The sequence below is a fragment of the Acanthopagrus latus genome, chromosome 20 (assembly GCF_904848185.1).
Source record: "Acanthopagrus latus isolate v.2019 chromosome 20, fAcaLat1.1, whole genome shotgun sequence".
In the NCBI taxonomy this organism is placed as follows: domain Eukaryota; kingdom Metazoa; phylum Chordata; class Actinopteri; order Spariformes; family Sparidae; genus Acanthopagrus; species Acanthopagrus latus.
Window position 1 is genome coordinate 23,594,221 of NC_051058.1, and position 138,058 is coordinate 23,732,278.

Genomic DNA, 138,058 nt, shown 5'->3' on the forward strand with positions numbered 1-138,058 from the left:
TATTGTGTTGGCTTATAACCAGATGTTTTTACCAGGTTCATGTGATTAGTGTTTGGGTTGATGGTTTTTGAAGTTGGGTTATAAAAGTCTTCAACTGGCTCTGAAAACTTCCGGGTCGGCCCTGCTGGCTGCTTACCTCCTGCTGAGCGTCTCAGCAGCTCACCACCATCCAGGAAAAGTAAAAATGAGAGTCCAGGACCAAAAACACTGTTCAGAGTGATACATCAGCACCTCATGGTCGTCCCTTCTCTTCTTCTTCCTCAGACCAGAGTACTCCTCTTCTCCCTCTCCCTCTCTCTTTCCCGCTCCCTCTCTCCTCTGTCCCGGCTCAGGTCTGGCGTGGGCAGCTCGCCGTGGCCGGCCGTGTTGTTGGGCTCGTAGCGGGACGAGGTGGGTGAGTTCTGCATGACCACCAGGCGGATGGGCGACTGGCTGGGTGGCGCCGGCGTGTTGTCGGGGGCGTACTCCTTGGTGGGGTCTTTGCCCCGGCAGTCGTACAGGATGCAGGAGATGAGGAAGACCAGGAGCAGGATGACATAGCTGGCGACCAGGATGATGAGGTTCAGGGTGACGGGGTCAATCTCCAGGTAGAATTCCATGAAACCCATGGTGCCGCTTCATATCTCGCCAGCGTCCAGAGAAGGAAGAGATGATGGGGAAATCAAGAGAAAAACAGAAAGGGAAGAGAGAGATATTTAGGCGGTGAAAGAGCAGGAGCAGAGGCAGAAAAAAGACTGTGACGATGGACGAGGGATGGACAGCTGGCTGGAGAGAGAGAAAGAGCAAAAAGCATCAGAGAGATGAAATGAGAGGGATCAGCAGAGAGAGAGAGGGAGGAGGGAGGCAGTGACAGCAGGCCAGGGTGGATATGAGCTTTGTGCTTTAAAGGACATTAATCCTCGCTGCTCCTCCAACCTTGAATTTCAGCAGCCAATGATTAAAGCTGCTCAGTTTTAATAACTTAAGCCACCATTTTGATTTTGCCAACTACACATACAGTGCAGTGACAAAATTATACCCAGCAAAATGGAGGACGGGGCAACACACACACACACACACACACACACACACACACACACACACACACACACACACACACACACACACCTGTCAGCTTGCCATAAGCGTCACTTTGGGGGATTTTGGGAGTCATGTAATATGTATTAAACAACTGGTTTATTATGTCACTCTGAGTGATTATTTTAACATGTGAAATCAAATTAGATTAAAAGCAGACAAGGTCACAGAACCGGCTGCAGGCTCGCTCCAAACATGCCGTTCTGAGAGTTTAGCTGTTAGCATGTTAGCACATCCTGGGAATGACAGCTAGAGATTTAAGAAACATTTATTTATTAAATTGTTTTTGGACTTTTTTTAGCCTTACAGGCAGAGCTGCATCTCAGGCTCACTACAGCTCCAGCATCTCTCACTTTACACTTCATTTTGTGGATAAAGATGAAATATAATAAAATCCTGATCCTTCTATTAATAAGACATTTGGTCCACACACAAAGTGGAAACTAAATAGCCCAGTTTGTTCACTGTTATTAAGTCACGTAAAAGCTTTTATTATGAAGCAGAATCAGAGGAAACGTTCTGATTTCAGCAGCAGGAACTAAACTCGACTCCTGAACCGGCTGGAAGTGAAACACGATGAAACAGAGAAACGCAGCAGATGTTCAAGGAAACTGCAGAGATTCAGTCAGAGGATACAGAAGCACTGAGAGCTGAACACACAGACTTTAAAACCTCTTTCTCTCAGGTGTCCTGCACAGACATGAGAAAGACATTTGAAATGATCAGTCATACGAGTCTTCTTTTCTCTGTGTTGACCTGGTTGTGTTCCTGCTGGTGGAGCTCTTCTCTCCGTCTGTCCGCCTCGCTGGCTGCTCACACTCTCCAGTTCAGACTGCTGCTTCCTGTCCGAGCGTTTAAACATCATCTAAAGCAGAACTTCCGCTCATCACCACCATCTGTCCAGTTGCTGCACTTCAGCACTGCATGTATACCAGAGAGCCTGTATATATGACATCATGTGACCCATTACCCACATGAACTGCAGACAGAGCAGCACCAGACTCCACATGAAAGTCTCTGTTTGGTGCTTCATCTGTTCTGCCTCTCATGAGGAACATGTAAAGCCTCAGCACGACAGAATCAGAATCTGTTTGTCAATACAACCAAAACATAGACGGGACAACAGATTGCAAACTAGCTGCCGGCTAATAATGACTTAGAATTGTGCACAAAATAAACAGAGAAGTAAACAAGAAACAGTTCAGCAAGTTCACAGTGACAAGTCCAGCTTGTGTTGCAGAAAGTGTTGAGGTTCAGTCTGAATGTGCCGTCTGCAGACCTGCAGAACACAGAAAAATGAAGAGGATATCCAGTTTCTTCAAAAAATGTTGTAAAATAACAGAATCAGGAAATATCTTTCAAACCAGGGACACCTAACTACTGTCCTCGACAGCAGATGGTGAGTGCCGGGGGAGGAGAGGCGGGGTAAAAATAACAGAGCAGGAAAAATATAGCAAAGCGGATATTAGACTTTAGATAGAGGACACCCAAACAAGCTGAAACGACCTGCTAATGGTGTGAGATCAGCCTGACCCACTAAACTGTAAGACAGGCTGTTAAAGACAGCAGGAGGCCAAACTGCACTTAAATGTCCTGAGGAGGATGTGAAATGTAAAGTGAACATGTAAAAAGACAGAAGTGGTTCAGTTCAACAACACAGATACCTGATGCAGAGAACCAGCGACAGGTTCCTCCATGTCACTTTGGTTTAGGAGATGGTTTGGGTTAAAATAACAGTTACTTCAGTTATACAAGTATGACTGAAGTAACTGTTATTGGACCTGTATTACGTACGTAGCTTCAGTTTGTAAGTTGAAGTTACTCACGTTTGCTTTCACGCTGGAGATGAACAGCACGTTTGTTTCATCCCATCGTCCACCTCGTCTTCTTTTTCATGTGGGCTTTGTTTTTTATACCACTTTACCCGACTTCCTCCTTTGCTGCCGTAATAATTACTACTGCCACTCCAAGTCGTCACCTAACAAGAGTCCTTAATATGGGCCGTAACCAGCTGCTTTCAGTCGACAGGTATGGACATTTTTCTGATAACACACAGATAACACTTTCCTTTTCCTTAGACAAAAAACAATGCACATAAATGAATATGTATCCGAACTCAACGGCTGCAAAAATATAAAGTTCATGGAAAAAACATTACAAACTAGGCGTTCTGTCAACACCACAGGGCAACATGTGTTATTTGCATCCAGCTAGTTTGTAATATGTATTTATGTAGCTGTGTCTCAGAGGGAGCCAGATTTGGTCTGGTTGTGTTTGGGACAGCGACACCAACCAGCATGAAACAGTGTCTCCGACTTCTTCTGTCCAGTTTCCACCACAGGACGGCTGACTGGAGGATGAAGGGTAAGATGGTACGATATATCTTTTAAAGAAAATGATCTTGGATTGGAAAAGAATATGAATAAAAGATCTGGCAACATGTAACGATGATCCTTTACGTTCAGTCCTCCCGTATGATTTCACTCCTACCTTCACATTTGATGTCTTTTCCGAACTTTAAGTCAACACAGAGCTGCTAAATGGAGAACAAATGTGGTTTCCTTTAAAAAAGATGTGGGTCAGCCTGTGTGTGTGTGCGTGTGTGTGCCTGTGTGTGTGTGTGTGTGTGTGCCTGTGTGTGTGTGCGTGTGTGTGCAGATGTGGCAGATAAAGTCCTCTCAGGAATCAGGCTAATTCCTTGCACAGTCGCTGCTATTCTCCATCTGCGGAGGGTTTTTCTCTGCCTGACACGACAGATGGGCCGAAAAGCTGAATGAAAAAAAACACTTTCAGGTCGTCTGCAGGAGGTGAACCAGGGACACCGAAGAGCCCTTTACACCAGCTGTATTGTTTCTTTGTGAACTAATGCTTGATTTGTATTTATTGTGCATGTGCACAGTTCATGTGCTGCGTGAAGTCAGAAGTCAGTGTTGAGTTAAACTCTCAGCGGTCTCATTATCTGATCCTCGCTGTCTTGTTATTCGAGCTGGACGTCAGAGTTGCTCTGGACTGATCGGAGTGGATCCAGATCACCTGCTGTGCAGCGGTGGAGACTGACTCCTGATTAATGACCGAGAGCAGCTGAGGACATTCAGAGCCAATCAGGGTGTGACGACGCCCGTCACTGAAGGCTTCAGGGAGATGAGGAGCGACACACCCAGGTCACTGATTCCTTCTGGACTCACTGCTGATCAGCTGAGCAGAAACTCTGCTCTGTTTAGATCCTTCTGAGGTTTCTGCTGTTCTTCCTGACTGAGGGAGAGTTTGCTGTCTGGTTGAGGGATTTTTTACAAAGTCAGGCCTGTTACCTGCATGTGGACTGCAGGTTTCATGTGTTTATCTCAACTGAACTTCTTTTAAACCCGAACACCTTCATGCACTTTTCATTTTTTTCCATCTCATTTCATTTCCTACACTTTACAACAGATTAAAGAGAAGAAATATTTATGTTCTATTTTGGGGTTTCAAGTAAAGATTCCTATAATTTATTTTGTGTGGTTTGGAACTGATTCCCACCTGCACAGCCCCAAACTTAAATCAAGTGCGTAGAGTAACTAAAGTCACGTAGCTGAATTAAACCAAGTAGAGTTTGGGCCTTCACTGAAACAAACTCCGACAGTTTCACTTCATTAACCTTCCAACAAATGAAGGTCTGGACCAACACCTGTCTGTGGAACAGTCATGATGATCTGATAGTCTTGGAGATCTTTCAGCAGACTGAGGTGCAGGTGTGATTGTGTCCTAACCCCTGCAGGGTGAACAGTTCAGGCTCTGATGCAGAGCATTGTGTTGTTTGAAGGAAGTGGAGTCACCTCTGTGCATTGAGGCTCTCATGAACAGCCTTCAGTCTTCTTATCACAACCTGACTGGAAGAACGACAGCGAGCCACGATGGCAATCAAACTAAGGCTGCCATTCTTCTCAAACACAATGTGAACTTCCTGTGTTGAGGCGGCACCGCTGAGCGCGCCCCTCCTGTCCGTCACAGCACCCACCGCAGAGCTGCATGCACTCCCTATTATTCCAATAAGCCTTTAAATCCATCGGCACGTCAGAGAATGAAAGAAACAGATGCAGAGAAAAGTTTGAGGGGAAAAAATGGATTTGTGACGGCTGAAAGGAAGTGCCTCTCCCTGGTCAACGGGGCCTTTCAGGGCCTCTGTGCCATTGTTGGCCCTGCTGGTCATCGGCCTCCTTCAGGGGCTGAAACCAGCTTCTATCACAGGATCTCTCCCACCACAGACCAACTGGAGCCGCCCGGCCCACAGACAACACACTGAACCAGAACCTGCATCCAGAACTTCTGCAAAAAATTGTGCTGCACTTCAGTGTAAATGAATGGATGTGAAATCTTTAGTTCCATTTCGTTCTTACTGTAATTTTATATACGTATGATTGAAGGATGTGAGAAGTTTCATCAGTGGAGATATGGAGGAAGAAATCCAGTGAGAGAGTTTGAGACCAATCAGACACATTGTGGAGGCGAGTTGAAGGCGTCATAACTCTGTGACGGGTCTGAAACACTCGTTCATTCCCCAAGATGGTTCTGTTATAACGGTTTCCACTGCAAACACAGTGTGAGCTCATTAGAGTCACAGAGCGAGCAGAGGGAGCAGTGCTGCCTGCACAGCAGAGGCTTTATCACCTGCCAGCTGACAGACCGACAGGTGGGTGAGTCAGTAACGAGGCTGGATGTGGACGAGGCCGTCAGTCAGAGCTGCTCGTTACAGCTTCCTGCTGCAGAGTCGCTGCTAAAACTGGAATCTGATGAGAACTTTCTGTTAGTTTCACGTCTTATCGAGAGGACGGGTACAGTCTCATCACTCATCACACACCTGAGAGCTTCAGCTCTTCACATTAAGGTCACATATTTAATGAACAACATGGTTTTTCACTCACCAGACAAACATGAGCACTACGGCTGGACTGAAGGATGAATTCTGTCGCACCAAAACTTTAAACTGTGCAGCTGGCACATTTTTGTATTTTGATTTGGTGGCATGTCCACGTCAATTTAAATTCTTAACTTTGGTTTAATAAACTTTACTAAGCAGAGATGCTACAGAGCTCTACGTGACTCTAAATCTAGATTTACACATTTAAAACCTAGTTTCTCTAAACTCTGATTAATTCCTCCATGTCTCAGATCTTTCTGAACAGTAATAAAGACGATGTGAGTGCAGTCATTGTGTCGAGTCCTTTAAAAGTGGTTGAACAGCGTTTGTTTTTCTGTATGTATCTACAGTCCTCCAGCTGAATCAGACGAGCTCGGCTGTTCCCTGAAGCTGTGAGAGCTGGAAATGATTCTGAACTGTGGAGGTTACGAGGCTGCAGAGGTTAAATCTTCATATCCGTCCTTTGGTTGGAAAAGCAATATCCTACCCTTCCTCCCAAAGTGACTCGGGAGGAAGTCTGTTCATTGGTCGGAGATTTTGGACATCTACAAGATTTCTCTCCCACTTTGAGTCCAGGAAGTCTGTCTGTGGAGACACCAGCGCCAGTCGAACAGATGACTTTGTCCCTGAAAGAAACGATTTCTATCTAACGTATGTTCTCTTGCAGATCTCCAGAGAGGCAAATGTTCCCAACTGAAACTATTTACCAGAGAAACTGGACGATCTGCTGCTTTTTTATTTGTCCACCAACTGGATCATTGGAAACAGCTCGTCACTTAATGGAACTGGACTTTGATCCTTTTACTTGATCCCAACCAGCAAAAGAGAAACAGCGTAAACTCATTCGCAGCATTTTTTCCTCCTCAACAAGTAGCTGGAGACTTGTTTTAAAATGTTAAACCACCTGAATCAAACGCTTTAAATACATGTTCTGACATGAGCAGCGGCCTGCAGCACACGGCCGTGATGATGTCTTTTAAAAGAGGAAGTTAATGAGAACAACCTTTGACACGCAGGAAGTTCCCCTACAGATGAACAGATTTCTGTTGTTATTACCTGATATGATGTTGGCAGCCATCTTTTAACTGAGCTCAAAAGATAAACAGATTCATAGTGAAACTGATGGAAAAGACCTAATTTACAACTTCAAAAAAAAAGTATGACCAACACCACACCTTTTTTAAAAACACTCACAACCTGGAACCAGGAACTCTTGAGCCTCGGCTCGACTCTGCTGACCTTGAGGCTCGTCTGATGGCAGAACAATCACACGCCTGCAGGGGAATTATTTCAAAGTTTGGGTAAAGGGTGTGTAGGGACATAAAACACCTTCCTGTTCTCTGGCTGATCCCTTTTAATCATGCCGATTCCCTGTCTCTTTGCGTGCCAGGCTCTTTCTGGCTTGGAGTGTGGGCTGTGTTTCTAAGGGGGAGGAGGGGTGACACTGCCACTGTGTTGCACCTCTGGTCACTCAGCTGGTCACTGTGTTACAGGAAGGGAAGGGAGGGTCGGGATTTCCCCTCTGAACCCTCCTCACACAGCCTGAGGCGATACAAAGCTGCCTCAGGAAGAATCAGTCCAATATGCTCTGAATTGGATCAAAGAGATAATTCAGTCTAGCATTGTTCACCTCCATTAATCAGGCGAATATTATAAATAGGCAAACTGGATGAGTTGTTGGAAACCTTTCAGATCCCAACAGTTTCTGGTCCAACACTTTGGTCCAGAGTCAAATGTGTTGACAACCATGGACAGCCATGTTTTGTGAAATATCTCAGTTACTGTAAGGATTGTCAGAAATATCATAAATGTATCATTACCAGACAATAAATCCTCATAACTTTTTATTAGACTTCCAACATTTAATGTATCAAATGCTTTTGGTTTATGACCAAAAACCTGCAGAACTAAAAACATTCCCCTCAGCCTCAGCCTACATTGGCAATGTACATATCTGCAAAATATGAAACTACATTTCTTCAAGTTGCATTGTTATCTTGTCATGAATGATGCCTTCAGCACTGACCCTGTGTCCTGAAATCATGTTAACAGTCATCAGTGGTATCATGACCTCAAAGTGTCTCGCCCAGCTGGAAGTCGTCCTGACATCACATTAAAAACATCCAATGGTTTCACGCTCACAAATGTAGAAACACAATCTCAAACAGTGGTCTCAGGCTCCTTCATCGAGCTGAGAGACTAAAAATATCTAGTTTTGTTGCCACTTACACCACTCCAGCGGTTTCACGCCTGTTCAGTGGTGGAACCTCACCACCACTCCAGCGGTTTCACGCCTGTTCAGTGGTGGAACCTCACCACCACTCGCTCCACCTTCTGACGTGAAGCTCAGCTCGTACACGTCATGATGAACATGATGACGAGTATTGTGAGAATGTCAGTATGATACTCAGGACATTTTGAACATACTCATGGTTTTGCAGAAACATAAAGTGCCAACATGTTCTTCTGAGGACGGAGCTGATCAGCATCACCATGTTGTCATCATGAGCATGTTAGCATGCTGATGTTAGCACCACTTGTCTCAGTATTTCCCACAGAGCTGCTAGAATAACAGTAGACTCCGTCCTGTTCACCGTCTTGTATTTGTACTTCAACACTGTATTTGAGTAAATGTACTTTAAGCTTCAGCACTTTGATTGGTCAGCAGAACTCTGACAGATTAATTTGATCTACTCATGTTGGATGTTCACTTCCTGTGAGGTTCTCATGTTTTTTCCACTTCACTGGTTCTATTTTCATCTTGGCAGCTCCGTCACGCTCAGAGAGGGACTTCACCTCCTCTGAAGGGTCTGAAGATCCACTGAGGTGATGCAACACTGCATCCCCTCTCCCTCACTTTCCCTCCACACTCTGGTTATGTCTCTCACCCTTCACCCCTCCCCTCCTCCCACATTCCCAGGATGCTTCACTCCAGTGGAGATAAAGTTAGCACTGCAGAAGTGACAACGCGTTGTAACCGCTACCCGTCACCACAACTCCTTCCCCAAGTGACGTAAACCCCCCCGGTCCCCCCGGTTTATTATCTGGTCGTGTGTCTGTGGGATGCTAGGCAACATAAACACGACTAAATATAACTGCTATAACTTTCCAGTCTCTCCTCAACCTGCTCTGAATACAAGATCCTCAGCGAGCAAATTAAGAAAGAAGTCGTTAAGTCTGCGATCAGCACTTTGACTTTAATAGAACAAATAAATTTCACTCATATTGACAAAGAGTTAATACGGTGAACGAAAGTGAGTCAGCGTCAGATCGAGCATCATGTGAACTCTTTAATACGGTGGAATACAAAACATTTGGTTATTTTACATCACTTCGGATCATAGTGCACTAGTTTAAATATACAGAGTGGCATGCATATCAGAGTTAAGCCCCAAGTGTGAGCTCAGCACACAGAACGTTACTCCATGATTCAGTCCCACAAACTCAAAATATCATCTTCACTTGATTATCAGCCAGCGCAGTCCCTAGAATAAATGATGGCGCTGCAAGTGTCTGCAAGTTACAGATGAGAATGACACAGCAGCCGAGCGTGAGACCGCTGTTCCAGGCAGCGTTTCAACACTTTCAAGCGTGAAGCCAGTGGATATTTTAAATGAGCTGTGTCTGTGGTGACAGAACCGGGTATTTTACGCCAAAACATGATAGTAGTAATATAGTAATATCCAGTGGTTTTGAGCTTACAAATGTTGAAGCACAGTCTTGAACAGTGGTCTCTGGGTTGGTCACTCCACCAGTGGCGGCTCATACAATTGAACATTTACAACATTTGCATGAAAGTAAACTGCCAACACTTCATTTTGTTGCCTTGACCAAATCTGCAATGTTTTGTCTTGAAACCCAGAAAGATTCAACTTCTGGCAAACAAACATTTGAATCTAATATTTCAACCAGCTATGTGACCAATCAGAGTAACATATGTTGCACTGAGATCCAAAATGGGGCTCACACTGTATTTTGTCCAAGAAAGAGAAACATCAAGAACAGAGTACCTCATTAAAGGTGCAACATGTAAGAATTGGTCAGCTGTCTGATTCACTCTCCAGACAAACTGAGGGCAGCATATCACCTGCTGCAAGTGTAGCTGCTCTTACTGAGTTAGCTCAGTTAGCTGTGCAGTTAGCAGGCCCGGCTGGCTGGAAGCTCAGAGCAGAAGATTCTGACATATTGCACCTTTTACATGTCATTTATAGCTTATTTGCAGCATTTAGTAACAGATACTGTACATTATAGATGAGCTTTACAGGGCGACAACTCAGTTTAATTTGAAATTGATTTAAATCTGATGTTTAAATCAAGAACTCACATGGTAATTGGAGCCGTTGCATTTCATTATCATTATCTATGATTAGTCGACCTGCTGTTTATTGGATTTTACTTAGCAAGGCACAAAAGTCTCTGTGTGTGAGTTACATTCCAGGGGTTGTATTTTGACACAGCTCGAAGAAACGATAAAAGGAAAGAGAACAACATTCCTTTTAACTCTCTGCTCAGGCTTTTTTTTCGTTCTCCCACCATGTGACCCTCAGGGGGCGCTGCAGAAAAACACTCTTTAAAATTTCTCATACACAAGTTGATGTCATGTTTTCCAACCAACAGTCCAAAATGAAGGAGAAAAGAGAAAGATGGCAGATTTTAGAAGCTGCATTTGGCTTCATAAATTACCAGAATGATAAGTTATTAAAATGAAATGATTGTGAAACTCATCGCGTCAGAGTTAAATCTTAAGTTGAATTCTTTAAGTCTCTGTCCAGCACTTTCAGTATCGAGTTTAAAGACTCTACAGTCAAAGACTTTCTGCTGCTGAATCATTCTGCTGGCTTGAAGCCTTTAACATGTCTGCAGAGTCACTGTCAACTCTGATTAAACAGATCCCACAATAAGTACGAGCTCCATCTCTTCCCAATGTGCAGAGTTCATTCTATTCCTGGGAAACTTTGCGTGGTGCGTTCAGGTTCATTGTCTCTCTGAAGTTAATTGTTTGCACCACCAGTGTGAGCTTGAACCTGACTCCACTCAGGACTTCTCCCCTGCAGTGGTGATCAGGCCACGCAGTATCCCTGGCTGGCCATGAGTGCCGTCTGGCTCTCCCTCCGTTTGTCCTTCTTCTTCCGCAGTCGGACCCTCCAGCAGATGATGCTGGAGCCCAGCAGGCCCAGTCCAGCAGACAGTAGCACCAGTCCCAGAACAGAGATGGTGGACCCATGGGAGTTGAACGTGTACGCCACCGCCGTGACCACGATGCCAGCGATAAGGACCACCACGCCAAACGGCACTGTGCAGCGGTAGCAGGACATCTCGGCGCCGCCGGTGGCCGCTGTCAGCTGGACCTCGTTGACATGCGGGACTCTTGTTGTCACGACGACGCTCTGATCCTTCCTGGGCTTGTCTCGGTTCAGCTTCTCAGCAGAGATCGATGTCGGCACCCTCACGGCACTCCTGGGGATCCTGACTCCGCCTTTGTTGTGGAGGTCGTCCGGCATGGTGATTTTACTGGCGAGGAAGAGGTGTGCCATCTTGGTTGTGATGTCAGCCAATCACTGAACGGCTACCTGAAAACAGGAACATAAGTTACTAACCAGGGCTGGAAGATGTGAGCTTAAAATGATATCTTCACATTTCTAGGCTATTCTGTGAAACACAATCTGTATCTCTGTTTAAATCATCTTCATACATACAGGGAGACAAAATCCAATATCTTAACATCCCACATTTGTACCATCAGGGTTAAAGAGAAGGACTCGTACTGCACCCAGAGCTCTGACAGTGTAGGCATGACTCTGATCTGAACAGCGAGATTCTGATCAATAATCCTCAGTAACATGGAGATAAAGTGTGAAGACAAATGGCATCACTTGACTGTAACGCAGCCTTTAAAACCAGGAAAAGATCACTTTTATAACTCTTTAACCATTTCAGCTACTCAAAGGGTTAAAATGAATAAAAACATAATCTTTTAGCAAAAACTATAAACCAAAGGGAGTTCATGTGCAGTTGAGGCTGGTGAGTGATTAAATGAGATACTGTCTGCATCATTAAAGAGTATTTCTTTCTTTGCTACACAAAAACTGTCTCAACGTAAGAGACTAAATCAAGTTTTTATGATGTTGTGAATATTTATAAAATTCTTTATTTTGTGTTTGTGATGAGTGAGAGCTGCACTGCAAAATGATTCCACCTTCACTCGAATGGTCAGAACTAATGAGGAAAGACGACAAAGAAAAGAAGCTGAAATTTTAAGGTGGAATGTAATCAGCCACTTCAGCTCAAACGTTAACATCCGTAACAAGTTAAGTTTAAATGTCATTAATGCTGATAACAATAGTTCTCATCATCTTTCCAAAGGCTGCAGTTTGGAGTGTGAGTCTGAAGAAGAAGGAATCCAAAAACAGCTGAAGTTGTAGAAAACAGAGGAACAGAACACGTCCTGACGTCTTAAATAACTGTTGAAGTTCAGTCTCAGAGTTTTCTGCTTTAACTTTTTACAGATGTTCACAAAAGCAGCTCATTGTTTTATTCTGTTTATTTAGTCACATGTTTCTAGAGTTTTTCTGTGTTTCCACAGTTTGACACAAGCTGAAGAAAAGAAATTCAAACTGAACATTATTCACTGAAAGAATTCAGTCCTTCCCTCCATCACTGTGAACGCTGGGTGTTTCCATGATTCTGTGCATTTATATCTGTTAACAGAAACCAAACTGACTCAGTCTTTATCAACCTTAACTCGTCTTCACTGTCACACTCTTAACTATCCTCAGCTCGAACCTCGCTCTGCCCTCAGTTTGCAGTTTAAATGATGCACTCAAACACCTGCACTGTGTCCTGCAAAAAGAGAGAAATAACAGCACTCACAGTAAAGTTGTGCAGCTCTCCATTCTCCGTGAGCTGAAGTCAAACAGAAGTCATATTTTGCTCCTCGGTGCGGAGGCTCTGCAGCTCGTCACTCTGCATCGTCCAGCCTGCAGGAATAAATGGGGGAATATGGCTATCAATAGAAAAAACAGGGGGGACTGCTCTCCCCCACGCCTCCCCTCCTCCATACCTCCTCCTACCAGGCTAACAAGAAAAGTTTTAACTCTTTCCTGCCTTCGGCCGGCTCTCTGCCACCAACACACACTCTGTGAATCTCCACCTGCAGCTGATGGAGGTGGAAAACACTGCTGACGACACTTTCATTGTGATCCTTGTGGAGATTTAAGAATACGCTATAAGAAGACTTTAAATGCTTTACATGAATTTAGCCCAGACTTCTTATGAGTCGGAACACTTTCTCATCTCTCAATAAAAAGATGCTGCGATGAAACAGAGTAGAAACTAGTCCAAACACGCTGCACAGGGAACGCAACTGCGACCAGTCGATTCAAAGTCCTGTCGGCAGAACAAATGCTGGCATTACACATTTATTTATGTTATTACTGAACTATTTCTCTGGTAGGGCTGAGGCACAAAAGCCACTTTGTAGGGGTTCAGAACAGAAAGTGTTGAGCTATAAATACCTGTTCGTCGCCACAAGTACAGCTGGAAAATGTCTTCAGTTATTTCAGTTTCTTGAAGATGTTTCACTTCTCTTCAGTTCTAACTAACTGGAGAGGAGCTCCGGCCTTTAAACTCTGTGTGGGAGTATCCTTACAACATATAGGAGTGTCTTTACAAAATGTGGGAGTGTCTTTACAGAGTCTTTAAGGACACATGTGGGTTGTTGACCCAACCAGCCCTCATGTGAGTTGCTAAGTCCAGGTGAGTCCAGGTGAGTCCAGGTGTGGATGGTTGTCGTTAGTCCACCTCCGCTGTTCAAAGACCATCGTTCCAGTTTGACATAGATGGATTATTTTACTCCTCTTTCACACCATCTGTCTTCAATGAACAACATGTTGACAGTGTTTTCCCCACAGGAATGCTTTGTGTCCTTCGGATGTAAGTGGACAGCAGAGTCTGGACCTGAGGAGTTGGACCTCGTGTGTTGGTCGCGTATGGACGGGTTGTTTAATCTCTCCAATGTACAAATCTGTGCAGTCCACAGCTACATTATTCTGTTCATGCCTGAGTGTTATACAGCTTGGTAGTCTTACTGTCGTGCTCAACATTTCTTTAACATTATGGAAATTAATTTGAATTGTGAAACTCGTGTCACTGCTGTCTGGAAGAGCAGCAGCAGCAGCTAGCAGTTAGCAGTTAGCAGCAGCTAGCAGTTAGCAGCAGCAGTTAGCAGCTGCAGCAGTTAGCAGCAGTAGTTAGCAGCAGCAGCAGCAGCTCAGTAAAAGCACATTAAAACTGTAACTTAAGACCATCTGGGTGACATTTCTTCCCCAGGTCAGAATCCTCCTGCAGCCCCCGGGAAGCCTCCACCCTGCAGCCCTGCAGACTGTAACATCTGGGAGGGATCAGCTGAGAGAAAGAAGGCAGATTTCTTTATCATCCTGATCGCTGTCGTCCCCTGAAGCCTCCGAGCGGCTCCAGTCTCACGTCCACGGTGGTCCTGACGTTCTGTGGAGACGAGACTCCATCTTCGTGTGACTAAAACACTGAATCACCTTCTTTAAACAACAGAACTCTTGTATAATTTCCTGCAGGTTAGTGGTGAAAACTGACCTGCTGTCTTACTGTGTCCTGCTGTAATCAACCTGTTCTTCTTCCTGGAAATGTTTGTGAAAATATCCTAAACCTCTGTCCCAGAAAATCAGTTCAAAGCTGTAGTTGAACCTTTTGGAGTGCAGACATTTTAAAGGTTTTAAGCTGATTTTTTTTTCCTGTCAAGCTTTCAGAAGCTCTGTAAGTGCTTCTGTCATTAATCTATAGGAGTTTGAACACACTGAATTATTTTTTAATGCAAAAATAATCCTGCAGATGAGCTGTTGCTGCCCCTCTTAGTTGGAGAACACAATGAGTTCACATCCGAGTCCAACGTGGTCCAAGTTCACATTTAACAACAGAATCACTGACAATGAACACTTAACACTGAGGAAAATATTCAGACGCCTGGTGAAAAAATTACTCAGATTACTCCTGCTGCCAGAAGCGAGAGCAAAAAGTCATTATAGTTCTTTATTTCCTTATTTACACCAACTTTCATCTTGTAATTCCTGCATTAAACTACATAAAGTTGTATCATTTCCAAGTTTATGGCTTTGAAAACTGATACTGATAACTAGTTGGTGGTTTGTTGATGAATAATTTCAGCTCCTGTCTGATTAAGCCTCCTCCAGACTTCTATATATTACCAATCTTTCTTTATGATCCATTATTTAACATTTATGAGGAATGGAAAGCATCGTCATGGTCACAGAAGTCAGACCAACCTCAGTTTCTTTACCTGCACTGTAAACAGGATGTCACGAGACTGAAATATGAAGGATTATCTTGTTAAGTAGAGGAGGCAGATCAGAAGACAGCCCGATGAATGATAAGATAACTGAACTGAACTTGGTGAAGCTGTTCGTGCACGGCGCGATCATGCAGCTGCAGCTGGTTCTGGTTGAGATCAACATCAGTAACAGGAGGTCGTTTCTCTGCTCTGACATCTTTTCCCTCAGCTCTCTGTGCAGGTGCAACCTAAATAACACGAAGGGAAGTTACAGCTCCACTTTTCATGTAGTTCTGCTGACTTCATGCTGGTTTCTCTTGTTTCAGAAGGTCAACTCACCCAAAAAACACTTCCAGGCTTCTGAAGTTAAAGAAAATATTCTTCATTGTTGGACGAACAGCTGAACTTTCTCATTCGATGCCAAGCAAGTAACAAACGATACAGAGGCATGTTTTTATGAGCAGATTTGATTTTTTTCTTGGATGCACATGAACATTCAGATGAAACAATTTACATCCAGCCTCTCAGGCTGGATGTAAATTGGTGGAGACAAACGATCAAGAACCAACATGGTCCCAACAGAAGACTGTTAGCAAGCAAACGTGGATGTTAGCAAATACAATGTTCCAAAAAACCTGAAGGACAGGGGTCGCAGGTTGGGAAACTAACAAGACACTGTACAAATCACAGAAAGGGTCAAATCAAACTGGTCTCATGGTGTCTGAAAGGTGGTGGTGGGAATAAAACATGTAGCCACCCACCGATCCTATCAAGATGACATACGAACAAAAGGATTGGACCCAAATCTGAAGGTGAAGTTGGAAACTGTCCACAAGAAGAATCTCAAACACACCCTCAAGCTAACTGACGGTCATGACTCCCTGCAGACACACAACCACAGCAGCAACACAACTCCCACCTGACTGAACGCAGTCAGCTGAGGGAGAAACATCACAGGTGCAGCAGCTCCTCACCACCTGCTGCATCTTGGGAAATCTCTACTCACAACAGGACGTTGGGGGAATCTCCGTAAAACTGCAAACATTTTATGAGGCCATAAATATATTTAAACTTGCAACATGTTGTGGAGGAAAAACCTGCATGTTCATAAAACTTGAAGAAAACTGCTCGGTGCACTTTAATGTCCTCAGAGTCAAATATCTGAAAGTCACATGTGAAACACTACCAGAGGAATAATGTTTTAATCACAAATAACAGCCCACGTCCACATTTCTTCCAAGCACAGGCGTCTTTTCATTGTCCGCGAAAAGAAGCGAGTGTTTGCAGCAATGAAAAGGCACAGCGCTCTTTTGTTGTGTGAACTCCAAGGTGAAGATCTCTGAGTTTTTCAGAAAGGTGCTGGTGACTTTAGCAGCTCTCCTCTGCAGCTGTATGGATCACGTCACGCACTCACATCCTGGCTGATCTGTGGCCGACAGCTGGAGCTGTGACAGCGAAGCTCATCGTCCATGTAGAGGAAACACTGCGGACATATACCATGTAGGTACATTCATAACTGAAGGAATATTAATAAAGATGTTCTTTTAACATGAACCACGATGTTTCAACATAACCACACAGCAGAGGTTCAGTACACCTGCTTCTCTGCATGTTGTTATACTGATGGTGATGTTGGTCCTTTTGGGAGACGCTTGCTGACGACCCCCCTGAAGTTGTTTGACTCTGGAGACCTGGACCTCTTTTTTTAACAATTATTTATCTATTATAATTATTATTTTTTAATAGAAATATTGACTGGATGAGCCGCTACCGCATGAAAAACTCTCATGACAAAGTCAGCGTTCCCACAGAGACCCAGGTGTTACCCAGTGGACCTCCTGCAGAGAGGGGAAGTAGAAACAAACACAAAAGATCAGATTTATGTTCTTAATGTGTTTTAAGTCTCTGCTCCTCCAGCTGCGAGCATCTGGCCTTATTTTCAAACCCTGAGCGGAGTTTTGCTTGTGCAGATGATCCTTTGGGGGGTCAGCGAGGGCCAGTGGGGCCCCAGTGGGTCCTTTGATCCAGATCGAGGGGCGACCACAGCAGGGCCTGAGAGAGGGAGAGAGGCCGGGGCCTGAAAACTCTGTGACCTGGTGAGAGACGTGGTCAGCTGGAGAAGCCAACAATCTCCTACTGTGCACAGATATAAAGTCATATCTGGAAACGTCTCGCCTGGAGGTGATGGTTTTAAATATCTGCATGAGGGGAAGAACGGCTCTTCACTTCTGATTTACATTCACAGTTTCAGGAGCTGCTTGACTGAAATTGATTACATTTTCTGCTCTCAGCGGCTCTTCATGTTCACATGATATTATTTCCCCGGCGTGTTTCTCTCTGACACTAAAATGAGACGAATGAGATGTTTAATGGAGGCATGGAGATAGATTTTCCTTCCCGGCCCATCAGACGCTTGTCCAGGGACGGTGCTAAATCACTTCCTTCCCGGATCCATTCCTGGTTAGGGATGATGTGAGTTATTTTCTTTGGATCCATCTCTCTGGAGAAATCCTCCCCTGCTTCCTCTTTACAACAGATGGTTACAGACTGAGCATGTAAAGTGGTGAGGTTAGCAGCTATTGCAGTGCACAGGACTGCGATTCTGTTCCTTCCTGTGAATACAGGTGTGTTCAGACAAACTTTGTAATCCTACATGCTGTTTATTTTCTTTGGCTCAAGTCAAAGTGGAAAAGTTGACTTTGCATTTTTGCATCTTCACATGGCCCAGAAACTAAAAATAAACTTGTTTCTGAAAGTGTGGAGTCGCGCCTGCAGCCGCTGGAGGCTTCAGGGCTCTTTACAGACCAGACAACAAAACTGTTGAATTTAGGAAAAACAGAGTTTTTTTGTTCTTTCTTAAGCCAGATCAAATCAAAAGTGTAAGGACGGAGCACATCCAGGCCTCATATTGAGTTTGTTAGAGGTTCAACTCAGAGGCATTCAGCTTGTAATAGTTTTTATTTGACAAGACAGTAACGTGAATTTATTTTCTCTTGGTTTTTTTTAATATTGTTACCAGAATCACCGAATCACCAGAATGAATGTTGGCTGATGAATGTACATTTCTGCAAATCATGTTTGTGTATCAAGCGTTGATGCAAACACAAAACTTGTTGGACTTCGAGTCCGAACATGAGATTTGTGATGAGAAGAAAAATAGATACAATCAGCAGACTGAACATTTGAAAGTTGAACATTTGTTTGAAGAGGAACATTTGAAGGCAAAATGAAATGTTACATTTTCAGACATTCTCTTCATGTAAAAACAAAACTTATGTAAAAGAAAACTGAAGCACAACAATTGGGATGCAGCAGAAGAGCGAGAGAAGAGTGGATGTGACAGAAGCATACAGGATGTGTTACTGTCAGCATGATTATCATGTGGTATTATTAGGATCAGAGGAAGCTGAGGATGTTGTTAGCAAGAGAACGACTGACGGGATGTGAAAAACAGATGAAATACAAAAGAGAGCAGGTCACAGGTGCTCGATGAAAAGTCTCAGTAACGATTATGTAAAAGAACCTGACGAATAAAATTCACAATACATGAACCAAAGTAAATCAACTGAATAAAAGATGTTGATTTTATTGCTTCGAAGCTCTCAGCAGCTGACGCTACATTTAAACTAGGAGTTGATGCTGAGCTCAAATGAGATTTTCCATCAACTTGCAAACACATTTTAAAAATTTAGAGTGAGAGAATAAAGATACAGATGGAAGCAGGAAGGAGGAGAAAGTATCAGAGAAAAGACGAGAATAAAGCAACTCCAAGTTTTGACAGGCGAGGAAGTGTTTCCATGATTCACTGTTGTCATGTCGGATTCATCATGTCAGCCGCAGGATTACATCACTTCCTGCTGCTTGGTGTCAGCCGGCCTGGAGAGCAGACAGGAAGGAGTCCAGTTCAGAGGTCAGCCGGTCACCGAAAACACTCTCACTGGAAACTCAAACGAGAAGTTGCGGAGACCTTCTGAAATCGAGACATCTGTTCATGCTTCCATCTTGAAAGTGCGCTGCCTACACTGTTACATCAGGTACCTGCAGTATGAATCCTACACTATACACTTTACAAACATGGGGACCAGAACATCTGAAGGGCAGCAGGTGGCTCACAGAAGACGAATGAAAGGAGAGCAGCAGGGAACAAGACAAACCGACGCCCTGCAGCTCCTCACCTCATCGTCACCTGCCGTCCACTGAGTTATTGGGTACAAACTGACCTGTTTAAGAAGTGGAGCATCAGCCAGATGTTTCCTGGTGAGTGTGCAGCAGATGGCCAGCAGACGAGCTAACAGCTAACAGCTAACTCAGCGAACACTCATGCACACACAGAGGGTCACTTACATCATTACACTTACCTGACAGCTGTTTGTGAACCAGATTCACATGTAATGTTCAAAAACCAACTAAACAACCTTAAAACACCCTAACACACACCAGAACCACTTAAAGGAACCTTACACCTCCTCAATGACCCATCGTACGTCCTCAATATCATACTGACCACTTGAGCCAATCAAATGAACACTAAGTCTACTGAAATCTCCTCAGTGACCACTACAAACTGTCAGTATAACACATCACTATAACTTGTTTTATAAGTCTAGAGCCTCCTCATTAACCCATAAACTACCTATATTACCTCTTGAAACTCCCCAAGGATCATTTGAACATTCCAAATGGCCACAAGGATTCCCTGAAGGACCAGAGTACAATTCAGATTTTGCATTATTACACCAAAGAACCCTTTAAAACCACCTCAACCCCCCCAAAACCTGTACAACATCCTCAAAATCACAAGAAACACAACGTCAAAGAAAAGATCTCTACAAACTTCCCAATGGCTTCTAGAACATCCTATAAAACACAGCAAGATTCAGTCATAATTCATATTTATGAACCACAAGAAACCACGTAGAGCTGTTAACTCCAGCAGCTCGTCCAGAAGCACACGCCTCTGCTACGAAGCAGGATGTGTGGTTAGAAAAGTGACTTCAGGATGAACTCCAGGCTCTCAGATTTACAACAGTGGTTCACTTCTTACTGGGGTATATCACCATGGTAACTCATGCTGCACACCTCCAGATCAGGTTACGTTGTAGAAAACAGATAAACAGGCATAACTAATCGATTACCTGGAACTCATCATTCACAGAAGATCCCATCCCAGCTCGTGCACAGATCATGAGAGGTGTAGGAGCGCCACCTCCTGTCCACTTAGGAGTGTAGCAGTCCCACTGTGTGGAGCTTCATGTCTTTCAGTTCTAACTGAATGTCTCTGGATGGACATCAGTGGATTCAGGTCACCTGTTGCAGGTGTGGAGACTGGCTCCTGATTACTGAGTGAGAGCAGCTTGTGGGTTTTCCCCTCAGAGCCAATCAGAGTGTGACGACGCCCTCTGGTGAAGGTTTAAGAGAGGTGAGGAACGACACATCAGCTCCCTCTGATTCTGGATCTGTCAGACACAAACTCTGCTCTGTTGACTCTGTTCTGCTGTCTTTATTCTTTTTACATTCAGCTGGGCTCCCTGCATCAGAAGTGTTTCTTGGCTTCAACAGCCTGCTGCTGCAGGTTTCTACTGTTGTTTGTCTTAACTGGACCACTTGATACTGTCGTATAAACGACTTCTCTTTTCTCAGTTGGTCCAAAAGATTTCAAAGATCAAAAAAGTCACCAGGAGTCTTCAAGGCTGAGTGCAGTAGGACTTTATTTGCTGGCAAAAAAGAACGTGATCAGACACAGACAAAATCTGTGAAAAAAAGAAAACAAACTGACCCCGAACGTCCTGCTTTAAACACAGAAAAGTGTGTGTGTCTGCCGAAACCAATCACTACTCTGCTTACTCCCTGCTGACACTGTTATGTCTTTATAGAAAAACACCATATTTCTTATGGAAAATCCCCGTAGCTCTGGTGGAAAAACACAGTATTACCTTCTGCACCAGTTGCTCTTCGCTCGCTTTGGTTTTTTAAGAAGTTGCTCTCACTGTGTCTTTATCACTGGCTCTTAGAAACTCAGGCCTTCAGTTAACTCCCTTTCTTGATGCATCCCATTATATCAGATCACTCTTTGCATTGTATGTTTAAACTTAATGAAAGTGTTACATATTTGGTTATGTGATGTAATTCTTAGATTTGTGGTTACATCTTCACACTTGACATTATCTGACTGCAGCAGCTTTAATCAGCAGAAGCACTTTTCAGTCAGCTGGTGCCCAGAAGTTTGTTCCAGCAACTCTTTCACACGTGTTACTCTTTGTTTCTTACTTTTATCATTATAACACTATCAGTTACCATTAATCACTATTTACTAACTGTGGTTATTTTCTACTGAACATTATCTACTTACTTTGGTTATTTTACGCTACAGTACCCAGGCCCCTCTACACACCTTCAGTCTCCTCCAAGTTCAATTCATTGGGGACTTTCAAGGTAGTAAAAGAAGAATATGTCAGTTATATTATCCTCTAAAGAGTATTTTTTTTTATTATCATTATTTTAAGTTTAATAATTTAGCCACCGCCTGTTGGACCGGTTGCTCTCTGGAAGGTGCCACAGGATCATCAAAGCATGAACACCAGACTTAAAAACAGTTTCTTTCTCTGAGTCCTTCACACTATCAGCAACCAAACAACCACTGCATGACCACTCACATGCATAACATCATCTGCCACTGAGCAAAGACTTCATCATTCTGTGCAATATCAGTTACATGCAATATTACATCTGATCCACTGTACAATAACTTTATCGCTGTGCATCAGTTTTCTGATTATAAGTGAGACTACTAAGACAGTTCTGGTGTAATAACACATTCAGTGCACGTCATGTTGTGTTTATTATTTTTCTTCTTCTAGTTTACGAGCCTCATCTAGAATTCTTCTGTCTTTCTACCCAGAATTCAGCTGTAGATGTGTGTTTACTGTGGCTGTTTGTGCTGCCTGTGAGTTTTTACTCTTCATTCCTGTCCTGCTCTGCTCAGGAGTAGAGCTCCAAATTTAACTGTTTTCTGTAAAATGACGGTGTTTCCTCTAGGATGGAGTTGTAGCAGTGGAGGTGACTGTTCGCCTGCTGGTAGGTTTCTATGTGTCTGCTGGCATTAGAGGGGCTCTTTAGGCTTCAGTACACAACAATCATAGGTGTGATTGGCCAAGGACAAAAAAGCAGGAAAATACACGGCTCTACTTTGTCTTTCTTTACATTCTTTTTTTTTCTTTTTTGTGCTGTTGTTGGCTTCAGCTAAGAAAGATAAAGTTCACCCCAGACGTCCCAAATTCTTAGAACAGTGTTTCCGGCTAGATTTTTTGCAGCAGCAGTGCTCTGCGTCGGTAACCTAGCAACACGAGGGGGGTCCGGGGGCAGATTTTTTCAGAATCAGAATCTAAGACATGAGACAAAATAGTAGAAGTTGACATTGCTGCTTGAAAATATGTTAACCTCTTGAGCATCAGAGAACTTTTTTACCATGATTCTTATAATGCTATTGAGAAAAAGTCATAATTCCTGCATATCAATATTAATATTCATATAAAATAGAGGAAGCACTAAAATACAATAAAAAGAGCTGTGTCGCATTTGTCCAGTTTACTAAAACAATCTGCTGCTGGTTTGGAGTCACTGGGCCACATGACATGAAAGATATTGAAAAAACTGCAGTTATCTTGCATTAATATATTTATGCTAAGTAATTTAATGATGGTCCCTAAATCAGTCTCCAGAGATTCAGGTGAGCTGAATATCCAACCTGAAACTAACTTCACCCCGGTTCAATGACACACCTGTTGCAGCCTTTGAATAGCATGACGAGGATTTCAGTCACTCAACTTAAACGGTGACTTGTAGAAATTACACAAATAGCAGTAATAACAATAATAATCATTATCAAGTAAACTCAGAGTCTATGGTTGCACCTTCTCCAAACCTGCCGCTAACGTTACCTCTGTTGTGGCGCGTGCTGAGAGACGGTGAGACACGTAAATAAAGGAGTTTAGCACAGCGCATCAACAGGTAACGGCTCAGAGACAATGACAGTGATAGTTGCCAAGCATAATATGACAATAGAACCATGTATACTGGCAGAATAATGAACTTTAATATACAATTTCAGCTAACAGCTATAAGAAATAGCTAACAGGCTTCATAGCTTCTATAGGTGGCCCACTGTGGTTCGGGATTTATATTCATAAATCGTTTGAAACAGGTGTGTGATTGACCTGGATATGAAGCAGCCAGAGTGCAAAATGATACAACGTTAGTTTCTAAAGAGACAAGACTGAGCCCACTCTCCACCTCTCCTCTTTCCTCCTAAAAAAAATTAATAATAATCAGCAGTGGCAATATAGGTGCATATAGGGGGAACACTGAACACTTTCTATTTTTTTCTATTTTATTCTTTGATTTACTTTTATTCCCTCACAAGTCACTTTAACATTGTGTAGACTGCAGCTGAAGGAAAATGTAATGTATTAAGAATACATCATATCAAACATGATAATTTAATAGGAGACACAAATGTAATTAACATCAGACCTTCTCGGGCCCTAATGATGGGCCCCTGATAATACAGGCCTTTAAATTTACCTTATCACCTCTCTATCCTGCATTCAGCAGCCTTACTTACTGCTCTTAGCCTGGATTATGAGTTTGGCTTCTGTTTGTGTCAGATAATATTTTGCTCTGCTGCCAGCAGACTTTTACATGTTCGTGATTGATTACAGCAATTTTGAGGAGTGTACATCTTCAGTGACATCATATATCAGCAAATGCACACAAAGTTGCCAGAGCAAAACTTGAAGCTGGTATGAGGATGAATATGAGTAAAGCTGCTGGGCCTGATAACATTTTGATGAGATACAGGATCTTCTCAACACACGTCTCAAAAAAAAAAGAAAAAAAATCCTCAGAAAACAAAAAGTCTTGAATCCTGAATCTTGATCTTGAATTTTAGTACTTTCTGAGCTTTAATTAACCTTTTTAGACAATTCAGTGCCAAAATACACAACGACAAACTAAACAGCCAAGAAAAGATTTAATCACACATTTTAAAATACACAAAAGAGAAAGAAAAGAAGAAGTTATGATGAAATGATAAACGACAACTGAACGTGCCGTGGTTCTAACAAACTAATGCAATTTTTCATCATCAAAACTTTTCATTAAAATGTCGTAATTTTTTTGTGTCTGTCTTCAAAGTTAATTTCTAAAAAAATATTTTTCCACAGTCATCAAAACCAAATGGTTTCTCTCCAGTGTGGATGCTGAGGTGCCTATTTAGATTCGGTTTTTGACTAAATCTTTTCCCACAGACATCACAACCAAATGGTTTCTCTCCTGTGTGGACTCTCATGTGTACCTTCAGACTTCCCTGTGTTGTGAATCTTTTCCCACACACGTCACAACCAAATGTTTTTCGTCCTTTCTGGAGTTGCTCCTCTGTCATCAGACTGGTCTTCTGGTTTTGTCTTTGCCTCAGATCACTGACACCTGACTCAGGAGTCCTGGTTTCTTCCCAGTCATTGTCCTCGTCTTCAGCTTCAGTTCCAGATTCTGACAAAGGTTCTTGCCAGTCTTCGTAAGTGAAATCGGTCTCAGAGTCTGAAGCCTTGTCAACAGTATTTGCTTGTGGGGGATGACCTGGATCTTGGTTCCTGGCTGGCCGTGGTCCTCTACAGTCCACTCCATCAGTTTCTGCTTTCATCTCTGTCACATAGCTGCCGACTGGAGGCTCTGCCTCTCTGTTGTCCAGTTCACCTTTGATGAAACGGTGAAGAATGAGGTTCCTCTCCATCCTCTTCACTCTTCATGGGAACAGCAGTCACACCAGCCTCCTATAGACAATACGCTGCTCTCGCTCCTGATTGGTCCAGACCTCCTCCTGTTCCTCTTTTATATGAAGGGACTCTGAGTCCTCCTGGTCCAGACTGGGGCCTTTAATCACCAACAGCTGCACGACATCTGCAGGGAACAAACCGTATAAAACAACTATCAAAGAGAAAATTACAAACAACTAATTCATGATGTGAAAGATGAAGTTTCCACAGCAGATATAAGGATACAGAATAAGAACGTGTTCAAGAAGAGATGAGTAGTGAGGTAGTCTTTGAAAGAGTTTGTTTCAAAATTGACATTATTTGCCTTCAACCGCTCATCCAAGTTAAATGACTGGCTGCATCATTTTGACTGAACAGTTTACTGCATGAGTACTTCTGATTTTCATACCTGCAGCCGCACCAACATCCAGCACAAAAACTACCTGGTGAAACTACATGAAACCAGAACCGCCCCCTTTTGATGTCTTAGTTTATAACACTGGATATTTTAATGATATATTGAGCGCTAAACTGAAAGTGTCCCCAGATTTAATTTCAGAAATCTGGTCACATCAGACTGCAGGAGAATGTGGGAGTCATCCGTCATCCTCCAGCAAGAGAAGAAGAGAGCGGTGCAGTGTCAGCGACCGGAGCAGAGACAAAGTTCAGCACACAAGTTGCCTGGTGGCAGTAAAAGTCCAGTTCAGACGGCAGTTTGACCACATGGTGATAGTTACGTACGACTGTTAGCCACGCCCATTTCTCTGTTAGACAGGAAGAAACGCTGACAGCAGAGCAGCTTTACACAGAGTACAGTATAAGTACCTCAGTATTACTCATTACAAGTACTTGAGTAATATACTTTGTCACATGCGACCAGTGTAAACGTTTCAGGCTGTGAGACGAGTTTTCAGACGCTTTAAAGTTACTCAGCAGTAAAAACTGAGTCTCCGTCTCACAGCCACTAACTGCTGCTGTTGCTAGGTTACCACCTGTCTGTGTCTTCTCAGCTAGCTTAAACCGGCGGTGTGGCTGATTTAAGCTAGCTGGCTGATCAGACACCAGATCCAGCTGCTGTTGGGCAGCTGTCCTGCAGAACCTGTGCTGGTTCTGACGGAGCCATCAGGTTCAATCAGCTGCCTGTTAAACCCCTGTGAGTTCTGGCTGAGCTGAACACTTTCAAACCCTCAGCTGAGCGAGTCAGATGCTAACAGACACAGAAGAATTGCACTGAAACAAGCACAAAAAAACACATGTAGATGTTTGACAAACTAGCTTCAAACTGCAGTGAAGATGTGACCAACAGCAGAAAATAACACAGAAAGTGAGAACAACATTAAAAATGTACAAACTGATCTGTGTCGCACAACTTTAGGGTTGAACGCTGCATCCAGTTCTTTCTGTCGCTGGTTATTTTCTGTCAGCTGACTTGGCTCATCATCGCTCGCTGCCCTCCCGTCTCCGCCGCGCTTCAAACAACTATGATGGAAGTTCTGCAGATCTGCTGGACACCGAGTCTTAGTTTACCTCAGAGTGACCCCCTGCAGAATATCACTAAAGTATTCACCTGGTTACTGCACCGCACAATTATACTGTCTTTAACTTTAAATCAAAACAAACTCATCAATAAACATCGTCGTCGTCATCGTCATCATCATCATCATCGAGCTGCTGTGTCACTGAAGCTCTCAGCAGTCGTCGGTCTGACTTGTCGCTCAACACGACGACAGAAGATCCAACGATCACCAGCTGAAGCTGTTGCTGGGTTACCACCATGACCTGTATCAGTTAGCATGCTAAGCTAACTTCAGCAGACAGTTTTTACTCATCTTCGTTTGAATCTAACTTTGAATCTAAAGGTTGAATCTAAATGAGCTAAATGAGCAGGAGGAGCAGGAGGAGGAGGAGCAGCAGGAGTCATGAGGCTGTCAGGGAGGGATGTTGGACTCTGGACCATCTGGTTCTGAGCGTCGTCCAGGTTCAGCTGCGTCTGAGGGGCGGAGCCAAAGACTCTCTGAAGATCTTCGACTCACCTGAGACGAAGCAGGAAACAGTTTGTTGTCCTCCGTCACTGAACAGAGACACACAGACTGATTCAGCTTCAATAAATAACAGACGTCTGATAATAATTCAGTCTTTACAGCCTCTAACAGCATCAAGCAGAGTGAGACACAACACACTGTGACGCTCACAAACAAGGGAGTCAGCTGGAGACATCTTATTTCTTTATTTGATCATTTCAAATATGTTAAAACTATTTATTTAGCAGTCTGACTCTGAATTAAGAGTGTGGATTACATGTTGCTCGTGTGATGATAATGCAGGACTACATGTATGTGGACTGTGAGGTGAAAGAAACATGAAGATGATCTTGAAGAAAAGTGAGTCTGTGAGAACGAAATCTCAAAATCTGGTTCTTTTTTTTTAACATCCGCCGCAGCATCATCTCTGAGAAGCTTGTATCACATCATCAGCTGACTGATGAGAAAATAAGGAAGAAGAAGAAAAAACAACATTTTATCACAAGAAGCACAAACAACAAGTCAGAGAGACGAGAAGAGGCTGACGGTGCAGCTGGATATGGATCACCTGCTGATGGTGCTGCTGTTGCTGTGGAGCTCAGGTAGGATTCTGCTTTAATGATACATGTGTGAAAGGTGCAAAACTGCAAAACTACTGAATTATAGTCACAGTCCTGCATTCAGAACCTCACTGTGAAAATACAACGTTTCATGTCATGATGATTCTGTCCAACACAATCTAACCATTTACTGATAATCATCAACATGTTAATAAAACTCTGAAATGTCACTAAAACTTACCAGAATCACTGTAACCAGACATATTAACAGGAAACAAACATTGTTCTTGCATCACAGAGAGGACACATCTTTTTCAAATCAACAACACTCAATCTCAGATAATTGATGATGAATCATGAGGTCATGGAGGATGAATAAATGGTGTCTCCTCAGGATGACTGGCTGTGTTTCCACTCACAGTGTTTGTTCAGCTCACAGCTCAGCTCCAATCAAAAGTCAGTTTAATATCTTTCTTCTCTGATTTCCTCCTCAGGACTCCAGGCTGAAGGTAAGAACACCACGTCCATCCCCGAGGTGAAGTTCAGTGTGTCCAGCGGTAGAGATAGCAGTGTTTCACAATGTCGTCACTCAGAGCTAGACACGCAAATTACTCTGTTGTTGGTTCAGTGCCTATATTCTGTCCCAGCTACAGAACAACAGAAGAGACAGTGGTTCAGTAATGAGGCTCAGTACAAAGCTGGCTTTGCCTCGACACTGACACTCATAACAGGATCTCCCAGGTCATGCACTCCACCCTCTCCCAGCTTGACACCATAGGAGGGGGCTACGTCAGACTGCTGTTCATAGACCACAGTTCAGCTTTCAACACTGTAGTCCCCAGCAGGCTGGCTACTAAGCTGCATGACCTGGGCCTGAATCCATTGATGTGTGCCTGGATCCTGGACTTCCTGACTGCCAAGCTTCAGGCTGTCAGAATGGGAGGGCACACATCACACCCCCTCATCCTCAACACTGGTGTCCCCCAGGGCTGTGTGCTGAGTCCTTTGCTGTACTCCCTGTACACCCATGACTGTGCCACCCGGTACAACTCCAACACCATCATGAAGTTCGCAGATGACACAGTTGTGGTGGGCCTGATCACTAACAACGACGAACGGGCGTACCTACAGGAGGTGTCAGACCTGACAATGTGGTGCAAGTACAACAGCCTACTGCTTAATGGAGAGAAGACCAAGAAGATGGTGGTGGATTTCTGCCCACAACGTTGCAGGACCTACACCCCTCTCTTGATAGACGGGACACCAGTGGAGAGAGTGAGCAGTTTTGAATTTTCGATCGTCTAATTTTCCTTCAGGTTCAGGTTGGGTGTCTATATCAATTTATAGCGGGCTGGCATGGGTGCTGAATGTAATTTGTGCTACTGTCAAAAAACAGGTCGGATGCTGTTTTAAGTATGGCAGGTACGGCTGGGTGCGGGTTTGCAAAATAAGACTCGTGCAGGCCTCTGATTGAGACACACTATACAACATATTCAGACACACTAACCATTCTGAAACATCCTGCTGTAGCCGCAGAGTCTGTATTTCTTCAGGAGACTCTCCTTCTGGGTTCAATTCTGGGTCAAATTGGTATGGTTGAACGACAGCAGCTTGGCGCGCAATAGCAATGCATTAGCACATGCTACCTCTAGCACAAGCAGCATTGTCCCTGAGAGATGCATGTAGCAAGCAAGGCTCCAAGTAGAGGTTGACAGATGGAGCTCATTAGCATTTAAAGGTGCAGGCACAGAAACAGCCTGCTCTCGGTAGAGCGACTTTCAGACAGCTGAAACTCAGGACCACAGATGGGTTTGGGGCAATACATTTTGAATACAGTGTTGTTGGACCTCTGATAGCTGTCTGAAATTGAAGAAAGACAGTATAATATTAGACCTTTAAGATAAACGCAAGGATGGATCAACAACATGTTTGACTTTGAGCCCAGAGATACTGATCACATCCTGTTTCCTAAAGTGGCCGAAAGTCGATGTTGGTTTATCTTTGCTGAAGCTGAGCAGTTACTTTAACACAAACCACAAACCACAGGCTGCCTCTCAACACAACCAAACCTCAAACATAAAATAAAGTCAAGAGAAGAAAATTAAAAGAAGCCAACCCTCCCACCCCCTCAGACATGCACAGAGATATACACACAATCACACATATGCACGCAGACACACACACTCATACACACCCATACAGAAGCTGTCACTAAAGAGACATGGCTGGGCAGCGAGACCTGTTGCATGGAGGAAACTACCTCTGCGGAGCCAACCACACCGGGAGAGATCCTGGTCCAAGGCAGCAGGGAGCACCACCACAGAGACCACCCCAACCCAGGCAGACAGGAGGCCCCACACCAAGGTGCAGAGCCCTCTGGTCACCCGGGCCGGAGCCGTCCACGGGACAGCACCCCCCGCGGCCAGACCAGAGACCACCCCCAGCCTGGCAGGCCCCCATGAGGAAACACTGGAGATTAAAAACTGACAGACTAAAACAGTAAAATAAGGCAAAAAGCGTAGAAGCTAAAAACACAAGGGACTAAAACATAATAGCATAAAGGCTAAAACATGAGAGATTAAAACAGTAAAAAAGAAAGGATAAAAAAAAATTAATGCTCTGATTAGCACGGCATAAAAGGAATTAAAAAGAATTTTAAATTTCACTTAAAAGCCTGCAGAGCCTGCAGCCTGCAATGACTGCAGATGAAGCAGAGTAAATGAAGGACAGAGTTCAGTTATCAGCTTCCTCTTATCTGACATACAGCTGGACTGTGTGGGTGACTTCTTGTTTCTTTCACGCTCCTCCAACACCACCTTGTCAGTCAGCTCTCAAAACTCTCCACCCTAAAAGTGAAATGTAACTCTGCTGCTGGTCCCATCGTGCAGCGAGGAGACACCTCTGACAATTTGTAACATTAATGTCCAGCGTCGACAAAATGACTGTGGTGGTGGTGAGCGAGTAATGTAATCCTGTAAGACCAAGTACCGTGTAACACTGGGAACACTGACTACCACGGCAAGCCTAGTGCAACTTTAAATAGGTTGTCTTTAGATTGGCACTACAACATTTTCATACACATTTCTTGTTAAATATGAAGAGGGTTTGAGCAGAAGTGCTCATCTGAGTTTGAGACCTCTGAGTTACACATTTGTTCCACCACATGTGATGAAACACCAGGCAGGTCTACTCTGACCCATTGATCCTCACAAGTATCCCACAATCCTCTGTTTTTCTGCAGGTGCTCAGTGTGAAACCTCAGCCAAGGCTGACATCGTGCTGCTGGTGGACGGCTCCTGGAGCATCAACCCAGAGTCCTTTCAAGATGTCCGGTCCTTCATCACTAACATAGTCAGCGCCTTTGACGTCGGCCCAGACAGAGTCCAGATTGGTACCGTTCATTCTAACACCAGTACTCATGTTGGCTTTATAGTTGTCATTGTAAAATGTGCTGATACGAGTTAATCAGCGTCCATTTTCCCAAAACATTTGCCTGGTTTGCCTCTCCTGACTACTGAATGTGAAAACAATGCTTTTGGATGACTGACCTTATAGTTTGAGACTGTAACACATCTTTAGTTAATTACTGTGTTCACTGACTCTAAACTGGTTTAATTAGCATCACTTTGTCTTCTTGTAAAGAATATAGGAACGGACTGAGTGACATGCTGCTGTGCTGAGACTGTTAGGTTCAGTTAATGAAGGACTCTTTAATGCAGTTGTGAGTTACCAAGTTTCCTCAGTGTCAGTGAAGGTGTCATGTGAGACTCCTGGAGGCCTGAAGCCCGTCAGTCACATCGTTACCTAAGAGACAGGATGTAAGAAAGATAACGTGCCTGTGACTGACCAAGAGTTAGAGAGTTTGGTTGTAACCTCGTCCGGCTGATGATGAGCATGTGTCAGTCTACGTGTGAGGGAATCGAGGCGAACTGTTTATGTGTCGTTACAGAAACCAAAGAGACGTTTAGTTGTGTGGTGTTGTCTACAGCTGACAGCAGCCTGTGTGTGACTGAATCACCAGCAGTGAACCTGGATAACCTGTAGTAGCTTCATTATTGTGAGATGCTACAACATCATCACTGTCACTTGGAGTCAGTGTGTCCTTGTTGTTTCACACTTTGCTTTGTGTTTTCTGCAGCTCTGGTTCAGTACAGTGACCATCCAAGGACACATTGGTACCTGAACACCCACCAGAGCAAAGAGGCCCTGCTGGAAAACGTATCCAGGATACAACAGCGAGGTGGAAATACCTATACAGGTGATTTATATTTAAGTTAAGTAAGTTATTATTCATTGTCTATAATCCAGTTCATGGTATATATTGTACAGTACATAGAGAGCAGGTGTGAATAGAAATAATTACTAAAACGTTTCAACTCTTCTTTTCAATCGTCTTTTTTCTGTCACACAGGACATGCTCTGAGCTACACCCTCCAAAACATCTTTCAACCAAATGTGGGAATGCGAGCAGACACTGAAAATATTGTTGTCTTAATCACTGATGGACAATCCACTGACGACGTGGATTCTCCATCACAAGAACTGAAGGACGCCGGCATCGAAGTCTATGTTGTTGGTGAGTAACTTTCAGTTTGAACAGTGAGAAGCAGCAGAGAAAAGAAAAGTCTGGAAAGTGAAGATGAGATGTAAAAGCTCTGAACACAAAAGGAAAAAGTAACATTAATATAAAAATGAACAATATTTAAAGTGTGCCCCTCATGATGCACAAATGACTGCATTTGTCATTAATATCAGTTAATGTTTAATAAAAATTGAGTCACACATATTTCAAGTCTTGTCAAGCCTCTGAGAATCAGTGTGTTTACATGACACACAAGAAAAATGAATTACTGCATTAGTCTGACTATGATCGGATCTTTAAGATGCATGTATACAGATTAGTCTGACTAAAATAAGGATAGTCAGATTAATACACCTGGATCATTCAATTGATAGTCGCATTACTCCTGCATGTATACGCTCCATCAGATTGGATCGGATTTTTGCAGTCTGCGCAGGCTTGAGACTTTTTTTACCGGGGCTGTGAGCCGGAAGTAGAAGGACGGTGACAGCGACAGAGACGGCGAAGGCAACAGTGAAGGCAACGGCGGCAGCAGCTTTCCTCCGAAATCACCGCAAGCAAGAGCGCCATTGTGTATCTAGTTTGTGTTATTATCGTGTACACCATATACGAAATGTACAAACATGTAGTTTCTCCTCGCTCTTCGTACAGCATCTTTCTCGAATGCTGAGGCAGCTGATGACGTAAAGAGGTCAGCCAGAGGTGTTTCTGTTACCACTAGTTGAAATGGGTACAGCGCCACCTAGTGTACCGGGGTATGACATGCTCCGGCCAGTAATTCGATTTTCTCATCGGCATGTATACTCTGACAACTGAGGTTGTCTGATTGAGTAGCAGAGTCGAACTATGGCTGTAATCTGACTAAGCTGTGCATGTAAACGCACTGAATGATTTGAATGGTCAACCAACAGCTGCCCAGGAGGAAGAAAGTGAAGCTGAAATGATTGTTAGCATCAGCAGATAGTTGACCGTAATGTAAAGTAGATATGATTTATATTAAATGAGATTACAAAAGAACAGCCATCAGTCAAAGGTTAAGTTTGAGCATCAGGAAACCACAATCTGGATAGTTTAACTCCCACAAGGTTTCTTTGTTTTGGGTCTCATTTTAACTCTACATTTGTCTTTCAGGTTTTAACACTGCCAGAGCGACTGAGCTGAGGTCTATCGCCTCTGATCCTGATGAAGATCATGTGTACATGATCAAAGACTCTCAGTTGCTTCCAGATATCGTCGACAACCTCTCCATCCACCTCTGTTTCAGCTCTGAGAACTCAGGTAGAGAGTCCGTCATCATGACACCACACATGTTCGCACCTCACTGATCCACTGGTATCTGACACATACAGCTGGACTGTGTGGGTGACTTCCTGTTTCTTTCACGCCCCTCCAACACCACCTTGTCAGTCAGCTCTCAAAACTCTCCACCCTAAGAGTGAAATGTAACTCTGCTGCTGGTCTCGCCACTGCATCGAGGAGATGCATCCAGCGATATTTATGTCCAGCGTCAGCAAAACAGAGGTGGTGAGCAAGTAATGTAATCGTGTAAGGCCGACTGCCATGTAACACCAGGAACACCACGGCAAGCCTAGTGCAACATTTGGATTGCTATCTTTAGACTTGCACTGTAATCTAATTTTCATACAGATTTATGGTTGAATATGAAGAGGGTTTGAGCAGAAGTGCTCATCTGAGTTTGAGACCTCTGAGTTACACATTTGTTCCACCACATGTGATGAAACACCAGGCAGGTCTACTCTGACCCATTGATCCTCACACGTATCCCACAATCCTCTGTTTTTCTGCAGGTGCTCAGTGTGAAACCTCAGCCAAGGCTGACATCGTGCTGCTGGTGGACGGCTCCTGGAGCATCGGCCTTATATCCTTTCAAGATGTCCTGTCCTTCATCACTAACATAGTCAGCACCTTTGACATCGGCCCAGACAGAGTCCAGATTGGTACCGTTCATTCTAACACCAGTACTCATGTTGGCTTTATAGTTGTCATTGTAAAATGTGCTGATACGAGTTAATCAGCGTCCATTTTCCCAAAACATTTGCCTGGTTTATGCTCAGTTAAATAAGGACTCTTTAATGCAGTTGTGAGTTACCAAGTTTCCTCAGTGTCAGTGAAGGTGTCATGTGAGACTCCTGGAGGCCTGAAGCCCGTCAGTCACATCGTTACCTAAGAGACAGGATGTAGGAAAGATAACGTGCCTGTGACTGACCAAGAGTTAGAGAGTTTGGTTGTAACCTCGTCCGGCTGATGATGAGCATGTGTCAGTCTACGTGTGAGGGAATCGAGGCGAACTGTTTATGTGTCGTTACAGAAACCAAAGAGACGTTTAGTTGTGTGGTGTTGTCTACAGCTGACAGCAGCCTGTGTGTGACTGAATCACCAGCAGTGAACCTGGATAACCTGTAGTAGCTTCATTATTGTGAGATGCTACAACATCATCACTGTCACTTGGAGTCAGTGTGTCCTTGTTGTTTCACACTTTGCTTTGTGTTTTCTGCAGCTCTGGTTCAGTACAGTTACCATCCAAGGACACATTGGTACCTGAACACCCACCAGAGCAAAGAGGCCCTGCTGGAAAACGTATCCAGGATACAACTGCTAGGTGGAAATACCTATACAGGTGATTTATATTGATAGGGTCACACCCTGAGGGACTTTGGGAACAGAGGCTCTGGTTGCATTTAGGCCATCATTGGAAGAAATGGAAGTTTAATTAAGTTATGGTTCAGTGTTTATAATCCAGTTCATGGTAGATATTGTACAGTATATAGAGAGCAGGTGTCAGGTCGGGGTAAAAGGGAAAACTATGGAAGGGGAAGCTGGACCCAAATGCAGTTACACACGGAGTCAAAGATAAAGTGGAACAAAAAGCGAGCTTTAATAAAGCAAAAGCCGAAAACAAGAAAAAGCCAAGGCAGACAAAACAGGACAAAAAGCAAAGTAACAACTGAAACAACCAGGCAAAGTAGCAACTTAACAGCAAGACAAAGTACAAAGAAAAATCAAAGTTCAACTTAAACATGAAAAACTCAAAATCAAAAACTCAAAACCAAGACATACCAAACAGGACAGGAACATGGAACAGGAACATGGAACAGGAACATGGAACATGAGCATGGAACAAGCGCAAACAGAAGGCAATAACCAGACAAGGAGTGAGGGGAACACAGAGACTAAATACACAGACACTAATGACATGACAAGGAACAGGTGAGGAGAGAGGAGGAAGGAAACCAGGTGAGATAACAAGGGGGAGGAGCACAGAGGAACAGACCAGGAGGAAACAAGACAACAGACAGAGGGAGCCAGAGGGGAGAACACAGGAGAACTTAAAGGACACATGAGGGCATGGAAAAATCAGAACATGAGACACGAGACAAGGAAAAACCAAAACACAGAACACAACAAGACATAGAAAAAAGGACATGAATCAAAACCAAAAACCAGATACAAGGACAAAACAAACAGGAGTCATGACAGCAGGTGTGAATAGATTCCCTCAACAGAGTGCTAGAAATAATTACTAAAACATTTCAACTCTTCCTCCTTGAACCGGCACCTTATCGTGGTGGAGGGGTTTGAGCACCTGAATGATCCTAGGAGCTATGTTGTCCAGGGCTTAATGCCCCTGGTAGGGTCTCCCAAGGCAAACAGGTCCTAAGATCGGACTAAGATCAGTTCAAAAACCCCTAATGACAGAGGTAATATCAAGGACGCGTACGTCGCCCAGATTGGCATTACCGGGGCCCCACCCTGGAGCCAGGCCTGAGGTTGGGGCTCGCAGGCGAGCGCCTGGTGGCCGGGTTTTTGCCCATGGGACCTGGCCAGGCGCAGCCCGAAGGAGCGACGTGGGCCCGCCCTCCAGTGAGCTCACCACTTGCAGGAGGGTCCAGAAGGGGCAGGTGCGGTGTGATTTGGGTGGCAGTCGTGGGCCCCGGCAACCCAATCCCCAGACGGTGACTCTAGCCATGGGGACATGGAATGTCACCTCACTGGGGGGGAAAGAACCTGAGCTGGTGCGAGAGGTTGAGCGGTACCGGCTAGGGATAGTTGGGCTCGCCTCTACGCACAGTCTGGGCTCTGGAACCGAAGTCCTTGAGAGAGGCTGGACTCTCTTCTATTCTGGAGTTGCCCGCGGTGATCTGGTGTGGCCGTGCTTATAGCTCCTCGGCTCAGCCGCCATGTGTTGGAGTTTATCCCAGTGAACGAGAGGGTCGTTCCCCTGCGCCTTCGGGTCGGGGATAGGTCTCTCACTGTTGTTTCGGCTTATGGGCCGAACAGCAGTGTAGAGTACCCGGCCTTCTTGGAGTCCCTGGGAGGGGTACTGGGGAGTGCTCCAACCGGGGACTCCGTCGTTCTGCTGGGGGACTTCAACGCTCACGTGGGCAGCGATAGTATTACCTCGAGGGGTGCGATTGGGAGGAACAGCCTCCCCGATCTGAACCAGAGTGGTGTTTTGTTACTGGACTTCTGTGCCAGTCACAGTTTGTCCATAACGAACACCATGTTCAAGCATAAGGGTGTCCATATGTGCACATGGCACCAGGACACCCTCAGCCGGAGGTCAATGATCGACTTTGTGGTCGTGTCATCTGACCTCCGGCCACATGTCTTGGACACTCGGGTGAAGAGAGGGACTGAGTTGTCAACTGATCACCACCTGGTGGTGAGTCGGATCCGCTGGCAGGGGAGGAAGCTGGACAGACCTGGCAGACCCAAACGTATTGTGAGGGTCTGCTGGGAACGTCTGGTAGAACCCTCTGTCAGGGAGGTCTCCGGTGCCTGTCATGGCGGCAATCCCCGAACCCGGTGGTAGACTCCAGAAGTAAGGGATGCTGTCAAGCTGAAGAAGGTGTCCTATCAAGCCTGGTTGGCCCTGGAGACTCCTGAAGGCCAAGCAAGCAGCAGCACGGGCAGTCGCGGAAGCAAAAACTCGGGTCTGGGAAAAATTTGGGAGGCCATGGAGGAGGACTATCGGTCAGCCTCGAGGAAATTCTGGCAAACCATCCGGCGCCTCAGGAGGGGGAAGCAGTCCTCCACCAACACTGTTTACAGTGTAGGTGGGGAGCTGTTGACGTCGACTGGGGACATTGTCGGGCGGTGGAAGGAATACTTCGAGGATCTCCTCAATCCCACTGACATGTCTTCCTTAGAGGAAGCAGAGGCTGGGGACTCAGAGGTTGACTCATTCATCACCCAAGCCAAAGTCACTGAGGTAGTCGGGAAGCTCCTCAGTGGCAAAGCACCGGGGATGGATGAGATCCGCCCTGAGTACCTCAAGTCTCTGGATGTTGTGGGGCTGTCTTGGTTGACACGTCTCTGCAACATTGCATGGCAGTCGGGGACAGTGCCTCTGGACTGGCAGACCGGGGTGGTGGTCCCCCTATTTAAAAAGGGGGACCAGAGGGTGTGTTCCAACTATCGGGGGATCACACTCCTCAGCCTCCCTGGGAAAGTCTATTCCAGGGTACTGGAGAGGAGAATTCGGCCGATAGTCGAACCTCGGATCAAGGAGAAACAATGCGGTTTTCATCCAGGCCACGGAACACTGGACCAGCTCCATACCCTCCGCAGGGTGCTCGAGGGTTCATGGGAGTTTGCCCAACCAGTCCACATGTGTTTTGTGGACTTGGAGAAAGCATTTGACCGTGTCCCTCGCGGCATTCTGTGGGAGGTGCTCCGGGAGTACGGGGTCGGAGGCCCTCTGTTAAGGGCCGTACGGTCCCTGTACGAGCGGAGCAGGAGCTTGGTTCGCATTGCCGGCAGTAAGTCGGACCTGTTCCCGGTGCATGTTGGACTCCGGCAGGGCTGCCCTTTGTCACCGGTTCTGTTCATTATTTTTATGGACAGAATTTCTAGGCGCAGCCACGGGCCGGAGGGGATCTGTTTCAGGAGCCACAGGATTTCATCTCTGCTTTTCGCGGATGATGTGGTCTTGTTGGCTCCTTCAAGCCAGGACCTCCAGCATGTCCTGGGACGGTTTGCAGCCGAGTGTGAAGTGGCTGGGATGAGAATCAGCACCTCCAAGTCCGAGGCCATGGATCTCGACCGGAAAAAGGTTGCTTGTCCCCTCCGGGTTGGGGGAGAGCTACTGCTTCAGGTGGAGGATTTTAAGTATCTTGGGGTCTTGTTCACGAGTGAGGGAAGGATGGAGCGTGAGATTGACAGGCGGATCGGTGCGGTGGCTGCAGTAATGCGGTCGTTGTATCGGTCTGTCGTGGTGAAGAGAGAGCTGAGTCGAAAGGCGAAGCTCTCGATTTACCGGTCAATCTACGTTCCTACCCTCACCTATGGTCATGAACTTTGGGTCATGACCAAAAGAATAAGATCCCGGATACAAGCGGCTGAAATGAGTTTCCTCCGCAGGGTGGCGGGGCGCTTCCTTAGAGATAGGGTGAGGAGCTCCGTCACCCGGGAGGAGCTCGGAGTAGAGCCGCTGCTCCTCCACATCGAGAGGAGCCAGTTGAGATGGCTCGGGCATCTGTTTCGGATGCCCCCGGGACGCCTCCCTCGGGAGGTGTTCCTGGCATGTCCCTCTGGAAGGAGACCCCGGGGAAGACCCAGGACACGCTGGAGTGACTATGTCGCTCGGCTGGCATGGGAACACCTTGGGATCCTCCCGGAAGAGCTGGAGGAAGTGTCCGGGGAGAGGGAAGTCTGGGTGTCCCTGCTCAGCCAGCTGCCCCCACGATCCGGCCCAGGATAAGCAGATGAAAATGGATGGATGGTTTCAACTCTTCTTTTCAATCGTCTTTTTTCTGTCACACAGGACATGCTCTGAACTACACCCTCCAAAACATCTTTCAACCAAATGTGGGAATGCGAGCAGACTCTGAAAATATTGTTGTCTTAATCACTGATGGACAATCAACTGACGACGTGGATTCTCCAACACAAGAGCTGAAGGACGCCGGCATCGAAGTCTTTACTGTTGGTGAGTGACTTTCAGTTTGAACAGTGAGAAGCAGCAGAGAAAAGAAAAGTCTGAAAAGTGAAGATGAGATGTAAAAGCTCTGAACACAAAAGGAAAAAATAACATTAATGAAAGAATTAACAATATTTCAAGTTTCCCCCTCATGATGCACAAATGACTGCATTTGTCATCAATATCAGTTAATGTTTAATGCATATTAAGTCACACACGTTTCAAGTCTTTTCAAGTCTCTGAAAATGATTTGAATGGTCGATCAACAGCTGCCCAGGAGGAAGAAAGTGAAGCTGAAATTATTGTTATTATTGAAATTATTGCTAGCTAAACAACATTAAAAATGAACAACCATCAATCAAAGGTTAAGTTTGAACATCAGGAAACCACAATTTAGACTCTTCATTTGTCTTTCAGGTTTTAACACTGCCAGTGAGACAGACCTGAGGTCCATCGCCTCTGATCCTGATCAAAATCACGTGTTCATTGTCGAAGACTCTCAGTTGCTCCGAGACATCGTCAACAACTTCACCATCAGCCTCTGTGACAGCATTAAGAGCTCAGGTAGACAGAGAGTCCATCATCATGACACCACACACGTCAGCACCTCATTGATCCACTGGTATCAGAACCACTCTCTACATATCAGTTTTATTAGCTGTCACATAAACAACCAAGTTTTATATCTACCAGTGAGATATTCTTTGCTGATCTTGATGTTAAACATGCTGTCTGATTTACATTGAGTGAAAATTTTGCCAAGATGGGTTCAAGATACCTGCAAGGTAGAAACAAAACTTTTCAACTATGTGGTGAATAATTAAAAAGTTGTTCACCTGGTAAAGCTGTTGGACTCACCTGCTCAGGTAGAAGAGGAGCTGCAGCTTTGATTTCTGTTCTAATGAAACTCACTTTATTCTTTTACTGATGACTCTCTTGGTTCTGTTCAGAAAGTGTCCGGTTGGTGGGAGGATCCAGTCCATGTGCAGGAGCTCTGGAGGTGAAACGAGGAGAATGGAGACCAGTATTTGGCTCTAACTGGACTCTGACATCAGCAGATGTCATGTGTAGAGAGCTGGACTGTGGATCTGCTGCTTCAACAGGACGGAGAAATGAGTCCAACAGAGCTGCATGGCAGATCAGTCCTGACTGTGTGGAGTCTGGATCTGCTCTGAGGGAGTGTTTGTCATCAGGTTCCTCTTCTTCCATCATAAAGATCACCTGCTCAGGTAAGACGACCAGGAACATAATCTGTGGCAATGATCCTCCAGTTTCTTGGTATGAACTGGGACATGTTCTGAGTTATAGTGTTCTTATTCGGTCAAGTGTTGAGACTCGGATGTCGGTTCAGCAACGTGACAACTTTGATCTAAATAAATGTTCCCATGCTGTCAGAGTGGGACTTGTTGATCCTGGTGCTCCTCTCAGCTGGAGCTGACCAAGCTGACCCCAAACCAGATCAGAACCAGGACCACAAAGTCCCAGCTGACGAATGGGTGCAGTTTTGAAACAGTGTTCAGTCCACTTGGCAAGGCTGGCTACTGTATTCAAAGATATTCCACATGTCAACATGTAAGAGTCAATTCCTGATACTTTGACACCTGGCACACCTTTTAATGTGTTACTGGGGTTCCATAAATGTCAGAATTGGACTTTTGGCTGCACCAAGTCAAAGTGAGCTGCGCTAATTAGTTTTTCCATCACCAGTTTTACTGCACCAAGCCACCTGAGTGATGGACCTGCTCTGGAGTAGGGCCGGGCCAGGCTGTGTAGGAAACCTGAGAGAAAAAGGTTTTTAAAGTCAGTCTGTTCAGCTCTCAGTACCCCTGCATCTTCTAACTGAATCTCTTTAGTTTTTCTCGTCCTGTTTGTTCTTTCAAACTTCTGCTGCTCTGTTTCACGTGTTCACTTTCAGCTGGTTCAGGTGTCGTGTTTAGATAGTGGTGAAAGTACGTTTCCTGTAACACTGTGAGGTATCTGGATGGCAACTCATTCTTATCTACTCAGTTTAGATCCAACAATGACTAATTGGTTTTCCTTGTGTGAGTGATGGTCCAGGAGTTGGTTTCCAACTGTGAGTGTGTCAAAGGTTAGCAGACACCCAAGCCATCATAAAGTACTAAACCTGAGTTTGATCTGCACGCCAAATGGTGGGAGATGCTCAAATATTTATGTTCCCAGAGAAGGACAGGGAACCCATTTGGGTCATTTTGGGGCACAAGACCTAAAGTTGACCGCAGCCAAGTTAGATGAGTTATGGGAGATGAGCAGGGAGACGGGTCAACTTCTCTTTTAGTCTATTGGATAATTTACCAAAGTGACCAATTAGGAGAAGTGGGTGTACTGGAGAGGGGACGTTAAAAAGGCCCTCATAGTAAAAAAGGGGGGACGGCTGCTTGTAGGATTCCTAAGATCCAAGGATATAGGAGTTCTGATGGGGCAGACGGCGAAGCCTTTTGGCATTGCTTTTACCACAGATTTGAGAATACCAGAAAGTGGCCGCTTCTGGTTAGGACTCGGGCTTGAGATTTCAATAAAGAATTCTTTATCACTCAGCCTCCTCAGAATTCTTTTATCATCAAAATACACGCTGACACCTTTGAGGAGGGGAGCCCAGAAACTACAACTGCTTGATGATAAAATCTTTCAATTACTAAAGTGAGTTGAAAATAGACTCAGCGTGTATTCTCCACAGAGCTGAGCAGAGAGCTGCTTCTGAGACGCTTGTGAAACTCAACTACACTCCGCTCCAGCGATGGTCGTTCACTACAATCACACATTTATTTCCGCTGACACACAGAAATATTCCCCGGGTTCGTATGAAGTCATAATTAAAGATCAGTTTTGGAATTGTCTCTCTCTGCAGACTCTGTCGGGCTGGTGAATGGGACTAGTCTGTGTTCAGGTGGACTGGAGGTGAAGTCTGATCAGTCTAACCAGTCTAACCAGTCTAACCAGTGGTGGTCTTTAGTGTGTGAAGCCGGTTTTGACCAGCAGGATGCAGAGGTGGTCTGCAGGGAGCTCGGCTGTGGGGCTCCTTCGGTCCTCTGGGGGGCGCTCTATGGAGAAGTGGAGGCTCCGATGTTGACCGAAGAGTTCCAGTGTGAAGGCAATGAGTCTGCTCTCCTGGACTGTAGGAGCTCAGGCTCAGCTAGAAACACCTGCTCACCTGGAGAGGCTGTTGGACTCACCTGCTCAGGTAGAAGAGGAGCTGCAGCTTTGTTCTGTCTCTAACTCACTTTATTCTTTGACTGATGACTCTCTTGGTTCTGTTCAGAACCTGTCCGGTTGGTGGGAGGTTCCAGTCGCTGTGCAGGAGCTCTGGAGGTGAAACAGGGAGACTGGAGGCCGGTTTATGACTCTAACTGGACTCTGACATCAGCAGCTGTAGTCTGCAGAGAGCTGCACTGTGGATCTGTTGTTTCAACAGGACTGAGAAATGATTCCACACTCAGATCTACATGGGAGATCCGTCCTGACTGTGTCCAGTCTGGATCTGCTCTGAGGGAGTGCGTAACTCCGATGTGGTCGTCCTTCTTCCTGGAGGTTACCTGCTCAGGTACATCAGTCACATAACATACTCCATTTGTCATCCAACAATATGATGTTTGGTAGCTGTCAGAGACCAGCAGGAATAGAAAACAGGATAAAAACAAGAGGAACTGACATGAAAACACACAGAGAGGATCAGAGGAACTTATTCTCTCCGAACTGAATCAAACAGCCACGTGTTAAAGTGACTTCAGTGAATTTAGAGGATCTGAAGTTTATTTTTAATGAGAGCTGTTGTTCTCATGATGTCATGTGATCTGAAGTGATGACTGAATGTGTTTCATCAGGTCCAACAGTTTCTTACATCGGTCTGGTCAGACTGGTCCTCCTGTCTCTGGCTCTGCTGCTGTTCATCACTGCTCTCTGTGTCACACATCAGGTAACCATCACCGCTCTGTTGATCAGAGGTTCGGCTCAAATGAAGCACTTGGCTTGTGAATACTGAACTGTGTGTGCTGTCATGTCTCTCCAGACCACCAGGGGGCAGAAGCAGCCCATGGAGCTGGATGATTATAAGCTCGGTGTTCACAGAGCTGAAGAGGAAGGAGGTCAGGCAGCAGAGTAGGACCTCCCAAGAGCTCATCAACCCTCCATCAGCTCATTACCCGTCCATACACGCTAGCGTACCATATACTCGGCTATAACAGTCTGTGTTGTATTGTTGCAGCAGACTCGCCATCTTTATTTGTTTGGGGATGAATTTAAAAATCCGTCTGGACTGACTGCAGTGGATTCAGATCACCTGTGTGCAGGTGTGGAGACAGACTGACTCCTAATGAATGAGTGGAAGCAGCTTGAGACATTCCCCTCCCAGCCAATCAGGGAGTGATGACGCCCTTTTATGAAAGCTTCAGAGAGGTGGGGGATGGCACCCAGGCTGGACTCACTCTCATTCTGACTCTGTCCCTGACACACTGCAGACCTGATGGACCGTCAGCCAGGAACTCTGGACTGTTTAGGCCCCATTGAGGTTTCTTTGCTGCCCAATTTCATTCTAGTTAAGGGAAGTTGTGTTTATTCTTCAGCCCAGTTGAGTGACCACAAAGGTCACAGTCACAGTTCAGATTGTCTGAACTGAATCCTTTTAAAAATCAAAGCCTCTGGACACCTTCAGTTTTAAACATTTATTTCATTGGGGACCACAGAGCTTGTAAAAACACATTTTCAGTTTGATTCCCTGCAGATGTACAAATCTTTTGTTTGTATTTTTATGTGGGCTGGAGCTGGTTTGTCTGCATTTTACTGCCAGTATCACCACATTGTTTCCAGTCAAACAGCTGTGCCTAATACTGTCTGCCTCTGCTCAGTTCACTGTCAGATCGTTACTAAATAAAGAGCTGTAAATGTTAGATTGTGTCTGTCATTCCCATTTACAGGCTGAAGAGTTACTGACTGTGGGCCGTAAAGAAGGCTATAAAACAACAGACTACATTCAGAGCCAGATGTTCAGTTGGCTACACGCCGTCTGGAGAATATAACTGACGAGTCGTAAAGAGGTTTTACCCTCATTTTTGCAATCCTGAAGTACTCTGACACGTTTAATTCTTACTACGTAACGCATTAGTATAACAAGTTACTTTTTAATGGCAGTAATCTTGTAACGTAAAGTAACGTTGCCAACACTGCTCAACTCCAGCAGCACTGAAGATACATGGCAGGAGATCCAGAACATCACAGGCTGTAAAACCGCGAGCATCCCATCAGGTGTGAGGCCACGCTGCCTGATGAATGAACACATTTTCTGTTCGCGTTGATCTCAACAAAGCCTCAGCTGTGAAGTCTGCGCCGCCTCCGGAGGACCAGCCACCATCAGTGACCCAACCGGAGTGAACATAAATATAGCAGCTGGTCTGGATTGACAAATGCTTCTATAAATTTCCGGTCAGCTTAGACTTCCACATATTTCCCACTGCTGGATACTGATCTGCCGATTCAGTTTCAACAAGTAAAAGTCTGACCAGCGGACAAAATTCTGCTTCCAATTTGTTGTGTTTTGTGCTGTGTTGTGACTTGTTTGGATTTGTGACCTGACACTCGCCGTAGTTGTTGCCCAGAAAGAAAATGGTGAAAGTAAAAGAAGACATTTATTACTACAAAATATTTAGATTTATATTTATTATGACCAAAACTGTAGATGATTTCCAGCTCATCAACACAAACAGCTTTTTAAAAAAAAATGGGAGGGGGGTATTTCCTCCAGACACCACACACAAAGCTCAGATGTCGTACTGCTGCTGTCCAGTCTGATCAATGTGGGCAGTCAGACACATTTTCACATCACAGTGGCGTAAATTAATTCCAAGATATTTACACACATCTCAGAAACATTAACTCAGGCCTGCAAGGGAAAATAATAACATTAGCAAGGAGGTGGTGGAATGCTGACGTTAGCTGATGGGTTGTCAAATCTGTTTTACCTTTGAGTTTGACCCAATGTCCCTCTGGATTTTCACTTTCGATCGTTTGAACTTTATTACAGTAAAAACAAAACTCTGATATGAAAATATTAACTATTAACAGAAACATTACACATCACATCAAAGCTGTCAGTGTGTCATTTTTCCACAGGAAATGACATCACTGACATAACATTTGGACCGAAAGGACAGAAGTGGCTCCTGCTCCAGTAGGATGGAAATATTGAAACTCTAAAATGAGGAAAGACTGGAGTGACACTGAGTCTGTATTCTTTCAAACAACCCAAAATCCAGAACTGCCATTAGTTTCCAGTCTTCAGCTGTACTGCTTCAATGTTAAAAACAAAAAAAGGTGTTTGGTGTCTCAGGCACAGGTAGCAGCAGGTGGCTGAAGCAGTTATCTGGATGGGACATCTCAAAGAGTCTGTCATCGCCACACTGTTTGTCCATTGAATAATCTGATGTTGTCTCTTCAGCATCCTCAGAGGTCTCCAGGTGTCCCGTGCACTCTGAAGCGGTACATGCAGGTGTAATCTGGGTGTCCCCAGTTAGACAACACCTGTACCTCGATGACCTGGAAGGCTCGGTCACTCTCCTCCTGTCCAGGACAAAAAACAGACAGAACAATACATTGGTGTCATCTGCATATTGTCAGACTTTAAGTGTAAATGTAATGATGTAAAAAACCTTTTAAAAGATTCTAGCATATTCAGGTGTGCTCTCCAGGCTCCAGAGCTTCACTAAATTAACTAACTGACTACTTGTGATTAGATGTCACTTCCCTGTTCTCTATGCAAATAAACATCACTGGGACAAAAAAACTAAATGTTTTTTACAAAAAGAAAGAACTCCATGTTGAACATTTGCTGAATTTTCAAGAATGCACCAATGATTTAGAATTTGTCGTCTGGGCGCCTGGTGATATTGTGGTCACTAGTTTGATGGTTGGATCAGTTGAAGCAGTGTGTTCACAAACACCTGCTGTTAACACTGGCAAGCTGAGCAACAGTGAGCCAACAAGTCATTTACATTACATCATGTGGTCACATGTAGCCCAGACCTTCTAATTGTGGTTGGATCTCACATGTGTCTTCACACCTGAACTTAGAGCTGTCCACCTGTGATCAGATCACTCAGGATGGGTGTTGATACGAGGTCTGAAGAGACTCTCTGTGCAGCAGTACTCACAGTGACAGGGTAGGTTTGTAGAGCTTCTCCGTCCTCATCGTAGGTGTAAGTGCCCAGCAGCTCCCCTCTCTCCTGACTCTCATCATCCAGACCCTGAGAGCACAAACAGATTAGTATTAAACACAACTTAACATCTGGACAGCACCTTTCTGCTGGCAGCGTCTCTCTTACGTAGACTCTGAAGTCTCGGGGGGCGCTGCGCAGAGTCCCACTCGGTGCCAGAGCTTTGGGGATGTGCTCCAGGGAGAAGGCAGTGGGGAGGATCCTCATGGAGAGGCGGATCACCAGGAAGCCCTTGGAGCCTCTGAAGGCCCAGCAGCTTCCGGGATGGACGTCTGGCTACAGGACGAGAAGGTCGGAGATAAACGTTCTGCTAGTTATCCACATTTACACCAAACTGTGATTGATTATCAAAGTTGTTTTTGTTTCCAAATTATCTTTAGAACCAACACTGCTAATGTAGGACTTATCTTTTAATGTAAAGAATATTAACTTCAGTTACCATTTGCTACATGAAGCAAAACATTAAGAAAAAGTAAAATAACAATACTCGAGTGACCACAGGTGTCATGTGTGACGGGCTGATGCTGTTCGTCAGGTGTGTTACCTGGATTACAGCTCGAGGAGACTGAGAGAAATACCAGAGAGGAACTCCAAACAGACTCAGCAGAGCCGCCTTCGTCTCGTAAGTCTCCGAACAGCGAGTGCTCAGTATGCTGCCCCCTGCAGGACAACCAAACTCCGTCAGGTACAGTTTGAACTACCTTCAAAACTAGTGGTTAAGGAAATCAGGCCACAGTTTTAAATAAATAACTAAATGTTTCAGCCAGTTTTTATTGATGTGTAAATTTGTTGCTAGGAAACATCTGTAGCTCTGTCCACTCAGGAGCAATCAACACCATAAGCAGCAAGTCACTGTAGCATTACAAGCTAGCATAACATATCTTTGTAAAAGGTTTAGTGTTATTTTTGTGTTAACCTTTGTTTCATTTAGTTACTGTTACTGTAAACCACAAAAGTCGCGTTCATCAACACTACAAGTATAAAACAAGTCAAACACAAACACAGTTTCTGACCTCCAGACTCCAGAGCGTAGTCGGCCAGGCCAGTCCGGTCCTGAGAAAACAGACGCAGAGCGTTCTGCACGATCACATGCACATCCTGGAAGAGACGAGCGATTAGTGATCAGTCAGCAGGAAACTCGATGAATAAGACTGTTGTAAGTTTACTGTTTCATATCTGTTAGAAGACAAACATCTGAGGAGCCATTTAACAGAGGGCTCATTAAAACCGTCTCCCTCTCTGAGTGGACAGTTACAGAGACGAGCAGAGAGGAGGCTTCACTGCTCTGACTTGGACAACTGGATGATGCATCTGGTGACTTTAACACCCACTATGTGGTCATACTGGCAGAGGAATGAAGGGAAAGTCAAAGACTGTCAAATATTTACACTACCGACAGTAAAATAAATATCAGAGCATCACCTCGCGGGTCACGGAGGCCCCAGCAGCCTCGGCGGCGTGCAGGACGGCCTCTGTGACCGTCTCCTCGCTGCGGTGCTGCTCCAGCTGCAGGCTGATGTTCTGCAGGATTCTGAGCTCTAGAGAGGAAAGCGACGCCTGCAGGTCGGCCCCGCTGACGTACTGCTGAGACAGCCACTGGAGCAGCGACTCTGGGAGGCCGGCCTGGTCTCCAGAGGCTCCGCCCCCCACGGTCAGCTGGTTACCATAGACAAGAGTCCGAACCTCCTCACGGACCTGAACGGACACCTGATCAGAAATCTGATAGAGGACACGAGGAAACAAAGCCGGATACAGAAACATGAGACTCTAAAAGTTGGGTTTTAATTTATTGTGATTCTTAAGAATCATAACTTTGGTTGGGAATGTTTCTTCATGATAGCAAAACTGATTAATTAGTAGATATCAACTCTACAGATATCTGTGTCGGTGTGTAAATAGCAAGACACGCAAGTAGAAACAAAAATGGAAGAAATTTAAACTGTCATTCAATTGTTTGTTCACCAGAGAAAAAGTCACAAGCTTATTTTTCAATAGTTTGTTGGTTGCAAAGCTTAATTTCCCAACTCATTGGAAAAATGAATCTCAAAATGTAAAAAGATCAATTTTTGTCATTTCTGTATTTTCACCTTTACAATCTGTGTTCTCAACATTTTGTGATCTGTTGTCCATAAAATCTGGGGTTAGGGTTTAATAATCAAGTGTCGCCTCTCTCACCATCTGCTGGATTCTGTCGAGATGTCTGCAGCCGTCTCGACACCCGGAAAGACCCGTAACATCCCGCCTCAAATCCTCCAGAGCCGCCTCCAACCGCGCAACCACTGCCAGCAAGGCATCATGGGACTGACGGTCCACACCAACACTAGAGGAAGTTACAAGACATGTACACTCCAAACTGTTAAACTAGTTAAAGTGTTTCACACCCATCGTCTGTATGAACAGAGCAGAACTACAGCCAAACTGCAGCGTAGAGTGTAAAGTGAAGAGGTGGATGAGGAGGAAGATCACCTGACAGCAGCAGGAAGTGTTGATGAAGGTGCTGCAGCTTCTTGTCTCCACTGAACCTCCTGCAGAGCAACAAACCAAACAGTCCCGAGATCAACAAACTGGAGCTTCTGTGAGTCAGTGAATGATGATGATGATGATGATGATGATGATGATGATGATGATGATGATGATGATGATGATGATGATGATGATGATGATGATGATGATGATGATGATGATGATGATGATGATGATGATGTACCTCAGTTTTAGCAGCCAGACTCTGCAGCTGCAACTCCAGCTGATCCAGACGAGACGCTTGACTCTGCTGCTGCGATAAATCCTGCTGCCGGGTCTGCAGACACACCGACAGGGAGGAAACACACACACACACTCCAATCACACTCTGATGAAGACCTAAATCATAACTTAGAGGAGCTTCTTCATCTGTCAGTACAGAAAGCTGGTTCTTCATCTTTTACACTTGGGACATTTGCAGCGTCTGTGACCCTGGTCTTTGTTTTATGTCCCACACTAGCTGAGCCTCATCGCTGGCCTTTAAACCAGCTCAGCCTATAGAGAGGTAACGTCTCCACACACAGCTGAATACCCAAAGATATGAATGATATATAGAAAGGAAGCAAGTACACAAATCTCCAGGACATGAAGGCCAACAGGACAAATCATTAGCATGTTGGTTGACCAGAATAAATGAGTGAATGTAGATCTGTCAACTCTGTCCTGGAGATTAGTGTGTGTGCTACCTTTATGCCTTTGGATAATCCATAACTCCATAAATCATGTTCAGATTCATCTTTGGTCTGAATGCGTCTCTGACCTGTTCCCTCTGCCGTCTGTCCTCGTCCAGTCGTGCCTGGAGCTGCTCCAGCTGTTGCTGCAGCAGTTCGCTCAGCCAGACTTCCTCGCCGCTGCTTTGACCAGAGACCTGCTGCTGCTGGAGGTCAGCGTACAGCCGGAGCACCTCCTCGTGTCTCCGCTCTGCCTGCCGCCCTCCAACGTCCACCCGATCCCACAGCGCCGCCAGACTCTGCTCCAGATGAACGAGTCGCGTCGCCTCGTCCGCAGACGCTGCAGCAGACGCTTCCTGTGAAGCAACGAAGCTTTCATTCCAACAGCTGCTTGAAAAAAAAACTGGTACAACAAGAGGAGAGACAGCATGTGGAATAAAGAGACAAAAGAATGGATTCAAAAAAGAGACAAAGCTGATGAAACAATAAAGGGAAATGTATCCTTGGACGACAGAACTGGACATCTCCTAAACAACTGCAGTAACATTGCAACTGCAGTCATTTTACCAGAGAAATGAAACAGTGACATGGTGGTGTCCGAACCTCTTTTGCTGATGGTGTTTCAGCCGGTGGAGGTCGACTGTAGAGCGGCTCCTCGTAGGGCTGCACAGCGCCCTCTGCTGATTGGCTCCTGGGGGACATGAAGCTGTAAATGGAGGACAGAGCGGGGACGTCAGGGACCCCCGCCCTCCACTCTGAGACAGCTGGAAGGACGGACTGCAGACCGGCAGAACAGAACCAACACAGACCTGAAACAACAAAAACACATAATTCGCATGTGAAACCCTTTGATACACTGCAGCAGCTTTGGTGATTCATTGAGAGACCAAAGCAGATTGATTTACACACATTTATGTTGTCTTAAATACTTTAAAGCTTTGACGGACTGTGAAGACACAACACCTACTGAAGAGGAGCAGCAGAGGGACGAGAACCAGCAGCAGTCTGAGAGGAAACCTGCAGGACGACAAACAACAGCAACACGTCTGATTAAAGGAAAACTCCTTCAGCCACAGTTTGGTTTCAAGTCAGATGCTGAGCAGAAGAAATCATCTGTAGAAAGGCCATCACACACACAAGGTTTTTACCGAGTCAGGAAGATGCTGGCGGTCATGTGATGCCATCGTCTGTTGAGCCACCTGTACACATCAGCTGCTGTCGCACCTAAACACACACACACACACACACACACACACACACATTAAATATTCCATTCCATATTCCATTCCACAATCATTAATCCAGCTGAGCAGGAGGCTGCAGGTCACCATGCAGGAAAAGAAACGTTACAATATTGATCGAAGCGAACACAAGAACAGAGACGAGGAACAACAACAACACAGCTGAGGATGAACTGCAGAGAATCATTTCACTTCACAGAGAGAAACAACACAGAGCTCCAACACAAACATGCTGCACACCAGAAGAGGAGGAGCAGAGGAATCCATCAATCAGATCGATCAATACAACGGTAACCTGCAGAGCCTCCGACGCTCCGACAAGTTGAACATGTTCTCTTGGTCAGAGGCCAAACTGCTGACGCTGCAGCGAGAGTCAGCTGAGAGAGACACGATGCTGAGGAGGCAAACAGGGTCAGAGACAGATTAATAGGAGGAGAAGGAGAAATCTGTAGGAGTAAAACATCAGACTGAAAGTTTGCTTCATGATGCCGTCGTGGCTTTAGATGGAAACTGCGGCATCAGTGTAACTAACAATGCAGAACTGATATAAGATCCATCATCAGTCTGACACAGGAGACACGTGTATTTCACTGGTCAGATCAGAGAGTTAACCTGTGAAAACAGCAGCGCTCCACATCAGCCCCAACACACAGGAAGCCACTGAGGACCATGAAGACGAAGAGGAGGAGGAGGAGGAGGAGACAGTATCCATGTCTGAGGGTTGTTTCTCCTGACAGTCGTCACCTGTTGTGGACGAGTGCGTTTAACTGACAGACTCACAACACAAGGCAGGAAACAGATTAAACCTCTGCACCAGCTGTGAATGACTTCAATCACACCTTTAATGGGCCCTGCAGCTACACTGAGGAGGCTACGCTCAGAAAATTAAAATAACAGCAGCACAGTTGAGAGACGCGCACTAACATCAGCCAGCAAAAAGGAGAGACTGCTGTGACCGAGCGACTTGAGCTCAGATAACTGAGCTGGTTAATCAAGAAAAGAAAACGGACATGGAGACGTTAGTGCAGTGAGCAGCAACAGACGTCTTTTAACGTCTGTCCTACAGCAGCTCTGAGGGAACACAGCACTTTGTTGTGCTCTCTGGAGGCTTTCTAGAAATCATGATGTACGTAATCAAGCAATTTATGACAACCACTGAGCAATAAACTAGAAATGATTTTTCCTCAAGAAGTTGTGACACGTAAGTACAAAACTTTTTTTTCACGTGCCCCCAAATTCTGTCAAGTGTATTTTTTGCACACGAATGACATCAGCTCGATTCAAAAATATGAGAAATATGAGAACTGTGAGAACATAAGAGAGAACTTCCATTTTTCCATCTGACAAACGCTGCAGCAACCTGGACTGGAGCTGTGTGTGTGTGTGTGTGTGTGTGACTCACACAGAGATCCGGTGGGATGAAGCTCCTTGTGGTTCTTGGTGGACTCCCTCAGGGTCATGACTCCACAGTGACTGGATCGAGCTGCAGCAGACAGGAGACACAGTCAGGACTCAGGCGACACCTCAGCTCGTCCTCTGAGCTGAGGACCAACGCTGACTGCAGGCAGAGCCATTTGCATTTTGCCAAGGCAACAGCCAAAGCGAAGGGGTGCAGCCCATTTGTTTGGGAGAGAAGAACAGCAGGTGAGCAGTGAGACCAGGAAAAAAAACAGGGCGTGATCCAGAAGAAGAACAGTTCATTATCTGAACAGAACACAGTGAACCAGAACGTGAATAAAGTCAGACTCGCTGATGGCTGGTTGTTTACCATCAGATTCAAGGTAATTTTTATTTTAAATAAAGGCAGAGGTTCCTCCAGGTGGCTCTCGTGGTCCTGTAGGAGAATCTAGCGGTCATTGGAGAGGGTTGTCTACGACACTGAGGACACTGGGTAGTTCTAGTGGTACTCATGAAGGTATGTAATCACAGAACGGTGAAGAGCTTATTGATGTAGAGCTAGAAATCCTTCAGGAGGTTCCAGTGGTCCATTAGGTGGTTCTACAGGTTATAGGGAGATTCTGGTGATCTTATAAAATTGCTATAGAGGTTACTGGGGACGTTTCTACGAGTCCTGTGAGGGTTCCCAGAGGTCCTATAGGACTTTTAGGGGTCACTGCTGAAGTTCTCCAGCTCCTCTAGGTTGTTCTGGAAGTCTCTCCGGAGGTTCTACTGTTTACTGGGATGATGTAGCGGTCCTACAGGTAGCCCTTGTAGTAATTCTATGGTGATTTGGGGGTCCGATAGGTGGTTCTAATGATCTTTTAGAAAGTTCTAGTCGTCATTGAGGCAGTTCCAGCAGTCAGTAAGCAGGTTCTGGTGTTTACTGAATGGGTTCCAGGTCAACTGTAAGAGGTTCTAGTTGTCTCTCTGTAACAGTATTTAGGGAACCTAAAGGAGGTTCAGCTACTGCAGTAAAGAAGAGTCCACTCCACACTGATGTTTAGGAGCATGCACAGGTAACTGAACTCCAGGTGAAGAAGAAAAAAAGAGCAGATCTGTTTTTAGTTGATTTCACGCAGATTTTGACACCAGTGTCTGGTCAGAATAAAAGTGGACAGGTATGTTCCCACACCTACAACAAACAGACTCCGACAGTCAGTACCTCCATGTCTGTTATCACACTTTGAGGCCAGCCCATAACACACCTGCCAGGTGTGTGTCAGCACAGACACACAGCAGGCTGCAGCTCTCCTGACACACAGCAGGCAGGAGCCCAGCCACAGCTGCAGCACATCTGCAAGAGCCAAGAGTCAAACTTCAGTATGACAGAAACATCTGGAACAATGTGCAGGAAACGCCAGAGAGTGGTTCAGGTGCAGCTTGACTCAAAACAGGCGGTGACAAACAGGAAGTGATTAACATACGCAGAGTTATACAAATATTTATTGGCAGAGCCACAGAGGAGGAGGAGGAGGAGGAGGAGGAGGAGGAGGAGGAGGAGGAGGAGGAGGAGGAGGAGGAGGCTCTTAGTCGATGTTTCAGGAGGTGAAAACCCTGAATGTGAGTCTTAAATGAAAAGCGAAGGTGAGCAGTATCACAGCTGGGCAGGAAATTAACTCATGTTGTCAATCACATGACATTCAGACTGATTGCCGACTTATCAAACAGAGCAGCAACACAGTGAGCTCTGATTGGCCAGCAGCTCCACACTGTGAGGAGTCTGGCCAATCAGATTTCCTCCTGCTGCTGCTCTACAGGAGGGACTTGAGTTGAACCACTGATCTGTAAAATGTGCACATTTATATCTCATGATCATCTTTTGATTAAACACTGGTTCCTCTGGTGACTCAGATTTCTGAACTAACTTCCTGCCCAGCTGACAAACAGTCTGTAGGTGCAGGAGAAAGCAGCTGAGTCAAGTCTGCTACCTGTCACATCGTGGCGTCTCTGCAGCATCAGCTGATGATAAAGCAGAGAGAACAGAGAAAACACGTGGGCGGCTGACCTGTCCCACATGGACGCCAGAACACCTGCTGAGGAAAGGTTTATTAAAGACAAACAGCTGATCTGAGATCATCATCTGTTCAGACGAGCTTATGTTTACATCTTTGAGTTTTAGTTAAACTCACAAGAACTGCTGCTGGGAGATCTCTGCACTTAATGATAATGTTGAAAAGTTAATTTCATGATAAATGTATAAAAAAGGTTTTCAAAGAAAGTGCTGCTGTTTGTGTTTGGATTACTTATTGATTACCAATATTCAGCCTAAAACAAACACGTCAGTCCACTACTGATCTACATGAACACAAGGGGGCGCTCCTCCTCCACTCTGTCAGTGACCTGAACTCAAGAAGAAAAACTACTTAGTTCTCTTTACTTCAAACTCTTTTTGCATTATTCTATCATTTCCAGACAAACTGGATCAGAGTGTAAATGAAGATGCCTGGCTGAGCTGCCGGTGAACACGCTCAAGCTCGGCTAACAAATATCAGCATCAGACTGTGAGCAGAAGACATAAAGCTAATCAGAGTGTTTCCACGACCACAGCATGAAACAAACATGGCACTAGTGGAGGAAGATGTGCACAGAAGGAAGTGACAACTTTTACACTAAAATATTGAAGAATATTAATGTTTTTGTTGACATTTTATTCATTAAAAGGGGCAGCGGAACTAAGAACAATTCCTGATTCGATTTTATAGAAGTGGCGCAAAGTCTGTTCACTCAAATCACCAACACATGACGGGAACATTTTAAAATCACATGTTGAACATAAAACAACATGTGTGCTCATAAAGCTGCTCGCTGCACAATAACAACAACAACAACAACAACATTAATATTGTAACTTGCGCTCGCCTGTGCGGTTCTTGCGGCTCCGGTCTCTGCAGTAGATGGTGGACGTGTCCTGGTCTCCGGTCCCTGAGGGTCCTGGTCTCGGCCCCGTCACGGCGGAGGAGGCGCAGGTGTATTTGGAGGAGGCGCAGTGTGTGGACTCCTTCCTGTCTGACTGCAGCTCACAGTCTTTACAGTAAACCTGGCTGAGTGTCTGCACCGGGTGTTTGGGACAGTCTGAACCAATCAGAGTGCCGTCTGCCAGGATGGTGCTGTGCTCTGCTATGATGGTGCTTTCTGTCACATAGACATGAACAACTCACTCACAGGAAATCAATCTGATTATTGATTAATGAAGAAACATGAAGTGCATATTCAGTGAACTGACCTTTGGCATCACCGTCATGATCCAAACCTGGAAACCAGAAGAGGAAGATCGACGTCAGACAAGATCAGAAACCGATTCACAGTTGAACTCGATCAAACTTTATCTGTAGAGAACTTTTCAAACAAATCAAAAAAGAAGCAAAGAAATCTATGAGGAGGGAAAAGAAAAGAATAAAATCAATAGACGATCACATGAGTGGAGTTAAAGACAGATAGATAGACTAAGAGAATGAAAAGGAACAAAAAGACAGAAAGATGAAGAATTATTTTAAAAAGGGTGACGGTCTATAAAAGTGGGTTTTAGGAGATGATGTAACAGAAGTCACTGATTCTGCGAGTCTCATCTCCTCAGGTAGGCGGATCTAAAGTCAAGGAGCCCTGATGGTAAACGTTTGGTCACCTTGAGACTCGACTCAACAGCAACCTGGACTATTTCTAATTTTAACATGTTTCCGTTTCACTGCATTCAAAAAACTTCTTCACTAGAAGTACACAAGTATTCTCAGAGTTACGGAGTAAAAGTATCAAGTTCAGCAGTGCGTCACGTTTCTCTGGTCTTTGGCCTGATTGCAGATAACTGGAGCAGAAAAAGGAGTTTTACCCCAGAAGGTGTCGACCATCGTGGACTCCTGGACGGAGGAGTCGTCCAGCAGGGAGGAGAGCAGGGAGGCGTCGGACGCCACGCTGCTGTTCAGGAGCGATGGAGCCGCCAGCTTACGAGGAGTACTGAGGAGGAGAGACTCCGAGCAGGAGACGGAGAGCTGCTGGGACCGACGAGACTTCATCGACCTGGAGGAGGAGGAGGAGGAGGAGGAGAGGCAGGGAAAGTACAAAGGTGAGGATGGGAGAGAGGGAGAGGAGGAGGTGCAGGGGAAAAAAGACAAGAATGTGGATGAGTAAATGCACGAGGAGGAGCAGAGTAAATTGTTCAAACTAGTATTTGGAGCAGCAGACCAGCTCCTCACCTGCTGCTCCTCCAGCTGGGTCCTCCCACACTGAAGGAGGCGCTGCTGTGCGGCAGACCGCGATCCAACAGGCCGTCATCGAGCCGCAGGCTGCGTCTGGACATGGTGGACACGATCAGCTGCTCCTTCTCCGAGTCTAACGCTGCAGAGGAGTAGCTGGAGCTGAGGAGGAAGAGGAGGAGGAGGAGAAAGAAGGATCACTGAGAGGCTGCGTAAGATGAACAAAAAAAAGATCAAATCCAGGAAATTAACCTCATCAGAAATCAGAGAGAAGTCTCCCCTGAGAAGCGTCATGCTTTTAAGTTTCCTTCAGAATCAGAAGTGATCCAGTGATAGTTATCTGTACATCCATGAACACTGCAAACAGGAAGTGCTAACAGCTCACACAGCTGAATGAAGAACATCTGACAGACACAAACAAATATAGACTGAAGTTCTTTTTGGGCTTTTAAACTACAGTTTGACAAAAGATCCTTCAGCAGACAAGGGAAATGCAGCGAGCGCCTTCTGTCTCATATTATCTCAGTGTGGAATTGTAATTTCAGTGTTTCATGTCACTGAATCATCAGATCACCACACAGACCAGCTGAAGCCTTCAAGTCCGCCTGGTGATGTGAGCAGAAACTAGAGAAAAAAACTGAATGGATTTTAGTGAGACCTCAGATTTACACAGAGACAAAACTTAGACAAACAGAAATAAACTGAGGTCAGAATGAAAACGTCCTCGTCCTGATATATCAATCACACAGACAAATGGATCAGTCAGACGTCCACAAACAGCAGCAGGCAACAGTCAGTCTGATTACAACACAATCCCTGCTGCCTTATCAGACACAGAGACAACCTGACCTACATACAACACACACACAAAGAAGGTGGTGAGTATACACACAGGTTGGTCCAGCCCCAGCTCTGCAGGTCCACATCCTCTTCACAGGACATTCCAGGGAACAGAGGCCCAGCACACACACACACACACACACACATTACCAAACACACACCCACTCACACACAGAGTGAGGAAACACACACACGCACACAAGCTGTGTGGCAGCAGCACAGTTCAGCGTGAACCTGCTGCACACATCACTTCCTGTTAGAGCTGAGGGTCAGTGAGCTGCTTAGACCCCGCCCACACACACACACACACACACACACACACACACACACACACACACACACACACACACACACACACACACACACACACACGTATCCAGGGAAAATCCAGGTGTCCAAAAACACTTGTGAATAAATGATGTTTGTGTGAAACTGGTGGAATAGATTCTGAACATGAAAACAGTCTGAATGTAAAGATCACTCAGTGTTGGTTCAGGGCTATTTAACCGTCTCAGTATTTGGCTGCAGGGACACACAGGTGGGGAAGGTGAGAGGCAGCAGGTGGAACCCTAACACACTCTCTGTCAGGTGTTACCTGGACAACACAGGTGAGCTCCAGACACGGCCGACATGTGAGAGGACGACGGCGACGCAAACAGATCGCAGACGGCTGCAGGTGAACGCTGCGGTCGGATCACCTGGACTGTGTAGAGGGGAACCTCCACCTCACTGAGACGCTCTGGATTACCCAGCAGCCCTCAGCTTGAGCCAATTATAGACTGTGTGCAGAGCTGCAGTGACCTGTGTTCACCTGCTGAGGGCGCCGTCAGCACAGACATTTACTGCCTGCTGCAGGAGAGCAGAGGATGAGCTACAACTGAGCTGTTAACTAATCACTGAATCCATCATGATATGGAAGATTATTTCTGCCAGTTCAAGAAAAAATGATGTTAAAAATGTGACGTCTTCAAATATCTTTTTTTGTCCAACCAACAGTAACAAAAGAACTGAATGATTCAATTTACAGTGAGAACAAACAGAAATGACAAAAAATGTTTGCTAAAAATGTTTGTTTTATGTACAAACAATAAAGATCATACCAATTAAAAGAAAGTCTGCAGATTAAATCAATACTGCCTGCTGATTATTAACCTGTTTAATTCCTCGCAGAGCTGCACTCTGAAGCAGTCATTTAACATCTCTGAGTAGCATTTATTATTATTATTATTATTATTATTATTATTATTATTATTATTATTATTATTATTATTATTATTATTATTATTATTATTATTGACGTGAAGCACTTTAACTGAGTGTTTAATAACAGATCATTCAGACGTCACCCCTCCTCACCCACGTGTCTTCAGTCATTTAACTACACTGCCCGCTCCCAGCCAATCACGTAGAGCTCAGACATCTGACGTCCCAATGGACCAATGAAATCAGGTGGTGGGCGGGGCCCCGCGAAAAACGAACGGTCGTTGTGCTACCGTTAGCTTTAGCTCTCCAACCGTCGACACAAGATGAAAGATGCACATTACTCACCCGCAGAGGAGACTCTCACCCGCTGAGGAGACTCTCACCCGCAGAGGAGACTCTCACCCGCTGAGGAGACTCTCACCCGCTGAGGAGACTCTCACCCGCAGAGGAGACTCTCACCCGCTGAGGAGACTCTCACCCAGCGCAGGTTACTGCCGCCGGTAAGATCCTGTTAGCTACACACGTATTAATGCTGGATGAACGACAGCTTCCGGCTGTTTTTCTGTTAAAACACGCGACCTAATGATAAAAGTGTGAGCGTTACTTATAACTGTTGTCTTAAAAGAGACACAAGTTCTAAGTGTCGACTGACAAACTCACAACAAGCCACACTGGGAGATTTGACAGCCGCCGTTTCGGGCTACAGTGAAGCTGCGCAGGTTTTTATAGCGGCAGCTGGCTGATATGTCGCCCCCGTGTGGCGGGAGGAATAAATGACCGCAGCGGGTGCACTGCCAAAGATCATAGAGCGTGGATGAGATGGTTCACTGCGTGAATTCTGCTTCTGGTTTACATCCTCTTCTTCTTCTTCTTCTTCTTCTTCTTCTTCTTCTTCTTCTTCTTCTTCTTCTTCTTCTTCTTCTACTATTCAGATTACTGTGTCCTTTTCTTAATATGTTCATAATTGTCTCCTCTTTTCCACTTCTGTCGTAAATCAACTTGAATTTTCTTTGTTGGTCCAAAAGATTTCAAAGATCAAAAAAGTCACCAAGAGTCTTTGAGGCTGAGTGCAGTAGAAATTTATCTGCCAGCAATCAAAGCACGAGATCAGACACAGACAAAGACAGTCCTGGCAAAAAATATACTGGGGTTGAAAGCATTGAGCATCCTCTTTTAAACACAAAGAAACTGGGAGTGTCTTCTCAGGCTTCATGGCCTCAACCAATTCCTATTCTTCTTTAATTCTGCTGATACTGCTATTTTTCTATGGAAAATCTCGTTCTTCCTGGCTGGCTGTACACGAGGGTCTGCTGTCACAGTGGAGGCCAGTGGAGAGCCATATGACAGTATTGCAGCTGTATTATCCAGGAAAATATTGGTTAAGGCTGATATCAGATCAGAACTCTGATAAACTAAATATCAAAGGACTCAGATTGGGATCGGGGTAAAAAAAAAACTGATTGGGACATCCTTACTCACATCACCAACTCTGTTTTGAATGGATCATGAATGTCTTCTTCTTCTTTCCTGATCCCAGTGCTGCTGACACTCTTTATTAATTTCACTTCGTACCTATCTATATATACATATAGATATATAGATAGATAAATAGATATATAAATATATACACTGCTCAAAAAATGAAAGAAACACATCAGATCTCAATGTGAAAATAAATTATGTTGGATATCTATACAGATATGGACAGGGCAATGTCTTAGGAACAAAAGGATTCCACATCTTTTAATAGAAAATGAAAGTTTTCAACCTACAGAGGGCTTAATTGTATAGACACCCTGAAAATCAAAGTGAAATAATGATGTGGCAGTCTAATCCATTTTGCCAAAATGTAATTTCTGCAACTCAAAATGCTTCACAGTATCTTCTGTGGCCCCCACGTGCTTATATGCATGCTTGACAACGTCGCGGCATGCTCCTAATGAGACGACAGATGGTGTCTTGTGGAATGTCCTCCCAGATCTGTGAAAGGGCGTCGCTGAGTCAGGTGATCGTTAAGGCCATTCAATTGTATCAGTTCCCTCATCCTCCAGGTACTGCCTGCATACTCTCAGTGGTTACCATGTTCAGCCCTCTGCTCTTCCTCCTCTGCAGGCTGAGGATCGTCATCATGAACTTCAGGATGCTCTGTAACGTCTACAGGACTGCTGAGGTCAGCAGAGCCAGAAGACTGACAACACAGAACAGGAAGGAGAGGAGAGAGAGGAGGAAGTAGAAAAAGAGTTAAATGAACTGAAATTCAGTAAGTTCATGTACATAAATGTTTCACATTCATCAGCGGAATATTTGACCAAAACAAAACAGAATTTAACCAGTAGTGCAGATTCCTCATAGTCTATAGTCATACATATAAATTAAAGCTGCAAGCAGCGATGAATGGGCCCTTGCAGTCCACATGTGTCGAGACACACATCATTTGATGTCCGTCTGCAGATCTCACTTCCATGACTGGGAACCACAACTGCAGATCCTGTGAGTCCTGTTATCTTTGATCCATCTGTAAAAAACCTGCACATAATCTTTGTATTTCACTTCCTTATGTTCATTAAACTCACTCACTGAATATTCATATTGACCACCATATGTTCTTATACCCACACAAGGTTTAGGACCATTTACACCATTCACTTAACAGATTAATAAAATCTGGACGTCCTACTTCTCACAGCAATCACAGTCACTTTTTTATCTTGTAACACTGACTTGTTATTTCATAATGACTCGTTGGAACTATTCACCCAGACACAGACTCAAAACATGCAGTTCATGTGTTTGTATATTTATATATAAATAACTGTATATAAGAATCAATACAACTGTATTCAGGGTCCAAACCTTTGAGCAGCACGACATTGGAAACGAAATGGAAACATAGTCAGCCTAATAAGAGTTAGTGTAGTTAATGTGTTAGACGTCTATACCAGTAAACATTTACACACCTTTACATGTACAGAATATGACCCTATTGATTATTATCTGCCCACAGAGCTGCGCTTGGTTCTGTTTCATTCTCAACTCTGAGACGACACCACATTACAAGTCTCTGATACTGTGAAGTAAACCTGTGAATAATCAGAGAGGTTTGAGCACTCAGAGGGTCGATTAAAGCGTCTGAGGTCAAAATGTTATTCTGAGCAAAGAGGGTTTATTTCATCATCAAATCACGGCTGAGCTCGTGGTTTCCAGGTGCATGGAAATCACTTCTTTGACTTTGTGCAGAGGTGGTGCCAGTGGAATAACACAAGTGTTTCCATAGTAACACAGACACACTTAATGGGACTTGTCACTATAACAACATTACAAAGTCTGAGGTCAATTCCATGGAACTGGGACTGTTTGTTTTTTATATGTTTGAAAAGTTGTTGATTAACTGTTAAATCAGATAACGTTTGAATGTACATCTGTAAGGAACAAAGATAACTGATAACAAAGATACTCATGCCAGGAAGTTTGAAAATGATTCAGGTGGTCAACAACAATGACACAACATAAAGCAAACTACTAAAATATTAACGGTTTATTAGATAAAAACGACAGTAAATTGATTGTTTGTACTAAAGCAAGTGGTGTGACAGCAGCATGGTTCACTGTTAGGCCATAACTCAGTGGTTACCATATTCAGCCCTCTGCTCTTCCTCCTCTGCAGGATCGTCATCATGAACTTCAGGATGCTCTGTAACGTCTACAGGACTGCTGAGGTCAGCAGAGCCAGAAGACTGACAACACAGAACAAGAAGGAGAGGAGAGAGAGGAGGAAGTAGAAAAAGAGTTCAATGAACTGAAATTCAGTAAGTTCATGTACATAAATGTTTCATATTCATCAGCGGAATATTTGACCAAAACACGATGTTTCCATAGAACATGTCACCACAAAGACTTCTCAAAGTCTGAGGTCAGTTCTGTGGAACTGGGACTGTTTGTTTTTTATATGTTTGAAAAGTTGTTGGTTAACTGTTAAATGCCAGTAGAATAACACTGACCGGGATGTTTCCTGAAATAGATAAAAGACAAAGCGATATAATAAGACTTTCATTCACAAGCAGATAAAATGATGTGTTTGCATCTGTTCCTGGACAAAACTCCCTGTCTTACATAGATCAACTGCCACGACCACCATGAAGCCGGTCCTGAAGGAGACAGTCTGCCTGATCATCCAGGTGTGTCCACAGAGGAGCATCAAGTAACACACTGTCCTACTCAAACCATCAATATGTAACCCTGTTTACAGGACAAGACACCACTCACAACCAGTTCTGGGATATTGGGAAATATTTTTGGTCGACACAAAGATGAAGAAAGTGCTGAGTTTGTGAAGTTGGGTCAACCCAAACCACCTCCCAAACAAGAACGATCGGTGTGACGGGCTGAGCTGTGGTTCAGTTGAGCCAACTAAAGCTCATCAGGTGAGGGAAAGATGATCTTACACATGAAAAGTGTTAACACCTACTCGATGTGACCCGAGTCATCATTGAACTTCAGTATTAAACCCAATAAAACTCAGTCCTTCAGCTTCACTGAGTGCTGTGAACACAACAAACGTCGTCACTTGTTGAAATGTGCTGCTTGGGTGAGACACTTCACCCACCTTGCCTGGTGTGAATGTGGCTGACTGCTGTGTGTTTGTGGTGGTCGGGGCTGTTGGTGCTGAACGTGCAGCCACGCTCCCTCAGTCTGACCCGGAGCAGCTGTGGCTGCTATCGAGGTTCACCACCACCAGTGTGACTGTGTGAAGGAACGGCACCTAGAAAAGCACCATACAAATCCAATCCATTATTATTATTATTATAAAAACAGTGATAATTACACCTTTTAATGCTCGGTTCAGTTTGGTTCTGCTTTTGCTAGACTATAATATCACTGACACAGTAAAAAACACTAACCACATACAGCCAGCAGTTGTGCAGTGTGACAAACTGCAGTTTGTTCATCTTGTTTGAGTACATCCTCAATCTCAAGTTTCAAGTTGAGTCTCAAGTAATTATTTTCTGCTAAGTCATCACACAGCGACTCTAGTCGATGACCCAGTCCACATCTCTGGTATTTGGTCAGACCCGCCCTGTTTACTCACGTTGGCTGTATTTGTCCATGTGTCTCCCGTAGACTTCAGTGTGGCTGTCATCACAGTCCGGCACCAAACAAACCAAACATTCCTTCTTCTTTAGGTTCCCTGCTGACCAGCAGGGCAGGAACAGGGTTTGTGGGTTCCTGATAACACACAGTGTGCAGTGGGTGACACACAGGTGTGACTGATGACTAACTCCTGACCTGAATGCTCAGTGTTCAAGTTACAGTTTATATGAGATAATAACTTTCACACATGGCACTGGAAGATGCATGTGGCCTCCTTGGAGACTCTCATATTAGACATCACATCGATCAGTATTAATTCAAGTACATACGACACAATGCAGAAGTATCTGCTTTTCTTCTTCTCTAAGATTTGAGACACTTTGAGGGGTTTCTCTAAGACATAACAGGCCTCAGATGGCAGATCTTACATGTCAGACTGAACTCTCAGCAGGAAGTTGTTTTTGTATTAGTTAATCAGAAATCAGTTAAAACACTGGCACCTGTTCAAGTTTTCATTCTACAGAAATGCTGCAATTACTGGAAGTTTTTTATCTTCACAGTTCATCATTTCTGTGGACAGACTTCACGTCATGGTGGGAGGAGGCGTGTCGTGGGAAGAGTCGGTATCTGACAGGATATAAAGAAACTCTGGAAGCTCCAGTCAGAAGCCAAGAAGACTCACAACTCAGCTGATCTACACATCTTTCACCAGGTGAGGACAAACTGGGCAGAGACAAACACTAGTGTTTACAGGGAAGTACTGCATTTACACAGTAGACGTGTAGGCTGACTCCTCCTGTTATAACCAGTGTAACTGCAGCACAGAAGACGACTCGCTCACTAACCTGACTTTACTCTACAGGTTGAAGAAATGGCCGGCTCAGATCCCCTTGAAGTTGCTGCATTGGGTCGAACTTTCGCCCTGGGAACTCTCTACGATGCTCGGGAAGAGAGACTGCTCCCAGGTAAGTCTGGACCAAACTCATATTAAGATCATATTTCATTCTACCTGTCTTCGAAGCCATTTCATTAAATGTTCTGACTATTTCAATCAATCCTACATTCATATACACGACAGAAAGAATAAGCAAAGTGTGAGTGTGTGACGCTGCAGTGTGACAGCAGGTCCTCATGTTCAGCCAGCTGAAGTGTGTGAGACGCAGCCACGCTTGGTGCCTCCATATCATCCACTGATTTTACATCCTTACACTGACACATAAAATGATGTGGACATGTTGCTTGTCTATTTCACAGCATTCAGCATCTCCTTGATTGCCTGTTTTACATGCTCTGCTGTATGAGAGCCACCAAACTAGTGTGCATACGGCCCGCTGTAACTCCAGAGTGGAGTCAATGTGATGTAGTGCAGAGATGGTAGGACACACCAGGGATTCAGAAAACCCTGATCCTCTTCCACGGAGATGAGCTGGTTATCCAGAGTGATTCATTTAATTACCCTCTCTGCAGGATTTTATCAAACCAAACGAGCAGTATTAAATGCAGGCCCCCGATCCCTGATCCTGCAGATTAGATTGGGACATTCATTGTTGCTGTTGTTTCATGTCACCAATGTTGCTCTGTGAATCCCGGCTGGTTCTAAAATAGTGAAAACGGGTATTTTGGCTCTGAAGACAACAGGGAGGGAGATTAGAGAAGTGAGGACATGGTTTTGTTGTAAATCTTAATGTGTGTGCTGCCCTGCACTCATGCTCTCTGGATGGAAGCCTGGTTTACATGAGAGTGGAGCTGTAATGATAATAACAATAATAATGATGATGATGATTATTATTATTATTATTATTATTATTATTATTATTATTATTATTAATAACAATAATAATAATAATAATAATAATAATAATAATGATGATGATGATGATGATGATGATAAAAATAATAATAAAAATAATAATAATAATAATAATAATTGCTCTATCCACTCTTCGTTGATACTCTCCACAGTCTGCCGAGTCAGGACGTTAGTTCTGGAGCTGGCAGGGAGGCTGGTTGGGTTGATTGGTGATGAAAGCTGTCACCTGCCTCAGGATCTGCTGATAGCTAAATTAAACAGCAATAACCAGGTAGATGGCAGTGGCTTTGCATATTTATAACACAATATTTAGAACACTTATATATACTGAAAAAAATCTAAAGAGAAAGTAATGAAATGACTTGAACAATCACAATTATTATGATAATAATAATAGAATAATAAATGTGATGTGTGCTGTTACGACCCCCCCAGTGAGGTCTAACATGAGACAGAATTAGAATCAGAAATCCTTTAATGTCCCACAAATGGGGAAATTTGTTTGTCCCAGCAGCCAAATGACAGAATATTACAAAAGACAAAACCAATAGCAAAAATAAACAACAATAAACTTAAAAGGGTAAAAAAAAAATAGAGTAGTCGTATCAACATGATGAAGAAGAAAGCGGTCAGGAGGTCCCCTGCAGTCCAGAGGACCTGAGCCTCCTCAGCAGGTGGACTCTGCGGTGTGATCAGCCCAGTCCAGCTTATTGTTGAAGTGAACTCCCAGGTACTTGTTAGATGTCACCAGCTGTCTGTTCCCTGTCTGTTCACCTGTGTGCAGGGCTGTCTGTGCCTGCAGAAATCCACCACCAGCTCTTTGGTCTTCCTGGCGCCGAGCTGGAGGTGGTTCTGCTGGTACCAGTCCACAAAGTCTGTATAGGCTCCATCGTCCCTGATGAGACCGACAAGAGCAGAGTTGTCAGAGAACTTTTGTAAATGGTGGTAAAACGAATAACATTCATACTTATCTGCAAAACTGTCAATTTTACTGTCCAAGAATACCTTCATGCTGAAGCTTCAGAAATCCAAATGATTTTTCAGCATTTTGGATTTTTGGATTAAAATTCTGTCCATGTTCAAACAGATTACTGATGTTTCTTCTTTTTTCTGTAGGATTAACTCTCCCTGGGCAGATAACTGCTACCCCTCACCCTTACAGTAACTTTGAAGTCTCTGCATCTGACTCCATTGAGTCCAAGTCCTCTCTGTTGGACATTGAAGCTTCTCTGAAGGCCAGTTTCCTGTGTGGACTGGTTGAAGTTGGAGGATCTGCCAAGTATCTGACTGATACGAAGAAATTCAAGAATCAGAGCAGAGTGACGTGTCTGTACAACGCTACCACACACTTCAATCAGCTGTCAATGTCTCAACTTGAAACCATGATCAACCAAGAGAAAGAATCCATCAAGAAGGGCACGGCAACACATGTAGTCTCAAAAATCCTTTATGGGGCAAATGCTTTCTTTGTGTTTGACAGTGAGAAGTTGGAAGCCAGCAGCGTTCAGGACATCCAGGGCCACATGGAGGCTGTGATCAAGAAGATCCCTACATTTAATATTGAGGGAAAAGTTGACATCAAACTGACTGATGAAGAAAAAGAACTGACCAACAAATTCTCCTGCAAATTCTACGGAGACTTCATTCTTCAAAGCAACCCTGCAACATTTGAAGATGCAGTGAAGACCTTTGTAGAGCTTCCAAAGCTGCTGGGAGAAAAAGGAGAGAAGAGTGTTCCTCTGAAGGTCTGGATGATGCCTCTGAAGGTCTTTGACACGACTGCAGCTGAGCTGAAGAGAGAGATCAGCGCTGGATTAGTTCAGAAGGCGCAGGATGCTCTCGAAGACTTACGGGAAATGGAAATGAGATGCAAAGATTCTCTGGACGACACAGTGATCGCAAATTTTCCACAGGTCCAAAAAGAGTTAAAAGGTTTTAAAACACGATGTGATCTTTATGCATCTGAGCTCCGGAACAACATGAGGGATAAATTTCCCCTCATCCGTGATGGTAAAGAAGACGAGAGCTCAGTAGAAAAACTCCTTGATGACAGAAACAAGTCACCATTCAGTCATGAAAAACTAGACAAGTGGCTGAATCATAAAGAGAGAGAAATCAACGTCATCAGGTCCTGTGTGGAAATGATGGAGGGAACAAAGATCGTCCATAATGAGTCAGAGCTGGACAGAGAGGTTCTTGCTGCAGGTGTCGATGAAGCTCTGTGCTTCGTCTTCACCTCCCTGCAGAGTGCCGACCCCGTCCTGCATGAGATGCACAAATACCTGCAGACGTTTGCACCAGTGTGTTCCCATGAAGACCCATGGTACTACTCAGATGATATTCTTGACAAAATGAGAGAAAAAGCAGAAAGTGTCCACAATCTTGCCAAAGCACTGAAGAACAGCCGCCGATTCCGTTTCCTTGTGGCCGCCATTGATAATAAGAAATACACAGGAGCAACCATCTACCACTACAAAGACGCCAAACTGGTCACTGAGGATTTTTCAAAGCCTGCCCTCCCTCCTGTCAGGAGCATCACAAACAGAAGAGATTTGATCTGGTGTAAGTCGTTTAATGTGCTTCTCATAAATACGCTGCATAACTTACGCTGCTTAAGAAATCTGTTTTTATCCATCACAATGATTAATCACACATTTTGTTTTGGATTCTCCATCAGACGCCTGTGATCTCACCCTGGACCCAAACACAGCAAACGGCTACCTCCATCTGTCCGAGGACAACAAGAAGGCCACGTGTGATAGCTGGCTGTATTATCCTGATCACCCAGACAGGTTTGACAGTCATACTCAGGTGTTGTGCAAAGAGGGGCTGACTGGGCGCCGTTACTGGGAGGTAGAGTTTAGTGGTGCTGGAGTAGGAGTGTCGAACGTTTCTGTTTCTATACTTGCTGCGTACAAGGGAGTGGCTCGAAAAGGAAACGGTTATGACGCCATGCTTGGACGTAATTCAATATCATGGAGTTTCAGCTATTCATCCATGATGATGCTTTCCTATTTTAGTGCTTGGCACATTGATCAGGTGTGGGCTGTTCCTGTTCCCCCCCAAACTGTCAACAAAGTTGGGGTGTTTCTGGACCATGAAGGTGGAACTCTGTCCCTCTACAGAGTCTCCTCAAACACCCTGGAACATCTGTACACCTTTGACTCCAGCTTCACGGAGCCTGTGTACCCAGGCCTGTGGGCTTATGAATATTACAATTATGCGCGCATTTGTCCATTTGACTAAGAGCCATGACAGATGAGTCAGGTTCTCTGTCTGTTAAAGGTCTTATTGATAACATTCAGACACTAAACGAGTCATTCCATCTCACCACAACACTGCTGTTGTTCCAATCATCTGCCCCATAGATTAATATAATAAAGATACCAGATGCAAAGATGGCCTCCAGTGAAAATCGCTCACCTTGTGCATACGCCAAAAATGTTTACTTCCCAGTTCTGCAGCTCACTGCATATGTCCAGCAGAGTTTCAAAGGTTTTACAAATACAGAACCACCATGGATCAAACATTCATTTTATAAATGCTTTTAAGGCTGCAGGGGAATTTTTTTTTCATTGATTAGCTTATGCAACAAAGTCTTGTTGGGCTGCAGCGCATCAAGAGACGATGTGATTTCACAGTTTGGCTGCTACGAAAACTGTTCAAAGCCTGGTGCTCTTCCTGAGCGGCTGAGCGGCTGACGGACGCCCTCAGGTGGCCAGTCTGTTGTAGCTAATGTTGCTAATGCTAACTAGATACTGTAGAATATTCTTAGGTTATTCAAACAAACTGGTCACTACTGAAACTGTAGATGCTGATGAAACAGAGATACCACGTGATTCTTTCACAATCAGATTAATATTTTTTTCTTCTACATGTTATCAATATTACCTTTAACGGGGATGTGTGTTCACCTTTAAGTCTTAAAACAGGCTTGAACACCTACTGAACACATTTAGATAAAGTAAAACAGGACAGCTGATGGTGTGACGTGTCTGTGATTTTCTTTGCATCAGTTCTTTTTGATTCTTCACACTTTTGTGCTTCACAGTCAGGTTTTTAATTATTTGCTTGTTGCGTCTCACATATTTTTTTTTTTATGACTTTCTATAATACCTGACACTTTTAGAGGCAGAGCTTACACTGAAACAGCTGGATCATCATCACAGTTTGTTAAATAGAAGCTCATGTAAAATGTAGGTTAGGATATAAGAAGGTTTAAGTGGTGAGTGTTTGATTAACATTTGTTTCTTTTTCTTTGTGCATAATATTTAAAGAATTGTCTTTTCAGAGTAAAAGAGAGATCTGATCTGACCTAAAGTTCAATGAATGTCTTATTAAACACTCTAATTAATTCATGTTCTGATGTAAAAAATAAACTCTGTTAAGACTTTAAGCACAACACTGATGTTATAGAGCTGAAATACGTCATGTTCTATGTATTAGTCCATGTTGAGTTTATGAATGTTCTTCTCATACTGGTTTGGTTCAGACTTTCACTGAGTGGTTTATCAGATACTTGTTGATTCTAACTTTATTTCATCATTCTTTGTACTTATAGAGTTGACATCAATATATGATTGTTATGTCAAAGGTTTTGTTGAATTTATATTCATGTTAAGTTGGGACACGAGGTAGCCAACGTGCAGATTGTTTAATTTAGCATGTTTCTTCAAGAGGCATTTTAAAGATAATCCTCTTTCTAGACTAAAGGAGAATCTTTGTTTTTCTCAAATTTGTACCTTAACTCTGGTCTTAGGTTCAGTTAAGGATTTTATTGGCCACTGGCCTGCCTCCTTATTGTTCTTATTGAATCTTTTAAATGAACTCATTTGAAGTCAGATGGAAATATAAGTCCTGTGAGCGACTGTCTGCAGCTGCCCTGACGCCTGGACAGCAGGAAGTCTAACGCACGTGTTGATGATGCCGCTGCCTCCAGCAGCCGATAGATGAGTTTGTGGTTTGACTTTAAGTTGATCTACGGCTGCTGCACCAACTGACACCTTCATGTGACCCGATCATCCAAAATGTACAGGCTGCTGAGACTCCCCGGATATACTGACATGCTGGATCCTGTCTGACAAACGATGTCGTCTGCTGAGAGAAATGAGCTGTGCTAAGGTTGCTGTTGAGTGTGAAGGTAGAAAAGGTGAGAGCTCGGTGATGTTAGGGCTGATTATTAGACGTTGTTCCTTTTTGTTTTTTGACTTTTGATTTGTGCTGACCTGAGAAAAGGAACCTTTTGTAATTTGAACTCATTTCTGTACTTTTTCTTTCAACTGTTTGTGATTTTAACCAAAAAAAATATGAAAGCTCAAATAAAACTGGAGTGTATTATGTACATTCCAACCAAAGCTCTTGACTTGGCTTCTTTTTGAGGTGGTCTGATCAGGTCGTCCACAGGTAAAGAGATCCTGGAGTCTCTGTGAACGGCTGACACGTTCATTTAATACAAAAAGATCTCTGAAATTTAAGGAATGAAACTGCTGAAGCTAATAAGATTCATGTTGTATTTGATGTGTTAAATCTGACTGGTTATTTCATTGATTTGTTCTGGTGTTGTGATGGTGAATGTTACACTTTGTTAGATTCTTTCATTGTTTATGCATTTGAGTAAAAGTCAATCCGACCTTTTAATTGATTGTTCAGGTTTTTCAGGGATCTTGAAGTTTCCCCATTGAAAAAAACAGAGCTCACAGTGTACAGAGTGAGAGTTCCTCCAGTCTGACCTTTAAAACAGAGTCATTCTGTCCCTCAGCACCTACACTGCAGACCCTGTTGTTAACCAGACACACTGACACAAAGAAGTCCTGAGGTGTGTGTGTGTGTGTGTGTGTTATATACATATATATACACACACAATGTGTGTGTTTTTCAGATTTAACCACAACATTAAGTTATTGGTCAAAAACTCTGAAACATTGTACATAAACACATTTATATTATATCTGAATGTTTTTAGCATCGCTGTTGTCATGATATTTTTTTGGAGGGTTTATTTCTTAATTTAGTTAATAATTAGTTTTAACTGAACCTGTTTCAGTCACTCACATACACCAAATCAGCACCACGTTTATTTTTCCGTCTTAATATTGTAGCATTTCTAAATGAGGTGTAAATGAGCTACGAGGAGTTCAGCTGGGTTTTCTCTTCCTTTATTCATCTCGTGAACAGACTGTGGGTCGTAGCCAAACGCCAACATCACAGAAATGTTGCCTCCAAAATGCACCAACAGCAGTTAGCATGGCTCCTCCATGCATTCACCGCCAGACCGCTCTCCCTTCAGCCAATCACAGACAAGCTATCTCACACACTCCCTGTCATAGGTCACTGAAACTGACTGACAGGCTTCACAGTTTCTGAACTTGGAATACGTTCACTGACATTAAGGAAAACTCAGGAACTGCTTAAACATTAACTTCATCTTTGGAATCACACAGTGATCTACACATTACACAACCACAGTTAACACATATAAGTTCTGATCTTGATGATTCTTCATTTATTAGGTATTATTGAGGTTTATTTAACAGGGAGAAGCAGCTCTCAGTCACTGTGCGCCATATATCTGGTCCCTGAAAACTGCAGGTCACCTTTTTTAAATCAAGACTGAAGACGTTTCTGTTTGCCACTGGTTTTCACTGAAGCAATGCTGAGTCTTTGAACTGCACTGTGACTTTTATTCTTTAGTCTAGTGTTTTTTAAACCTTTTCTATTTTAGCCTACTTGTTTTAATGTTTGTTTCTTAATGTCTTCTGACTGTTTTCAAATGTAATTTTAATGTCTTTTAAATGTATTTTTCATGTCTTTAATGTAATATTTATGCTCCTGTGAAGCACTTTGAGTTGCCTTGTGTCTGAATTGTGCTATACAACAAATAAACTTGCCTTATTAAAAATACTACGTTGACTTATGTTGCAGACGAAAGCGGAAGTATGTCGGAGTGAATCATCTCAGCTCTTACAAACCTTCAGCCAGACGTGAACCGGATGTAGAACCCTCCAGAACCAGGTCACCGGAGAGACCAACAACGTGCACATGTGTTTAACAGAGTCCCAGAGAACAGGTTCCACTTTTATTTTTTACTCTTTATACATTTATTATTATTATTATTATTGTGATTTTGTTGCTGTGTTTGAGAAAATGTTCCTCAGTCGTGTTTTGTCTCGTTTCAACACGGAAGTTGAACCGGCGAGTTAGCTTCAGTAGCTAGCATGTGTGTTGCTGTAAGTTAGCTGAACGTGTCTGCAGTCACTTCACTGGATGCTGTTTCACAGCCAGTACAGACTGCTAACAGTATTATCTCTGGTCTGATGTTCAACAATCTACCAAACTCCCCTGAAAAAACTGCACTTGTAATGTGTTCTTGCTCATAAGAAAGGTTTGGCCTCCGCACAGGAGTGAAGTTAACACTGTTCATTAATCAAACATCCAATTTTCAATTCGGCATCAACATTCGCACTGAATTATCACCTGTTTTATCTTTAATAAGCTGGTTATGAGACTCAGCCGCCATCAGAAGGAGTTCGAGCAGAGCAGAGAGTGAAACCAGACACCTGAAGATAACTCAGGTGTATTATAACAGCTTTACTAACAGACTGGAACATACAGCCGCCTTCATGGAGACATCGTCTTCAGGCTGAGGTGACCGTAAACAGAGTGTTGAGTGTGTAAATGAATCAGAGGAATGTGAGCGTGTGTTTGTGTCCATCAGATTAAGAAACAGCCATCATGACGTCCCTGGCCCACCAGCTGAAGAGGCTCGCGCTGCCTCAGAGCGACCCCAACCTGCTGACACGCAGAGAGGTCGCCTCGCTGCTCTTCGACCCCAAAGATGCCGCCACCATGGACAGAAGCACTTTCTACGCCCTCGGTGAGTCCCACGCCCGGTCTGAAACAACCACCAGACGCTTGAAGTGCTTTATCCCTTTACAAGCTCTGCGTCTGTCCTCCTCCTCCAGGCTGCACGGGGCTGGAGGAGCTGCTGGGAATCGAACCAGCCTTCCTGGAGTTTCAGAGCACCCTGTTCAGCGGGGCCTCGCTGACCCTGGAGCGGAGCGTCCAGTCCAAGGAGGTCAACGAGAAGCTGGACGCCAGCATCTCGCTCTTCCTCACCCGCCTGTGCCCGTACTTCCTCCTGAAACCGGCTCACAAGTGCATCGAGTGGCTCGTTCACCGGTACACATCGCCACAGATCCTTCATTAATGAAAACACACGAGTGATGTGGGATGTCCCGGATCACTTCCTGTGTTCTGTGATTGGCTGTTAGATGATGTGTCATGTTGTGTTGCAGCTTCCACATCCAGCTGTACAACACTGACAGTCTGTTGGCCTGCGCGCTGCCGTATCACGACACCAACGTGTTCGTCAGAGTCCTGCAGCTCCTCAAGATCGTAGACGCCACCAACCGCTGGAACTGGCTGCACTGCCTGCAGGTCCGCCTGCGAACACATCACTCAGATAAACGTGTCTGCTGTTCCTCCTCCTGAACGTTGTGTCGTTGTCTGTACAGAAACCAGGCGTGCCGTTATCCAGAGGAGCTCTGATCACTCACTGCTACACAGACCTGAGCTTCATGGACTTCATCTGCACCATGGTGACCCGGTCCATCCAGGTCAGCAGCAGGTCTCACACTGTCAGCCTGAAGGACGTCATGCACAGTTTTCATTCTGATTCCAGTTTTGTGACATCATCACATCCTCAGGATTGTATTCTGGTCCCCTACTGAAGAAACTGCACATTTAATGTTTCCTTGCTCATCAGAACGCTTCACACAGAGGTGGAGCTGAAATGTTTAGTCAGTCATAAAGATCCACTTTTCGATTAGGCATCAACATACACACTGAATTATTACCGGGTTCATCTGTAACAAGCTGGAAATAAGACTGAGCCTCCGTCAGTGTTTCAAACGATCCTGAAGGTGTCAGTAACCTGAGAGGAAGCTTTAACGAGCTGATGGTCGACGATGATGTTTTTCACTTGTGGAGCAGCTGAAAGTGAAGCAGTTTCAAACTGAATCCTCTTCTCGTGTTTTTCAGGCGTACTCGGGCCACTCGGGAAGCTGCTCCCAGCTCAGAGTGATCTTCTCCTTCTACGCCTCTACCATCGTCCCAGCTCTGGACGCTGTGGACAGAGTGTCCGACACCATCATCTCCAAACTGCTGCCGTACGTTCAAAAGGTAACGGACAGAGTTTCCTCCGGGCTGGACCATGTTTCAGTCCCGATAATCATTATAATGATGTTGTAACTGTGTTTGTCTGAACTCTTTAATCCTCTGCACAGTCAGATGTTTAAAGGCTTCTTAATTTTTGAAATGATTCTGAAATAATCCTGTTCTTCTGACTGGAGCTGCAAAAATTAACGACCAATGAGTTCATCTGCAGAAAATAATTCTTGAACATCATCGATTCATCATTTCTGATTCCAGCGTCTCTCATGGGAATACTTAATATTTTGGTTTGAATTGTTGGTTTGACAGAACGAGACATTTGAAGACCTCGGTCACCTCAGACTCTGATAAACTGCGATGGAAATATTTGTCCTTTTTTTTCTGACATTAAATTGACAAAACTCTTCTTGATTTTCATCATTTTAGTGGTAAAATAATACAAAAATAATTTTTCCAGCCCCGACTGTTTTATACTGAGTTCTCTCGACTGCTGGTGTTTGAAGATGCAGTTAAGTCTCCTCTGATGTCGTCCTGCCGTGTCTGCAGGGACTGAAGTCGTCTCTGATGGACTACAAAGCCGCCACCTACATGATCGTGTGCCAGCTGGCGGTGAAGGTGGTGATGGAGGCGAGTCTGGTGGACACACTCGCCGTGCAAGTCAGCAAGTCTCTGCTCAAAGAGCCTATATTGGCCAAGGAGGGCGTGGGCTGCCTCATCGTGCTGCTGCAGAACCAGAAGGAGGGCGCCGCTGGGCCCAGGTAGGACCAGACTGACACCTGCAGGTGTAAGCTCCGCCCACTGGAGGGTGGAGTTCAACAGCAGCTCTCAAATGTTTTTGTGTGGTTTGTCTGTTTCTCCCCTCAGAGCTTTCAGCCGCCTGAGCTCCATGCCGGCGCTGGTTTCGACGCTGCAGGTAATGGCAGCGTCTCATGATGTCAGTCCTCTGCTGCGTTACCTGCTGCCTCACCTGATCCACGCCGTGTTCACCTGCAGCTCAGGTGAGAACTGGAACCACACATTGAGAGACTGGGGGGTGGATTCATGTTCATTCATCACTGACTCCTGTTTGTTCACCTGTCACAGGTGAGACAGACGAGCTTGCTGTGTTGGAGTCCCTCCTGCAGTCGGTTCCTCTGACCAAAGGCCTGGACCGGACCGTGGCCCGGTAAACACACCTCCTCCTCCTCCACCCACAACCTGACTGACCAACAGTCTCACACCTGACGAGTTCGAATGGAAGATTCACAGCTGGCAGCCAACATGGCCGCTTGACTGACACCTGAACACAAACACAACATGATCGCAACTTTCACATGTTCAGTGTGGAAACAACACATTCAGAACTGAACCAGAACCATGTTTACATGTTCCCCTTAGTGTCTTTAATTCTTAAAGGAACAGCTCACTCTGGAAGTGTGGTAGTCCACAGAACAGTTCTGGAGCTTCACCCGTTTCTCATTTGTTCAGTCCGCATTTAAACCAAAGTGTGACTTTTTTGCTGAAATTTGCTTTGAGGATTCTGCAGCACAGCACCACCATGTGTCCATGAGCGTCTCTGTCTTCTTCTTCTTCTTCTTCTTAGTCTGCTGTTGAACGAGTATCTGAGTCAGACTGAACTCTCAGCTGAGAACATGGCCGCCTTCAGCCAGCGTCTGCTGCCTCTGGTCCGACAGTTCGAGTCCAGGTGAGTCTGACCGCTGCTGGTGACGGAGACAGCACGGAGTGAACATCACACTGCTGGTGTTAGCGTTAGCTGTGTGTTTGTCCTCCATCAGGTACTGTGGAGCTCTGGACGGCGTCCTCGCTGGTCACGTGACCGACATCAGCAGCACGGAGCAGAAGCATCTCTTCCATCAGTTCCTCTCTCTGTCCATGAGCAGCGGGAAGTTCCAGGTACTCGACACTGTGTCCTCCAGGAAACTGTTCCATCAGTCAATAGAAATACAAATGTATGTGTTGATGGAAGACAAAGATTATGAGTTTATAATCTGGTGTTTGTATCTTCTGCTCTCCGTCCGTCTGTGTTTCTGTAGATTATAGGCGACTCGGACACGTCGCTGCTCCTCAGTCTGAAACACCCGCAGCCTTCGGTCCGAGTCTCAGCCGTAGAGCACCTGATGGCCGTCATCACCTCTGGACAGGTATGACGGGATACTGGATACGATCAACTGTCTTTGTGGTGCGTTCAGGAACAGCTGGGACAAATCCTGCTGACCCTCACATTTCTTCTCCGCAGCAGCAGAGTTTAGACGAAACCTTCCTGAAAGACGCCGTCATGGAGAGACTGAAGGATGACGTGCCGCAGGTTGTGGCCGCCGCTCTCCGAATCCTGGAGGTCAGTGATGTCACAGATGGTTACCTGTGGAGGTTAAAGGGCCGTTCAGCTGATGATGAGCTGCTGGCTCTTTGTTCTGTTCCAGGTGGTGTTGGATGTTTTGGACCCAGAGGACACCGTGTCCTGTTTACTGTCCCTGCTGCACAGAGTGGATCTGTCCGCGGCTGAGCAATGGTCAGTGAACTTCACACGCAAAATCATTATTTTGATCATCTTATGCAGAGCTGACGTCAGTTTTTATGTCCTGCTCGTTCCTCCTGTGGCCACATGAACTCAGATGACTGTAGAACTAATAAAGAACTTCTCTTCAGAAACACGACTCATGATCACTTTTCTGTTCTAAATCAAACTTCCTGTGTCGTCTCGTCCAGGCTGCCCGTGCTGACTGAGGCGGTGCGTTTACTGTCCGACCCCCAGCTGGGAAAAGGGGACGCTGAGCTGGTACAGAGGGCGGGCTGGAAGCTGCTGCCCTTCCTGGTGGTCACCGCCGCCCAACCGCGCCTCGCCTCCTGCGTCGCCCGATCCTCCATCATCGGTCAACACCCGCTTACCCTGAACTGGGCTGAAGGTGACAGACAGAACCGCGACACTGCAGAGAAATTATCTTCAGCAGAACGATTTAAGAGATTCTGATCACAGCAGTGACTGCTGGGAGATTTCAGGGGCTCTGTCGTGATTGTTGGGTTCATTCAGACTGTATATTAATTCTGTCTGACCTTTTGAGAAATGTGCCCTGTTGCTTTTTGGCTGAGGAATAGCACACAATATGCCAGTAGCTATTTGGTTAGCTTAGCATAGCATCAAGTGTGAAACAAGGAAACGAGTCTGGCTCAGTTTGAAAGTAATGAAATCCACCGACCAGCTCCTCACCAATAATTCACCTGTGAAGACGACCTTCATCTCTTCCTTTGACAAACCACTCGAGCTGGTTCTGTGTGTGATTGGACCTGAACATGTTGAATCTGCCCCCACAGAGCTGGACGAGGTGCTGAAGAGCAGCTCTGAACCCGATTTTGTTGGTTTGGCCAACCAGCGTCTCGTCTCCACGCTGACCAAGAACCTGGCAAACATGGAGCACTTCTCCAGACGGGACGCTGTGAGTCTTTATTTCACTTTGACTGTCGGCTTCAGTCTGAACAGGAAGTAAGCTTGTAGAAAAGGGTCAGAGGCTGACGCTGTGTTTGGTCCTCAGCTAGAGAAGTTGGCTCTGTTGGTGGAGCAGCAGCGAGGCTCCGGCCTCAGAGCGAGGGCGTCCTTCCTGGTGCTGACCCGGACTCTGCTGCTCGGCCTGGGAGAGCTGAGTGAGACCCAGCACCTGCTCACCGCCCAGAGGATCTACATGCTGCTGGAGCCCCCCCTGCTGGATGTCATCAGGGATGACGGCGCTCAGGTCCTTTTATTTCTACATTAGATCAGAAGTCTCAACTCTGCTTATTCTAGAATCAAAGACGAGTGTTTATAAACTGATTATTTGACATCTGACACAAAAATATTGTCCAATCAGATCTTTGGTTCTGTGTTTTCTGTGTGAACAGGAAGCTGAGCGTCTCGTCAGCGTCCCATCATCCTTCTCTGAGGCCTTGACTCTGTACCTGCGCAGGTGTGAGCAGCAGCCAGGTGAACGTCTGGACACACACTTCAGCCTCGTCCTCATGTCGCTGCTCGGAGACTTCATCTCCTCCCTCAGGTGTCACGACGCCTCCTTCAAAGGTAACGACGTCCTGGATGTGTGACAACAGCAGTTCTACCTGACCACACACACACACACACACACACACACACACACACACGTCATGTTGTGTTGTCCCACCAGGTGAGGTGTGGTGGAACCCAGAGAAGCTGGACACAAACACCTGCTGTTACCTGGGCCTCACCTGTCGCCTCTTCAGTGTCATCATCAGCGGAGCGGGGGAGGGGCCGGCAGCCGGCAGCTTCAGGGACCTGATGAAGCTGCTCATCCAGGTATGAGGTCACTTCCTGTTTACTACGACTGAAGGTGACTCATCAGAGATTGAGGACATTCAAAGTTTGTTCACAGGATCTAATACTAGCAGCGGCTTAGCTTAGCATAAAAAACTGGAAACAGTTAGCCTAGCTCTGTCCAAACATAACGAAATCTACTCTCTGATTATTGGCAGTTATGTGCTGCAGTTCTTTCGTAAAGGAGAAGAGAAGCGCAGGAAGTAACTGTCCCAGCCGACACATAACCTCTCAGACTTGACCAGTTGATCAGTAACCAGGAGCTGGTAGGTGGACAGAGTCAGGCTAGCTGTTTGCCTCTGTTTGTCTATGCTAAGCTAAGCTGCTCCTGACTGTAGCTCCATGTTTAGCGTCCAGACACGAGAGTGAGATCGGTCTGATCATGTGACATTACTGTTCTCACCTCTCTCCTCCAGGTTCACCTCTCGGAGCCGCTGATGCTCTTCAGGTTCTTGTGCGTGCTGTGGGGGTACAGCAGTAACCATGGCGACCAGCTGGACGTGAGGGTGGGCGCCGTCCTGCAAACTCAGGCTCTGTACATGGGCCGAGCTCTGCTGAGCGCCCAATCAGCCGCCACGCTGGAGCAGCTGGCAGCCGCCGACTCACCTGGTGAGAAACTGAAACCAGATCCTGCGAAATGTTTGAATCATCAGCAGGGTCACGAATTAACTTCACGTTCAGTCGTTAGCCTGCAGCTAGCTTCGTATCAACAACGTGATGAGATGTGGTTCAGACGTTCATGTTCCTCTGAGGATGAACTGTAACAACAGGTGATCCTGTGATGTCATCAGGTCAACATGTAGTAATACTACAGACACCTGCAGAACTGATGACATCACATGAGCCTCAGCTGGACTCTGTGTTTACTGATAGGCTAATGTTAGCATGCTAAGCTAAGATGATTGTCTGTCTGTCAGTGGTCCCTTCGTTGCTCTGCTGTCTCACCTCTCCGGTTCGGGAGGTCCGGAGGGCGGCTCTCGGCGCTCTGCAGAACCTATCAGAAGCCAAAGCTTCTCCCTTCCAGCCAATCACAGAGAAGCTCCTGAAGACCCCCGAGGAGATCATCGCCGACCCGTCTTACCTGAGCCAGGTGAGTTGAGACATTCTGCCACTGAGTTGAGGTCAGTTCAGTCACATTATTGTGTGCCAGAGTTTTCACATTCAAAACACTGAAAACTGCTTCAGTTGGTTTTAGTTTTAATTATTTCCTCTGAAAAATCAGAGAAACTAGAGCAAAACTTCTGAGACTGTTTCAATTAGTTCAATTAACCATGTTGTTTCCTGCTTCACTGTAGAGATCTCATCTACAGTCATTAATGGAAGATTAATTATATGTTGCTTGTTGTCTGAGGTTGTTATATAGAGCTCTTAACTGGAGTTAGATAATTAGAAAAGTACTGCCATACTTATTTTTGGTATTTGTAATTAATGACATGCCAAGAAATGCCATTGGTGATTTACAGAATAAAGATTTTGTATCTATAAAACATTTATTTATTTATAATTCACAATCAGAATGAAAACAATAAGTTAGGAAATGAAGAGATGAAGAGTTTAGTTAAAGTTTACTCAGTACAAACGTTTCACTGTCACGTATTCAACCTCTGCTCGGTTGTTTTCATTAATCTATAAATGACACATTTTAATTTAATGCAAAGTCTGAAACCGTCTGACAGCTGAATCCATGTTCAGAACGTGAGCTGCTGCAGTGTTTCATCAGCGTCTGTGTTTCAGGCTCTCGGCTCTCTTCACGACGACTGTCAGTCTGTCAGAGTGTCGCCGCAGCAGAAGAAGCTGCAGGCGTCGCTGCAGCAGCTGCTGCAGAGCGTTCAGACGCCATGCTGCCCGTCGTACAGCGCCGCCAGCCTGCTGCGAGCGCTGAGCCACGTCAACGGACAGGTGAGGCCGGGAACACACCTGCACATTTAAACCAGAACAGCATGTCGTGCGTCTACATGTTTCCATCCTCTCCTTCTCAGTCCGTCCTGTCCAGCCTGCTTCCTGTTCTGGATCGCCTCCTGGAGCAGAGCGGCCCCGACACCCCCGCCCTGCTGCGGGCCGAGGCCCAGCTGATGCAGCTCGTCCTGGGGAAGTACAACGAGGCGTCGGCCCCCCTGCTGGCTGAGGACCAGAACTGTCTGGATCTGTTTATCCGAGCTTTGAGGACCCCGACCCAGCAACACCCCGACATCTCCAGCTGCCAGATCTTTGCTCTGGAACAGGTCTGACTGAAGCTGTGCTGAAAACCAGGGTTGAGATCAGGGTCAGAGCTGTGTTAGAAACAGGACATAAAACCTGTGTTAGAACGAGGGATGACAACAGGGTCAAACCTGCACTAAGGCCAGAGGTTAAACTAGTGTGTAAGTCGGGCTTAAACCCAGGATTCAGACATAAAACCGGGTTTAAAGTCCTTGATTTCAGAATCCAGGAACCAGGAGATGATGTCTTCAGGTTGAGGTGAATGTTATCTGCATTGCTGACGTGTCTGTCGACTCTCTGCAGATCACGAAGCCGTTCTTCTCGGCCCTCGGAGACGAGAAGGTGCAGCAGAAGCTGCTGTCGGTGATGTTCGACCTGCTGGTGGAGAGCAGGAGTCCTCTGGTGGCCAACACCGTCAGCAGCGTCTTTAAAGGGGTGAGCAGAGAGAGAGAGACTGATCTGTTTAGCTAAAAGCAGACTGAAAGTCTGGAGGCTAGTCATGAATGTGTTTTTCTTCTGACAGATCGCTGTCGACGGTCAGCTGGTGGCCAATGAGCTCGCTCCTCCAGAAAAACCCAAAGTGAGCGTGACGGTGCAGCAGAGCCGCCGGAGCAGAATGACTCTGAGGTGAAGCTCGATCTGCTGTCAGTCTCATAGTGGGAATCAAATCAACTCATCTAACGTTTCATTGCATTTTATAACAAATCAGTTCTTTCAGAAGTTGTCAGTGAAAAAACTGTTGTCTGATTCATGATCAGAAACTTCTGCAACAAATTTTTGACTCTGATCTCCTGCAGAAAAGTTAAGCCATCAAAGAGGTTCTGCTTCTGTCTGTGAGATGAAAACATGAAGACATGATGAAGTTGTTTCTCTCTCCCTGGTTAGGAAACCTCAGGAGAGCAGCGATGTGGCTCCAGAAGGAGGCGCTGTGTCGTGGCAGAGAGTCACTCTGATCCTGGAGCTGCTGCAGCACAAGAAGAAGCTGAAGAGAGCCCAGATGTTGGTGCCGGTTCTGTTCTCGCTGCTCGCCAGGTAACAAAAGCAATTACTGTCCTCGTTGAGTCTCACAAACTGCAGACAGGAAGGGCCAGTAACATGCACAGTTGGAAAGAAGACATTTCAGCTTCATCAAAATATTCAACATTTTGGCAGCTACAGGCTTCTGTAGTTTAAAATCTGTTAACCTGTAAAAAATTAAAAATCTCAAAGCTGATGCAGTTTTGTTCAGTAGATCAACATATTTCTTTAAATCAACCAACTGGAAAACAGTTCTGGGACCTGAACAATATAAACTTCATCACTAGCATGAATTACATCGTGACGTGAAATACTGAAGTCAGATGTTGTCGAAGCATCGGTCACAGTTTCAAGAAGAATTTTAAAATGCTTGTTTTGTGTGTCAGGAGTCTGGAGCCGTGTTCAGGCGACCACAGCAACATGGAGTACACCAAACAGCTGCTGCTCAGCTGTCTGCTCAACGTCTGCAACAAGCTGTCTCCTGATGGACGAGCTGTGGCCGCAGGTAGGTCCAACATCATCTATCATCTACCCAAAACGCCAGGAGCTGCAAGAGGAGCGCTCCCGTCGTGTACGCGTCTCCTCAACAGAGAGTCGGTCTTGATGACATGAAGTGTAACATGGAGCCATGAGCTGCTCTAAACGTCTCTGTGATGTGGTTTTTCTGTGCAGATGTTCTGGATGAAGATAAGTTCAGTGTGGAGTTGGTGGTTCAGTGTATCAGAGCGTCCGACATGCCGCAGACTCACCACCACGCTCTGCTGCTGCTGGGCACCGCCGCCGCCATCTTCCCTGTGAGTGAGGTTTAATATCGGACACAAAACATTTCGCTGTCTGTGTTTCTTCTGTGACTCTTCCCGTCTCCTGTTCGTCCTGCAGGAGAAGGTGCTGCACAACATCATGCCCATCTTCACCTTCATGGGAGCCAACATCATGCGCCTGGACGACGCTTACAGCTTCAGAGTCATCGACAAGACGGTGGAGATGGTCATACCTGCTCTGATCAAGGTGACATGTTGTGAAGATGTGTAACATACTGACCAATGAGAATGAGGAGCGTGCAGATGTAACGGCACTGATGTAACGCTGCGTGTCTTCAGGCCCATCAGCTGTCCGATGGCGGCTCTTCAGCTCACGTGGACGCCGTGGTGACGAGGATCATCCACGTGTTTGCCGACGCGCTGCCTCACGTGCCCGATCACCGGCGGCTGCCCGTCCTCGCTCAGCTCGTGACCACGCTGGGCCCCGCCCGCTTCCTCTGGGTCCTAATGCTCCTCCTGTTCAAGCTGCACGCCACGCAGACCGCCAGCTCTGTGAGCGAAAAGGCAAGACGTCAGTTAGTGAGCGCTGTCTGGAGCGCCAGGCTCACACACAGATGAGTTGTATGGTCTCGTGTGAGCGTGTGGTTGATGTGTGTGTTCGTGTGCAGGATGCCGCTCTGGAGAGAGATGTGGACTTCTGGATTTCTCTCTGCTGTCAGTTCGAGGTGATTGACCAGCTCACTTCCCTCATCAGCATCCTGAACTTCCTTCTGCAGCTGCCTGACGACAAAGACGACGGTGAGACAAAGTTCAGACTTGATAAGAACAGAATCGGAAGCATGAGCCTCCCAAACAACCAGTCACAGGTGTTGTTGCCACACTGTAGAAACATCTAGCGAGGATCATGTCGGCATCGTTCTTACGATTTAAACCCCAAATTCAGCTGAACAATCAGTTTTAAGACAATGCTCTCAGAAAATAAATAATTCACAACAAGTTTTATTCTCATTTAATTATTTACCATACTGAAACTTTAACACACTCTTTTCTGTTTTCGTCTTTTTACATTGCTCGAGTTTCGGACTCACAGTCAGACAAAATGAGTTCTTTGAAGTCGTCATTTTGGCTTTATAACTGAAATAGAAAATAATAACTTATAAAACATGACTAACATCAGTTTGAACATGCGTGTCTTTATGCAACATTTCCTGATGAATCTGACGTTTGCAGCTGCGGCGAAGCGCCCCGTCGGTCGACGAGGAGCGAAGAAGAAGGAGGAGGACGAGGAGAAGATGGAGGAGCTGATCTTCAGCGTGGAGGCTCACAGCGGCAAAGAGCTGCGACACTTCAAGTTCCTGTGTGTGTCCTTCATGGCTCAGCTGCTCGGATCCACCAGCTTCATCGGGAAGGTGGGTGACATGTCACCGAGCGTTCACAACAGTTTGTGACGTTTTTACAAAGACAGAACGTTTAAGATTTAATATAATCAGTTTAAACGCAGTCTTTCTCATAAAACTGCCCCAACGTTTGAACCTGTTCAATGACAGAAACATTCAAAAAATAAAGAACTCTTGAAATATAATAAAACAGCGAGGAACAATATGAAACATCAGACGACAAAAGCTGGTCTGTTGTGTGTTACAGAGTTTAATGAGTAGTTTCACTGTTTTGTTCAGAAATACAAACAATATACACAAGACAAAAAAATGAATAAGAACTGTTTGAATGTTTCAGGTTGCAGACGGTGGTGACGTCATCGATGAGTCTCTCCAGCAGCTGCAGCAGAGGTGAGTTTACATCAGCAGGTCTGTGTGTGTTACTGTGTGCGTGTGCGCAGCAGGTGAACACGTGTGTGTGTGTGTGTGTGTGTGTGTTTCAGGCTGCTGGAGGAGATCCTGCGATACATCCACAGTGTCGCTCGCTGTGTGGAGGAGAACGCTGACAAACCCACCGCCAAGTTCTGGAGGGTTCTGCTCAACAAAGCCTACGATGTTCTCGATAAGGTTTGTTATTATAGAAATATTTGATTTAAATGTTACTGTTTGAGTATTTCTGCCCTTTACAGTTTGTAGTAACACCTTCTGTTGCCCAGGTGAACTCCTTGTTGCCCACTGATACCTTCATCACAGTGATTAGAGGGCTGATGGGAAATCAGCTGCCGTCAGTGCGGAGAAAAGCCATGGAGCTGCTGAACAACAAGCTGCAGCACAGGACGCAGTGGGAGGAACAGCAGGTAACGTAACACGCTGTGACACCAGCGAGACTGCTTGTGTCATTGTTCCTTTTCAGGGTTTCCTGGCTGGCTCGCCACTTTCAGCCTGACGCCCTGTTTCTATTTTGTTTCTGTTGCTCGTGTTGAAGAAACGACGTGGATAATCAGAGTGTTTTGAAATAAACCAGAGCATCGTTGGTTCATATAGTTTCTTCTCTCTGTCACAGGTCACAGCGCTCTTACAGCTGACCAGCACCCTGCTGAGCATTGTTGATAGACGCCGTGGTAAGGTGATGGCGGAGGAGGAGGCGGAGCAGGCCATCAACCGACAGACGGCGCTCTACAGCCTCAAGCTGCTGTGCCGCAGTTTTGGCTCCGACCACCAGGAGGCGCTGCTACCCGTCCTGCAGCAGACGGTGGAGATCATCACATCGGCAGAGGAGGAGAAGAACGTGACGGGCAGCGCTCTGCTCTGCATCGCCGAGGTGGTCAGCACGCTCAAAGCTCTCGCCATCCCGCATCTGCCCAGGTGAAAACCTCCCACAGCAGCTCGGCTCTCCGGGGAGCTTCGTCAGATCTTTCATTATGAGTCAAATGTGAAATATTTCAAATGAGTTCAGACTTAGTTTACAGTCATGTGAGATCTGAGCAGCTTGATCACGTGGAGCAGAAACACCAGAACCAGAACCGTATCCAAGTATTGAAGTTGAAGAAGAAGTGAAGCAGTCAGGTGTGTCAGTGTTAGTTCAGAGTGAGTAAATGAATGTCAGAGTTCAGACGACCTGTTTGTTCTCTGTAGTTACAGTTTGAGATTTTTTGTTTTCTTATGATGGTTAAACTGCTGCACTTCTGATCTGCTGAGCTCAGAAACAGGATTTCAGCCAGAAAGAAAGAAAGAAAGAACTCAGTTAAAGACGGACAGAAACACCTGTGACAACATGTTTCTTTGTGTCGTTCAGGTTGATGCCGGCAGTGTTGAACACGCTGACCGACAGGAAGGACCTGTTGACCAATGAGATCTATCTGCTGAGTGCCGTCACCGCCCTCCAGCGTGTAACGGAGACGCTGCCGCATTTCATCAGCCCGTACCTGCAGGACATCACCTTACAGGTGTGACGATTAAGAAGAAACTGAAGCTTTAGAGATTTAAACAAGGCGGTTATCTCGACTAAATGTTCCCATGTGACGTGATGATGTCACTCAGCAGCCCCGTCGTAACACTTCCTGTTCCTGCAGGTGTGTCGGCTGACTCGGCTGGTAGAGTCTTCCTCCTCCTCGTCTTCCTCCTCCACCGCCACCGCCCAGCTGTGCACACGCCTCGCCTCCCTCAGGAGCACCCTCGCCACCGGGCTGCCCCCCAGGGTCCTGCTGCCCACCCTCACCAAGTGCTACAGCAACATGGTCGTCGACAAGAAGGTAAACCTGAGCGTTGCAACGTTGTCCCGCTTTTTGTTCATGCGTTTGACTCAAGCGTTTCTACACAAATTTAATTAATGCTAAAACTCGGACAACCGGTTTTCCTCCTGTTTCCTCTGATCCACTTTGAGCTGACACGTCTCTCACCTGGTTACCTGCTGCTGTTAAGTCATCACGTACTGTGAGGATCACGCTGGAGCAGGTTTATCTCAGTCATCTGATGGTCTGGTGTGACTGACGGTGAGTTTCCCTGCAGGGCCAGCTGGGGGCGCTGATGAGCATCCTGAGGGAACACATCAGCCACATGGAGAGAGACCAGCTGAACTTCCACCAATCAGAGCTCACCTCCTTCTTCCTCACCGCGCTGGACTTCCGTGCTGAACACTGTCAGGTGGGTTCAAAGCTGCTCTGTACTGAAAGCGTTTCTAATAAACATGTCGGACGTGTTTTCTTCCACGTTTACGTCTCCGTCCTCTTGTAGCTCAGTAAAAGAGTGAACAGACTGACTGTCGCAGAAACTTTATCACTTCTGGCGTTCAGGGCGATCTGGAGAAGACGGCGGCGATCGAGGGCTCTGCGATCGACTGTCTGCTCGCCATGGTGATGAAACTGTCGGAGGTCACGTTCAGACCGCTCTTCTTCAAGGTAACATCCGTCAGCTGATTCTGTCCGTGACTCAGTGGTGAGACAGTGATGACGTCAGATGAGATCCAGATGTTTGTTTCTCCTGCAGCTGTTCGACTGGAGTAAATCTCACAGTAACGAGCGTCTGCTGACCTTCTACCGACTGTCCGACTGCGTCGCCGAGCGTCTCAAAGGACTCTTCGTCCTGTTCGCAGGAAACCTGGTGAAGCCGTTTGCTGACCTGCTGCGACAGACCAACATCTCCCAGACAGGTGAGAACCTGCAGCACGATTTACTTCACTGGACTTTTCTCTCTTATTTAAATCTTACCTGGTTTTACTTTTTTATTTTGTACTTTTTAAATTGTTTTTCGTTGATAACTTTATTTTTATTTAATTCTTCATTGAATTTGCTTTTTTGTTTCAATGGTTTTAATTTAAATGTTTTAATTTGAGTAATTTTAGTCAAACTTACTTTGTTCTTCTGTCATTACACATTATTTTTAATTTAATATCTTTAAGTAATCTTATTTTTAATGTTTTGTAAATTTTAATTAATTTATTATAATTATAATTTTATTTTAAACTGTCTTTTACTTGAATTCATTATTTTATATTATCTTCGTTCATCTTATTCTGTCTTTTGCTTTGTCTTTCTGTCTTTTTCCTTTTAAATTACTAGTTTTTTTGATTTCTTTGGCTTTATTTTATTTTTCTTGAATTTATTTAGAAATATATTCTCATTTTTTTTGTATTTTATTTTGACTTCACTGTTTCATATTTAACACGACTTAATCTTATTCAATATGAACAAAGTTTATTTACTTATTCAACTTTATTCTCCTGATGTTTGATTCACAGCAGTCGACTCAGACTTGATGCTCTGGTGAAAGTTGACTTATTGACCAGATGATGTAATAGATGACACATTTTGTGACACGTGGCTCAAACAAACAAAACTGTATTTAGATGATTAACAGTTTCTGTCACCAGTCGCTCGTCATGAGACTCAGAAAAGCCTCAAAGAAAAAGTTTCCAGAGATATTTCTCTTTAATCAGTTATTGTTATTAAATGATCCAAGTGTTTAGCCAACTTTTTACAGTGTCCATGTTAGAGATAAGTTTCCATGTGAAGGCGACTTTTCCTCTTCAGGGTACCAGAATAAGATTATTGATGATGTCATCTTTGTTTCAGGCGACTTGTTGTTCGAGTCGTGTCGGTCTGAAGAGAAGAACGCTCTGCTGCTGCAGCTCGTCCTCGACTGTCTGCACAAGATCTTCCTGTACGACACGCAGAGGTTCCTCAGCAAAGAGCGAGCCGACGCCCTCATGAGCCCACTGCTCGACCAGGTGAGCAGTAACGTTTGAGTCACAGCTGCTCCACCAGGTGAGCAGTAACGTTTGAGTCACAGCTGCTCCACCAGGTGAGCAGTAACGTTTGAGTCGGAGCTGCTCCACCAGGTGAGCAGTAACGTTTGAGTCGGAGCTGCTCCACCAGGTGAGCAGTAACGTTTGAGTCGGAGCTGCTCCTGCAGCCGTACGGCAACATGTTCTTAAAACTATCATCTGATCAAAACATCTCAAAAAACTGGAAAATTATGTTGACTATATCTTTACAATACTGTGATGATGATGGTGATGATAGTGATGATGAAGATGATAGTGATGATGAAGATGATGATGATAGTGATGATGATGATGGTGGTGATGAAGATGATGGTGATGATAGTGATGATGATGATGATGGTGGTGATGAAGATGATAGTGATGATGAAGATGGTGGTGGTGATGAAGATGATGGTGGTGATGAAGATGATGAAGATGATAGTGATGATGAAGATGATGATGATAGTGATGATGATGATGGTGGTGATGAAGATGATGGTGATGATAGTGATGATGATGATGGTGGTGGTGGTAGTGATGATAGTGATGATGATGATGATGAAGGTGATGAAGGTGATGATGGTGGTGGTGGTGGTGATGATAGTGATGAAGATGATGATGAAGGTGATGATGGTGATGATGGTGGTGGTGGTGGCGGTGATGATAGTGATGAAGATGATGATGATGATGATGAAGGTGATGATGGTGATGTCGTCCCTCTGTGTGCAGCTGGAGAACACTCTGGGTGGGGACCAGCGGTACCAGCAGAGGGTGACCCAGCACCTGGTGCCCTGCGTGGGTCAGTTCTGTGTGGCGCTGGCTGACGACACTCAGTGGAAAACTCTCAACTACCAGATCCTCCTGAAGACCAGACACACCGAGTCCAAGGTGAGAACACCTGCTCACACACCTGACAGCCTGCAGACAAACTCAGGGCTGCGACAACCAACCTGCCGCCCCTGATTTTAATATGGTTATTATGTTCATGTTGGTCCCAACAGCTGATGCAGATGATGTTTTAATTAAACTCCTCCTGCTCCTCCTCCTCTTCCTCCTCCTCCTCCTCCTCTTCCTCCTCCTCGTCTTCCTCCTCCTCCTCTTCCTCTTCCTCCTCCTCCTCTTCCTCTTCCTCCTCCTCTTCCTCCTCCTCCTCCTCCCCCTCTTCTTCCTCCTCCTCCTCCTCCTCCTCTTCCTCTTCCTCTTCCTCCTCCTCCTCTTCCTCTTCCTCTTCCTCTTCCTCCTCCTCTTCCTCCTCCTCCTCCTCCCCCTCTTCTTCCTCCTCCTCCTCTTCCTCCTCCTCTTCCTCCTCCTCTTCCTCTTCCTCTTCCTCTTCCTCCTCCTCTTCCTCCTCCTCTTCTTCCTCCTCTTCTTCCTCCACCTCTTCTTCCTCCTCCTCTTCCTCCTCCTCCTCTTCCTCTTCCTCCTCCTCTTCTTCCTCCTCCTCTTCCTCCTCCTCTTCCTCCTCCTCCTCCTCTTCCTCCTCCTCCTCTTCCTCTTCCTCCTCCTCTTCTTCCTCCTCCTCTTCCTCTTCCTCCCCCTCCTCCTCCTCTCAGGTGCGTTTCTCTTCTCTGCTGATGCTGATGGAGGTGGCGTCCAAACTGAAGGAGAACTACGTGGTGCTGCTGCCGGAGACCATCCCCTTCCTGGCTGAACTGATGGAGGGTGAGAATTATTAACAGCATTTCTGAATGAACAACATGAAGCTGCTCGGGGATTTCCCAGTGAACCGGACCGTGTCAGTGTCCTGGTGTCACTCGGGACGATAATGTTTATGTTGAACAGAACCACAGACGAGACGTCTTCTCAAAGATTTAAGATGTCGTGTCGGCTGCAGCTTCCTGTTGTGTCAGTCAGAGCTGACAGGACGTTGCAGTTTGATCTCTTCCTGCTGATGTTGGCTGTAATCTTAAATGTGTGTTTCCAGATGAGTGTGAGGAGGTGGAGCAGCAGGTCCAGAAGGTGGTTCAGGAGATGGAGAACATCCTGGGAGAACCGCTGCAGAGCTACTTCTAGAACAATAACGACACAGCAGGTTTCATTTTTAAGCCTGATGTCAAATTTGCGTGTTTTTTTTTCTTCTCTCATCTGTTCAAGAAATACGTCTTCAATAATAAAACAATGAGTTCTTCTTTAACTGCGTGAGATTCTGTTTGATGTTAAGAAGTCCGATACTGAAGCTGAGCGCTGCTGGCTGGAACACATCCTGTTTCCTGTCAGAACCAGTTCGATCTGAGTCTTTTACTTGAAGTTATTTACGTTATGTTGTTTCCCTGAGATGATCAGGAGAATCTGACATTTCATCTTGAATCAGTTGTTGAAGCAGCTTGTGTGTTCGCTGACTCGACACCGCTGATCTGACAAACATTAAGATTAAAGAATAAGAGGGAGCAAGCCTCTGTTTTCTTGTGAGAACGGGTTATTGATCTCATTATGTGGAGATATCAACACTTGCTGTTCTGCCAGACGGAGGACTTGATGTTTGAGACGTCTGCAGTCTGAGGTGAGAAGCTGCGACCAGAGAACACGTCAAGTCTTCTGTGAGAATCAAAAAACCATTCAAGTAGTTGATTATGTTTCCAGACGGCTCCACGCTCACTCATCAGGCAACATTTTGAGAGTAATCAAAAGGAAATGAATTATTTATTTTCCTTGAATCATTTCATCTTTTCTGAGGTTCTGCTCGTCTGACTGAACCCAGCAGAACCTTCTGGTGTCGTCACCGCTCTGCCAGTAAAGCTTTAAGTCAAGTTTCTGGATGAGAACAGACTTCTCGTTTGTTTTAAATGATCAGCTGACTGTCAGGTTGATTCACATCCTCTTTAACAGAAAGAGCTGACTCTTTACCCAGAATGCCTCCTGATGAAATCCATGTCTGTCATGTTTCTCCGAAGCAGAGACATATTGAAACTTAACATTTCATTATGTTGCAACTTTCTGTTGGTTTAGCTTTAATCAGAAATAATGTTCTTTGTGCTGTGATTCTGATCGAAGGCACAAAACCAGCTCGCTCAGGAAGAGAAGACCGAAGTGTCCTGATGTCTGGTCCAACCTGTCGGGTCACACTGTTAGAGAGAGGTGCCTCGTTAGAAATGTTCAGGTGTTGTTCAGGGGCGGTTCTAGGGCCACCAGGGGCCAGTGCCCCCATAACTGTGAGTCTGGACTAGAGGTAAGATCGGGCCTAAAAAATCCAGCCCGACCCGACCCAGGCCCGCAGGCATTAAAGCCCGACCCAGCCCGAGCCCGACCAATTAACTTGATTTGCAGGCCCGAGCCCGAAGCAAACCCGAAATTTCAATTTATCCCATAGTATTTTACGTTCACGAAATGTCCGCAAAGCCGTGCGCAAATCGTGCTCTTGCTCTGCGCCTCCTGTTTAGTAGTAGTTATATAGCAATTACCTTACAGCGCCGCCTTCTCTGTTTTATCCAAATTATTTATTTACAACAAGTATTCCTTAGTTTAGTATCCACACATCGTTTTAGTATACATTTTTATAAACATATATTTATTTAAAAAAAAAGTCAGCGAGAGAGAAGCCCGAGCCCGACCCGACCCGAACGTAATGATTGACATTTTAGGCCCGACCCGACCTGAATTTCGGGCCGGGTCGGGCTCGGGCTCGGGCTAAAGATCTTACCTCTAGTCTGGACCCCCTGCGGCCCCCTGACAGAGTCTGCAGCAAGAACACAATGACAGATTTCTTGTGATGATTTTGTACTGAAGAGAAGCAGAAACAAAGTGTGTCAGCAGCTGAATATTACACAGCTCTTAATGCTGTGGAACGCTCCGTTCACTTGAATGGGCCTCCAGACGTTCTGCTGAGCATGTTCGACCGTATCACTCCGCAAGTAGTCCGGTCACTTATCACCCAGCGTCTTTGGTTGCTAAGCGACGTCAGCTGATCTGTAGCCTTCTTCATATCAGAAAAACGTACTCCTCGGCCACCAGTATGGATGAGTTTCATGTTAACTTTAATATTTTGGGGAAATACGGTGATTTCAACTCTCGGCAAAAGGCTGAGTTATCGTCACCAGTCAAGCAAAGAAAAAGAGGAAAGCAGCGAAGACGGAGAAGCGAAACATCGGTTTGATGAATTATATTTCTCTGCTGAAAAACACTATGAACAGTAACAGATAAATTGTAAAAAGACACTGTGAAGTTTTTTATCGTGTTGGCAAGCAGCCGTGTAATAAGCAGGATAATGTAGAACGACGGTCATCATCAGGAAAATAAGTCCCGACAGGATGAACCCAGTCTGACTGACTCCGGCCCGAGCCTTCTGAGCCCCTCCCACCACTGCAGAGTCACCTGTGCAATTATTGACACAAATAAATTGAATTATTTATTCATTCATTTATTTATGTCACTTGTTTAATTCATTTGATATGTCAATAAATAAATAAATAAATAATACTCTTGATTGGGGCCCCCTGGCCACCAGGGGGCCCCAATCAAGAGTATTATTTATTTATTTAGTTTGAGTCTTTACTACAGATTTTATTCTGTTGTTCTGTTTGTTTCTGCTGACCTGAAGAGAAACTTCACTGAACATGTGTAGAGTGGCGATGAGGGCACTGTTCGGTTCTGTTTGGTTCTGTTCGGTTCGGTTCTGTTTGGTTCTGTTCGGTTCTGTTTGGTTCTGTTTGGTTCTGTCCCCTCCCTGCAGCAGAGTTGTACATGTTGTAATAGATTACTGTGGCTGCTCTGGGCTCTTCTGTCTCTGTCGGTTTGCTGTTGACAGTAAAGTTGTGAGATTTATTTTTGTGTAGTTGTTTGTTCTGCAGTCCGTCTGAAACTGAGTTTCAATCATCTGCTGCTTTAACTCATCAACTCTTCTTCTGTGGTGTCTTAATTAATAACTGGTGAAGAGGAAGTGATCTACACAGAGATGATTACCTCACTCGGGGATGACGTCAGCCGCGCTCCGACACCACCTCGGGTCGAGCGATGACGTCACGGAAGGTTTTTAAAAGGCTCCGGTCGGTCGGAGTGTGTGTGTGTGTGTGAGAGAGAGAGAGAGTGTGTGTGGTGCAGTCAGCATGAGGAGCGCGAGGACACTGCAGCAGCTCGCGCTGTCAGTCAACAGACGTCATCATCATCATCATCATCATCAGGAGCGGTCAGCCGGGATCATCGGAGCACCTTTCTCCAAGGGACAGGTGTGTGTGTGTGTGTGTGTGTGTATCTGTGTGTGTGTGTGTGTGTGTGCGTGTGTGCGTGTGTGTGTGTGTGTGTGTAATCTTGTTCTTGTGCTGCAGCCTCGGGGCGGAGTGGAGAGTGGACCGGACCTGATCCGAGCTGCGGGACTGCTGCAGAGACTGCAGGAGCAAGGTGCGGTGTGTGTGTGTGTGTGTGTGTGAGTGTGTGTGTGTGTGTGTGTGTGTGTGTGAGTGAGACAGAAAGATTCACAGTGAATGAACAACTGATTATTTATTTATTATTCACTGCAAGTAAGTAATTTAAAATCCTACTGCACTGTGTGTGTCTGTGTGTGTGTGTGTGTGTGTGTGTGTGTGTGTGTGTGTGTGTGTCTGACTGTGTGTGTGTGTGTGTGTGCGTGTGTCTGACTGTGTGTGTGTGTGTGGCAGCAGGTCTAAATGTTGACTTTGTGTTGCGAAATAAAAAGATTCTGGGAAATCAGACTGTTTGTCAACTCTGAGGGAGGAAGGAGGGAGGAAAGGAGGGAAGGAGAGAAGGAGAGAAGGAGGGATCCTCTGCCTCACAGAGATGTCTGTTGTGCCTTCAGGCTGTGCAGTGAAGGATTATGGGAATCTGACATTTGAGGAAGTGGCGGACGACGAGCCGGTGGGTCAGGTGAAGCGTGTGCGAGCGGTGGGCGGAGCCAACCAGAGGCTGTCGGAGGCGGTGCGGGCCGTGAAGAAGGACGGTCACACGTCAGTGATGCTGGGAGGAGACCACAGGTGAGTACAAGCACCTGTGGACTCTGATGCCTCTGTGTGTCAATCATCCACCAGCAGGACACACAGAGCCGATCAAACAGTGATCCATCGATCGGTGTGACGTCATCAGGTGAAGGACTCAGAAAGAGTTCTGGTGGAGAAACGCTGCAGGTTCTGTTTCACCTGACGGTCTCGAAGTCTTTACAGGAGCAAACACACACAAAGACATTAAAATAACATCAAACATTTAAAGACATGAAAACAAGTGGAGAGACAGAGACGTGGACTGAAAGAGAAAAAGTTGTTAAATTAAGATCAGAAATGTGTTTCAGTCTGAAACAGTTCAGTTCTTCTCTCTGACAGACAGGAAGTCAGTGATGTGATCTACTGGTTGGTTCTTGTTAGGACTGGATCAGCTGGTTCTGGATCAGCTGTCGTGTTATATAAATCTGTGTGTCATCTGCGTAACTATGGTAACACATCTTGTTGTTTTCTGTTTTCCAAGTCAGATTTCACTCAGTTTCACCTGAAAAAAACTTTTTTTAAAACTTTGTTTCTTTCAAGGTTTTTTTTCCTAAAACATTTTTTTCCTCGATCTTTCACAGGAATTTTTTTCTCCTTTTTTTTTTATTTTTCCACCAAAACATTTTTTTCAAGACTTACAAACTTACTCTGCCTCATGGGAAAAAAAACCTTTTTTCTTACACATGAAATTTTTGTTTCCCTTTTTTTTTCACTCAGTTTCACATCTGGTGAAAATGATTTTTAATTTCTCCTGAATTTGCTTTTTGTTTGACTCGTTTAAAAAATTAAAAATAAAAGTTTTTTATTCAGATTCAGAATACTTAATTAATCTTGGGGGGAGAAATTGCTGAATTGTTTTCACATCTGGGAAACAAACATATGTTCAAAAATAAAAGATTCCGTTGTGGGAAAAAAATCAGTTGGTTTTAAACTCGTAACAATTAAATATTTCTCCTCCACAAACTGCAGATCCTGCATCCAAACCCAGAGAAGCTTCATTCATTTGACTTTAAACAAGAAACACAACTTTTTCACTGGAATTTTTTTTTCATGAATATTTGTATTTTTCCACCCTGTTGGATTTTCTTTCTTGAAGCGAATGTATTAATAAACTCAGTGACGTCAGCAGCAGACGTGATGTGACGTCATCTCTCTGTTTGTCTCCGTCAGTTTGGCCATCGGCTCCATCCACGGTCACTCTGCGGCGGTCGGCGAGCTGAGCGTCGTTTGGGTCGACGCCCACGCAGACATCAACACGCCGCTGACGTCATCCACCGGAAACATCCACGGACAGCCCATGTCTTACCTGCTCCACGAGCTGCACGCAAAGGTCCGCTGAAGCCCGTCGGAACCATCGGTTTGTTCAGACGGGCCGAATATTCAGATTGTTCTTGATGTCGACAGGTTCCCGTCCTGCCCAACTTCTCGTGGATCAAACCGTGTGTGTCGGCCAAAGATCTGGTCTACATCGGTCTGAGGGACGTGGACCCCGGAGAGCAGTAGGTTTCTGGGTCACATGTCGACCCCTCAGGTTCTGCTGTGGGTTATCTTTATTATTCGGTTCTGTTAGAACTAGTAAAATACAGCAGACTTTCAACATTAGCATAGATCAACAGTTTTTTAGAGTTGAACTCAAACTGTGATATAGAAACACAGTAAACGTGACTCCAAACAGGAGCTGAGAGGAGGCTGACGGGGTTCTGTGTTCTGGTCGGGATGACAGTGGAGCTGGTGCTGAGCACTGAGTCACAGCTCTGACTAACAGACACTTATTCCAGATGATATCTGGTGTTTTGTGATAAAATAACTTTTCTCTGGACAGCTACATCCTGAAGCTGCTGGGCGTGAAGGTGTTCTCCATGTCAGAGGTGGATAAACTGGGTGTGGCCAGAGTCATGGAGGAGACCTGCGACTACCTGTCCGCCAGGTGAGCTCCGCCTCCTGTTGAGGGTTTGATCTTTACATCTTTGAAAACGTCAAAACTTGAGAAAAAGTTTTCATGAAATGTAACTGTAAGCGTTTGGAAAAAAAACAGTCTGGCTAAAACTTGTTTTCACTTCATTTCACTCGACACGTTTTCTGTCCTGAAATTTTATCCCGTTTTCAAATGTGAAAAAAAAAAAGAAAGAAAAAAAAGGGAATATTTTTTATTTTTTTATCAGGAGAAAAAAACATGTTGAGTGTAATGAAGTGAAAAAAGATTCTTTCCTTCCTGATGATCCATTTATTTGAATTTTTGATTTGTTTTGTTTTTTTGTGGTCAAAATGAATATAACAAAAACAAACACTTGGAAAACTGAATCTAACATAAATGAATAAATAAATAAATAAATAAATAAACAAATTGTCTAAAACTTTTTTCCCATCGAGTTTGACACATGCAAAATAAATAAATGAACAAATGAATAAATAAAGTGAAATAAATACATTTCAAACACACCTGTGAAAACACGTGAAACGTCTTTCCTGGTGTCCATTTTCTGATTCTGATCTAAATCACTTTTCTCATTTGTTTGTTCTTTAACCTTTTTTAAATCTGTGAAAACATGAAAAAGAAAAAAAATTACTGATTGAAACCAAGTTTTTTTTTCCACACTTGGTTTTGCAAATTATTTATTTTCATTGACTTCACGTGTTCTTACAGATGGAAAACAACTAAAGAAGACAGATTATTTCTCTCTAGCAGTTCAAAAGTCACAAACACAGGAGAGAAAATACTTCAGACCAGAAAAAGAAAAAGTCCTCAGTCGTCCCTCAGGGATTCTGTGAGCAAAAATCTGAGGACTTTTTGTCTGCGTCTCAACAGACAAACTGAAAAATGACTCAGAAAAATGTAAATGTGAAATATGGACATCTACACAGTGAGAACTCGTCCAATCAGAAGCTCTGGTTCACAATACTGCATGTTGTTCTGAGCAGAGTGAAGAAACCGATCCACCTGAGCTACGACATCGATGCCATCGACCCCTCTGTTACCCCGGCAACAGGAACACCTGTGGTAGGAGGACTCACCTACAGAGAGGGCGTCTACATCACTGAACACCTGTGTCAAACAGGTACGACTCCAGCAACACACACTGTGATCTGCTGTTTTCACACACCTGAGATCCAACATGTCAGTGAGAGCCATGCTAGCTGTTTCCCCCCGCTTCAAGTCTTTATGCTAAGCTATGCTAACAGCCACTTTTTATTTGGTGTACAGACTCAACAATCATTCTGCTCTCGTCCCGCAGGACTCCTGTCAGGAGTGGACCTGGTGGAGGTGAATCCTCTGAGGGGTCAGACCGAACAGGACGTCCGGTCCACAGTCAGCACGGCGGTCGACCTGCTGCTCGGCTGCTTCGGACGCCGCCGCGAGGGAAACCACCCAACGGACTACCTCCTGCCTGAGCCTTAACGAGGGCCAGACACCTGATCACCTCTGATCACCTCCCATCACCTCTCATCACCCACAGCAATCAGACAATCAGAATTTAACTTACAAATCACAACGGTGACTTTAGATTTTAAACTTTGAATACAGTGATTTTTGTCATTAAAAAGAAATCCAAGTTTATATCAACTTTAACGTCTGTCTGGGTAATATTTTATGAAATGATAAGAAAACATTTGTCTGTGTTACAACCCCGTCAGTGGGAAGTGTGTCTGCTGTGGAGGCGTCACATCTGAGCACATGAAGACATCAGACCACATCAGCTTGATGCTCCGCTTCTTATTTATTGTCATCATACAGCAGGTCATGATCCACATTAAGGTTTAACCCGCCACCAAATACCAGGACAGGGGAGAGACGAACACACGTGAGACTCAACATAGATGTTGATCCATGAAGTGCTGCCGGGCCGACGGTTCTGCTGGCTCACATACAGTCCAGCTGCTGTGGCTCAGTTCACCAGTTCAGCCTGAAGTCCTGATACGCTGCTGATGTCTATTAATATTTGGGATGATACATGTTTGTGTGTTGAGCCTGTTTAAATCAATATTGTGCTGATCACAGGCCTGTTACTATAGAAGCACACCAACTCCCTCATAAGCTCCTATGTTCACTTTGAGCCCACATTTCTGAAGACGGCACCAGTTTTCTAAATTGTTCACTCTAAAAATATGAAATCTACATCCAGGCATTCAGCAGCTTCTCCCCTCTCTCAGGATGACACGTTCAGGCTGCAGCAGCAGAATGGGAATACACACCACAAGACAATTCTTGAGAACTGATCCAGTTTGTCGTACACACCTCGGCTTTACAGCCAAATTTCATGCTGGCTGAACCGAGTCATCACAACATCACTGCATCAACTGTTGGAGACGCTAACAGCTGTTAGCTGATGTATTAAAGTAGATTCCACATTGTTGAAAATATATTTTTGTGACATACGAGTCAGTGTTGCATCAGTACTTTACATTGTGTTTATTGTGAACATATGTTACAGACTCTGATATCTTCAGTTACATTCTGTGAACAGAACAATCACTTCCATCACACACAAACAGGAGTGTAGCGTTACATAAAGCTGTGTGAGACGAACGTGTTCTGACCTGAGGTCAGTGACTCAGTGGAGGTCAGGTTAAAACAACACTCACTGTCCACATGTGTGTTGAGTGAGTTAATGGTCACCACACTGTAAGAAATGAGTCCACAGTCCTTCAGTGCAACACAGAGGCTTCACACAGTGAGTTCACTCTCAAACTTCACTCGTGTGAAACATTCTGCTCCATTATTTCACATTACTCAGTGACTTCCTGATGAATCGTGACCACCACCAGGAGGTAACGTTTTCACCAGCGTCTGTAAATAATGAATGAATCTACATGGAAAAAAACAGCCACATTTAGGAAGCTGGTAACATTGAGAGAGAACAATCTGATGTGGGTCAAAACTTCTTGTACGGAAACTTCCAGCTCAAACACATCTGCAGCAGGCTAATGTAGGACGAGGCTGATAACATTCACATTTACTAAGTTTTCAGAAATCATTTCTTCCACAAAACTACAGACTGCTCCTTTAAAAAAACGTGTTCTGTTCAGCTTGTTCCGAGTTTAAAGACACAAACAGGACTGAAATGTTTCTTTGCTCTCACTGTGCAAAGTTCTTGTAGCTGCTTCACGTGTTAAAGTAACTAAAGCTGTCAGGTAAATGTAACAGGTAAAGTAAAGTAATCCTCGTGTGTGCGACACATCGAGTGTTGGAGTGACTTCACCCTGTAAATCTGACTGTAATCTGATTACACTCTTGCCAGGAACTACAGCAGGTGGACAGAGTGGAGAGCAGCTGCTCTGTAAACACCAGCATGTTTCAGGTGGAGGTGATGATCAGCTGATCACCTTCTGTTATCCACAGGTCAAACCTTTAAAACAGCCTCAACTTCTTCAAGTCTGAATAAATTCACACATTAATATTAAATACTTAACACCTGTCTTGATCAGTTTGAGGTGTAGCTATTGATATTCTATTGATATTTTATTGATATTTTGTGTTCAGTATCAGGCAGGTGAACAGAATCTGGGTCAGACATTTATATTTTATTAAGTTCATTATTTAATTATTATTAAAATGTGCAACCTCAGCGGTTTAACCTGAACGTGTGATTAATCATCAATAAATTCATTTTTAAGGGTTTTCTAATGAATAAATAAAATAACGTAACTTGAACCTGTAGTTTATTCTATACTTCGTTCTTCTCAGTGCAGCTGAAGGTTTATTGAGTGATCAACAAACACAGTGCAACATATTTAGGTATTTTTAAGAAATTATCTGCATAATTAAAGATCTTTTTAAAAGTTTAAATGTCCTTTTATCTGCTACAACATGATGTGTTAATACAAATATATTATACTGCTCATCAATGTTAAATAGAAGAAAGTAAATAAAGTTTAAAAATAGCTCGATGATGTTGGTAACGAGTGTGTTGAAGGAACTGAAGCAAACAAAACACGTCAACAGATTCAGAAATGATCCGGTTTGTTTTTAGAACTTCATTCTGACTGAAGAATGCGTTTTTTTGAGTTTGAATTTAAAGGTTCAGTCTGTAGATTAAAGGAATTAATATTGTTAATACTAAAATTCTCTGTTTCTCAGTCTTCTACAGAACCACAGAGTTTAATATCTGAACCTTTGATGCTGATTACTGGTTTTTAAAAAGGAGTTATCAGTGGAAATACACACACACACACACACACACACACACACACACACACACACACAAATAAATGTGTCAGATCACATGTGCAGCCTCAGGAGGAGGAGGAGGAGGAGGGGTGGTGGACGTCAGTCCGTCTCCTGGAGGCCACAGCGCCTCCTGAACTCCTGCCCTCGTTCATGGATCCATTTATTGGAAACTGCAGACGGACAGAAGAAGAACAGATCTAATAAACTTCCTCCGTCACCAGCTGAGATTTCTGGATCATCACTGAACCTTCAGCAGTAACAGAACTCACCCCACTTGTTGCCGACTAGAACGGGACAGGCAGCGTGTCGGGTCCGATAGTCTCCTTCTCCGCTGGGGTACAGGTTGTACCAGAACACCGCCGTGCCCTGGTGACACACAGACCAACCATCAGTGCAGTCATCTATTACTTTACTGACACATAGTTCACTGCTGTTAAGGGCCAAGAAGGACAACTTCAACAATAACGTGAACGTCAACAGGATGGTCAGAAACTACAAGCTACTTCCTGCCTTGCTGCTGAATCCTTCAACCACTGGCACCGTCCCTCGTCTGTCTGGAGCCACAAAACACACTTGTGTCTTATGATGAAGTGACGGCCTAACAAGTGTAAATTAGCCAATCAAGGTTATTAGCAGGCCTCAATGAGCACAATACGGCGACTCTGCAGTGGGCTGCTGATGCTCGTAAGGTCCTTCATCTCGATGATGCCATGCATGTGCATTTATGAAATAAAAGAACTAGACTACAACAAATGGAAGCAGAGAAGCAATACAGAACTGTTACTGCAGGCCTACTTCAGTTCTCCCTGTGTTTGTGAAAATGTACACAGTAAAAAGTTCAACTCCTTTGACAGTAAATAAAAGCAATCAACACTCGGGACTGAGCATAAAACACAATGATGTGTGTCGGCCTGCAACAGTGACGGTGATAAACAAACCAACAGCAAGTCGATGCAGACGGAGTCTCAGTCGGCTGCAGTGACGACAGAAACCTGCCTCAGTTACAGAAGATGAGCAAACTGTTTATTTCCCTCATGTAGATCTTGTTTTATTATCTTTCACACGCTGACGGTTACAACAATTAAGTGGCTGCTCGCTGTGACGAGCTGCTGCTGCTGTACGCTGAACACACACAGGCAGAAACTCAGAGCCGTGTGGTTTCTTAACAGTCTTTAAAGACGAGAAATTCAAACTGAGAATTTTAATATTTATAATATCAATGAGGTGATAATACAAACAGTTTCATGACTGAATTAACAAGCTGTTCTCAGAGGACAATAAGGTCCCAGAATACTGTTTGAAGCTAGAGAGGTGGCAGGGTCCGCCACAAGTAAACACAGTAAACCAGTATAAACTATGTTGTTCTTTAAGATCTTTCTCTGCTCATTAACACTTCTTCATTGTTAAAGATGAGAGGGAGGGGAGGGGGAAGGAGAATCTCTCAGTGCTGAAGACAGTTTGTCAGACAGAATAATGTTTTGTGTGTCAGCAGGTTAATCAGTAACAATCTGCAGTTACTGGAAGTGATCAGTACCTTTCTGGGCCAGACAGAAGCTCCGATGTCCGTAAACACTGTGGCACCACCTGCCTGTACGTCGCTCATCTGCAGCATGAAGGAGGAGACAGTTTATCATCCAGGTTCAGAGTTTCAAAATAAGAGTGGAAAAACAGAGAGGACACTACTGACGTAAAGCAGCCAGGTGGCGATTCTGTTTCCTGTCCCCAACTCTTCAAATGCATCGGGTTCATCTTTCTGAAAACACAACAAACAGAACACATTATCTTTGTGAAGTAACTGGTGACTAAAGGTGGCTGATAAACAAAAGCAGATGTTGTAACTGACATGAACAGAAAAATGATGCTGTTGTTTCTAAAGGTAATTAAATCTTCATTATTATTTAGCAACTCATTGATGATGTCATGATCACATGTGGCTGCACTGTTCACGTGTCTACATACTTTTGGCCATGAAGGGATGAAATCAGCTTCCTCCAACTAACAGTGAAATTTGAAAGTGTCTATTTACCCGTCCAAAGTCAAAGTGAGGCTCGTACTGTCCTCCCACACCGTAGTTAGCCACCTGCACAGACAGAAGATCACCAAAACTATGGAAATATTCTGGATTAAAGACAAGTTTGAACCTTGAATTGTGTCTTGTGAGCTCGATGATCACTTACCTGCAGGTCCTCGGCAGTGGTGACGTCTAGACCAGTGAGGTCCTCGATCCTCTGGTTGATCTTGTCCACCACCGGATGTTCAAATGCTCCGAGCCAAGCACTGAGAGAGGAGAGAGGAGGAACTGTGTCACTGTCTGTCACTGCACCGAAGGCTCAGTTATGCTCAGCGTCAGAGTTCATTTTGTCTGTATTGGTGCACTAAGCCTAAAGATAAGACTTCATAATGCAGCCAACAGTTCAAGATGAGATGAGCACAGGACAAAGACCACCGCCGTCTACAAAACCTCCTCCTTAAAGGAACATTATGACAACCTCCTCCACCGTCACTGTGTTCTTGTCAGAAACTCGACTCTGATCTGCCCTCGACTGGATGCATTTATTAAAGGGGTAATCTGTAGAATATCTAAAGAGTGACCAACAACTACATCCAGGAGGAGTCACCACAGTCGACTGGACAGCTGACTGGGACTGAACTCAATCTCTGAGAGTGACGGAAGTCAGTGTGAAGACAGAGGACTCATTACAGAGGTGATTTACACTACAGAGGTGATTTACAGCGGCTCTGACCAGGACTATGATTCCGGGGACGAGGAGACACATCAGGAGAGGACAGAGAGAGAAAGGGTCTGATGACACCATCAGCGTGTAGAGTCAGAATATTTTCACATGTTACTGTGAACTGAGGATTTAATTGGATTGAACTAGAGGAGACTGTGGAGACAAACCAGAACTGTTCTGGTGACTGTGACTCAGCTTGTCTCCAGTCTGAATGAATTGAGTCTGACAAACTTAGTAGTCTGATTTCAGTCAGAGACAGAAATGGTTGGATTTTATGATGAAAATAGGAGTCAAAATATTTCCTTTCTTCACATTTATGAGTTTATGTTGTTGATTATTAGACTTGGTAGCGAACTGAAGCTCCAGGCTGTCAGACTGTCACCTCTGAGAGACAGGGGGCTGTGAGGAGGCTAGCTGTTAGCATGCTGACTTGGCCTTAGCTCATTCAACATGTAAAGGATGCAGTGGGCAGTTACATGGTTTGAGACAGATAAATCAAATGTTGTATGTAAAGGAAGAATCAATGAAGAGTCGAGTTATTGATCACTGAAGATTCGCTGAGAGTGAAGATGGAAACAGAAAGAAGAGATCCTATCAGAAAAACCTCAGCTTCAACAACAAGCTGCTCAAACATCTGAATTCATGTTGCTCCAGGATCATGACCAGAACTGTTTCCAGATCGAGCCTCCATGGCTGAGTGAGGGGAGAGAAGGACTCACTGAGGAGGTTTGGACCCTGGCTGGGACAAATTCTTAAACCTTTTCAAGAATCGCACAACGACGACATGACAAAATAAAAGTGATGATTTTTCAGCGTTTGTTAGTTTGTGATCAGGACTGCACAAAAACTACTGAACAGAACTGAACTGACTCTCTTAGCCCAAAACAGACCTGATCAATTTTTGGTGCTGGTCCAGATAAAGAGACAGAACCAGTGATTACTTCTCTCTTTGGTTATCATTGTGAGACACAACACTTTTACACATTTTGGTTAATGTTTCAGGGAATAATGATCCGATAAAGGATCCTGATGAAGGATGGGGTGGGCGGCATCTTTGAGGGAGAACAATTTGAAGCAAGTAGATTTATTAGTTTTATTTGATATTAGATTGAGACTTGCTGGAGGTATGCGCTCTCCTGAGTGCCATTCTAGTTAGAGGACTGTAGCAGACCTACAGATTTTTATTTAGGTGTACCTAATAAACTGGAAACTGGGTTTCAATCTGCTTATAACCACATTATGAAGTGTTAAAAAAACATTTATAAAAATACATTTAAGCTGCTTATAAAGCTTCTGAACTCAAGAATTACAGACTGATTCAGATGCCTCACATTAAAAAAATACTCTCAACTTGGAGAAAGTGTTTTATACATATTAGAATATTTTTGACTTTTTTAAGGATTAATTCTTTCAACTTTTTGATCGTCTGGTGAGCCCGCGGTGCCACGCAGCCGTCCAGCTCTTACCTCTTGGAGACTCTGTAATGGGCCGTGGTCAGTTTGCCTGTCTGAGGGTCATGCACCGTCGCACGTCTGAGCTATCTCACCAATCACATTACAGTTACAGAGAGAGAGACAGAGAGACAGGAAGAGAGAGAGACAGGTCACTAGCTGACACTGAGATGCTGCAGTCGTGGAGACAACAGGAGCTTCAGGACAGAAAGTTCAGGCTGTTTCCAGCTCTTAAATACTCTCCTTCAGGTTACATTAGCCCCTCTGGAGGGTCAGCACATGAATCTGAGGGGGCGTCAGATGACTATAGAACAAAAAAGATAAATTCTGAGGTTCAAAGCTGTTTCTAGTTTCTCTCGGGAGTTCAGAGAAACCTTGTGAGTGAAATGTCTCTATAACAACCAGAGTCACTGAGTTAAATGTGGTTTGTTGGATCTGTCTGTCACGTCTCCTGCTGCCTCTCCGAACAGAGATGATGAGAGTCAAACAGAAGCTTTGACCCCGTTTCCTCCTCAGACAGAAAAACAGGAGCACCTTTTTTACCTTGGCAAGAGCAGGAAATCTGAAAATCACATTTTAAACTCCACAGTACATGTTTGTAGTTTTTACATTCAGATGTTTCTATAGATTCGGTAAGAGAGTGATTATCTCTGGTGCTTGAATGTAAAGATTCAATGATACAAATCAGAAAAAGTTTTTTAACATTAGAGATTAGAGAGTGCATGTCGATGTAGCATCCTGCACTTATATTTAAATGTACTTCGAGTTTGCTAATGGTCTGATATTAAAGTCACTGGTTGGTTGGCTGAAGCTAAGCTGTTCATTCTCCACAGCATCTCTAAATCTCATTTTAGGTTTAAGTACAGAGTGAGTGTTGTGTTAGTGCACCGCCTCTGTTGCTACTGGACACTGATCTGTGCGTGATCAACAAAAAACTGAGTGTCCAACAGTGCTGACGTTGTTCATAGTGCATCATTATGTTTCAAAGACACTTGGTGTAAACAAAAAAAAATTAAAAAGGAGAAATATTTTGGTTGTTTGTGAGGTTTGCAACAGAGACTGAGTTTGATGGTAAGAAACACTAGTCTTATGAACTAGATTTCATAAAGGAAAGACTACATGAAACAAATGATGGGAACTGTATTAGATTGTCCCATAATCAAAAATGTTGAAAATATATTTTCTTTCAGTTGATTATTTGATTTATTTCAGCTGTATTTGTATAAACTGTTGACACGTTTAATTTACAACTAAACATCACACTTTTTGTAGGTAAAAATCTTAATCTGTACAGCAACTAGTAGCTAAAGCTGTCAGATAAATGTAGTGGAGTAAAAAGTACAAAATATAATATGAGTAGAAAGTGACAAAAACAAAATGAGTAAAGTTCCAATTAAGTAAAGTCCTTCAGTAAACAACAGTATTTTCCTGCTCTTACCAGGACAGCAGATGACACAGAGGGGGAGGACATGTTGGGGGACACGGGGGAGGTGGAGGGCAGGAAGGTGAGAGTCTCCCTGCAGACGTCCCTCTTACCTCTTACTGATGCGGTAGTGGGCCGTCTCCAGCACGCCGGTTAGCGGGTTGGAGATGGTGGCTCGCCGCAGCTGTGGAGCCAATCGGCCGACAGTTACAGGGAGACACACACCAACCCCCCCCGACATTGTGTGTGTATGAACGCTTCATATATTCAACGTGCTGATGATCACATGACTTTGTTCTTGATGCCCCTCCCCATAGATTAATGTGCTGATTATCAGCTCCCAGAAGTTCCAAACACAGACAAACAGTAACATGAAGTGGTGACAATCTGCTCTGTAACCTCATGTCGCTCTGCTGCAGTGCTGCTGACAGTGAATGCCAGCTCACACAACAATGGACAGGGACACCTTCACTGCAAGCATGCTGTGCTAAAAGCTACATGTCAACAACAAGCATGTTAGCATGCTTAACTGTGGGCAGGTTAAAGGTTCCCTGTGACGTTTCTGTTATAAATAAATCAGTAAATTCCATTGTGTGTTTACTTGAGGTGTGACAGACTTTATAAGCTGTTCAGCTAGCTAATTAGGCTAATGTTAGCCTCGTGAGCTGGTTGTAAATGCCATGTCCAGCCAACAGGTCATGGTATCATGCTAACAGACTGACCAGTGTTAAACATGCATGGTTTACATCCATGTTATCTTGCTAGCATCTCTGTCTTCTTTCTGGGCTTTCTTAGCATATTGCTAAATGTGTTAGCATGTCAGCACCAACAGCAGCTACTGATCAGTAGAATTAAGCTCCACAGGGAATCTTCAACAGAACCAAACCGGTTTGATCACTGAGGGTGAACTGATGTGTTGACTCACCCTGGGTTTGGCCAACTCTTTGACCTTCTCCATCTCCTTGTCCGACACGATGTTCAGGTATCGTACGATGTGGGGGTGGTCCCACTCGTCTTCCTGCTTCACAGGACCGATCACATATTTTGGGTGGCGATTGTTGCTGAAGTAACGGCAGAAGAGGCGGCTCTGCCTGCGAGGAGTCTGACAAAACAGAAAGGCAGGATGATTTTGATGAAATTCAGCAGATGTGTGTGAAAGTGTTTCTCTCTCCTCACCATCCTGAGGCCCTCGCCACGACACAGCTGTTCGTACTTCTTCCTCTCAGGCAGGTAATCGTCAGGTCGACCCTTCCTCTGCGTCTCCTCAGTCTGTGCCTCCTCGCTCGCCCCCATCTTTTCCTGTTTCGCCAGCTGATACTCAAAGTACTTCAGGTTCCCATTGGCTCGCTGGTGTGTTGGATCTTAACAGGAAGAATTATAACTCGGGTCAAATCGAAGCGCAGAAGGGACAGAAGTTCTGTCATCTACTAGTGCAATCACATGACTATCATAGAATGAGCTAAGGAAAACTTCATGAGGCTTTTGTGCTGACTTTTTTCAGCTTTTAACTCATGACTCATACTGACAGGACTTCTCTCTCTCCTGAGTGCTTAGTGTTACTGACCAAGCTCCAGCAGCCTCTTTGTGAAGTCCAGCGATCTCTCCAGGTCCCCCTGCTGGTAGACAGAGTAGCTCAGGTAGTCCAGTATGGTGACGGCATCCACGGAGCTGGACATCTCTCCCTCATCCAGCTGCTTCAGGGCCTGAACCATCCACAGCTCCGTGTGGTAGTAGTCTGCCTCCGAGTACGCCACCTTCCCAAGGTCATAGCAGTCTTCCACAGTCAGAACATTCTGGTGAGACGAGGACGAGCCTGGGCAGAAAACAACAAACTATGAACCATGTTTTCATCTTTGACAGCAAATAGACACCGGCTGAATAGTTCAGACTGTTCGGGGGGAGGAGGTTGAACTGTTCCTGACAGTCTTTAAAATTGTTAAATGAGAAAATTCTATGGTTCTGGGCTTTTTAAATAAAGTTAATTTGAAGACATTGTTCTGATGTCAAAACAGACTTTAAAAATGAAATGTTCTATTTTCTAAGACTAAATCTAATCAACCCTGAAAGTAGTCATTAAAATGTTCTAACTGCTATAAAAATTAATCAGACGTCACCCGTGACATCCACCCTCGTGGCCGAGCTGACCTGGTAGCTGTCCGGTGGAGATGGTGCCGGTGTCCAGCTGGTAGGTGTCCTGCAGCCTCATCAGAGCTTTGGCGGCACCGACCTGATCATCGTCATTGGGGAAGTACTGCCTCTGGATGGTGAGGTTAGAGATGAACCCTGAAACACCACAGAAGAAGAACACAACACAGGATCAGATTGAGTTGCTGTGTGAAACTGATCTGTGTGTGTGTGTGTGTGTCTGTGTGTGTGTGTGTGTACCATCAGACACATCAGTAAGCACCAGGCTCTCCAGCTCCCCCCACTCTGTGTTGAGTCTCTTCATCAGCTTGAAGGCGTTCACCGGGTGTCCCAGGAAACCCTCGGGGTCCTGAGTGGCTGCTGCAGACAGGACGTCCAGTTTGTCTGCCCACCTGGACACACACACACACACACACACACACACACACACACACACACAGATAATGTTTCGGTAAAACTCCCCTCCTGCTCAAACTGAATGTGTCTTTTGTTTAGTGGGGACTTTCTCCACGGGGACAAAGAAGTCGCCTATATTGTTCCTGTTTAGTGTCTTTGTAACATGTGACATGTTTAGATCAATAACATGTTTCTTCTTTCATAAATGGAGTGTAAATGGTGAAATCAGTGTAAACAGTGTGTTCAAACAGCTGATCAACGTTGGCAGGTAAGACTTTAAGACTTTAGACACAGAAGCAGACAGGCTGGTACAGACATGCTGCCACAAACTGACATTTTTTACAAGGAGACAAACAACTTCAGCTTCTCATTTAATGCTGAATTTACAACAAGGACACAATGAGTTACAATCTGTCAGACAGAGTTTCATAATGTTATAAATTTGACACTATTCAACAACTCCTAAAATAAGCTGATTTGTTAAGGGTGTCTGGTGAGACTGTTAAGAATACCAGCTGATTGGTCCTATGTTTCGTCTGATCTCTCACTTTTTAATCTGCTCCAGTTTTATCTCCTCCGCTGTGATGTAGTCCTTCAGAGAGTTGACCAGGTCCTTCTCTGTGAACAGCAGGTCGGTCATGTGACCTGAGAACACAGACAGCGAACTTACATTAAAGGGCCAGTTCACCCAAATCACAAAAAACACTTATCTGATGACCTGAAATTGCCCCAAAAAATGACTGATTATAAAATTATTACCTATTAATTTTCAGGCAATCAACTTATCGATCATTTGTTTCAGGTGTACTCTCCTCTCTGTCCTCTGTGTGGTATCAATACATGCTTTGGATTTACTTGTCCAGATTTCTGCCTCCAGACAAATCCAGAGCAGGTCTGAGGAAACGTTTTTGTATTTTCAGTCCCTCTTATTTTTTGAAATACACAGTTCAGTCTTCTTTGGTTTGATGGAGAAAAGATTCTGGTTTGTTTTTCTTTAACCTAAAAAGAAACTATGGCAGCGTCTCTGTATGAGACTTGGAGACAGCTGGAGAACAAATGCAGCAGTGTTTAGATGTTTCTCAGCTCCTTCTTGTATTAATTCACATCCAAAGAAGATGTCTGAATGAACAGGACGAAAAAAAACACAGTACTCACCGATGGAGGTGAAGAAGTCATTGTGAGCGAAGGAGCTGGTGAAGAGGAGGATGTGGATCAAGAACCAGCTGAGAGCCATGAAGCCTGCACCGTATATAAACAGAGGAACAGTTCCTGATTTGGCAGTTTTATAGCTTGTATGATAGAAGGAAAGACTCTATATGACTGCTTGAGTTAAGACGACATTTAACTTCTTTGATTTAATTATTAAAAAGATTCAGCAGGAAAATAATTGGATGGATGTAAGTAAAGCCTACACAATTTATCTGCTACTATTCTGATGATTAATTGACTGGATGAAAGGTAATCTACCTCCAGTGATATCACTTAGTGGCTGAGTTGCATTGTGGGTGATGTAGGCAAGAGGTTTTAAACAGGAAGTAGAACGTGAGGTGTCTGGTTCCGATGTATCTGGTTCTGATCATTCTGAACTGTCCATAATGAGTCTGATGGTAGACCAGTGACCTACATTACCCATGATGCAACTCAAGCACTTAATGACATCACTGGAGGCATTTTATCAGGTTACATACAGCTTCTGGAGCCACAACAGACTTTTTACCACTCAAGAGTCACTTTAATGTGTAAAACTAGTAATAGCTTTTTAACTTATTTCTCCGGGAAATGTTTTTCAAAGTTCTTGAACTTGTATCTGACTAAGTTAACTGTCTGTTCTTCTGTTTTATGCCTTTGAAAGCTAAATATGGTTATGGTTCTCAAAGACGGTTCTGGTTGTGTTTACTTCTGTTACTTGTGGCGTCATGACAGAATTAAATCTGATTGTTAGTTCCTGGACCGAACTGTGTGCAACTTCAACATGACATAAAGACTGATTATTAAGACGAGACAGGGCAGCAGTGAGACCTGCTGGAGGGTTACAGCCGACACGGACACGGAAAATACAAATACAAGGTTAAAAACGACAAGTCACCAGGCGAGGTACCGTTACCGTGAGACCTGGTGCTGCTTTCTGTGGACCCCTGTAGTAAAGTGGTCTTGCAGCCCAAGGAAAATTCCAGATAAACTCTAGACCTACAAGCTAGTTTAGCTTCACCTCCTTCATCTGGCTGAAACGGGTAGAAACAAGTCGTGACACAAGAGTTTTTACCGTATTTGTCCCTGGAAGGTTCTGGAGAAACAGGAAATCCCTCTTAGGTTTCAAACGGAGTCCACAAAATCCCCAAATTCCCTCGAGAGTCGAGCTAGCAGCAAGAAAATCACAACAACTTCTTCTTCTTCTTCTCCTCAGTTTCTTCCAAGATGGCGGCGAACGGTGCTTTACCGCCACCTGCTGGACGGACCATAGACATATAAAGAGTAGACGCCGCGTCGAACGCTGCTGCCTGTTGGCGCTGATGAGAATTGGGGCGGCCATCTTGGGGCGGTCACCCGTTCCACTCAGTGTAATCTGTTCAGCAGGCGCGATTAGGTGTCAGCGCATTTAATCAATCGTAACTCTGATATAGAAACTGATTTTCACGCGTTTTTTTTTTGTTTTTTTTGCTGTAAACGTCATACATTATAGCTATGACACAGGACACATGGGCCGGCGTATTTTATTCATTATAAATGGATTAACAGTAATAGAATATTCTGATGTATGATATATGTTATGTATGATAGGTATTTTGCAAACACTATAAACACAACAGAAATCATATAGGCTCTCCCTCTCTCTCTCTCTATATATATATATATATATATACACACACACATACACATATATTATAGATACGTTTATAAATCAGAGAAAATTAAAAATATATAAATCATGTAGAGTATCAATATGTTCATATATATATATATATATATATATATATATATATATATATATATATATATATATATATATATATATATATATACACACACACATAGATAGATAGATAGATAGATAGATAGATAGATAGATAGATAGATAGATAGATAGATAGATTTATATATCAGAGAATATGAAAATATATATAAATCATATATAGAGTATCAATATAACTCATATCAGGTCAATGAGTGAGAAATGAGAGAGAGAGAATCATGAGTGACTAAAACAAAACCTGGATAACAAATGTGGACGGGAAGGAAGTGGAATGCCTCTTTCTTCGTTCTTCTTAGTAGCCTACATTCATTCAACTCGGAGTAGAATGACCGCCCCAAGATGGCCGCCGCATTTCTCCCTGCCCGGCAGCCGTTGCGGCGTCTACTCTTTATATGTCTATGGTTATGCTCACAGCGCGGGAAGGCCCGCTGCTGCGATACGTCACATCGCCGCCATATTGGACGTGGCAGCTCTGTGTCATGAGTGCAAGTCAGGTAGATATTGCTATGGTAGCAAGGTGCATGATTGTCCATGGATGTTAGAATTAAGTGTGCACTGATAGTTGAATAATCCAATGTACAAAATTGTGAGAGCACAGCTTATTGTTTAATAAACCATTGAATGTGACATTCTGGTGTCACTGAGCTGCTGCTGGATTCAAAACCACCCAGACACTGATGGTGGGTAGAGTTTATTGTAAAGGTGCTTCTTATTAAACAATGATAAACAGTGCAAAACAGTCCTCAGGTGAGTCACGCTGAGACCGGGTCCAAACCCAACAGAACCTCCATCATCACAAACAGTCATAGTTACAACACGTACAAATATTGTACACAAACTGCAACTGTGTGTGTGTGTGTGTGTGTGTGTGTGTGTGTGTGTGTGTAGTCGTCCTGAGGATGAAGCTGAACACCTCAGTGATCGGATCGGATCTCGACTCACATATCAGTCAGAATCAGGTCAGAACATGTTGAGAGAAAAGTAACAAGGGAAAAAATGTGCAGTTCTTTTCATTATCTGGTAAAAAGCCCTTTTTTATGTTTTCAGGGAGAAAAATCAGAATGTTACAACAAGTCATAAAATCTCAAATTTAAAATCATAATATTTCAAAGTGGTAATTTTAAAAGAACACAACAGTTTCATGTTAACAAATACAGCTAAACCTTTTCTCAACATATCTTGTACACGTTTTTTATTCTCATAATATTACATGTTTTGTAAAACAATTATTTTTTTACATAATATTTGGTCTTTATTATTGAGATGTCCGATTGTCTGTCTGAGTCTCTGATGAGTTGATGACTGCTGGTTCAGAAACATAACGGCAGTGGAGAGGTGCAGTCCACGTTGTGTGATGTCACTTCCTGTCTGATTGTCCACACGAAATAAGAAAACAGCTAAAAAAGGAAATCACCCCAGAAATGCACAGAGGTGACGAAACAGATCTGAAACTGGTCCCAGTCCTGTTAGTCTCAGCCGGCGTCTGTGAGTGAAGACAGAAGGTTCAGAGAGAAGCTGCAGCCGCGTGTCACGTGACTCAAGTTCACGGTCGTTTGGACCAAGTGATGGTGCGTTCACGGACACATCCATTCAGCTGTTAGGATATCTTACAGCTGTTCCTGCAGCTCTGTGCAGACGGGCTGAGAGGCGGCGGCCGGATCAGTTTGGGTTTTTTCAGCAGCGCCCCTCCGGTTCTCTTGGTTGCGGCGTGGTGAGTAGCGGCGTTGGTGGTAACAGAGTAGGAGCGTCCGTGCATCATGCGAGCGTTGAGGCCGTTGGCCATGGAGAAGGACTTCAGGTGGGACTTTAGAGCCAGTGGGAGGGGGAGCTTATCAACCAGGTGGACCGGAGTGCACGAGACGATGGAGCGACAGCAGAGGTCCTGAAGACTCAACACTGAGGGACAGACAGGCAGAGAGAGACAGAGAGACAGACAGCATTGAAGTAGAAACATGATTACAGGACAGTTTATTTGTAATAACTGTCTGTCTTCTTCACATCAAACATAAACCATCAGCTCAGCTGGTAGAGCAGCTCCATCCTTGCTGCAGCAGCTCCGGGGGTTCAAGTCCCAATCAATAAAGACAAACACAAGTCAAACAAGACAAAATAAAAACACAGCACACTCAGTGATGAGCTGTGCTGTGTCTCAGTGTCCAGCAGAGGGCAGCACACACCTGACCTGAGCAGGTGAGAGGAGACAGGTCATCCAATCACAGAGTGACTTCATGAGACATGATGTCATCAACACATAGACCAGCACATCACAACCACAAATACATCCTGTTATCAGCCCCAGACAATATATCAGTCAATATATTTCCAGGCCTGTTTATACGTATACTACTGATGATCAGGCTCTCTGCGTCCGAGGCCCGATCGATCACTGACGGACCTTTGTTGGGTCTCCACAGCCGCTCCATGCCGTGCCTCAGGAGGACGATGCGAGCGAGCTCCGTGAACGACTCGGTGATGTTGAAGTTGCACAGCGGGCTGACCTCGAAGAAGGTGACGCCCAGCTTCTCTGCGTACACCTGCGCCTGCTCGGTGGTCACCTGGCGCTTGTAGGCCAGGTGGAGACGGTTCCCAACCAGGATCTTGGGCACTCCCGGGGCATGCTGGGTAAACAGGTAACAGAGGATTATGACAGTTTAAACATGTCTGAAGATCTGAACACAGACGGGGTCAGACTGTGATATTTAACCTCCCACAGAGACGTCATTACAAAGCAAATAACACTAATTAATTATGTTAATGAGCTGCATGTCACACATGAAGAAGAACCCAGAAAACAAACCCTGGTACAGACGAGGGCTGTGTGAGACTGAAACATGTTGACAGGAGAGAAACAATACTACAGATGTGACAATTAAACACACATACACACGCACACACACAGACTGATTGGCTGATCACTGACCTCGTCTATCTCTTTGATCCACCTGTCGATTCCATCAAATGACCAGCGGTTGGTGATGTCATACACCAGAATCACTCCCTGAAGAGGACAAGAACACACAGGACGTCAGCAGGAAACAGTCAAACATAGGAATGACTGTGACAAACATTCACTCTTGTGTTTCACTCAGACAGTTTACAGCAACATTTAGTTGCGGTAAGCCTTTAAAGGAACAGTTCACCCAGAAACAGACATCCTCTCCTCCTGATGGTATAAAGTCTCACAGTCCACAGAACAGTTCTGGTTGTTTCTCTGTTTTAAATCTAGTCTCCAGCAGAATGCTGCAACTCACACACATCAAACACTTCATGAGTCCACTTTCACGTAATTAAAGGGAAAGTCCACAGCTTTCTAAACAAACGTCTTTACCAGAATCTTCTCTGAGTGAACACAGAAGTGTCCGTCTGACATCAGCGTGGCTTCCTTCATGTAAACAGATCTACTTCTGTCCTCAGCACGCTGCGTATTCATCTGTACACAGCAGTTTGTTTATGTGTGAGGCTGACGTCAGACATGGAACAGATGTCTTCAGCGCTGAGAGCGGTCCCAGCTGTGGGACGACAACATCAGCTGATCAACACTGTTTCACCTGAGAGACACACAGAGACAGACGCAGACAGGAAGACGTGACACTCAGGTGGCGTCTCGGAGGAGTCGACTGACCCGGAGCTGAGCTGAGGACAACAGACCGCCAGTCCTGTTACTCTTGCTGTTAGGAAGCCACTTTGTCTTGTTTGCTACTAAAACAATTAGTTGATTAACATTCATGTGCAGCTGTCCTGTTAATAATGAATAATCCTCAGTCGTACTGTGACATGATTAGACTGATTGCAGAGCAGGAAGTGAAACCAGCTGACAGACATGATGACTCGTTAAAGACATGAAACACAATGTTTAAGACTTGGACTGGACTCAGGACTTGTTGGACTTGTTGGTCTTGACTCAGGACTCGATGCAGCACGAATACAACAACAGATGTCGGTTACTATCGATTCACACACACACACACACACACACACACACACACACACACACACACACACACACTCGACAGGTTCATGATCAGCCTTTGAGCCTCGCCGTGGCGATGGTGTGTCACAGTTGCCATGGTGATGTCTGCTCTGTGCCCACTAAAGGCCTGATGAGTGATGACAACAACTTGATTCAGTGAAAAGTGGGATGAATCTCTGGACTGCTCGTCTGTCTGAGGTCAGAACACCAGAGAGAAATACGGCGACACGTTTCAGACGTCTGCACTGCAGAACAAACACTCACAAATCTGCTGACAATTCATCAGCAGCACATCACTAACAGGCTAACAGGCTAACCGCCGGCCAGGCTGCTAACTGGGAACAAAGCTAGCATAACATTAGTAGGGACACCAAACTAATGTCACATGATGCAATCAGAACCCAAACAAAATGACTCCCCATCAGAATTCCATCCATTCAGTGATACAATGTTTAGAAAGTCAGAAAGAAGCTAGCTCAAAGCTAAGCAGAAGATCTGGGTAGTTTTACACCCCGAAAGTCAAACTTATTTGACTTAACGTGCCTTCAATCAGCTCTCACAGGAAGTCCAGATCTCCCTCATCAGATCAATGAGCTGTACGCCGTTTACAATTCAGATGGAGACAGCTAGCATAACGTTCGCAAGGAGATGCTGAAGCAGGAATCAGGTAACAAAGATGGATGTACCACAGCAGAGCTAAATCTCTGCTACAGAGCATGAAGCTAACTCAGAACTACCCAGACTGCATGTTAGCTACAGGATGCAAAGTAAACACTTTAGCATGGCTAAGCTAACATTACAGGAAACAAAGTTATCATTAGCATAACATCAATTACATGGCAACTTGGAGACTTCTGAGGAAAGACACGTACCTGTGCTCCTCTGGAGTAAGATCTAAAGATAGTGCAGAATCGACCCTGACCCGACGTGTCCCTGAAACAACACAGAGAGTCAGAGGTCAGGGTCAAATTCAGGCGGCTTCACATAAATACCAACATTTATACTGACACACTAGAACAGCAGCTAGATTCACTGCAGAGCAGGAAGTGAAAACAGCTGATAGACATGATGACTCGTTTAAGACTTGGACTGGACTCAGGACTTGTTGGTCTGGACTCAGGACTTGTTGGTCTGGACTCAGGACTTGTTGGTCTGGACTCAGGACTTGTTGGACTTGTTACTGCCTTCACTGTTAATAAAACATGTAGTATTGTGTTATGTTATGTTCTCATCTGCAGAGATGGACAGTCTCTGTCCTGAGGACTGTAATATATGAAGTATCAGAGGCTATAAATAGAACCTGTTCAGCCCGTTCTGCCGTGTCTCGTCCTGTTCTGGACTGAACTGTGACTCTGTTTTGTTTCTCCTGAGCGTCGACGGTGAAAAACACAAGTGTTTCCCAACAGCGGAGCTGAATACCACAGCAGTGTTTTGGTTGGCTCACTAGGACGCCGGCTGGCTGCCAGCCTGGGAGAAGACCAGCTGCCAGTGAGTCAGGTGGTCCAACAGAACCAGACATCACGAGCCGGACTGAAGGAGTCCATCTGCTGTCAGCACCACTGAGCTCTCATCACAGTGTGGATTCACTCTGAGTGTGTGTAGAGTGTGTAGAGTGTGTGTGTGTGTTAATAACGCCCTTTGCGTCTCCTGTGGCTACACACACACACACACACACACAAACAAACAAACAAAAGAGCTAAAGCGTCTCATCCACTTAAACATCAAACAAAGTTCCAGATTAATTATTGACATATTATTGACAATTATTGATATTGACTCGGCTGTGTGTGTGTGTGTGTGTGTGTGCGCGTGCGTGCGTGCGTGCGTGTGTGTTGAGGAGGTTGAGGCAGGTCTGCTGGACGCTGCATCACCTCACATGCTTCCTGTTTACTGTCTGCTGACGATCACATGACCTGAAATGTGTGTAACGAGGTGAAGGGATGAGAACAGTTCAGCCAGAGACGACTGGGGGAGTGAGGCGGGCCGAGTGGATCAGTACCAGAGCTGCAGCTTGACTCTCCTCCCGTCCAGCAGGATGGTGGTCGTCTTGTAGTCGATCCCTGAAACAAGCAGACAGACGATGAACACATGATGAAACATGATTAATGATTACTGAGTAACATGATTTACATTAACAACAACATCCTGCGAGTCGTACAGGAAACTTCTGACTTGGTGCTGATTCTGGAACACAGAATATAAACTGTGTCCTTTGAAGAGGTTTCACAGGGATTAGAACCAGCAACCTCTCAGCCTTCATCTAAAGTCCCATCGACCGACACGACCATGAATTTACTTTACAAGCACACACACGCACACACACACTGTCACATGAGTTCTGATGGGAACAAAAGCAGCGCGCTACTCGTCTCTTTTATTACAGTAATTATCAGGAGCTGTCTGCAACTAACAGCCTCCAGTGATGCTCCAACAATGACTGCCAAGTGCACACACACGCACACACACAAGGACATACACACACACACACACACACACACAAGGACATACACATGCGCGCACACACACACACACACACACACACAGTGTGTTACATAAAGGCTCTGGGCTGCTCGTTGCCAGGTGCAGCACAGCTCAGGTGTGTATCCTGCAGCGCTCTGTAAACATGCTACTGTCCGTTAGCACGTGAGCTAACTTCTTCCTCCACTGTGACGGGTGAGGTCACGCTCAGCCCTGTGAGAACAGACGTGTGGATGAATTCCTACATGAACCTTTATGCTGTCATTGACCTACGACTGATCAGACTGCTGCTGTAAGTCAGGAGATGTGATCAAAGAGTGTGTGGACGCACAGATACAACCAGAGAAGAAGAAACAGACGCTCAGAGGAAGAGAAGAAGACTTCAGGAGCATCGGAGAGAAGAGAGGGGGGAGAACAAGATGTGATATAATATACGAGTTATTCTGAGAGGAGAGCAACACACCAGTCCAAGCCACACACTCTTGCATGCATGATGCAGGAGGCATCTTGGGAAAGTGGTGTTATATAAGAGGAGCGGTTTGCTGACAGACGTCAACACAATGAAACACTTCAGATTGTAGCTGGTGTGTGTGTGTGTGTGTGTGTGCTGCTGCTGTACAGGCCTGATTCAACACACACGGGTGATGCTAACAGTGCCTGGATTAAGCCTGTTTATATACATATAGATGTATTTCATATTTACTGTATATATATATATATATATATATATATATATATATATATATATATATATATATATATACAGTTTGAAAGTAATTGAAGTTCAATGTCACGACGAAGTGAAATCTCACACACACACACACACACAGCTGTTTATCTGGAGGTGCAGTTGAAGAGGGAGTTAAGTGTTTCTGTTACACAGCACTCAGAACCCTGTCGGGCCGAGTGTCTCCTGGCTGTTTGAAACAGACTGTAAACAAGAAGTTCTGTTCTGTTCTGACGTTCTGCTCTGTATTGTTCTGTTCTATACGTGTCTTGTTGTGAGTCAGTACCTTCAGCTTGTAAACATCTATAAATCCCACTGTGCGGGTGTTTGTGTGCATTTTTGTGAGCTTGTGTCGATGTGTTCTTGGAGGTAATCAAGGTTCCCCGTGTGCGAGCAGCTCTTCTCTGGACTTGGCTGAGGTCTGAAGCCTGTGGCCTCTGCAGGGTTAGTCCTGTTCCAGTCGGGCCTGCAGTCGTTCTGCATTTTCACCACAAACCGTCTCTGGAGGGAGGCAGCCCACCACAGCTATGTCTCCTTCTGCCATCGTAGCTCCTAATAAGAGAGACGACCCAGAAACAGCAGCCATCAAGGCCGCTCTGGTTCTCCATCAGAGGAGCAGAACTGTGATGTCACTGGCTGGTTGACTTCAGTCAAAACCCGACAATCTCCCCAAGAAGCCGGAGTCCTAAACATGCTTAAAGTTAGCAGACGACAGTCGTGGACTGGACTGATGCTGGGACCGAACGCTTCATCCAAGTTCAGACGGCCGATAACGATCTGTGATTAATGATCCTCACTGGTGGCGAGCTGGTTGGTCCACTGAACTGAGGGATGAAAAGGACTTTCACTCGTAGTCCAGTACGGCTCAAACTTTCCGACCTTTGACCTCCTCTGACCATCTGAAACACTGGCTTTTTCTGTCGTCACGCCGCAGATTCACTCTCATGTGAAGATCCACAGTGGAAACACATGACGGCATCAGAGCTGTGAGGAGAACTGGATCATCTCTGCCTGCAACATGACCCTCGTGTCTGCTGTCTGAAAGCTTTTACATTACAAATCAACACGAACAAACCAGAAATAAGGAGAGGCGGTTCGTACATTCCAAGACAAAACAAGGTAAACATGTTAGCATTGGTTGGTGGATTTTATCTGAATAAAAGCAGGCTAGCTGTGTCCGTGTCTCTTATTAAAGAGGGAAACAAGCCGAAGAGTTACAGCTAGCAAGCTTGTTAGCTCAGCTGCTAATCCATTCAGATGTAATAATCTAAAAGATCCAGCTCAATTCTCCCACAGAGGGAAGCAGAGCGATGCTAACTTCAGTTAGCTACAAACACACACCTTCATTCTGCATGAAGCAGCTGACAATTCATTTAGGATAAACAGACGTCCTGTGAGTCAACAAAGCCGGCCTGAAGCTGCAGACCTCCAACATGGCCGCCGGAGAGCAATTACATCATCATCTGCAAACTGAGTGTAAAGAGCCCAGAGTGCCAACTCGTCCTGGACACCCTCCTGCAGAGAGAGAGTGAGTCACGAGCAGCTGCCTGCCAGCCAGGGTTTATTAATAACACACACACACACATACACGCACACACACACTCTCTCACATACACACGCATACACACACACACACACACAACGGCAATAAAAAATATTAAAGATCAACAGAAGATGATGATAAATGATTGTGGAGAAGAAATCAGACTGACTGTGTCGGTCTATAACAAAGGAACTCTGAGGTTAATAAAATGTCATAGCATTGAAGAAAATTCTGAAAGAAACATTAAAGTTTGAAATATGAGACCCTGAAGTGTTCTCACTCCACTGATCTATAATATTTGAGAACAGATATGTTCAACAGAAGGAGCAGATCGACCTTATGTCAGGGCAAAACAATGACACTGATAACCCGTTAGCTAATGTTAGCATTCACCTGCTCTCTAGCTAACGTTACATCCTGTGTGTTTCACTTCCAGGTTTACATAAATGTGTCCAAGATGTTTGTTGATATTCTAGAACAAATGTATTCTTCTATCACTCCACGTAATGTGAAACAAACCACAACCTGAGCTAGGACGTGGTTGAATGCTAAAGTCAGCAGTTTAACAAGTATGTGGTTGTAGCTGGAGTTACCTCGAGTCTGTCACTGGCTCCAGAAAACAATGGAAACAACACTTTAAATAACCCAGCTAACGTTAACAGGTTTTATACATCCTGTTAGCCTCCACAAGACAACACCTATGGTTAGCATCAGACACTTTCTAGCTAGCGTTACTGTTTGATACAGATGCAGCAGGAGAGCTGTGAATTAATTGAATATAAACACACATTTATTTAAACTTGGATACTAAACACACAGGAAGTAACGCTAGCTGGAGAGTGGTTGAATGCTAATGTTAGCTAACAGGTTATCAGATTTAATACTGTTATTGTTGCTGAACAACTCAGATGATTCAGACATGTTTGATAAAAACCCGTTAGCTTCCATTGGACAGCAGCTAACGTTAGCATTAGCCCAGCATTAGAACGTGACATCAGAGGAAAATGGCCGCCATGTGAAAATGGTCTACAGGGCTGCAACTAATGATCGTCATCATCATCGATCAGCTGATTGTTTTCAGTTAATCAACGAATCATTTAGTCATAAAGTTACAAAAACTTCTGCTCGTCAGTGACGTCAGAGCGAGCTGCAGATCTGACCGATCTAACTAAATTATTGATTATCTCAAAGTGTCTATAACTTCCTCTGATTCTACTCATCAACCTCCGGTCCGTCCCCCGGGTCACCGGCTGGTTCCGAGGACGTCCTGTCAGAATTCTGATTCACAGATCTGTGATCAGCGCCCAGACTTTTTCTGTTGTCTCTGGTTCTGCTGAAGTATGGATCACTTCAGTATTTGTCGTCTGCTGCTGTAGTTTGTTCAGACAGAACCTGCGGAGGAACAGAACCTGTGCAGGTGAATGCAGTGGAGTAAAAGTACCGGAGCTCGCTCTGAAAGCGGTTCTGAACTCTGGCTCGGTTTCATCCACTGGTGTTCTCAGCCGCGAGTAGAAACAGTAAATTAACCTCCAGAATCAGCTGACAGGTGCGTCTCAGACCAATAACGGACCTCCAGCCCGGTTCGAGTTCACTCACTCACCCGTGTTGTACCCGTACGGGGACTCGGATGCTCCGTCCTGCAGGCTCGCCAGAATCTCGCCCTTCCCGACGTCGCTGTCTCCCACCAGCAGGAACTTGAGCAGGAAGTCGTGCGCCCGGGCCGGGCTGGTTCTGTGGCTCATCCTCAGCTGCCGCCTCCCATCATGAGATGAGACTCGGCAGCTCAGAGCCAGAACCTGTTCCTCTCCTCCTCGATCCAAGAGGAAATCAGTCCGCCACGATCCACGACACTGAGACTCTCAGTGTGTTTACACGCAACAGACCGGTTCGGTCACCGGTTCGGATTGTATCCCGGGAAGCTACAAGTGCCCAGCGTGACCCGCCGACACCCGTCGGAGGAAGGACGGGTCAGTGCGTCCTCGGAACCATCAGCTCAGGACGCGCCGCGCTTTTTACGCACGGAGCTGAAAATCCACCAGAGTCGGTTCAGTTCGGCTCGTGGACTCCGGACTTAAGAGGACCGACGGGTCTCTGGACTCCCTGCTCCGCCTCCTGCTCCGCGGATGGGGATGGAGCGCCTGCCTCGTTCTGATTGGTCCATCCTTTGAGTTGCTAGGGCAACCTCGAGCCCGGACCCGACGCTGGAGACGTCCGTCAACACACGAGAGGAGGCGTTTGATTGGCTCTCCGCGTGACGTCAAGCTGCGCAGGAGCAGATGGACACAGTACTTCCTGTCTGACATTACAAAATAAAGGCCCGACAGCGAGAGTATGTTGCCGTTGCGTCTGATTTAAAACAATAAAAGTCTTAAATAAATTCATTTAAACTCAGCATTAAAGGACCGGTACGTAGTTTATAGAATAAACAAAGTCAGTATTTAAATATTAACAATATTAATGAGGTAATTATACAAATTGTATCCATCAGTGAGGAACCCAGCTGCTGTCAGAGGACAGTAAGGTCCAATAACACTGTGGGACAGGTGACAGGGTCCGCCACATGTAAACACAGTGAACAGTATAAACTGTGTTTTCAGTTTGTTAATTTTGTCATGAAGCCAAAGAGAGTTCGTTTATTAAAAATCAGCCAATGAACATCTTCCTCTGCTCATTAACATTTCTTCACTAAAACTACAGACTGCTCCTTTCATGTGTTTCTACTTCCTGTCAAACATGAAGCCAGAGACAGTTCTGAACCTCCAGATTTCTACAGAATCACACGAGGAGGCTTCAGATGTTCTACAGCTTCTCCTCTGCTGCCACCTGGTGACCAACAAAGACCGATTGATCGCTTCAATCAATATCTGATCAGTTCGAAAATGACACAGAATTTTTTCTGCCACTCGGCATCAAAACAGCTGAATAATGACGTGTTGGTTTGTGCAGGACAAAGCGTTTCCTGTCGCCATCTTTAACTGGTGATGTGAGAAGACAAAGAGCAGCTGAAGCATCATGAAATGAGATAAAACAAAATGAAGCACGTGAGCAACAACTGTAAATAAAGTTATTTAACATCGATAGTAAAACAACACAGATCATGAATGGTTTCTCTCTCTGGGTCATGAACCGGATCTCTGGTTTGTAGCTGAATGACAACACTTGAGCTCAGAGAATCTCAGCTGGAGTCGACTCATCATTTATTATCTTCATCTGCTCTGATAACTGACATCAGACATGATTCACAGAAAAGTCTCTCAAAACAGAAACAGAAACAGTCGTGACGCCAGAGCTGCAGCTCCACGGCACAACATCAACAGCTCAACAGCTCCTGAAGTGCTGGCCCGTCCCGTGGACCCGAGGAGGACTGACAACACTGATCCAGCGTTTCTCTCTTTATTTTGTCTTTTGAGGCCTAAAACACCTTGTTTCTGTAGAGCCTCAGCTGGTGCAGCCAAAATAATTAACAGATTCTAATATTCAAACGATTTCAAGGCTTTTTGGTTTGTTCTTATTTTTCAAAGACTTTTAATGACCTGGAAAGCTGCATTCAATAAATAAGGTTTTCCAGGATGATCAGTTTGAGACGTCTTGAGTCAGACGTGACAGAATCTGAGGTCAGAGAGGAACCAATCACACACAGCTGTTATTATCATTTTTATCATTATTATCACCAGATAATCTGTCTGACTCGTCGCTCACTAATGTTTCATTATATGTCATTAATGTGTTAATAAGCTGCTGTGTAGTGAAACACGTGACTGGCTGCTGACGCATTTTCACCACGATTTAAATCCATCAGGTCTCAAACATTTAGCTGCAGCGATTCATCGATTTGTTGCCAATTATGAAAATAACATTAAACTATTTGAAATATTTGGTCAGAACGATTTCAGTATGATTCTCTGATTGAAGCTTCCTCAGGAGAAACTGCAGCTGCGAAGTCAACAGATGTCACTAAATGTCTCCTGTTGAATATCAAGTTATGACATTTGATTTTTTGTTGAGTTAGTTTGGATTTATTCTCTTCATGTTTTTATGAATCAAATGTGTATAAATGTAAAAACATGGATCAATGGATCGACTTCTTTTGGAGACTTCTGATTGGCTTTAATTCTCTGTGGCGCTGCACTGAACTCTGAACATGATGAGAAGCTGCTGTTTATGTGGAGCCTCATGCTTCACTCTGAAAGACGAGAGTCTTGGATCAGTGCTTCCTTCCTTGGACTGAGATGTGAGCCTGGTTCGGGTCCTGGTTCAGGTCCTGGTTCAGGTCCTGGTCCAGGTCCTGGTCCAGGTCCTGTCCGTGGACGGATCAGTTGTAGCTGTATCCTGGCACAGGTAGTTTCTGACCCTCCTTGGCCTCAAAGAAGGTGTAGGACAGAGTGATGGTGTCCACCCGGGCCATCCTGGGGTCCTCGTCGAACTCTGGGTCGATGTAGAAGAAGACGGGCATGTCGACCTCCTCGTGAGGGTTCAGACGCTGCTCCTCGAAGCAGAAACACTGCAGAGAGACAACACACACTCATCATCAAGGTGAGCTGGAGGGGAAGAAAGCGTTTTTTTCTCAGAACTTGTGGATTACCTGGATCTTGTTGAAGTACTGTCCAGCATCGAAGGGAACCACGTTGTAGGTGGAGATGCCAGTGATGGCTTTATCTGTGGGGTTCTTTGCTCTGTAGAAAGCCAGCGCCGTCTCACCTGGAACCACCTGCACAACAACACATGATCATCTCTTAACCGGTTCCAGACCTGAATCAGGACCAGAACAGGGCAGCTGTCCTGGTCACTGACACAGAAAACAGAGAGATGTGACAGAGGAGCGTTAAATGTCTGCGAAGAGGCTCGTTGACGAGGACGTCGGTCTTACAAAGATCTCCGTCTGCTGAGGTCTGAAGTTCCACTGCATGCTGGCGTGTCGATCTGCATTGAAGGTGATCTTGATGACGCGTTCCTTCACCGGTTCCATCGTCTCCACCTGCTCTGTGTCGTGGCCGGCCACCGCCATGCCGCCGAGCCCCGACGCCTGACAGACAAGAAACACAAACAGACGTCACGCCTGCTGGATTAAAGGAACAGTTCAACCACAAATGAAAGACTGTGATCACGGCAGATGAGCTGTATGGAGACATCTGATGTTTCTTTGGTTGTTTCTCTGTTTTAAATCAAGTCTCCAGAAATGTTCTGTGGACTAAGACACTTCACCTGATTTTATATCTTCAGGAGGAGGAGAGGAGGACTGAGGTTACATTTTCGGGTGAACTAATCCTTTAAAACATCTTCTCACCTGACAGTAGAGCCTGTAGAGCGGCACCGCGGCGTATGACAGGCCGATCATCCCCACCCCGGCAGCGGCAATGTACGTCAGCACCGTCTTGTTCTTGCTCTTCCAGTCCTCCTCTTGGCTCTTGGACTTCCTGTTTCGGCTCTTGACACCTCGGCTCTGAGTGTGGGAACGCAGGGGAAGCCTCCGTTGCAGGAAGTGCTCAGTCTGAGAGCGAAGCGTCCTCGCAGTGTCGCAGCGAAGTGTCCAGACACATCGTGTTAACAGCACATGAGGGCAGCAGAGGGAATGACGCACCAGGAGGGGGAGCAGCATGGCTGCAGTCAGTCCACACCTGGAGCTGAGTCAGCAGAGGGAAACTCACCTGGATGGAGGGCAAACAGCTGCAGTCAGCCTGAGGCATCATCACAACACAAGACAATATCTACAGGCTGATGGATGCGATATAAAAATTATAAGACGACTTTTGTCTATCACTAATAACTGATCAATTAATCTTCACTAACTTTGGTCTATAAAACAGCAGGAACAGGTGGAAATGTTCAAACAAGAGCAGCAAGATCTTACATTTGTGAAACTGGAACCATTAATGTTAATTTGTTTTGACTTAAAGAAATAAGAATTGTCAGAACTGTTTTAATGATCTGTTAATCAACTAATTTTGAACTCACTGACTCTTTTCACCTGCTCTTTCAAGACTTTCTACTATATGTTCCAAAAAAACCTAACCATAACAGTATGTTCTCTACGTGGACCAAACCAAACTCCATTCAAATAGGTCACATTTTAATGCCACCCTGCCTACTTGCATATATAGCTGTTGTGTAACATCTGTACTACTTTCCCCCGCGTGATAAATAAAAAATCACTCTTCATTTCGGCATGTGACTCACTCCATCACCATCAACTCTGTACCTCCCAATCGAGCTGGGAACATTAAAACCCCTCTGAGAGAACCAGTCACACCGGCCAGTCGAGATTGGCTGGATTTACTTTTAAAAACGAACCTTTTCATCATGTTTAGTGTTCTTGGTGCATCATGTGTCAGCCGAATTCAGCACAGAACAATTAAGACTCGCATAATGTCTCCAGTCGCATGATTTAAGGTATAAAAGTGGCCTAAAACACGGTACAACTCACAATTTGTCGCTTTTCTAGCAGAGTTTCGTGCGATCTTTTAACCGCGAAATAAAGCACCGAACTGTTATCGGAGCAAACTGACATTAAAGTTGAACTCAGCTTCAGTGATGTTGATGAAACAAGTTGTTAAATGTAGCACAGCAGACTAACCTACAGTCTGAGGAGTCACCGGCTGTTAGCAGCAGCAGCTAACATGCTAACAGAACCGCTGACTCCGTTACAAACACACTTTAATTTCATTATCTAATCAATCTTTAATGTACTGATACCTTCGACGATGAGCTCTGTTGTCATTCACCGCAGGACAGACACATATTACCAAACATACCCAGCGGAGACGTACGTAACACATGTGCAACATAGAACTAGGTCCCCCGCAACCACGAGCATAAAGGTTCCGCTGCAGAGTAAACAGACCCCGTTCTCATAAAACAGCCGGTTGTTATAATAAAGTTTAATGAATATTAATCATTGTTGATACATACATATACTGCCTGTAACCACATAATAACCACAGGTATTAAATAAAGAAAAGAAAATTATTCTGCGGATATTACACCACTGATCAGGACTGCAGGAAGTACGGAAGCCCATTTACGCCAATTACAGAAAAAAAAACAACGATGAAAACTAAACTTCATGAGAACTTATATGTTGTCATTATTATGTGATAAAAGTCATGAGAGTTCATTATTTATTTATCTTATCTCAAAAGGTTGACTTTTATTTCATAATATTTACTTTCTTATAGGATTGTTACTTCCATTTTATAAATGTGGCCTTTTTTTAATCTAATATGTATCTTACTTTTGTGATCTAATTTTGACTTCCCATGTTCATTTTATGCCTTGTTAATGTAATAATTCTTAATATTTTTATGAATTTGACTTTCGATTTTATAAAGTTTGTTTTGACTTTCATATTATAATTTTTGCTTTTTTTCCTCATGTCTCATAATAATTACTTTTGTGGCTTTTTAACTGATCATTATTTCTTTTTTCATAATTTTGATTATACACTTTATAATATATTTCTAATTCATTAATACGACAGTGGCACAAACTGCGGCTACACGGGAGCATCATCACAATAAGGTGTGTTGTTATCATATTTGATTATGTATTGCCGTTTAAACAGCTGTGTTGTGTTTATACATGTGTTATTGTGTAATAATGTGATTATTGGAGCTAATCAGTGTGTAACAGAGGCTGTACGGTGGCCGTGCGGGGTCAAAAGCGCGCTGGCTGCTCGTTGTGAGGGGCTGCTGCTGTAGTAATGGAGGGGGTCACGGTCGGCCAGGTATTTGATGCGGAATGCATCCTCAGCAAACGGCCGAGGAAGGTAAGAAAACCCGACCAGCGGCCCCGCGGGGGCTCGGCTCCGGTCCGGACGGTTCTGTTCACGTCTCCCTGACATTGTGTGTCTCTTCCGCAGGGCAAGTTTGAGTATCTGGTGAAGTGGAGAGGGTGGTCGTCTAAGTAAGTAGCTAGCTAGCCTGCTGCGCTAGCCGCCGCTGCTAACGACACACACAGCGCTGATGAACGGCTCCAAACAATGCGAGCGTGAGCTGCGGAGGCGACTGTCCCGCAGGACGGTGTGAGCTCCGTGCGGGAGGGAACACCAGCAGATCTGTGATCAGCACACTGACTGATGAACACACACAGGCTACACGGCTGCAGCAGCCATTACTGCTCTCACGTCTGCTGTTCTCAGGCTTAACAGAAAGCAGCTGATGCTACAGAGCCGCTGCAGCTCCTCTATTCACCCGCATCCACCAACACCTGTGTTATTACACAGCTGTTACCTACACCTGTGTCCTCTACACCTGTGTCCTCTACACCTGTGTTCACTACATCTGTGTTCACTACATCTGTGTTCTCTACACCTGTGGTCACTACACCTGTGTTCACTACATCTGTGTTCACTACATCTGTGTTCTCTACACCTGTGGTCACTACACCTGTGTTCACTACATCTGTGTTCTCTACACCTGTGGTCACTACACCTGTGTTCACTACATCTGTGTTCACTACATCTGTGTTCTCTACACCTGTGGTCACTACACCTGTGTTCACTACATCTGTGTTCTGTACACCTGTGTCCTCTACACCTGTGTTCTCTACATCTGTGTTCACTACATCTGTGTTCTCTACACCTGTGTCCTCTACACCTGTGTTCTCTACATCTGTGTTCACTACATCTGTGTCCTCTACACCTGTGTTCTCTACATCTGTGTTCACTACATCTGTGTCCTCTACATCTGTGTTCTCTGCACACCTGTGTTCACTACATCTGTGTTCTCTACACCTGTGTTCAGTACACACCTGTGTTCTCTACACCTGTGTTCTCTACATCTGTGCTCTTTAAACACCTGTGTTCTCTACACCTGTGTTCTCTACACCTGTGTTCAGTACACACCTGTGTTCTCTACACCTGTGTTCTCTACATCTGTGCTCTTTAAACACCTTTGTTCTCTACACCTGTGTTCTCTACATCTGTGCTCTTTAAACACCTGTGTTCTCTACACCTGTGTTCTCTACACCTGTGTTCACTACACAACTGTGTTCTCTGCACACTTGTGTTCTCTACACCTGTGTACTCTACATCTGTGTTCACTACACACCTTGGTTCTCTACACCTGTGTTCTCTACATCTGTGCTCTTTAAACACCTGTGTTCTCTACATCTGTGTTCTCTACACCTGTGTTCTCTACACCTGTGTTCACTACACAACTGTGTTCTCTACACCTGTGTTCTCTACATCTGTGTTCTCTACATATGTGTTCTTTAAACACATGTGTTCTCTACACCTGTGTTCACTACACCTGTGTTCACTACATCTGTGTTCACTACATCTGTGTTCTCTACATCTGTGTTCACTACATCTGTGTTCACTACACCTGTGTTCACTACATCTGTGTTCACTACATCTGTGTTCTCTACATCTGTGTTCTCTGCACACCTGTGTCCTCTACATCTGTGTTCTCTGCACACCTGTGTTCACTACATCTGTGTTCTCTACACCTGTGTTCTCTACATCTGTGCTCTTTAAACACCTGTGTTCTCTACACCTGTGTTCTCTACATCTCTGCTCTTTAAACACCTGTGTTCTCTACACCTGTGTTCACTACACAACTGTGTTCTCTACACACCTGTGTTCTCTACATCTGTGTTCTCTGCACACTTGTGTTCTCTACACCTGTGTACTCTACATCTGTGTTCACTACACACCTGTGTTCTCTACACCTGTGTTCTCTACATCTGTGTTCTCTACATATGTGTTCTTTAAACAACTGTGTTCCCTACACCTGTGTTCTTTACACCTGTGTTCTCTACATCTGTGTTCCCTACACCTGTGTTCTCTACACCTGTGTTCTCTACATCTGTGTTCTTTAAACAACTGTGTTCCCTACACCTGTGTTCTTTACACCTGTGTTCTCTACATCTGTGTTCCCTACACCTGTGTTCTCTACACCTGTGTTCACTACACACCCGTGTTCTCTGCACCTGTGTTCTTTAAACACCTGTGTTCTCTACACCTGTGCTCTCTACACCTGTGTTCTCTACACCTGTGTTCTTTAAACACCTGTGTTCTCTACACTCCTGTGTTCTCTACACTCCTGTGTTCTCTACACACCTGTGTTCTCTACATATGTGTTCTTTAAACGCATGTGTTCTCTACACCTGTGTTCTCTACACCTGTGTTCTCTACATCTGTGTTCTTTACACCTGTGTTCTCTACACACCTATGTTCTCTACATCTGTGTTCCCTACACCTGTGTTCACTACACCTGTGTTCACTACACACCTGTGTTCTCTACATCTGTGTTCCCTACACCTGTGTTCACTACACACCTGTGTTCTCTACATCTGTGTTCCCTACACCTGTGTTCTCTACACCTGTGTTCACTACACACCTGTGTTCTCTGCACCTGTGTTCTTTAAACACCTGTGTTCTCTACACTCCTGTGTTCTCTACATATGTGTTCTTTAAACGCATGTGTTCTCTACACCTGTGTTCTCTACACCTGTGTTCTCTGGACCTGTGTTCTTTAAACACCTGTGTTCTCTACACTCCTGTGTTCTCTACACACCTGTGTCACTGGCCTTCAGGGTATATCTGACATGATGTACAGCAGAGCTGTTGTAATAATCAGTTTCATCATCAGTTAACTGATTAGTCTATCAAAAGTCAATAAATTATAAAGATACTCATGTTCAGACATCTTGTACAAAACTCAGATAACAACCGTGTAAAACAGAAATCCTCCCAAATCATGGTGTGAGATTCTCGTCTGACAGTAAACTGAAGATCTTTGTATTGACGACCAAATGAGACATTTTATTGACCAAACAACTCATCGATAGCTGCAGCACAGGAGCGCTGAGTAATTCTCTGCAGGTCGACTGATAACGTAACATTTAATCCATATTTATCACAGATTGTCTCCTTATTGTGTCCAGACTGTTTTCACCAAACAGCCAGTCAGAGTTCAGGAGGTGATGGAGACCAAAACAAACCAAAAGAGAGAAAACTGGACTCATTAATCAGTGAACTGACTCGTGGTGGTCACACTGCTCCGTGTCTGCTGAACTCCACAGAATCATAAAGGATCTGTGATGTGGTCTCTAGAAAAATGAAAGATTTCTTGAATCTTCTGTCAATATGCTGAAACAGTTTCTGATGTTTTCAGGCACAACAGCTGGGAGCCGGAGGAGAACATCTTGGACCCACGGCTGCTGGCAGCGTTTCACAAGAGGTGTGTGTGTCACACTGAGGCTGAGTCATCACCTGGTAGAAGTTCTTTGTAGGACGTTTAAAGACAGAAACGACTGAGCAGCTTTTATTTATTCTGAAACGTCTGCAGAGAACAAACTGGTGTTTAATGTGAACGTCTGTGTTTGTTTCTCAGAGAGCAGGAGAGGGAGCTTCTGTTCCAGAAGAAAGGAAAGAGGCCGCGAGGACGACCACGAAAGATTCAGGTAGTTCTTCTCTTCACTGAAAACTGAATGTGTTGAGAACAAAAGTCTTGTTTTGTCCACAACAACAAAGATGTTCAGTTTCCTGTCACAGACGAGGTCCAACAGCAGAGCATGCTCACGTGTGACGAGCTGACGACTGATCGATTCATTTTGGTCTTCTTCTTTTTAGCCGCCTGCTCCTGCTGCTACAAAAGACAGCCGCTCCTCGTCCTCCTCTTCCTCTGGCCTCTCATCATCCCCCTCTTCCTCCTCCTCAGAGGATGAAGAACACTCAAAGAAAGCAAAGCCCGGCCCCCGGGTCCACCCCGTCCCCCAGAAGAGGCCTCAGATGGTGCTGGCAAAACCAGATCCTCCACGCAAGAAGAAGCGTGGGAGGAAGCCGCTCCACCCTGACCTGAGGGCTTTAAGACAGGCGAAGAGCAGACCTCCTCCACCTTCTCCTCCTCCTCCTCCACCTCCTCGCCATCACCAGGTGCTCAGACAGCCCAGGGAGGAGCCTCGACCCGGGGTGAAGAAGCCTCTGCAGCCGGCCAGCTTCACCTACACAGGGCTGAGCCGGAGCTGCAGAGATGAAGCTGCCTCCGCCTCCCAGAACTCCACCAGCTCCTTCTCCCAGACAGCTGCCTCCAAGTCCGGATCGCTCAGCTGCATCTGGACCAGTCGCCCCATGTCTCCATCCTCCGGCTCCTCCTCCTACAACAAAACTGGTCCGTCCTCTCAGAGTAAGCACTCTGTGTCCGAGCTGAAGCGCTCCACCTCAGAGAGCGGCAGCAGCAGAGGAGACGGCTTCAAGGTGTCTCCTCTGAAACATGGCGGAGGTTCGGGGTCGCTGGGTCTGCAGGGCGGCTTCGGGGGAAGTCAGACTGTCCAGCGCTCCCCACTGGGCCTGAGGAGACAGGAGGGTGTCGGAGGTCAGGCCGGGTTGGGTCAACACAAGCAGCAGAACCTGTCCAAGCCGTCGTCCTCACCGACGCCTCGAGAACGAGCCAATCAGGCTCTCAGCCTTCGAGCGCTCAACCTGCAGAGCGTCAGCAAGCCACCAGGCGGCAGCAACACGAGCAGTGCTGGAGTGGGAGCATCCAGGTCGAGCCTAAGGAGCGGCGGCAGCATCGTGGTTAAAGGAATCATGAAGGACACCCGAACATCAGCAGGGGGCCAGCGCCCCGGCGGGGCGGCAGGAGGCGCTGCAGAGCATGGGAGGTTCAGAGAGGACAGGAAGGAGATGTTGTCTGGCGGGAGGCACGAGGAGAGGAAACACGGGCTCAACTCTCAGAGCCGGAGTCTGAACGAGCTCAGCACCGGTGACTCTGACGAGAGTAGCAGCAGCGAATCAGAACGTGGCGCCGCCCTGTACCCAAACAACAGCAGGCCCAGCCTCGGCAACGACGCCACAGAGTCTGACACGGAAACGGACTGGCGGCCGGCCCGGAGCCTCCTGGAGCACGTGTTCGTCACCGACGTCACTGCCAACTTCATCACGGTGACGGTGAAGGAGTCGCCAACCAGCGTGGGATTCTTCAACTCGCCGAATCACTGAAGGACGTCAGAGACGACGCCTCGGTGCGCCGAGCCGAGCCGGACCAAACAACCCCTCCTACAGCAGCTCTCAGGGTTCCTACGCCGCTCTGGATGTTTATCTACAGGGACGTCAGTCATTCTCAGATCTTTATACACGTCGAAATGCACAACAACTGTAGGAATTAACATGGTGTCAAACAGACGAAACATGACACCATCTTCCTCTGGCCACGGATTTGTTTCATGTAGGAACCCTGATGTTTGGACCCCGTTCACACCTGATACTACGATGCAGTCTGTGTCTGGAGAAGACTCAGTGATGGATCTGGACTCTGATCAACTGGAAGAACAGTCTGTTGTTCATCCATCTTCATCCTGTGGGCCGATACAGTCAATCATTGTTTCACATCACTTTAGCTAAATTGAACCACTTCTCCTTGTGGATCTTATTATGCAGTTGTTGAGATCTTTGCAGCTTCCACCTCAATGTAACAGAGGTGAGCAGATTTTAGTCTGTGTTGCAACAGCAGTGTCATTTACCAGGAAGTCCAAGAAGCTCACATTAATTAATCCACAGACTTGTATCGGAAATATCTGCTGCCACAAAATACACAGTTTTTTGAATGGAGTTTGGTTTGTGGTGGAGAATCAAAAACTGAAAATGCTGCAGTAACATTTTTTAACCAGAAACAAAGTGTCAGTTGTCAGAGAGCTCCCTGAGGAACGCTGGTTTGGATTAAATAGTGTGTTTTTTGAATGGACTCTGGTTTGTTGAAGGTTGATTTTTTTCCAGTCGGCGTCGAGTGAAGATGATTCCCTCACAGTTTTCGCACTAAGAATCAGTCCAGAGAAATTCTCCACTCAGACAGTCAGCAGTGATGACCGGATCGATCAGCACCAGTTCTACTGGACGGCGTGTGAACGGGTCTAAACGCTCCAGACGGATCTCTCTCAGCACCTCTCCAGTGCCTCAGGTTCTCCCCTTTCAAGCCCACTGCCACCGTTCAGCTGCTTGTGACCATGATTAGTTTGAGTAGGACATTTTGTGCTTGTCGGCCCTTGTATCCAAACTACATGTGTGGCTTTGACCAGAGCTGCATGTTAAAAAAAACAGAAGTGAAGTCCGTCTGTGATCGGTAACTTTTCATCCAATCGTCTCTCAGTTCTCGTTGGACCAAAGGTGTCATGAATGTGAACGATCTCCTCGTTGATTTCTGTTATTGACAGTATTTGTTGCACTACGCACAGTTTAAATGTAATCTGATTCCTCCTCCTCATGTCAGCGGAGTCGCTCCATCATCACTTCTATCTACCAGTTTTATACCATTTTAATAACCTGCCGTCACAGTGTGTCTTTTGGAGGTGAAATATGTGTTAATTTATATTTGTAAATATGTTTTTTTCATGTGATATCTGATATCTATCTGGTGCTCATGTTGGCGTACTAGCTTCAGATACTTGTAGCCTGTGTGCCTCTCTGCCATTTTGAAGGTATTTGAAATAAACAGTCGTACCTGAAGAGTCCTGGTGTTGTGCTGCAGCTGCTGTTCACCTGTTCACCTGCAGGTGTCGCTGTCGGCCAGGCGATGTAGCGTCTGTGTTTAACGCTCCGCTCCACCTGCTCTGCTGGTCTGTTCCAATAACCTGAGGTCCTCTCATTGATCAGCATCAGAATTCTTCAGTCACCTCACCTGTTCATTACTTCCTGTCTGAGACGGCTCAGACAGGAAGTGATGCGAAAGTGATTGAAAGAAATTCATTAACAACTATTTATCAACCTGACTGTGAACTGATTCTGTTGACTGGAAACTGAACAGGGATCAATACACCCAGTGAGCAAAAGGATCAATGATCCAAACCAACAGAATTAATCAAAACTGATCAATTAACTGATCATCAGTAAATCTGTTTGCACATGTTCGCCGTGAACTTGATCAGTGACTGTGTGAAAAAAAGGAAAGTAGTTGAGTAAAAGTATTTAGTTACAACACTCCCACACACACACACACTATACACTGTACGTGTGTGTGCGTGTGTGTGTGTGTGTGATTTATGGTCTCTGAGGTGGAATTTTCCCAAAATAAGTTTGAGTCAACAGCAGCGACAGAGACGCCCTCACAGCAACACTGGTATGTATAAACACAGTGAACAGTGTGAGGCAGTGTGCTGCACACACACACTCACACAGACACACACACACACACACACACAGACACACACAGACAAACACACACACACTCACACAGACACACAGACAAACACACACACACTCACACAAATTGTGTGAGTGTGTGTGTGTGTGTTTGCCACACTTGTGTGTGTGTGTGTGGGCGGCTGCAGTAGCCGGCTGTCTGACACTACAGTGAAACCTTGAGATGTCTCAGTGTGACATCCGATTTCTCCCACTCGTCCCACCTGAGCGCCATCACTGTGTGTGTGTGTGTGTGTGTGTGTGTGTGTGTGTGTGTGTGTGTGTGTGTGTGCGTGTGTGTGTGTGTGTGTGTAATTACTAAGGAGTAATCAGAACTTTTACTGGAGTAAAAATACTTGATCATAAGTCAAAGTCCACCATTAAACCCTCCTAGTTATGTAAAATAAAAGTAGTGTAAAGTCTTCAGTGTCTCCAGACGAAGATGCCTGTCATCTGATAAACTGCCTCCAGTGATGTCACTCAGTGACTGAGGTGCATTGTGGGTAGTGTAGTCAATGGATTTTGAGTAGCAGTCTGTTGGTTTATAATCTCAATAAAAACAAATAGAAGTCAACACATCAGAACAGATATATCACCTTTGATTCCTCACATTCTTCTTCCTGTTGTAAACCTGCTGCCTACATCACCCACAATGCACCTCAGCCACTGAGTGACATCACTGGAGGCAGTTACTCAGATGATGGGCAGCTTCTTCTGTCAGCCTCCTCTCTGATCTGCGTCACATGACCTCAGTGAAGGTCGAGTCAGATTTAAAGGTTCAGTCCGTAAAATGGAAATTCTAAAATTCAAAATGATGTTTTCATTTGTGTCTGATCACCTGAAACTGAGACTCATGTGTCTCTGTTACCTCAGAATGATGGTTGTGAGCAGGTCCTCGTCCTCAGAGTCCTTGTTTCTACAGTCATCCAGACAGGAAGTAGATTTAAAGATGGAACATTTAAAACAGGAAATATAATATTTGTAACTTTTTGTTTTTGTTTTTATTACAGACAGCCAAGATCCAACAACTCATCTGTACTGATACTAATCTGATGTTTACAGTGTCAATCATCTCTGTTTCATCTGCATGATGATTTAATCACAGAGCTGTCACACACACACACACACACACACACACACACACACACACACACACACACACACACACAGAAGGTAAATATATAAAGATTTGAGCTCCCTCTTTTAAGTTTATCTCTGTTGGATCGACTGCTCGTTATAATAATAATAATAATAATAATAATAATAATAATAATAATAATAATAATAATAATAATAATAATAATAATAATTCTTTATGTGCACACAACACATTATGCAGAATAAACAAACGTTACAGATCACTTACAGCTGCGTTAAGTAAGAATCAACCAGCTGTTTCCTCCCAACAGACAGCAGAGTGCCAGCTAACTGCTGCTAGCTGTAGCTACCATTATCTAGTTAGCTCAGTTAGCCGTGCAGCTAGCTGTCCTGTTAGCTGTCCTGAATATGTCCCAGAGGTGAGGTAACAGAGTACAAATACTCAGTTACTGTCCTCCAGTTCATGTCTGTGTCCTCTGAGTCTCTGTGTGACTTCTCCTCTCTACACCTGAACTTTCTCCTCCTCACATTTTCAGAACAGCCTCGTTACTTCAGTTTGATGCATCTGAGGTGAATTCTGGATTCTTGTTATTTCCCAACATCAGCAGACTGATGTGGACCAATCAGACGCAGCGAGACGAGACAAAGACGTAAAAGCCGTAAACAGACAGAGAGGGAGGCTGGAATGTGGAGAAAAGGCGTGTTAGTGTCTCGTATCTGCAGAGAGTTTCTGATTTTCTCTCTTTGTTGCTGCTCGGGACGCTTTACCAACCCAACATGTGTCTATTTGACGTCCTGGGAATGAGACTCAACAATCAACTGTCTTTGTGGTGCGTTCAGGAACAGCTGGGACAAATCCTACTGATTCTACCTTTAACTTTAATAGTCTTTGAATTCTATTAATATGACGTGAGCTTCAGTTAGCTTTGAGCACAAATGTCCTTCAGAGGGAGACTTTTTACTCTGATACTCTGAGTCCATGTCAGAGCCTGAACTCTGTTACTGTGCTGGAGGAAACAAGCTGGATCAGAACTTCTGTGTATCTGGAGGTCAGGATGTTGGACTCCTGGAACCACTGAGCCAGAGACCACTGTCTGAGACTGTGTTCCAACATTTGTCAGTGAGAAATCACTGGATCTGTTTCCCAGCGACAGAACTGGATGTTTCTGACAGAATGTCGACACGTCTCAGTCGATGTTTGTTACTACAAAACCGAACAGAACCACAACATCAGACCCGTTTCATATGAGCACACACACACACGCACACACACACACACACACACACACACACACACACACACACAGTCTAATTCAGCTGTTGAACTGCATGTTGTACTTTCTGTACGTGTTTCTATTATTTTGTCCAGCACATTTAAACAACAGAACCCC

At 44.9% G+C, this 138,058-nt stretch overlaps 12 protein-coding genes and 1 long non-coding RNA gene across 36 annotated transcripts in view; 5 read left to right on the forward strand and 8 right to left on the reverse strand.

Annotated features, from left to right (window-relative positions):
- Positions 1 to 260: 260 nt before the first annotated feature.
- Positions 261 to 799, reverse strand: si:ch73-256g18.2 (small integral membrane protein 36). Its single transcript, XM_037080291.1, has one exon. It carries the CDS (start codon positions 606 to 608, stop codon positions 261 to 263), a length of 348 nt encoding a protein of 115 aa, XP_036936186.1. The 5' UTR covers positions 609 to 799.
- An 8,350-nt stretch (positions 800 to 9,149) lies between these two features.
- Positions 9,150 to 13,552, reverse strand: LOC119009880 (transmembrane protein 100-like). Of its 2 annotated transcripts, none has more exons than XM_037081592.1 (3): positions 13,486 to 13,552; positions 12,842 to 12,948; positions 9,150 to 11,541 (listed from the first exon to the last, which is right to left on the reverse strand). In XM_037081592.1, exon 3 carries the CDS (start codon positions 11,503 to 11,505, stop codon positions 11,032 to 11,034), a length of 474 nt encoding a protein of 157 aa, XP_036937487.1. In that variant the 5' UTR covers positions 11,506 to 11,541; positions 12,842 to 12,948; positions 13,486 to 13,552; the 3' UTR covers positions 9,150 to 11,031. The 2 variants fall into 2 exon arrangements, with proteins under 2 accessions (XP_036937487.1, XP_036937488.1); XM_037081593.1 differs by lacking the exon at positions 13,486 to 13,552 and adding an exon at positions 13,122 to 13,137.
- A 10,747-nt stretch (positions 13,553 to 24,299) lies between these two features.
- LOC119009797 lies at positions 24,300 to 26,806 on the reverse strand. Its single transcript, XR_005071820.1, has 2 exons — positions 26,452 to 26,806; positions 24,300 to 25,244 (listed from the first exon to the last, which is right to left on the reverse strand). It is a non-coding gene; the product is annotated as an uncharacterized LOC119009797 (long non-coding RNA).
- A 315-nt stretch (positions 26,807 to 27,121) lies between these two features.
- Positions 27,122 to 44,980, forward strand: LOC119009793 (collagen alpha-1(XII) chain-like). Of its 4 annotated transcripts, XM_037081402.1 has the most exons (17): positions 27,131 to 27,722; positions 28,175 to 28,189; positions 28,668 to 28,955; positions 30,922 to 31,071; positions 31,630 to 31,737; positions 31,819 to 31,938; positions 32,092 to 32,256; positions 33,394 to 33,540; positions 34,071 to 34,220; positions 34,781 to 34,900; positions 39,050 to 39,214; positions 39,623 to 39,769; positions 40,156 to 40,434; positions 42,072 to 42,404; positions 42,483 to 42,764; positions 43,045 to 43,136; positions 43,230 to 44,980. In XM_037081402.1, exons 7-17 carry the CDS (start codon positions 32,142 to 32,144, stop codon positions 43,320 to 43,322), a joined length of 1,923 nt encoding a protein of 640 aa, XP_036937297.1. In that variant the 5' UTR covers positions 27,131 to 27,722; positions 28,175 to 28,189; positions 28,668 to 28,955; positions 30,922 to 31,071; positions 31,630 to 31,737; positions 31,819 to 31,938; positions 32,092 to 32,141; the 3' UTR covers positions 43,323 to 44,980. The 4 variants fall into 4 exon arrangements, with proteins under 4 accessions (XP_036937293.1, XP_036937297.1, XP_036937294.1 ...); XM_037081398.1 differs by lacking the exons at positions 28,668 to 28,955; positions 31,630 to 31,737 and having other exon boundaries at positions 27,122 to 27,263; positions 27,540 to 27,722; XM_037081399.1 differs by lacking the exons at positions 28,668 to 28,955; positions 31,630 to 31,737 and having other exon boundaries at positions 27,131 to 27,717; positions 28,170 to 28,189.
- LOC119009792 (SUN domain-containing protein 1-like) lies at positions 44,856 to 59,302 on the reverse strand. 14 transcript variants are annotated; one of them, XM_037081391.1, is made up of 23 exons: positions 58,971 to 59,302; positions 56,488 to 56,649; positions 56,124 to 56,311; positions 55,524 to 55,550; positions 55,160 to 55,432; positions 54,229 to 54,330; positions 53,463 to 53,594; positions 52,263 to 52,343; positions 51,473 to 51,604; positions 51,156 to 51,254; positions 50,768 to 50,843; positions 50,587 to 50,636; positions 50,223 to 50,428; positions 49,709 to 49,975; positions 49,133 to 49,225; positions 48,892 to 48,950; positions 48,601 to 48,745; positions 47,848 to 48,144; positions 47,439 to 47,523; positions 46,970 to 47,085; positions 46,534 to 46,701; positions 46,363 to 46,455; positions 44,856 to 45,772 (listed from the first exon to the last, which is right to left on the reverse strand). In XM_037081391.1, exons 2-23 carry the CDS (start codon positions 56,589 to 56,591, stop codon positions 45,656 to 45,658), a joined length of 2,910 nt encoding a protein of 969 aa, XP_036937286.1. In that variant the 5' UTR covers positions 56,592 to 56,649; positions 58,971 to 59,302; the 3' UTR covers positions 44,856 to 45,655. The 14 variants fall into 14 exon arrangements, with proteins under 14 accessions (XP_036937286.1, XP_036937284.1, XP_036937281.1 ...); XM_037081389.1 differs by having other exon boundaries at positions 58,952 to 59,302; XM_037081386.1 differs by having other exon boundaries at positions 58,933 to 59,302.
- On the forward strand, positions 58,892 to 69,294 carry LOC119009794 (neoverrucotoxin subunit alpha-like). The gene is made up of 9 exons (XM_037081403.1): positions 58,892 to 59,030; positions 60,410 to 60,535; positions 60,643 to 60,790; positions 62,195 to 62,336; positions 62,645 to 62,951; positions 64,179 to 64,330; positions 64,481 to 64,583; positions 66,545 to 67,990; positions 68,106 to 69,294. The coding sequence occupies exons 7-9, from the start codon at positions 64,490 to 64,492 to the stop codon at positions 68,672 to 68,674; spliced, it is 2,109 nt and encodes a 702-aa protein (XP_036937298.1). The 5' UTR covers positions 58,892 to 59,030; positions 60,410 to 60,535; positions 60,643 to 60,790; positions 62,195 to 62,336; positions 62,645 to 62,951; positions 64,179 to 64,330; positions 64,481 to 64,489; the 3' UTR covers positions 68,675 to 69,294.
- A 3,055-nt stretch (positions 69,295 to 72,349) lies between these two features.
- heatr1 (HEAT repeat containing 1) lies at positions 72,350 to 90,662 on the forward strand. Of its 3 annotated transcripts, none has more exons than XM_037081379.1 (45): positions 72,350 to 72,494; positions 73,143 to 73,301; positions 73,390 to 73,606; positions 73,723 to 73,864; positions 73,942 to 74,043; positions 74,468 to 74,608; positions 75,146 to 75,357; positions 75,464 to 75,597; positions 75,683 to 75,764; positions 76,182 to 76,283; positions 76,375 to 76,492; positions 76,633 to 76,740; positions 76,836 to 76,934; positions 77,020 to 77,108; positions 77,306 to 77,502; positions 77,909 to 78,030; positions 78,127 to 78,324; positions 78,470 to 78,644; positions 78,748 to 78,896; positions 79,331 to 79,523; positions 79,832 to 80,004; positions 80,649 to 80,813; positions 80,894 to 81,136; positions 81,417 to 81,548; positions 81,637 to 81,740; positions 81,999 to 82,145; positions 82,517 to 82,635; positions 82,803 to 82,924; positions 83,010 to 83,138; positions 83,231 to 83,455; positions 83,560 to 83,689; positions 84,122 to 84,300; positions 84,626 to 84,678; positions 84,771 to 84,894; positions 84,984 to 85,124; positions 85,331 to 85,632; positions 86,063 to 86,213; positions 86,340 to 86,519; positions 86,776 to 86,910; positions 87,060 to 87,164; positions 87,253 to 87,415; positions 88,338 to 88,492; positions 89,258 to 89,416; positions 90,082 to 90,190; positions 90,453 to 90,541. In XM_037081379.1, exons 2-45 carry the CDS (start codon positions 73,160 to 73,162, stop codon positions 90,539 to 90,541), a joined length of 6,456 nt encoding a protein of 2,151 aa, XP_036937274.1. In that variant the 5' UTR covers positions 72,350 to 72,494; positions 73,143 to 73,159. The 3 variants fall into 3 exon arrangements, with proteins under 3 accessions (XP_036937274.1, XP_036937275.1, XP_036937272.1); XM_037081380.1 differs by having other exon boundaries at positions 76,839 to 76,934; XM_037081377.1 differs by lacking the exon at positions 72,350 to 72,494 and having other exon boundaries at positions 73,160 to 73,301; positions 90,453 to 90,662.
- Positions 90,663 to 93,496: 2,834 nt separating this feature from the next.
- On the forward strand, positions 93,497 to 98,144 carry arg1 (arginase 1). The gene is made up of 8 exons (XM_037081407.1): positions 93,497 to 93,687; positions 93,787 to 93,859; positions 94,275 to 94,449; positions 95,623 to 95,782; positions 95,857 to 95,951; positions 96,275 to 96,379; positions 97,372 to 97,508; positions 97,686 to 98,144. Exons 1-8 carry the CDS (start codon positions 93,568 to 93,570, stop codon positions 97,847 to 97,849), a joined length of 1,029 nt encoding a protein of 342 aa, XP_036937302.1. The 5' UTR covers positions 93,497 to 93,567; the 3' UTR covers positions 97,850 to 98,144.
- A 701-nt stretch (positions 98,145 to 98,845) lies between these two features.
- p4ha1a (prolyl 4-hydroxylase, alpha polypeptide I a) lies at positions 98,846 to 111,224 on the reverse strand. Of its 3 annotated transcripts, XM_037081406.1 has the most exons (16): positions 111,032 to 111,224; positions 109,924 to 110,007; positions 109,317 to 109,413; positions 108,613 to 108,764; positions 108,373 to 108,510; positions 107,792 to 108,040; positions 107,404 to 107,588; positions 107,153 to 107,329; positions 106,341 to 106,411; positions 104,820 to 104,885; positions 102,796 to 102,895; positions 102,645 to 102,698; positions 102,306 to 102,371; positions 102,153 to 102,221; positions 100,888 to 100,984; positions 98,846 to 100,788 (listed from the first exon to the last, which is right to left on the reverse strand). In XM_037081406.1, the coding sequence occupies exons 2-16, from the start codon at positions 110,000 to 110,002 to the stop codon at positions 100,718 to 100,720; spliced, it is 1,671 nt and encodes a 556-aa protein (XP_036937301.1). In that variant the 5' UTR covers positions 110,003 to 110,007; positions 111,032 to 111,224; the 3' UTR covers positions 98,846 to 100,717. The 3 variants fall into 3 exon arrangements, with proteins under 3 accessions (XP_036937301.1, XP_036937300.1, XP_036937299.1); XM_037081405.1 differs by lacking the exon at positions 106,341 to 106,411 and having other exon boundaries at positions 104,820 to 104,890; XM_037081404.1 differs by lacking the exon at positions 104,820 to 104,885 and having other exon boundaries at positions 111,032 to 111,223.
- Positions 111,225 to 112,414: 1,190 nt separating this feature from the next.
- Positions 112,415 to 123,249, reverse strand: rab40b (RAB40B, member RAS oncogene family). 3 transcript variants are annotated; one of them, XM_037081364.1, is made up of 7 exons: positions 121,682 to 122,201; positions 120,256 to 120,429; positions 117,709 to 117,769; positions 116,582 to 116,642; positions 114,660 to 114,737; positions 114,135 to 114,357; positions 112,415 to 113,635 (listed from the first exon to the last, which is right to left on the reverse strand). In XM_037081364.1, exons 2-7 carry the CDS (start codon positions 120,266 to 120,268, stop codon positions 113,337 to 113,339), a joined length of 735 nt encoding a protein of 244 aa, XP_036937259.1. In that variant the 5' UTR covers positions 120,269 to 120,429; positions 121,682 to 122,201; the 3' UTR covers positions 112,415 to 113,336. The 3 variants fall into 3 exon arrangements, with proteins under 3 accessions (XP_036937259.1, XP_036937260.1, XP_036937258.1); XM_037081365.1 differs by having other exon boundaries at positions 122,058 to 122,180; XM_037081363.1 differs by lacking the exon at positions 120,256 to 120,429 and having other exon boundaries at positions 122,058 to 123,249.
- A 388-nt stretch (positions 123,250 to 123,637) lies between these two features.
- On the reverse strand, positions 123,638 to 127,303 carry LOC119009786 (cytochrome c oxidase assembly protein COX11, mitochondrial). The gene is made up of 5 exons (XM_037081366.1): positions 127,148 to 127,303; positions 125,742 to 126,102; positions 125,325 to 125,480; positions 125,040 to 125,165; positions 123,638 to 124,958 (listed from the first exon to the last, which is right to left on the reverse strand). The coding sequence occupies exons 2-5, from the start codon at positions 126,051 to 126,053 to the stop codon at positions 124,770 to 124,772; spliced, it is 783 nt and encodes a 260-aa protein (XP_036937261.1). The 5' UTR covers positions 126,054 to 126,102; positions 127,148 to 127,303; the 3' UTR covers positions 123,638 to 124,769.
- A 542-nt stretch (positions 127,304 to 127,845) lies between these two features.
- On the forward strand, positions 127,846 to 135,598 carry LOC119009286 (chromobox protein homolog 2-like). The gene is made up of 5 exons (XM_037080379.1): positions 127,846 to 128,219; positions 128,313 to 128,356; positions 131,572 to 131,637; positions 131,791 to 131,860; positions 132,030 to 135,598. The coding sequence occupies exons 1-5, from the start codon at positions 128,154 to 128,156 to the stop codon at positions 133,395 to 133,397; spliced, it is 1,614 nt and encodes a 537-aa protein (XP_036936274.1). The 5' UTR covers positions 127,846 to 128,153; the 3' UTR covers positions 133,398 to 135,598.
- An 857-nt stretch (positions 135,599 to 136,455) lies between these two features.
- Positions 136,456 to 138,058, reverse strand: part of ankfn1 (ankyrin repeat and fibronectin type III domain containing 1) — a 73,142-nt gene continuing 71,539 nt past the window's right edge. Inside the window, exon 23 of the mRNA XM_037080375.1 lies at positions 136,456 to 136,485. Coding sequence (XP_036936270.1) covers positions 136,471 to 136,485 — 15 coding nt within the window. The 3' untranslated portion in view covers positions 136,456 to 136,470. The remainder of the gene's footprint in view (positions 136,486 to 138,058) is intronic.

Bases quoted from the DNA above. Each gene is read 5' to 3' on its own strand.
- si:ch73-256g18.2 (XM_037080291.1), bottom strand. From the start codon at position 608: ATGGGTTTCATGGAATTCTACCTGGAGATTGACCCCGTCACCCTGAAC.
- LOC119009880 (XM_037081592.1), bottom strand. From the start codon at position 11,505: ATGGCACACCTCTTCCTCGCCAGTAAAATCACCATGCCGGACGACCTC.
- LOC119009793 (XM_037081398.1), top strand. From the start codon at position 27,680: ATGGATCACCTGCTGATGGTGCTGCTGTTGCTGTGGAGCTCAG. The intron at 32,257-33,393 runs GTGAGTAACTTT...TTTGTCTTTCAG, and splicing joins CATCGAAGTCTATGTTGTTG to GTTTTAACACTGCCAGAGCG. The intron at 39,770-40,155 runs GTAGACAGAGAG...GGTTCTGTTCAG, and splicing joins TGACAGCATTAAGAGCTCAG to AAAGTGTCCGGTTGGTGGGA.
- LOC119009792 (XM_037081381.1), bottom strand. From the start codon at position 57,474: ATGTGTGTGTGTGTGTGTGTGTGTGCTGGGCCTCTGTTCCCTGGAATG. The intron at 54,331-55,159 runs GCGAGCGCAAGT...TTTCCTCAGCAG, and splicing joins GAGCCGCAAGAACCGCACAG to GTGTTCTGGCGTCCATGTGG. The intron at 48,145-48,600 runs GTGAGAGAGGCG...GTCCTCTATCAG, and splicing joins TCGACAGAATCCAGCAGATG to ATTTCTGATCAGGTGTCCGT.
- LOC119009794 (XM_037081403.1), top strand. From the start codon at position 64,490: ATGGCCGGCTCAGATCCCCTTGAAGTTGCTGCATTGGGTCGAACTTTC. The intron at 64,584-66,544 runs GTAAGTCTGGAC...TTTTTTCTGTAG, and splicing joins GGAAGAGAGACTGCTCCCAG to GATTAACTCTCCCTGGGCAG. The intron at 67,991-68,105 runs GTAAGTCGTTTA...ATTCTCCATCAG, and splicing joins CAGAAGAGATTTGATCTGGT to ACGCCTGTGATCTCACCCTG.
- heatr1 (XM_037081379.1), top strand. From the start codon at position 73,160: ATGACGTCCCTGGCCCACCAGCTGAAGAGGCTCGCGCTGCCTCAGAGC. The intron at 77,503-77,908 runs GTGACAGACAGA...CTGCCCCCACAG, and splicing joins TACCCTGAACTGGGCTGAAG to AGCTGGACGAGGTGCTGAAG. The intron at 78,031-78,126 runs GTGAGTCTTTAT...TTTGGTCCTCAG, and splicing joins ACTTCTCCAGACGGGACGCT to CTAGAGAAGTTGGCTCTGTT.
- arg1 (XM_037081407.1), top strand. From the start codon at position 93,568: ATGAGGAGCGCGAGGACACTGCAGCAGCTCGCGCTGTCAGTCAACAGA. The intron at 93,860-94,274 runs GTGCGGTGTGTG...TTGTGCCTTCAG, and splicing joins GCAGAGACTGCAGGAGCAAG to GCTGTGCAGTGAAGGATTAT. The intron at 97,509-97,685 runs GTACGACTCCAG...CTCGTCCCGCAG, and splicing joins TGAACACCTGTGTCAAACAG to GACTCCTGTCAGGAGTGGAC.
- p4ha1a (XM_037081406.1), bottom strand. From the start codon at position 110,002: ATGGCTCTCAGCTGGTTCTTGATCCACATCCTCCTCTTCACCAGCTCC. The intron at 107,330-107,403 runs GTGAGGAGAGAG...CTGTTTTGTCAG, and splicing joins GTGGCGAGGGCCTCAGGATG to ACTCCTCGCAGGCAGAGCCG. The intron at 106,412-107,152 runs GTGAGTCAACAC...TTGGCTCCACAG, and splicing joins AAGAGTTGGCCAAACCCAGG to CTGCGGCGAGCCACCATCTC.
- rab40b (XM_037081363.1), bottom strand. From the start codon at position 122,199: ATGAGCCACAGAACCAGCCCGGCCCGGGCGCACGACTTCCTGCTCAAG. The intron at 116,643-117,708 runs GTACTGATCCAC...GTGTTGTTTCAG, and splicing joins AGAGTCAAGCTGCAGCTCTG to GGACACGTCGGGTCAGGGTC. The intron at 114,738-116,581 runs GTACGTGTCTTT...TGTCCTCTTCAG, and splicing joins CTTACTCCAGAGGAGCACAG to GGAGTGATTCTGGTGTATGA.
- LOC119009786 (XM_037081366.1), bottom strand. From the start codon at position 126,053: ATGCTGCTCCCCCTCCTGGTGCGTCATTCCCTCTGCTGCCCTCATGTG. The intron at 125,166-125,324 runs GTAAGACCGACG...GTTGTTGTGCAG, and splicing joins CTCAGCAGACGGAGATCTTT to GTGGTTCCAGGTGAGACGGC. The intron at 124,959-125,039 runs GTAATCCACAAG...GTCTCTCTGCAG, and splicing joins AGTACTTCAACAAGATCCAG to TGTTTCTGCTTCGAGGAGCA.
- LOC119009286 (XM_037080379.1), top strand. From the start codon at position 128,154: ATGGAGGGGGTCACGGTCGGCCAGGTATTTGATGCGGAATGCATCCTC. The intron at 128,357-131,571 runs GTAAGTAGCTAG...TGATGTTTTCAG, and splicing joins TGGAGAGGGTGGTCGTCTAA to GCACAACAGCTGGGAGCCGG. The intron at 131,638-131,790 runs GTGTGTGTGTCA...TTTGTTTCTCAG, and splicing joins CTGGCAGCGTTTCACAAGAG to AGAGCAGGAGAGGGAGCTTC.